This window comes from Trichoplusia ni, chromosome 7 (genome assembly GCF_003590095.1).
Source record: "Trichoplusia ni isolate ovarian cell line Hi5 chromosome 7, tn1, whole genome shotgun sequence".
Lineage (NCBI taxonomy): Eukaryota > Metazoa > Arthropoda > Insecta > Lepidoptera > Noctuidae > Trichoplusia > Trichoplusia ni.
This window is the reverse complement of record NC_039484.1, coordinates 14892525-15036703: the sequence shown is the minus strand read 5'-3', so window position 1 is coordinate 15036703 and position 144179 is coordinate 14892525. Positions and strand designations below refer to the sequence as shown.

Sequence of the window (144179 nt, the reverse complement as noted above, 5' to 3'; positions counted from 1 at the left end):
ATTAAATAATTGAGAAATATCACTTAATAAAGGGCATATTAAAGAGCGTATGATGTTTATATTGCGGACTTCCTAAAATATATAAAATGGTACCTACTATGAATTTAATATCCGTACGTTTTCTGGAAAATCGGTAATTATAATTAAATAATTATCCCAACGAGTGACTTAACACAATAATAAAGGTTAATTAGCTGTGTTCTGTAGTCCAATCTATAATTTCTCGAATAATTTACTGTCAAAGTGTAAAATTAAAATTCATCATCTTTAACACGCACAGATTTTTATTCTAACTAGATGTTAATATCCTAATGCGGAGCAAAGGGCCCTATTTGTCTGGGTCTATGGCTAAAGAGACCTTTGTCGTGCGAAAGAGTTGAGCCATCTTCTTCTGGGCCTATTGCGAGGTCTCATTTTCAATCGACCACCAAATGGAAGAAGACCTCTATCCCTCAGCATTTTTTTGTAACTCTTGACTAGATGAACTGATTCTTTTGATTCATTTTCATTTCACGTCGAATAGTTATATTTTGGTATCATAAAGAATCATCAAGTTTGGCTCAGAAATTTAGATTTAAGGTGGTTTGTATTTTTTTTATATTAGAAACTGCCAAGTTAGCCTCATATGACGGCTCATTTGCAGTTTGGCAGATGTAACGTACCTATGATGAAGTAAGAAACGTAAGATTAATTAACTAAATTTTCTTCTCCTGAGTTCAATTTTCTCTTTTTAAAGATTTCTTTTGCTTTACTTCCAGTTTATCATAGCTACGTAATTTCTCTATAGCGTAAATGTTTGTTTTGAAAGATCAGAAGTTATAGCTTCCCTTTAAGCTATTTTAACTGCAAGATAATAGAAGAAAATCGCAGAGAACAAACTAATAAAAATGTTATATCCATTTAGAAAAGTTTTATTATTTTAAGCGGAGTGCTCAAAAATTTGATTTATCTTTCGCAGACTACTTATCCACTTTTTCTTTTATCCTTTTCATTAAGCAAAAACTATACTCAAAGCGTAATTGCATTTTCAAAATATTATTAACCACGCTTGGATGTTTTTTTCAAACTATCAAAACAGAAACTTAATAAGCTATTCCTGCCATTTGACAATCACCCAATCTACAAATAAGTATACAAGGGAATTGTTTCCATTGCATATTAAAACATATTCCAGCTCAAACTACTAAGAAAAATCTAAATAAAATGCCTAAAAATTACTACTGAAAGCTCTTACACAGTGCACTAGAAAAAAGGCCATACTGTCAAAGAACAAAGCGTCGACAAATTGTCAATCTTGAAAGTCTTAATCATAAAAAATTTAAAACAACATAGCTGGCAGGGAAACCGCAGTTTTTATTACCTTTTAATATACACTAGCTGTTGCCCGCGACTTCGTCCGCGTAGTTAGAAGATATAATTTTAGAAGATATAAGTTAAGAATTTTTTAACGGATACCCTCGAAGATAAATAATTTTCCCTGTTTTTTCCACATTTTCCATTGTATCTTCGCTCCTATTAGTCACAGCGTGATGGTAAATAAAACCTTACTCGATGAATGGTCTATTCAACACAAAAATATTTTTTCAATTTAAACCAGTAGTTCCTGAGATTAGCGAGTTCAAACAAACAAAAAATGAAACAAAGAAACTCTTCGGCTTTATATATTAGTATAGAATATAAATTAGCGTATTTTCAATTGTACACTAGTTTTATATAATATCATTTATGAGGTTCTTGTATAGAAGCCTCTATTTTTTTTAGAGAAGTATAGCGATATTAAAAGATCAGTTGCGTTTTGGTTTTATTCAGTAGTTGCGTATCGACTTCAACTTATTTCACTTTAGAAGGATTAGGTTTATTATTAAAGCTTTTTATTCTTCTGCGGTATAATAAGATCAGAGTGGGCACTATGATTTTATATCGTACTCGTAGCACATACATCCTGGTCCAGCTATGATACTGGAAATAAACAAAACAACGCTAAGCCAGGTTTATATCTTAGCCATTTCCACGCGAGCGAGAAATGTCTGTACAAAGAATGCATCAGCTTTTATAATGCTCTCCTCGCCAGGGAGTTCCGAGTTATATGTCTGTTCTGTCTAAAGGCAATTTTACTTGAACGAAGAGGCTAAAAAGTAAGAGTACACTACAAAATAACAGCGACGGGTAAAATGGATAGGTTAAGTACACAACAAAATCCTCAGAGCCGGCGTCTCCGCTGTTATTATTTTGAGAAAGCTCAGAACCCAAACCTTTATAAGCATTACCTCTGCTCTTTTTACTTTTTCCACTTTGTTTCATCGCCGTTCACGCATCATTTCTTGTAGGCGACCAATATCAACATATTAAACATAACTATTAATGTTAGCGCAACTTTATCTCGTAAAAATGTCTCGTAACTGCGAAAAGTGGCCAACTTCTAGAAACTTCTCCGGCTGGATGTGAGTCGCAATTTATGACCTACAGTTTATCTATTAACGCTTAAGTTTCTTCATGCGCACTTTAAGGGGTTAAGGAACTATAAGTACTTGGAATTAATTTAACTGAAATATTTTTTAATTTCGAAATACCTTAAATACTCCTAACTCTCAATACAACTGTATGAACACCCATATTGTATAAGTTTATATTATTATAGATAAATTAAATTTGTTCCACTATACCTTTAGAATAGCTCACAAGAACAAAATTCCAATATTGAAATAAACTTAAATTAATTATGTAACGTAACAGAAACTTTATTACACCGAAGAACATAAATTAAAATGGAAGCGGGAGGCGCTTAGCTGATCGCTTCTGCAAATTATGAAGACATTTTTTCCTTTCATACAAACTGCACTCAGGTTGAATGTAGGGGGCGATGGTAACTGGCACATCGCCATACTTATCAGGCATTTGTTCGCATTCGAGCATCTAATAGTCGGGTCACGTCCACTAAATCTATACTTCTCACGAAACATGAATGTAAGCAAGTTTTAAGAACATCTGCCTGCCTTGCCGTCCTTTGCAAAATTGAAATGATATTAAACCAGTAGCGGGGAACACGCATAAAACATAACAATATAGGAGACGTAACAACGTGATCGTATCGAATAAATGTAGCATTCTTATTCATTGCTACACCCAGCTTCGCACAAATACAATCACTTGTGCTCAACATGTAAGGAAATTGTTTAAAGTTTTTAGCCCGTTTTCTTATCCATTCCTTTATGGTCCCGCGAGCCTTCCCAGTCGCATTTGTGCATAACTTTCAATTGAAAAGAGATTTATTCACAGTAATTCGATTTTATAAACACTTTTAAAATTGAATTTGACTGTCGTACCTGTAAAATCCTTTGTAGAAAATCATGTTTTGAGATTGCTACGTATTTTTAAGGTTGCATTGCCTAAATAAAAGATAAAACATATAAATGTGACGTTGCTACATGTGAAAGAAAACTAGTTTAGCCAGAAGCAACATCTTTAACTACATTAAAAAATCGAACGATATTGAGATTTCCTTATTTTCGATAGTTCGGAAACAGTACGCAAATCCGACCCCAAAAAATATGTTCTATAATTTTTGATACAAAACAATTAATTTACCTAATTTGTATGATAGTAACAGTGCTTATTGTAGCTAATTGCGCGGCAAAAAGTTAAAACCCGCGGTTTTAAACTGAGGAAGTAAATAGTCAATTAGTCTGAGAGTCCTCATTATTGGTGGGAATATCTGTGTAAGTGCAAATATAAAGCGGCTCCACAATCTTTAGCTCAGTCCTTTAAAAATAAAGAATAATGTTCCTCGTTAGTGGGTAAAGCGAACAGAGATATTACTTCGCAAATGTTTATTTTCTCTTGATTTTTTTCCTAATATTGTATTGGCCTAGGAATGTTTTGCGCTTAACTTGTGACCAAACTAAATTTAATTTTGACGGTAGCTTTGAATTGAGCTACTTAGTGAGAAACTAGAATGTTTTTTTTATCGATTCAATCGTAATAGCATTAGCTTATAATAGTAAATTTATTTTTCATTCTGAACTATATTGGTCAACCTGCTATTGGAACCTTACACGTTCATAGAGCTCGTAAATAGGCGAAACAAAAATTGTTGAAATAATTGATTTTTCATCAAGTACACGACTCTTGTAGAATCCTTACAAAAACCGTAACACACATAAATAAAAAAAAAACAAAAATGAGTACTAAATACTCCATCGGATTCCATACAAAATTTAAGTTATAAAACTCAAACATTTTAATAGGTTCATCTCACATATCCGTATAAATCCTCGTCGAGCACATTCGCAAATTACCCTAGACCACTTCACTTGATCGAACGAATGTTGGAGTGCTAATGTTGTCTGATGTCAATATACCAAGCGTAATCGAATCGGTAATACTCGTAAACGCCTACCTACAAATACGATAGCTACCGGCAATTTAACTGCTTCACCTCTAGATGAGTTGTTTATTGGAATAAAAATCAGAACGAAAAAGGGTTTTTGACAAAAATATTTTTTTACTCCGTCAGAAAGATTTCCAAAAAAATATTGGATACGTTTTTTTTTTTTGTCGTGTGACGTCACTTACCAGTACGCTTTTTACTAGCAAGTGATGTTACTAGCCCCCACTACTATACTTAGTGATTTTTATCTGCCATACTTTTAATGAAGTGATAAAATGAAAATCTTATTTACATTATTAGACTTAATAAAATACCCTATTGAACGGATTCGAAAAACAAAACAATATAATAAAGGTAAGTATTGTATAAAAAACCGATGAAATACAACAAAGAAATAAACAAAATAATAATTCATTTATATTCCTCTAATGTTTGTGTGCGGCTATTCGGAATTACAACAAGCTTACCTGATTATTTTAAACCTTTGAAATTTACAATATTTAAAGCGAAGCTTCCTCAAATCCTTAATGAAAAATATTATTCAATAGACGCGACTTAAAAGACAAATTTTGACCATTTTCTACTTATGTATGTGACTTAAAACGAATTCAGTTTATTTTTCCTACTTTCGTTCTAGACTATAAATCTTGGGACACTGGAAAAAGGCGATTATTATGTAACACACATTGTAACAATATTATTCCAAATAAATTAAAATCCTAGTTCTCATATTCTTAGTCGTAATGTTTTAAATAGCTCCTTTACTCAGTGTTCTCACAGAACTCACCGAATCAAACATTCCAACAATATTATCTGCTATTCGTCGGCAAATACATCCAAGTTAGTATTGAATTCCAGGGAGTTAGTTCAGCGTATTCAGAAATCGAGAAACAGGAGACATAGAACAATAATGATCCTGTTTCCGTTCAAGATGATCGAATATAGGACACCTACACGAGTGATATTTTTACAATCGTTTATCGTTAACATTCGTCTGTATGGAGATAACGGGATAAAGTCGTGACTTATTGACAAATGGTAATTTTCATACGTTTTTGCGTATTTAACCCCGACGCAAAAAAAGAGTTGTTATAAGTTTGTCATGTCGAACGGATTGAGATATTTTAATTGATTTTGTGTGTTATCAAAGGTGAATTATATGTGAGTGTTCAAGAAAAGTGATCAACGGTCCACCCATTAAAAAGCTGTATGGAAAAAGGTTTCAGTGTCGGAATACTTTCATTTTTTTATAAACAATTGTAAAAATGTCACTTGGGTAAAGGGCAGCAATGAAAACACACAGCAATGAAAGCGACAAGTTTACCACGTCGAAAATCAATCGCAATGCTATTTAATTAGAAGCTAATAATTTAATTAAAAGATCTACTAAGCGTGATGTGAAGGAAGCTCTATATTCTCTAAATTAACATCCACTGTTTAAATTTCTTCGCTTTAATTTTAAATTTATAAATTTGAAATTAAATAATTCATTTCGAACTGTAGCACAGAATTTATTGAAAAGAAAATTCTTTTAAACCACTCACTGAGGTTGTTATTATTAAATTGACCTATTTTAAAAAGAAGAAGCTGTAACCTAATAAAGCAGGTTATAAGAAACCTGACGTTCGTCGGCGCTTTTCTTTTAAACTTAGATCTACAGTCTTCATTTAAGAAGTGCTGGCCTAGTAACATCTCTGAAAAAAAAACCCGTCAATTGCGAGTCCGTCCCGCGAATCAGGGTGTCCCGTAGGCTCTAGTCTAGTAATAAGCAAATCGATTGGGAGACAAATTTTTGAGTCTCCTTCAAATTTATTCGCCACTCAAGAACAAAACTTAATTGAACCTGGATTGAATTTATTATCATCAGAAATACATCATCTGCGAAAATTTCAACTGTCTTTCCATTACAGTTTATGAAATTCAGCCCGAAGATGAAAAGATGGTCAGAAGCAGACCCTCATTAATAGCGTTTTTACCTCTTGAGTACAAAACCCTTAAATGACTGGAGGCGATGTGAAAGGGTTACTGCCCGTCCTAGAGCACCATCGCGCTTCCACCTGTACGGGTTCACAGGAATTAAACAGCTGCGGGCTTTTATTTTATTCCATAGCAACAATTACGATTCATTGAGTAACATTGTAATAAAGTTGTCATATTGCAATGTATAAACCTATCACAATTTGCGCAAATTACGTTCGTTCGTGGAAGTGCAGCGTTTGTCTGTTAACAAGACTGTTTTGACATAGTTTTCATTAGTTTGAGCAAAACACTCGTAAAATGTGTATGTAGAGTAAAGCGTGGAGTTTGAGAATAGTTCTAGGTGTTGCGAGCAAATAAGCCGAATTTCTATGGTTTTGTCAAACAAGTTATTGCATGGTATGAACGTTTATTGAAACATGTTGATATTTTACTATACGGTTTTGCAGAATATTTGCCATAATTTTAATCGTTTTACTCATTGCTACGACAAAACGTGATATGTTGTTCTTAATTTCCTTTTTATTTTCAATGGACTTTCTATTACCAAAACATACTATTTCTATACATAAAAACTGTTTAATAAAACACAATCCTAAAACTGATTACCCACACGTCGAACGTTAAACGCGATAAGGGTAAATATAAAGAATTCCGTCTATCGGACAAGAAGTTGTTTTCTATTCACGCCGCAAGGGAAATAACAACGAACGCGATTTTAGAAAATTATCACACATCTGGCGAGGCGGGGCGGAGGCGTTACACTAACAATACTCACGAGATCCTCACACTATATTCAATTCATTTACCAATGCCGGTACCAAGACCTCTCAAAGCAGGAACTATACCATTGAGGAAGAGAGAGAGCGAATAGTTGTATGTATAATGACGTCTCACTTGCTTATAGGATAGTTGTACTTCAAGAGCTCACAGTAATCACGCAGTTCTCTTGTGTAGCCTCTCAAGTTGTGTACAGCTTCCGCTCGAGAGCACTGCTCAATTACTGTGGTTAGGAGGCGCTCCCTTTGGTCAACGCTTATCGCGATCACACATTAGCATAATACACTCCCAGCCAAGTTCCACACTATGAACTACCAGAGAATCAATGTTTGAGTTCCTGAAACTTACTGAGACAGGAGTATTAGTAAGTCAAACTGGGATGTTAAGAGCTAATTTAATAATGGATATGTTTAATGAAACCTGTTGAAAGCCACAATATCTTTGATTAAACCAAGCTTAATTAGATAGATAGCCAAGTTACTAAGTCGATAACCAGATTGCACGACGTTTTGCGGGTTCGATCCCTGCCTGTTCGATCCATGCGGCATAAGCGTCATTTTAAGAAACCACCATGGCCCAAAGATTTTAATACAAACTGAGTGAGCTAATCCTAACAAAAAAAAAGTTTTCAATTTTAACTTAAATAAAATTCAAGATACAAAAGTACGAATAATGAAGAAAAACCGACGAAAATTAAGCACTCTTCAATTAAAATCACTTAATTAAGTACAAGACACGTAAATTACAAACATTTAACGTTTAATATTGGAAAAGGTTGTAATTAAGTAGGTCTTGTGTCGATTTACTCGGTTTTAATTTGATTTTGATTCGCTAAAAGCTTGTTCAGCTAATGCAGCAATAGTACTGGCCACGACATCCTTTAGGTCAGTAGCTCTTAAAGCTATTAAATGTTTAAAATTCGAGCACTTAGGAAGTTAGGAGCATCTGGGAATTTACTGTCTTCGATTGTGTCCTGTTTCATTTTCGAATGCATTGCTATTTAACTGTAGCGTACTGTTGAGCATGGATATTGATGGATATAGGGAATGAGGACGGGCAAAAAACGATGGATGGATTGTGTGAAAGACGATAAGGATGCAAGGAGTGTTTCTTGTAAGATGACGTCAGATAGAAAGGTATGGAAGAAGACATCACAAAAAATTGGGTTAGGTCAAAGAAATGATACTGATGTTATTTTCTTCAAACCCTCTAATTTCAAAATGCTTGTAGATTGTCAAGTACCTCCCAATTAAAAACGGTCGAAAGAAAAATTAAACATGAAAAATACAAAAAGAAAACAAATAGTCTTCTTTTGCAGATATCCATAGTTTGATTTCTTACTTAAGAACTGAAGCATCGCGATTACGCCTGATTAGCAGACAGCTTTTTTGGATAAAAGCCAATTTAAAGTTCAAGAAAATCTTAAAATTATTCAAATTGGAATTTAAACCGACACACAAGAATTTATGTTCTCTGACAAAAAGGTGTTATCGCAAAATCAGTCTGGCAATGCAATCTTTAAGTGAACGATTAAAAGTTGCCAACTAAATGAAACCAAAGCAAACCAGACGCTTGAAGCGGTGAGATTGCTTTCAGAAATTTGAATGTATTAAATTAGCAGTAATTGACAAGTCTCAATTTGTTTGCAGGTAGGAATTGTTGCTGAACTAGACGTTTGGCTAATTAATATAGTGTAGTTTCTCTCAAATAGTTGAAGCGGTTGCATTCAGCTTTACGTCTGGAACAGGCGACGTTCTTACAGAGTACCCATAATAAAACTTGATTGACGTATACTGAGCTTGTACCTCGATACATTATTAGCATGTTAATGATGACTTGTTTTGAATTTAGGTTAATTAAAATTGTGAAATAAAGCGTTAATTAAGTGTGGCTCTGTTAGTCAAGATATAAATATTACAAAAAGGTTTATATTGACAACATTTTTTAAGCACACTTAATTAAAAAAAAAAATTTTTTTTCTTATTTTCGTATGTGGAAGTTTGTTTTGGTATGTAGTATGGATTAACAGTAGAAACACACAAATTATCAAAGAAAAGAAACATTGCACCGATCCTAGTAAAAGGAAGAGAAATGATGATAGAAAGATTTTAATCGCCGCTACCAATGTTTATCCGTATAAAGAGGTGTACCTAGCGCAACTGCTACAGACATCTCAACAACTTTAATTGGTGAAACGCTTGAAAATTCACTCCTGCAAAATTCAAGATGGCAACAAAAAGTGATAAAATGAAACAGTAAGGATGTTAAAGAATAATTTAGCGACTCATATTATATTGCGCTTTGCGGAAAAGGCGCTTTAAAATGCATTGCAAAACGTACAGTTCGTAGAAAAGCTCTCTTACGCTATTAAACAACTTGTACACCACGATTTTGTCTTTGACAAACCCTCGTTCATTTGATTAAAAATTCAATTTGTTATTTGAAACGAGTCAAAGACCACGTTGTAGAACATGTTAGTAATGTTGGATTGCTTATTAAACTTTGCTCTGCACTACTTTCACTTTTCAAGAGTTTTGTAGGTAGGTCTCTTAGTTAAGTTAGTTGCGCAAACTTTTCTAATCTTAATTAGACTCTTTTCAAGTTCTAAGAATTTAAAGTTTAGAAAATTCTCATTCTGCGCACTTACTATGAGCTTTCAAAACAGAACGGTAGGCAATGTAAAAGCGAGACGCATATACGCACGGAGTGTCGTACTGTCTCTCTCACAGTAGCAGTAGTTTGATTTTAAGTGCTCTCGTTGAAGACACCGACACTCCCGTTCAAGTACTGTCATGCGCTATGTTTAATTAGCGGACCATTACAGTGTCGTTTTATCAGAGTAAACTATCATTAAGATTGAGCATTAAGGAGGGAAGAAAACTTTATTTCTTTCTTCTTACAATTTTCTTAACGTCCACCCGTACCTCGGTCTGTGACGGTGGCAGGCGGCACGTAAAACGTTCTTACCAAACCGCGCAATCTCGCATCAATAAATTATGCGATAAACTTTGATTTCCGCTCCTTGCTCCGCGAATCCGTACACAAACCTTATGTATTATGCTGGGAACGTGTGAAAAATTGTATATGCTGGCGTCGGGAAAGGGAAATGAACACGTTCTTAAAATATTAATTCCCCTTAAGCCGTTTGTTCCGGCTGTCACATTAACCTATAACAGACAAGACAAACGTTTTCGACCGCGCCTCCGTATCGTCTAACAAAGAATGGAGAAGTCAGACAAGGCATTTCATAAAAATGCAAGTATTATCAAATCAAGTCAGAGATTGGAGGCGATCTAAACGAATATCTCCCTTTGTCTCTGTTGTCCAAACTCAAATGCATCGCTAGGAATGCAAAAGGATGTATATCCGGTAACATGTGGGGAACAAGAACGTCAATTATGTTATTGACAAGCAAACGCCCGCTTTCAGTGTTCCACGTTAGGATGTAATTACGGGAATCCTACGAGACCGACAGACAATAGACTCGAATAACACCGCAGGTATTATCAGAGATCTGAATGTCCTATTACAATTCAGGTTTAACACGGTGAATACGTTTTATAGAATCTCCAAATGGAAGACACTGATCGGGTTGATAGATATTCACACGGACCTTCATCTAAAGTGAACTAGAACTGAGCTTTCTAATGTAAAATTATGTGTTCATGTAAAAAAGCTATACGCGTTTCGTATAAAACCTCGATAGTCACCATGAACAATATTTAATTTTAAGCGAATTCACATAAGGTTCGTCTTACATAAGGTGCGAAAAAAAACAATCCAAACAACAAACAGAGCTTATATAAACTTATTCATATGAATATGACATATTTGTACTCTCTGACAATACCTATTTCGCTTGGTACTAGAAACGAGCCAAAGTTAGTTATTACGACTTTAATGCAAACTGAAGCAATGGAAACACTGCAGCTGTTTGATGTTTAATCATATTTTCTCCGTACAATAAACCTTCATTTGAAATGAAAATGACAATCTCCATTATGCAACGTTTTTCTTATTTATTTGAAACTTGTTTATAAAGTGGAATGCAGGCTCTTGCCGTAAGTAGCTTATTTCTGTAACACTTTCGTAATTGCGCTATCATTTACAATAGCTTTTCAAGACGCAAGGTAATTGCGTTGCTGGCTTTTTAAAATGGTCGTTTGTATTTTCTTTTTAGTCAGGTCTGTACTTCGAACGTGACGGATGCTTCAAAAATAGACGTGAGCTGGAACATGTGGCAGACGGACGGGCGGCAATTCAATTTCAATTGAACCGAGTAAAAGTCGAAATAGAAAAACCGGTCAAGTACCCTGCAGTCGCCAAATGTGTGACTTATTAAAAGCGGTGGTATTTGAGATTCAATCAAAACTGCCCCTCTCCTCTCCTCTTCTCCATCTCCTTCACCACCCCCTGAAGTACTTATTGCTCTACGGACAAATGTATCTCCTAGCGCAAATGCTGATGGAATCGCGCAAATGTTTCAAAGCGACCAATTGTGATATAAGGACATGTCCTACAACTTAGATTTCTGTTTAAAAAATTTTGAACACCCTATTTCTAAGGCACCGCTGTCTAGCCGTCTATTCTTCTGTGTATCCGTCTCTTATCAAGCTGTATCTCATAAACAGTTAGAGCTAGAATTGTAAAATCTAAAAAGCGAAGTCTTCTATAGTCGGACTCGCACTTGACCGGTTTTTATTATCGTTACGTCTTGTGGAAACATTTTTCCTACGATGTAAGCGAACTGTACTTTCTTTTTACCATTGGAAGTAAAGTTTGTTCGTATAGAGGGAAGCTTACGCGACCCGCCGCCTCGGGCCTAGAAACGGACAGGTGAAATGGAATAACAGTTGAGTGTTTTAGATTCTAAATTGTTTGTTGTGAACTTAATAAAATGGTAAACACTTTTACCAGTTGCAAGTTATGCAACGCTTTAAAACGACAATTTATAGAGAGTGCTTTGTCTACTTTTTTTGTATTAATATTGCAGGAATATGATTCAACATTTATTACTATTTCGTAGAAATGTAAAGCAGTAAGTGCATTTTTTAGGATTCCGTAAAAAGATAAAAACTGAACTTTTTACGGAGGCACCATTGTCTGGCTGTCAGTTTATCACATGACGGTGTCTTACAAACCGTAATGGATGGCTTTGATGGGTAATACTGTGTCCTATTTGTACGTATCACAAACCCTAAGTACCGTGAATCCGGCTTGCACTTGACTGATTTCCCAATAAATTTGAAAACAGATCTACAGTTGATACTTATTTTAATGAATCTATTTAAAAAATCAAACACCTTTAATTTGCGGCATTAGGCAAAAATCACCAACAATAAACTTATATGAGTTCTATGAAAACTTAATTCAAAGTACTTCCTTGCTACGTAGCACAAAGTATGTTCAATTCTTGGACTTTAAGTCAACATTCAGACACTTCAATCTACGTTGATTGCATACCAAATCCGCATTTGTCAGGCGCCGTAATCATAGCAAAGAACGTAGGAAACATTCTAGACGCTACGTTCCGAGATACGTGCTGTAAGAAAACAGGCAGATTGACAAATGTGACTTATGATTCTTTCTAGAAGTCTGGCTTTAGTACTGGCAGAACCTAGAATTAATTTTCTTCGAGTCTAACAAGCATTGTTTGTTAGAAACAAATGCAGAACGATTTAATACATACTCGTATATCTCTATAAAGTTGTAAATGAATAAACAGAATTACAGCTACTTCTGCCTTTCGTTAAAACAGATCTGGTATCTGTGAAAAGGATACTAAGGACCTAATAATAAGATATAGAATTGGAGGCATTAAATACATATCTTAGGTAATTTAATACTCTATAATGTGATAATAAAACATAATCCTTGTTGAGTAGAAAGGAGAAATTCAATGGAAATCAAAACTAAAAAGAGACCTCAATCATTTGACGTGACGTTTCAAGTCATTGGGCAATAGATAGATTATAAGTTATGACAGAACATTAGGATCGATTCTAAATACACAAATATTTCGTACTTACCTATACCTACATTTTGCACACAGTTTGCCATTTAAATACTGTTTTAATAGGCTTAAGTAGTTATGTTAACGCAAAATCCATTTGGTAATTCATGAATCCTTTAAAACCTACAAAAAATAGCAAACAGCATAGTTAAGGAGCTTACCTGTGCAAATTTGAGTGTTTTATATTCAATATTTTATGATATTAAAAAATATATTTGGAAACGTGTTTTCAATGTACTATCTTTAAAATAACTTAAATGTCGAATGTACATGGGGTGTATAAGCTATATCTCACAACCTATTTCTCATTTAAAGAAGCTAAACAAACCATACTTAAATATACAACAATAACCGTAAGTTCATAATCATTGCTCTTGGTTTCTACTCGTTTTTTATATTTAATTCTGATAATTAAAAGCTATTTTTTTTTCAAATACATTATATTGTTACTTCAATAAATGTATCGTCTTAATCGAAATTCAAAGTGACCAAGTAAACCTCTTAACTAGATGTACGAAAACGATCCAAAATATAAAAGCCATATAAAAATGTAGAGTCATACTTAGTTCTATAGCCGGCTCTAATAGCCGTCAAACATGGTTTCGTCGAATACTGAATGACCCAGTTGAATAGGTTGTTGAGGCCAGATTGGCCCCGGTGAATTTTAAGCCGTTGGTGGTTTCTGAACGACTAAACTCTTGGACAGTTCTGCACCTTTTTGACAACCAGTTTCCAATAGAAAGCTGTCTAGACAACCAACATTTTATTGGAAGACAAGTCAGTCACATGAATGGTCAAATGAGATTGCCATTTAAAAACCTTCGATCGATTCCATTGGCAATGACTTGGAATCTTGACGACCTCCGTGGTCGAGTGGCGTACGCACCGGTTTCAAGGTGTCGCTAGCTCTGAGGTCCCGGGTTCGATCCCCGGTCGAGTCAGTGTATTCACATTTCTACATTGTCTCGGGTCTGGGTGTTTGTGGTACCTTCGTTGTATCTGAATTCCATAACACAAGTGCTTTAGCAACTTTCTTTGGGTTCAGAACAATGTATTGTGATGTTGTCCGCATTTATTTATTTATTATCTTGTCACTTGTCTGTGTGTTATTCAGCTGGTTGAGGTAGGAGATCGAAAACCTCTTATTTATAGTAATATCACTAATCCTATTAATATAAAACTAGGCCTGCCAAGTCAAATGTTCAAATCCCAGCACGCGACAATTTATTTTCAAAAGCATGTGAGTATAAGGGCTTACCTGAAGTTTATCAAAGATTTAACTACATCAGAAGTCCATGAATGGTGTAACCTTATTCTAAACAATAAGAACAAGAGCATTGCAGTAATTGAAGGTAGATGTCGATATGCGCCGTGTAGCGCGCTTTGTTGCTCCTTTGGTAAGTTATATGCATATAGTGGTTATTTAATATATATAAATCTCGTGTCACAATGTTTGTCCTCAATGGACTCCTAAACCAGTTAACCGATTATAATAAAATTTGCGCACCATGTGCAGTTCGATCCAACTTGAGAGATACGATAGTTTAAATCTCAAGTTATAGTCGCAATTTCTTCTAACCACGCGCACGAAGTCGCGGGCAACAGCTAGTATCCATATAAAATATTTATTCTGAATCCACTAGGACTGAAGTCCAACCCGGAATAGGTTAAAATAACGTTAGATTTACCAACAACCTTCAATCATTAGTACTTAAATGCAAGTTGCACTTAACCCTCGTCGTCAGTTAATTGTATATAAAAAGATTGTTCTTGTTCCCCTAATCTCGGCGAACGCCACTTAAAGCAATTCTCGAGCGAAGCTTACCGAGATTCGGCTTAATTGGATAGTCAGGTGATTTATTATTTACGTATCCATTGAATTAAATGAAAACTATTATGTATCCCAAGCGAATAGACGTTTAGTTAGAAGTTGTTTTCATACTAAATTGAAACCAAATTATGAATTCTGTAAGACGGAAATATATTTACTTTGACTTACTTTGTAACTTGCTTTTGTTGACTTGCATTTATATAAGTAAAATACGAATTATCCCATATAAAATTTTAGACATATGTTTAATTTTAAGTACCCTGTTTATTTCATAAGCTTTTTTTGTGGTCGCTAAGTCATCTACTCATTAAAACATTTAATTTTCAAATAAGTAACTTCCAATAACAGTCTGCATACTACGCTTCTAAACAATTAATGTGAAAACTATATTATAAGTACAGCACACACAATATTGTTTGATGGTATGTAAGCAGTAAAGGGATAGTACGTGACGCGAATGCCTCGTGAGGGAATCAATTTTGTCCATCTAGCAGGATGCAGGCGCCAAGCCGAGCGTTAATAACTCGAATAAATTACAGAACGAGGTCGTTACTGGTCATATAATATCATTAAAAACATTCTGCAATCGCTTCATATGTGGACAGTTCTTATTTGTGAATAGGAACTTTTATTACTGAGCAGTAAATGTACTTCTTTCCTAGCCGATTTCGAATTTGGCGAATGACATTTTTATGTGTTCGAAGATGATTGCAAAAGCCATCCTTTGGTGTATTTATAATATATCCTTAACAAAACCTATAAGGTTTCCTAGTATACGCCTCTTGTTCATTGAAACCATATGTTTTGTTTTGCTCTTTCTTAATTAATTCATTCTAAAATACAGCGATGAACAATGCGGGAAAATAACCTTTAACAAAAACGAAAGCTTTTTTTATCATTGATATTGTTAATCCAAAAATTATCAAGCATGCTGATCTATGTCCGTCCTCTTCAAGAACAAGTCAATAATGGGACATTTTCTGGTAATTTTATTTAAATTATGGGGATAGTTATAAGAAATCGAAACTACCGGCATCAAACACTGGATTCTATTTTTTCTTAAGTTAAAAGTAACGAACCTAAAGATCAAGTCGTTAAGTATAGACATAAATGGGTTGGAATAAGTAGATAGGTATACTTAACGAATTATTCGGTAGACTAGATTTAATGTCAGATGCACGTATAAAGCTGGTTTCATCTCAAGCCTTTGTGCTGCTATCTCAATCAGCTGGTGGCCGAGTCGTGTGTTCTGTACAGTGTACAGTAAACTTTATAACTATGTAAGTGTCTTGTAGATTGCAAAGGAGCGTATGTAATTTACATGTGTTGTTGTTTACTGTGTATTTGTGAATCAGATTATGAGTAAGAGAAAGAGGTTTGATTTGCTCTTAAAAAAGATTGAGAGCTTAAATGCGCTCTCGTAATTGGGAAAGTATATTGAATGTAATTTACATGTTTTCAATTCGAATAATGCTGTATTGATCGTCGGTAATAAGTCGACTTTTCTTTACCTTTTATCATTGAAATATAATGTTAAAAAAGTCCCCTCAATCATTAAAACGGCACCATAAAATAACGTTATTAGTATTTCTATCGGTTGAGACGGGAGGCGAGCGGATGTTGATCCGAATAATTTTATTCGGGCTGCGTTCCCACTCAAGCGAGTACAAACGAAGCAAAAACCAGTAGTATAAAGTTAACGAATTGAATTTTCCGACTCATCTCTGTTTCAGGGTAAACATCCAACAATTTTCGCCGCTCAGCTCTTCCACGCTTTGCTTGTTTCGGGCTAAGTGAAAACACAACCTTATTATACCTTAGATTATTTATGTTTAGATACCGCAGTACCTTTCCGACTTGCAAGAAAGCGGAACTTTTGTGTTTTGTTTATGTGTTTCATTGCTCAAATTTACGCATTAGTGTGTACCGTTGTTCTTCTAGATATTAAGCGAATAAATTTATATTTGTTTTGCTAAATATGCATGTGTATTTATCGTCGTATTATATTTTCTTTTCTCTGTATCAGCTTACTTTGTGAATTTCAAAGACATCGACTAAAAGCCCGTATGACGATATTACACTTTAATGTCTCAGACACATTAAGACTTAACGGCAAAAAGCTGAGACTTAAAAGCTATTTTCCTTCAAGTCTTCAATCATTAAATACGTACGTTATAACTTAAATATGGCAACGTAAACCTGCATAAAATATATAAAGGAAAGTACCGTAAAGTGCACCTTTAGTGTACATTTCAGATCATTTTAGTTGAGAGAGCCGGCTCAATATCCCCAAGTTTAAATCACACAGCGAGGCGCTCCATTATTTTTCTTAAAGCTTTCAAAACTTTACACGCCGTGTCTTATGGCAGAGAGGAAATCTTGTAAATATATGATTTATCTGAAACTATCCGATGTATTTATAGGGCAATAACCTTCGTTCGTGAGGGACCTGGATTGCTAACTCGAAGTTATTTCGTAGAGCTCTCTCCTTTTCTATACAGAAAGTGGTCTTTACCACGTATTAGGTCCATTACTGGCCGGTATTGTAGTGATTAAACTTTAAAAAACAAGATATAATTTAATAATTAACTGTAATTCAATAACACATAACAAGCGTGAAACGCGGTTATTTAATTAATAATAATACTCGATCGAGGTCATTGTAAATCATACATGTTTATCATTTCAATAATAAAATAATTGTTTTTGAACTGCGTACTTTGAACGCATTATTTAAATACCCTGTGACACAGAATTCATTGAACAATATAATTAATATAAATCAATTATATTTAAATGGTTAACACGCAGCAAAACTTGTTATAAATCATATTTTGCTAATGTATTTCGCCAATTAAATATTTTGTTTACAAACTAATTTGTTTCTGGCCGAGATTGAAAATGTTGAGTTAACGAATCATCAGATATGTACATATCAAAGAGAGAGTATCGCAGCACTTGATAGCTCGTACCTATCGGTTAATTACAGCAAAAAGTGTTTAATTGGGAAAAGGTGAATTAATTTTCATATACAGTAACAAGTTTTCCGATAAATTTCATCTCATTTGTGTCTATTAAAGCATCCTTTAGTTGGTATTCCAGTACATATTAATTAACTGGTGCAAGCTTAATTGAACGAAATTTATATTTGTAAAGGCGAATATGTAAGCTTTTGCAGCATAACAGACACGTAATAATTCGTCATCTCACAGTAGAATAAAACCTTTTTTTAGGAGGACTAAGAGAAATTCACCTGCCATCATAAAAAATCTTATAGGTTCGTTAATTATTCATTCCCGTTAAGTCAAATAATTTACTTGTAATATCCGTCCATTATTTAAGTGGTAGAGACTTGTCAGTAGCGATCGTCTTCTCCGACCTCGTGCCATTTACTTTGCGTCTCTCCTCGTTTATACATTCAATCAATTGACCTCAGGTAAAATATTAAATTTGATCATATTTTTTGGTGTAACCAGTGATGAATGAAGTTATTCGTAGACAAATTAAGTGATTCACTTCCGTTAATCGTCATTATTAAAACAACCTAAAATTACTTATGTTATGAGACTAAAAATCAATACTTAATTTTTGACCATACCGGTCTTTACAAATTTCTTTTAGTAATGATATGTTGGACTAGTGTCATTGCTCACTCATTGGTTACAATACAATATGGCGGATAAGTCATATAAATATTAACATAACTTTCATACTGGATCTATTGGTACACGAGAATCTTTGACAAAGATGTTTAATCTAATTTCGGTAATGGGTATCGAAGGGTCGAAGTTGTATTCTGTAGGACAAAATTGTATAAAGTAATTTTATACGTCCGGTATTTGTACAATGGAGCAGTGAATGTACCTATGAAATTAGAAGATGATTCAGGTACATACTTTGAGCGGAAAAGATAGAATCAATTTGGATATCGGGTACGACCCATTATAATAATATTATTTTACAGAAACTAGCCTATGGCATCCCAAAGCTGGTCAAATTCCTCTGTTGCTATTGTTTATCTCTTTACACATCACCTCAAGACAGCCATCGCGATATGTATTATTTACATCTCGCTACCACTTTCTGGGTATAACATAAATAATAAAAGATTAATACATAATAATATTGTATAGCAACCCAATCAATACATACTACATAGGAGAACCGCAATCAACAGAGTTCTACGAATATTTGCAGATAAAGTTTTCTACGCGGTATGAATATCATCGGTTCGGCTAATGAGGAAAATCTTCTTATTACAAGTGGAGGAAGCATAACTCGAATAATAAATACTCAATAACGATACCAATTGTGAAAAGCGGAATACTTAGGTATACCTTAAGGTAACAACATCTCTTGGAGGAAGTGAGATAGTGCATTATGCGATGTCGTGCCGTCCCTCTTCCACACATGCAATTCTAGCTTTAAAGAGCAGTGGTATACTCCAATTCACTGTTAAACAAGAAAATTACACTTTGATAGAACTCTCGAAGCTTATTGGTTTCCTGCCAAACATCCATGCTTATGCTATAGGTACCTAAAGACCATTAATTTGTTGTTAAGTTATTATTAGTTTCGAGTTCAACAAGCGCACCGCCTACCTGTGCAACTTCACGGGAATAGTAAACCTTATTACAAAGAAAATGTAGACACACGGCGTTCTCTTTGGAAAATACCAACGACTAGTGTTACACGACACGTAATTGAGTCTTGGGATGTTTAGCGAGAGGTCAATGAACGTTCCGTGAGATACCGAGATGGATAAAGACTTGATAATTACATCGTGCAAAGGAGTTTCGCTTTAGTATTGCATTAACGACTAAGATGTTGAACAGTGAGCATATTATATTATATATATACATTTCGTTTATAATGATCTGCTGTTGTCTTGGGATTCTTTTGAACTAACTTGTGATAATACCGTGTGTCAGCAACCAAATTGTGCCTATATTAGTTGTATCTTTAGCACGTAAAAAATCCTAAACAGTGTCAGGTACAAAGGTTTTTTCTTAAGTATACGCAGTTAGCCTGAGCACTGAAATTGACTTTTTCACTGGGTGTCACTCAAACAAGCTTTCGAGTTCATAATATTAGCACATTAGTGTTTTATAGCTGTTGGTTGGCTTGCGTCTTATTATAAAATACTAGAAACTGCACCGCAAACAAGGCAACTGCATGAAACAGACGACTAGCTATAAATTGGGTTTGTAGCCTTATGAAAATATGCAACTTAACTCACTGGTTTACGTTCAAACCACGAATTGTGACCGTCGCTACTTTCGAATTTATACTCAATAATATCAGTCTATTAAGTATGTGTAAAACTGTAAAACAATAATAAATAATGGACTATAACAGTAACGGAAAATAAACCGATTCCAATTTTTAAACAAAAGAGGAGAGTGTAGTAGGTATTTTTCAAGATTATCAAAAATCTATTATTTTTTCAACTTTTAACATAGTTGTAAGTCTTGCACTTCAATATACATAAATATATTCTGAACTCAGTCCACAGTACAGCAAGCCATAATGTAAGGGTATCAATCAATCATGTTCTAGCTGTCGCCTGTACACCAGCAATTTTAACATCGGCATCGCCATAATTTTATACGAAAAAAATGTTTTTTTTTCATTCATTGTAATCAAGCATAAAAATTACGTCATTTCTTAATCATCAACGGGCTAGCCTTTTCCCAACTATATAATAATATGTTGGGATCGGCTTCCAGCCTAACCGGATTCAGCTAACCTGTAACATAATGATTAAATCTTTTAATGTAACGTCTTATAAACAAAAAGAAACTCACCTAATTTCTAGTCTCTCTGAATATCATTATCTGACAAGAGAACTACGATGACTGCGGCGGTAGCAGGTAGCAGCCGCTCTTACGGTGTGGGCTAGACTAAATTGGATTAGGAACAAATTTGAAAAGAAATGTGAATCCAAATTCAAAACCATTGACATCCATTAAACGTCAGTAAAACGAAATAAAAACAAATGCTAGCAACAAAATTCAATTTGGTCTTAACGTTAAAATATAAATAAAGACAGTGAAATACAGAAAGATGTTCGGTATTTAATTTAAACGGATTACTAATGCCCTGTTATCTCTCGTTGCCCCAATGTTTTATTTTACCTCCGCTGCCTTCCTCTGAGGGCCGCGTCAGAGTCAAGTGTAAACCATTTGTACGTCATTTGTATTATTTTGTGTAACAAGAGGCACTTGTTTCAAATAAACAAACAATTGAAACGGATAGTAACTAATTGGTTCTGTTTTATATGAGCTTTTAAGCTTTTTGTGTTTCGTGGAAAAATTTGAGTAACGATATTTATACTCGGAGTCACTCGGAATTATGACCTAAATGTTAAAACAAATATACAGCTTTATTTGGTATCAATATTTCTACGTATTTGTCATATTTCTATTTTATATTACTATTTGTACGAACTATTTTGTGTAGTAAAAATGGACAGCTTTATTACAGAAAAGGAATATTTTATTCGTTGAACAACCACCTATTAATATTAGTACCAACGCAACGTGCAACGTGCAAAGTAGATAGGACTTTTTTATTCAAAACCTCTTTTTAAATTTTGACAACATTTTCGGCAAAGTAAATACAAATACCTAAACATTCAAGTTACATTCGAATACAAAGTATTTCACATGTTAATCTCAGATACATTACAGCAGCACTCAATTTAATTCGAATCCATTTAGCTGTAACATTGATGGAGTATCCAACATCAATGCTATCAAACTTAGAAAATTTTAAAATAAAGGTTCATGAATTTATGTTATGTTTTCAACAAAGGTTTTAATTATTCTGAAATTCAATAGTTGCTATCTAAACAATATTTACTAAAAACTACTTGAACGCAACTGACAGTTACCAGGATGTATATCACGACATTTTTTACTATGTCGGCGTTTGACCTACCAAACCCACGACAAACTTAATTTTAACAAAAGAAATAGAAGAAAAACTTTTGAATAATAAGTAGTATATTTACATGGATCGGACCACCAAATATTAATTATGAGATAACATATATATATATATAACCGAACCATATATATATATTTTAATTCAAAATATAATAGAAAAGAACAACATTATTCGTATTCAGCCTTTCCAAAAATACAGAGAGAATTTAGCAGTTTATTATAAAAACAAAAATTCTGACTATTAAAAGTGGATTTTATTTTGCTATCGGATGTATGCATCAAATTTACTTTGTCAAGGCAACCAATCCGTAAAATCGAATTTCGCTAGTGGCTCGAATAGCCACAAAAAATTGTAGGAGTATGGTATGGGTAATGGTGAATACTTAAATGAAATTTCGTAGATTGTCTCTACCCTTTGTGCAGTTTTTCATCTCTTTGACAGTCTCTAGGCTAGGTCGCGCGCTGCTAATCACGTTATTGGAATTCTGTCAAAGAATTTTTTGGGTTTTAAAACGTGGTATTGTTACGTCGTTTCCTATACGTAGTTTCGAGATTCATAATGCCTGAGGGCCGTGGGAATGTGTCTGTATTGTGACTACGTAGCTGCAGCGCAGTCGACACGGGCATTCAATCAAGAGCGCATGTTTTTTCCCCTCACTCCCAGAGACTTTAATTGAAATGATATTTCGATTTTTTAAATAACGAGTGAGGTTCTTGATTGAACTTAATTTGAACAAAATAAATATATTTTGTCAGCAAGGCATGTTAAAATGACAACATTTGCTGTGTGAATTTAGCAAAAACAGAATAAAAAGAAACACAATTAAACAACGATTTTTCAGCCGCAGATAAAATATTTACCTGGTTTTAAATTATTAGCCTCCGCTCTCAAAAATTGCACGCAAAAAACAACATTAAAAAGCCATTTACGTACGTCTGTTTCTTTAGACTACTAAATCTATCTAAAGTGCAATATAATAACTGGGGTTAAACGTTTTAAGCTCACATTCGTGGCAATCCAACATTTAAAACTGTGCTCTTTTAAAGTTTGAATAATATTTTTGCATGATTTACTCTTGGTGTTCGTAGATTCAATTCATGCATACTGTATGTATGTAATTCATCGCTGGAGTTCTATTAAAAAATATCATAAAAAAATGAAAATTTAGACGATGTTTAATTTTTCAAGAAGTGTTTTTTTTTAATATTAAATTGCTTTATTATAAACTAAAAAAAACAGTCAAGATTTAATTTTAGCAGCGCATTTTGTGTTACAAACAGTTCTTGATAGGTATATCTTTTTAAATTTATGAAGGTACAATCTTATTCAGCCAGTACTGTTTTATACTGTCCGTATATAGATTAAATTAAAAATATCCAATGGTAAGTGTTTGTCGAAATATTCGAACGGCCATTATCGTCGACAAAAAGAGGTCGTAACTTTAAATCATAACCTTTGGCTGCAGTTGTTATCACATAATAGTGTCGGCGTGACAAGTTTAATTGAAGAGGTTAACTATCGAGATGGTTTCACAATATCAATTCTTGTTCGTTTAATAATTTATTATTTATGTTTTCATTATGAATTGTTCTACCTGGCAAGTAGTCAAAATATGTTTATTATGGTGGATTTCATGATTTTAATCAACTTTCTTTCTTCTGCAGATTTAATTATTTAGGAACAGAACACATAGTCAATTAGATAAACGCTTAAATCAAAACACATACTACATTGCCTTGTAGTCTTTATAAACCTTTTTACCTTAAGTACCAATCTAAATGTAAACCACTAACATTTGTTTAAAAGTTTCCAGCCTTTTCGTTGTGCTTTCCGCAGTCGGTCCGTAGTCAGGGTTCACGATAAATTGGATTATCTAGAGCCGATGACATGATGGGTAGAGGTTCCGAGTTGCTCCGACAATGGCTAAGTTGTTTCATACCTAAATACGTTCGTATAGGTAGATCAAAGCGCTTTCTATATGCTTTAAATAGGGTCTGTTGACGTAGTGCAAGCGAGATGGCATTAGGTGCTTAGTAGTGCGCTGTCCCGCTTCCTCTAGTACATTAGTCCTGTTTTAAGAGCTTTTAGTCGTCATAGGCCTATGCAGTATGCATAGTAGGTTGTATTGATGGAAAACAGATTTGCGTTCAAGCTTAATGGTATGGCGTCATCCAAAGTGCAGTTAGCTATATAAAGGTAACTTTTTGTTCGAAAATATATTTTTGGCGCTAATGTTTTTTCTTATTCCTACAATTGTGAAGGCACTGAAGAGATATGGTGATTTTTTTTTTCATTAATTTGATTTGAAATAACACACTCTATTATAACAGTTGCTTTTAAAAATGTTGCTCATTCCATATTGCTCTTTTAAATTTTGAAGTTGTAAATTTTCGTAGTATCTCTTTTGCTTGCAAATTATGAAAGGAAAATAATAGCGCGCTGAAAGACACAACATAATAGCCTTATCACACAGCAAGCCTTGCCTTTGAAGAATAGTGCATCGTTAGCTCTTCGTCGAGGATATTCCTAACAGCACATTCTTTATACTGAATATTTGATGAATGTATAGCAAGGCGTTCTATAAAAAATAATAGAAAATATACGACGTTTTAAAGCGACGATTCTCGATGCTTCAGTCGGTGCTCGCGCTATTATCAAATTAAGAAACTCGCCCACTGTCGAGCTTGTACTAAGATTTATCTAGGTAAAGTTGAGAAGCCACGGCGCCCACTTTGTCGTCTCATATATATTGACTGCGGCGGTGAATGTCGGCTCGAGCCCCAACTATTTCTGCCAGCGGCCATATTCACTGCATTTTAGAATTCAATTGAGCTGACTTCGTGAGTTTTCTCTTTAATTCGATCCAACCATCTTGTTACACAGACTGAAACCGGCAAACTTTCCTTCCCACATTTCCAATAAAAAAGATTTGAATACTTACATTTTTATTTTGCGTCCAGGTAATTACAGTTAGTTAAAAACCACATTAAAGTTAAAATAATACCGGTTTTAAACTTCCATGTACAAAATGTAATTAGATTCAGCTGTAACAACGTGCCGTAATGGAACTATTGAGCCACATAATGTTTGTTTGTTGGCTAAATTAAGATTCTTTGTAATGTAATGTTTGGTTTTCATAATAACAAGGCACATCTAAATTATTCATATAAAACATTTGTAGATTTATCAGCATTTCAACGTTTATTTTCTGTGGAAATTCACAAGCATTTCATAGTTGAATGAGAAGAAAGTAATTGGAGCTTAATTCTGTTAATCGAGCACATTAAATGCCGGTATCACGACACTGCCGCCGCTGGCCCTAATGGCCTTTTACCAACGCATTTACCTAACGAATGACCTAGGACGGCGCGCGTCCTGCCTGTCTGGCATCAGCAAGTTGCTACAATTTAAAACCCAATATACGAGTCCCGGGAGCACTCCACTGTGCAAACCTCAACTTGCTGATAATAATTTCAGAAGCAAAATTGAGCAGCTTGTTCAATATCGCTTGCCCGCACGTGGTGACTCAAAATGTTGCATGGAAAGCAAAACGACCAGTTTATTCGTTGTTCACCAAATGGGAAAGCTATTCTCAATAAGACCTTACAAAACTCAAACTACGTAACTATAACTCGCAGCGTCACGCAATAGGCAGTTAAACAATATATCACTGGTATAGTTCCTCACGTTCGGCTCCTTACACTTTATAAAAGGCAGCACTGATTTGGTTACGCATTAGCGCAACCTAAATACAATTAATCAAAGTTCGAATCACAACATTGATGAATCACCGAACAATAAAACCTAACGATAGCAATGAATTATACAATTCAGTACCCTGTACTAGAAATAGTTGGAATAGTTCGATACTGATTTGGGAACATTTTAGTTCTGAACACTGATTTAGTTTCGCTAAATTATATAGTTTTGGTAAATTACACTCTCTGAACTAGTCGTAGATCGTTAAGAATCTGAATGCACATTAGCAAACAATGCAGTAACAGAGGTTCAATAACTCTAAGTAAGACTAAATTAATGACTAAGTATCAGGAACTAAATTGACTTCAAATTTTCTTGAATTTCTAAAGTTCAAATCAACTTTTGGGATGAAGTTTGTGTGAAAATACTTTCAGACTAATTAATACAGCAGTGGTTTAACTTTGCCGCTTAAGTCAAATCTTAATTATGTTTTATCGGGTTATAGATACTTAAATCTTTCCTTTAAACATTGTGCTCGGATAAAAATGTATTTAGGTTACAATCTATTTTGTTTCATTGATATCTGACAGACATGTTCTGTTCACGATTACGTAGTTAGCTCTTTTTCAGATAACGTATATTATGTAAAAAAGACATTTATTTTATTTCAAAGCTCGTTAAAACATTAAGAAAAAGAAATGTTTTGAAGTTCTCATCAGCTTCATATAGTAAAAGTTACATTCGCTATCTTTTATTTCCGTAACATTTGCTGAGCTGCCTCCGTACTTTACATAATCAATTAAATGAAATATAATAAAACAGCTTTCTACAGACATATGTACCTGTTCATTCTATTATGGAGTCAAGTAGCAATATCGTGTTGCCTTTGTTTTTGTTTCGTAAAACCAATGAAAGTCACGTAAAGTTCTATATTTTTGAAAAGTCATTAACTTCGCAACCCGTTGTTTTTGAATCAAAATCGTAACTTTATTTCATACCTAAATCATGTTCTAAACAAAATAAGATAATTGTTACCAAAATGTAATTTTAATGTTGGTAACTTTTGAAAAGCAATTGTTTAACTTTATTTTATAACTTTGTTAATTGCTTTTTGTGATGTACAGACAGTTATAAGTTTTGAGTAAGGATTTTACAAGGTCTGTTTGTTGTCATTCATATTTTAGCACTTGTGAACTGCCTGATTATGAACATTCGTTTTGTTGCTAAGGGAATAAACAATGCAAAAGCGCGAGCGCCTGTAGACAAGTTACATTAATTTCATCTTTAAGGTTAAACTTTTTCTCTTTACATATTTGTATTAAATTACATAGAATAATTTTGTAATTCATTTTTGTGATTTTAGTAACCTATTATGTTCAAGTCACTTAATTTTGTCAGTTGCATTGTTCTTTCAATGCACGATTCTGGACATTGCCGTCCGTAGCTAGATGTATACAACTAATTAAAATGTAGGCAATCAAGATATGCAGTTTTTTAGACAAGTTGTTTTACCCAGTTGATATTCTTATGGCACGTCCTTCGCCCTGAGGAAGGACTGATCGGAGTCTTGCTAGCTTAAGCCTTTAGAATGTTCCCTTTTTCAAAGCGGGAGCGCTTTGAAGTATGAAATGTAGATACAAGCTTTACTTATTTGTAACGCGGTTGACTGGTGAATGCATTATCAGTACTCAGATTTTAATTCTGCACAATAATGACGACACCAAACTCAACTTGCAGCCAAAAATTTTTTTAAATTTCTTAAAAAAAAACTACGATTTCAAACATGAATTAATATTCTTGAGCATTCCATTACTGGATAAAAACCGTGTCTGAGATACGGAAGTACCTAAAAATTGTCCTACTCCAAAAAGCAAGGTTAATTCTCTTGAACGCCTGACCTGAGTCAAACTGGGTTATATTCGTTGACTCTTCAGCCTAACCTTTTCCCAAACTTTGTTCAAGGTTAGCTGCCAGTACTACCAGATTTCGCTGAATACAGTTCACAAAAAGCATTGCTTATCCGACTTGCAAAATCTCCTAAACGGGTAGCGCTATAGTCCTATGTGAATGAAAAACTAATTATTTTGTGTTTGCCCGTTCGCGATTGCATACGCTTTTGCAACCTGCAGTCAAACGAAGTCGTCAACCTAATAGACGTTGACAAAGGCAATACGTTGGTATACGAGAATAGTAAGATCGTCTAGTTTCAAGCACAAAACTTGTCATGTACATAATAAACGTATTTCACAGAAACGGCATTTGTCAAAGAGCTGGAATAGTAAAGTCTTCCTTAGGAGTCTGACGAGAAGCCTTTATGGAAACATTAACATAATTATATTTGCATGAATTAGGAACGAAAATTAGTAAGAACGACTGAATAACTAGCTAGCCAGTTCACGTAGCTTGGTATAGCATGGAACATCTCTACTATGAAATGCTGATGAGGAAGAGGGACGATGCAATACGTTGAATATGGCTGTCTCACTTTAAGCACCTCACCTCTTAATATATTTGTAATACTGAACTGTTATTGTTCTATTTTTTATTTCTATTATTGTAATATTGTTTTGCAAAACGAGAAAAAAAAATTGAAAATGAGTCGCTACTTCTTGACCTTCAATTCCTGGACCAATTTTGACTGATTGAGCTGACAAGTCCTAAACTCCAGCGAGCTCAAAAAACATCATGTTATTTGTACCTTATCATTTTGTTTGTCAGTAATCCTAATTATCATAGTACTTACGGAACCCAGACATTTTTCGCTCTTTACAGTTTTCGGATAGTATTACCATGTTTTGACCCAGTAAAATAGTTATCTGCCTGTACAATATTTAAATGGCGTGAAAACAATACCTCATATAGTTACTTAAAACCTTAAATTTCGTTCATGTTCAGGTTAATTAACTCGATAATAGCGGCTTTGTAATAAAAGTGAACCATTTCACATCACCAAACTATCGTGCTGTTATTTCGCAGTATAGCATTTCTATCTTAATATTGAGTAAATTTTCAGTATTAAGTATAATCAGACATCTTTATAGAATTGTAATTATTTAATAAGATTTTTAAATACTACGAAATAGCCGAAATAAGTATAATAATTCAATATAGCATAATTGCTTTAAACATAATTGCGTCAAATAAATTGCAATAAAAATTAACGATACAAATGATTGTCTCTGATATTACTAACAATTTCAGGCTCCCAACGATCACCATTAGTGAGTAACTTGTCCTTGTTATAGATGAGTTCTTCGCGAGTTTCTGTGGTGTACTCGAAGTTGGGTCCTTCTACGATGGCGTCGACGGGGCAGGCCTCCTGGCAGTAGCCGCAGAAGATGCACTTCGAGAGGTCGATGTCGTAGCGCACGGCGCGGCGCGAGCCGTCACTCCTCTCCTCTGCATCGATGGTGATCGCCTGCGCCGGGCACATCGCCTCGCACAGCTTGCAGGCTATGCACCGCTCTTCCCCCGTTGGGTACCTCCGCAAAGCATGCTCCCCTCTAAACCGAGGCGACAAAGGACCCTTCTCAAACGGATAGTTAATCGTAGCCGGCTCTCTGAATACATGCGATAACGTTACAGCAAAACCTGACAATGAAAATAACTAATTAACTACTAATAGAATTCAAGCTCTAATTGAAGTTATAAATGAAATTTTAAACAAAGCCGTTTTGCAATTAAGTACGGAACCACATTACGAAACTATAAAGCTCTCGTAAGCGCATAGTCAAGTTGTGTTTGTCATAGAGCAATTAACAAATAAACATTATTAAATACTCGTGAGTTAAGCTTGCGGTTACTTTGCTTGTAGCATAATCAAGAAATAATACGAATGTACGAACAGTAATTATCAAATAGTGATTTTAAAATGTCCCTGTACCGTTTAAATGGTTTTGAATAGGCACCTGAATATTGGACAGCAGTTACAATAATATTGCTACATTCGGCAAATTGAATGCCCAGTACTGAAACTGCAATCTCATTTAACAAATATGCGGCATGTTGCCGGCGCGCTTGTCTGCATCGACGTGATTCTGCTACTGAAGTTGATGGACTGCGGTCCGTGTATCTACATGTAGTGTGATTGTCTCTACAGACCGTGTAACTGTCCTGCGATAACGCGCAACAATGTAAAATATTTTGTGTAATCCTTAATCAAGCCTCATTGATTCTGAAAACACTCTGAATTCAGCAAATACTCCCAAACCAGTAGTTGTCTCAAATTGCAATTGATAACTCTTACAATCCTTCTAAGAAGGGCTGAGCCCTTTCGAGAGAGGTTTATACGACAAGAAACAAGTGAGGCGTGTCGCGATCTAGTTAAAGATGTGTATTCCTAACAAAGAGTGGCTTGTCGGTAGTTTTGTGTACCGTAATAAAGAACAAAAGTGCGAACCTCGGATCAACTCCGTCCAAAATAAAGTTTGCGATATTCGATCAAGGAAGTCCTTCAGTGTAGTAGTCGGCGGTACGTGGCTCACGTACAAGAAATTAGTATCATATTTTGATCTTGGACAGCAGTAGAAGGGAGGGTATATTATTGGGGGCACGCAACTTGGTGGTGTCGGCGGAGTGACAGGAGGACAGGGCGGGCATGGCGGCCACGGAGGGCACGGCGGCGGCATGTAGCCCTGCTGATATCTCACGTGGTCCAAGGCGTTCAAAGCCCTCCTACTACTCAACCCTTTCATACGATTAATTACAAACATGTTTATTTTTATAACACAAGAACTTATAATGACATCACAAATTGACAATATTTGACAGCTAAACAAATAGTGGTGATGGAATTGTCAAACACATGAAATATCACGCAGTGAAAATAAGTATTTACCGTAATGAGGTGTGTTATAAATTAATAGGTGTTGCCCGCAACTTCAGCCGTGTGGCTATGAAGATATCCATCTACAATAAATATTGTTTCATCGTTTCGGAGTTATTATTTATATAAGTAAAAATATTTTTCTGATTCATTTTATTATTGCTATATACTCCTTAAAAAACATAGCTATTTGTCTTTAACTACTTGCAAAATTCTGGGAATTAAAAAAGTCACTAGCGAGTTTTTTTTACTGTTTAACAAAACTTCATACTTATATTGCAAAGTTACTTCAAATGATAAGGTCTAGTCGCCTGTATTTATATTAGTAGTACAGAATGTTAAAAGATTGTGATTAATGAGTTATGATCTTTTATTCAACGACTGACTTCTCTGAATTTTTATACAACTGTTTTCATAATGCGATTTACGTAATTGTTTATATATTAATGCAAATAGTACTCTACAAGAGAACTAGTCCGAAGTTCCAGTGCCTAAATAGTAAATTGTGACATTAAAAACGTGCCTATGGAATAAAACTTGTAGTACTAATGTAAAGATTCAGCTCCATACACATGCATTAGTCTAAGCACACATAAAAAAAAATAGCCTATTTTTTTCAAATCAAATCAAATCAAATCATGATGATTTGATTTGATTTGCCTATTTTTTATTTTGATAATTAACATTAAAATTCTACTTCTATATAAGATATGTATAATAAGGCTGGTTAGGGCTTTATTCATTGTATTTATTAATGTGACATGACTACCTTTATGTAAAACAACTTACCACATTATTTTTTGTTTGTCTTTTTTGAAGGCTGTCAAAAAATTTCGTGCACAAATAAAAATACCACCATATGATCCGCTGCGCACTAATAAAGGTTTTAATGAAAGTACACATCAATTTAATAAACGTAAATAAATTGAATTGTGGTTTTGTCCGTTCTAGCATGTCTTTTGAAATTTTGTTAATTAATTTTCACTAATATCTCATTTGGTTGTCATATAAATAATATAATTTATGCGGATTTCAAGTAAACAAGTAACCGCAAGCGATCCATATGCGTGCATGCATTTTACCATGTTTGTCCATATTCATTTTATGTATTGTATATACCTAGGTACGAATATAAATTAATTTCAATAACATTAGCGTTGAGGCTTTTATGTAACATAAAATAGTAATTCATTTTAGAAATCAATCAACAGATATTTGCACTTCCAATAGTTGCTTTCAATTTTTGTTTTTATTTTCCCCATTAGTGATATCACACAAAAGCATTTCATCGAGTACGTAACATAACGTTCGTATTATTTCTACACATAATCACTTTCTTGTTCACACCTAACCGAATATAAAGCTCGTAGTAATTATGCTACGCGTAGTTAATACGCTACGCATCGTCGCCTACGAGTAATACCGTATAGTTTCACATTTACACCGGATCATTTTGGTTTGGAACCGGACTCAGGTGAATATTTACACCTTTCACCTTCTAATTCCTTTTATTTATAAAGTCCAATCAGTGATCATCTATGTTTCAATTATAATCAATGAATAGAACTCACATTATATGGCTTTAATACACTAAATATACACGACTTTAGTTAAATACACCGCTTAAATGTCAAAGTGTTAGTTATTGGATCAATCAATAGACAGTTAAATTGATTAATTTATTGGAGTGAGGTCCGTTCAAAGGGCGCCATTAGGTTGCAATAGAGTGCTTCGGGCAACTAAACTTAGTCAGTTAGTAGTGTCCTGTAGAGCAACAAGTTTGTACTAACTATACAGTATTGAGTGACGTAAATGGGAAGCTAGAATAGAGTTAGAGGCTTTCTAGATAAAACGAAAACAATATTTACGGAGAGCATACTTCGAGCCACTCTTGCCACAAATAATTTCATGACATCAGACAAACCGCTTCGGAATAGTAGACATAAACAGCATACAAATGATTTTTAAAATAAAACAAAACTGTCCAATGACTATACTACTAAACGAACGGGAGTTAATCTTTAAAGTAAATACATGGAAATGTTTCGCGACTCAGTTCAATTGTTGATATTCCGCGCGAGGCTGCTTTGTTCACTATGAGCTGGTAGCAGAGAGTGAAGCCCCTGTATGCTTTTGTGCATACTCAAACACACTTTACTACCTAATAAATTTAGTAATTGTGCAATATACTCGCTTTAAGAATCCCCTGCAAAGTGCTTTGAGTAATACCCGGGATACCTTGCCGATGCGTTTCTGAGAATATTTCTTGTAATATAAATAATTTTCATACATTTATGGCAGATTTCCTTGAGATTTACGTTCCATTAAAAAATACTAAGTCAACGTTCCTTGGGAGCTATGTTGCTAAAGATTGATTACCATGTCATACTGTTTTTTCTGTTCTGAAACACTTACATTTTTCAGTTCACACGGCCATTCGTTAGCCAAAAAATGAAGCACTCTAAAAACCCAACAATTAGCATCATGTATTTAAATAGTTGGCAATGGTTCTGTCTTGTTAGTTAATTCCTGCTAACAACGTTGCGGTTCGGTCTGGCTGGCCACACGTACTGGCTGCGGTGTATCTACCTCAGCGTGTACGTCACTTGTTCAGCTACCTATAATCAAAGCGTTTTAGCTTTAAACTTGAAGAAACCACGTAATTAATAAGGGAATAACTATTTATAAGTTTGCAAGCGAACGACAACTTTCCTGACGTTAAGCCTCAAATTCAAGAGCCTTAAGACGTACAAGTTTCTGAGTTTGACGTTCATGACGAGTAATTCCTGGTTGTGATTATAGCTTCGTCGAACTTCATTATTTAAATACGTCACTAATTAGCTTTTCATAAGATTCATTTTCATTAAATAAACAATAGTATGCTTAATAGGAATACAAGATAATAACATTACAACAATAGAAGACAAATAGTCACACGTGGCTGCCACAACTATGCCCCTTATGTAATTCCCAACACGTTTTTTATATCGAATTGAAAATAGAGAGAAAGGCCTTCCAGGCGACCCCTTGGCGCTGCATGACCTAGATTAGAACAAAAATAAGTGATACCTACAGTTTCGTAACTTTATTTCTTAAACTCTGTTTTAGTTTAAGTTTTCCGTGACGTTGTGTCTCCGGAAGCCATGATATAGGTATACAGTATAGGTGTTTGTGAGTCTGTGATTACTAGCGATAGTTGGGCGTATATTACCGAAGTAAGTTTGATCACGTGTGCCCTGCTCGTGCCAGAGTCGTTAACTGGTCGTTATGCTAATAGCTATGTGACGCCTCCTCACCGCGCCATCCGATTACATGTGTTTTATCTTCTCCGGGGTTACTGAAACGAACCTGCATCCACCGACAAGCGTCACAACCTAAACCTTTAACTCCTCGTTCATTTTTCACTTAGTATTATCTCCATTATTCTCATGCCGCTCATAAATTCAACATTTTCTAGTAATATTTCATTCCTTAAAAACTAATACGTTGTGTTTGTACTTTTTTGGAAAATAAATATAATATGTCATGATCGGTTCTAAATGAATACCTCCGTCCGTCAACAAAAATGGAATGCAATGTAATATGGGCAAAACAACATGTTAAAAAAATAAAGTATGTAAATCGTATAAGTAACTAGATTAAATTTCATATCTGGCTAATCTACCGCGATCCAAAGGTCAGGTCAATTATTCAGAGGTCTGCGAGAGGATTAAACATATGTAGTAAACGTATGTAGCGTTATGGATTTTACATTTGGTTCTTAGTGTTGTACAGACAGTCAGACACATTTGAACCATTTCCCTAATGACGTAATAGATGGGCAATTTATCTTATGCAATTAACGAGCCTATCCTGACAATGTTAAATGCTATCGCTAATAGGCTTCCATTTGATCAATGTCATGTAATATATTATATACGTTGCGAATAATTACCGACAGACATTATCTCCTAGAAGATACTTATCACAAATAAGTAATTGGCAATCTATTGGTTAGTAACACTAATATGAAAGTGAACAATTGAAACGTGAATATCGAAAACTAGATATATACCTTTCACTGTAGAGTGTCAAGTTTTTTTTCATGCTTTTTATGCTGAATTTTAGTTTTTTTCGTTCTACAAAAGCACTAAACAATGCACCATTTCACACCGGAGCATACGGCATTTACTTTCTTAAAAGCTTCTGTGTTTTATGTAAAACAAGACATCTTCAAAATCATATGAATGATCATTCAGTTTCCTTACTGCACATTGGGGAAGATGACTGTAAAGGGTTACTCGCAATCAAGTAATTTGTTACCACAGGTACATGTCACCGCCACTAATGGCGACCATAATCTCGCTACTCAAACAGCATTATAATTATACAACTGTCACTTGTTTTCTGTCTCTACCATAATGTCAAGAAAATTGCACAATATCTAAGTATCCGTTCTGTTTTCTATTTTGGAATTTACCGATCATAATTTAAATGTAAGTATTTATTATATTCTGCACTAACATTGAAAAGCTCTGATTTTACATGCACTTAGTGTTAAACCACATCTTGTATGACCTGGACCTACTTGCATTAAACCAAATCTTGTAATCAAAATGAGTTGATATTGATATATGATATTTCTTATCATATTCATGTAGCAATGTGAGTGTAACTGATTTAAAAGCTTGTTTTCAAAACAACTTATTTTCCGATAGGTTATTAATATTGGACGGTAGTCAATATTACCATTGAAGTGCCTCGATCATTCATATCACTTGACCTTTCCCCAACATAATTCTTAGGATTGGCAATAACACAAATCATACGAAGGAATTTCTTTATTAGTTCATTAAATAGGACAGAACATACAGCGTTACATATAGTTCAGTGCGCGGAAGGTATACTAGGGCATAAACATAATTACTGTGGTACAAGACAATGTTGTTACTTTGGTATATCGGACATCAAACATGTAATACATCGAAAACATTCTCCAAACATTAATTACTGAGTACATCATCCAGACATTAATAAAATGTAGTCTTATTATTCATTCCTAGATTATATGTTTTACAAGCTAAAGATATTTTATTTCTACTGCCGTCTAGGGACGGACACCAAGTCTTTACACCTACCGGGTCTTTTTTTGTATTTTTCTATGTTTTGTTGATTAGGGGTAAACATTTATTAAACAGCAATGACAGTGAAATCCTTCCTGGTACGGCTACAGAAAAATGTCTTACTGATCTTCCATCGCACAATGTCTCAATTAAAATTTAAAAACATCATCTCCAAACACTACCGAACTTAGCCATTCGTACAATAAGCGGCACAATTCAGATACGCGACAACCGGGTAATCCTATAGTTGTCGGCTATCGGAGACTTGAGCCACCTCGTGCACGAATCGTCTCAAAGACCCTTATCCATCTAAATCTTTACTGTACGTTATTCATACTTTCCCATCTAAAAGGGGGCATGCATTATTGCCTTTTTCCCGGCACTATTCCTTGACTGAGCTAAGCCCCAGTTTCTTCACTCCAATTCCAATAACACTACTCGACTCATAAATATAACCCTAGACTGGCTGACCAATCGCTTGGTAGCCGAAAATGTTTAATTTTATTTTTGCCGAATCAAAGTCGCTTGATCGTACCGATACTGAATTGTTCTTTTTCTTACTTAAATTTAAAGTAAACGACTTTTTGACTAAATTGAGAGTTATTAAATTTCTTTTCCCGTACAAGCCTATTAAAAATAGGTTTTTTTCCCTTCGTTACAAAGTTGTTATTGTTACCTATTCCCTACATGGGCCGGCTCGTCACTTTTCATGGATCGACAAGTTTTTCAAAATATTGTTCGTTGGATAGCTGGCACGCGAGCCGCGTGAAAAGGGGTTATGATTTCAAATCGCTACGTGATGGAATCAAAATAGCGGTTCGTTTCGTTTGCTCCAATCTAGCCATGTACGAAAAATTCGGTTTTCAATGAACCGAACTCTTATAAAATAAAAGTAAATTCTATATTCTCTCAATCTGAAGCGTTTAAAATAGACGCGACTTGGTTTAGTTAAAGCAATATTACTTTTATAAAAATCGAACTGTTTTCTAATTTATTTTTAATGTAGCTAATATTGGTTGTAACGAAAAATGTGACTTGTATGACAGGCGGCTTTGACCTTAATCTTTGTTTTGCAAGTTGTGCGTTGGCCTCGGGTCTTCACGATAATCTAATAACTTTCACTCACATAAGCTGTTGCAAAAGGACCTTGCGATACCTGGAAGGGACATATTTTGAACATTCTTATTAGAGTTTTGTCGTTACGAGCCCAAATAAACGGGTTATTTATGTACTTGTTATTATAGTTTCCAGTCACCTTCATTACTTCTAACTACTTTTTATGTTATAGATAACTTAAAACAATCGGGAAAGAGTGCGATTTATTTTAATCAAATAGAGCTTTTTGCGAACTTTTTCACAAACAAACAAAACTTTGCTTTCTGCCTCTAATTATTTTTTCTGCTCCACTTGTGATTGGTTACGGTTGGTCTGATAAACGTTTAGAGCTGTCCAAAGTTGGTAGAAATTAATTAAAAAGGTTAAATGCTTTAAATTACGTGACAACCTTATAATTGTTAGATGAAGATGTGGTCATAGCCGCGATAAATTGTTGAGTGTCGTTGACATAGCTCTAGCTTTTAGCGCGGGCGCAATGGAATGCGTTCGGCGTGCGCGGCGCTGCGCGGCACGGTCGCACCGCAAAAACCGACAGCGGATAGATCAGAGCGAGTTACGCCCCATCGATGAATTATGTCGCTCCCGAATCTGAGCACAACTGTGTGCAACTAGCATTTACATAGTCGGCACTCCTTAATGTGTGTTCATACCCACGTAAACGCTTTGTATCATGTCGTCACCTATCTATATTGTCATTACAAGTTTCATTTTACAAGCAACTGATGGTTTCACGTTTGCAGGTGTTATATTTTACGCCAAAGATCGTTAATTAGTAACATAAATTAAAACTACCAATTAAATAATTTTAGAGGCTAGAACCTAAAAGAAAACTTAATTAAAATAAAATTAAATACACTGTAAGATGGAAGATTAGCAGACGACAGTACTGAAGTGTAAGACAATATTTATGATTAATCTTCTACGAATTATTCTTCTATTACACACATGGTTACATAATTATAATTGAACATCAAATTGTATATAAGCATAATTTAAAATGGAAGGTTAATTAACACGTCACTGCGACCGGTTTTTACAAGCCAGTGATGTTCTTGAGTCGAGTTCGTAGCTCGTTAGATTTCAAAGCAATCATTTTTCATGGCTACGCCGTAGCTGCGTAGCCAACTTCAGTGAAGGAAATGCAAACACCGTGACATGTCATTCGACCTTATTGTTTATAATCTATTGTTATATATGAATGTACGAGTATTTATGTATCTTAATATTATTTTCCTACATACTAAGACATTAATTAATATTATACGAGTAAGTTGAATAAATTCGGATCAAATACTAGTTATAGTAAGAAATCAGCTCTATACGTATCTTTGATCGATATCAAGATTTCGAGATTTCAATAGCCGAACAGATATGTAAATTTATCACAAGATACCTATTTGATTACGATAGTGAACTCATTGTGAAATTTTAATATTGTTAAACGATTAATATTTTTGATTACCAGACAAACAATCTATCAAGCTTTTGAATTCTACGAACACATTTATAATAAACATCAAATATGTATGTATTACATTCATAAACATAGACATATAATTTATAATTCATAAACAATTCACTTTCAGTCAAATCATTCTTATATATACAGCCATCTCAATATAAATTTCGTTTCAAACGTTCTGTCAATTAAATGCTACAATAAATATGACTTACAGCTAGAATACACCATTCTGGTATATGGTGTGGTTCCTAATACTAAACCTTATGATTACGAATATTCCGTCATAAGTTACAGATTTTGCTTTACACTGGGCATGTCCTGAAATTGCATATGAAATCATTGCATATCCGAAAACATAGATAACCTTTAGCGATACAAAAATTAGCAAAACATTTGTATTCTTATCTAATATCATGAAACATTTGAAAGTGATTCCATAATAATATCCGAAACGGTGACCGAAAGGTTTGTCAAAATATTCATAAAACCGTATCCGAAATTTAACAACGTCTACCCTATTTTACACGACGCGCAAACTTTACTGCTTCCAAACCTTTGTCAGATACATTATTACTACCTTCCGCTCGCGACTTCGTCCGCCTGGTTAGTGGTTTCGTCCCCTTCTAACTTGAATAACCAAAAATCCTTTCTTAGTCCTGCATACAATTGTATATAGTATCTGTGAATTTAAAATGTATTGCCGCTTGACGTTGTGAGACAGACTTTACTGTATTAAGTTTAATTTACTTTTGAAGTCGATTACTCATGGTCACGTACCTACTGTTTTTAATTTCTAACTATTAGCTACCAGATTCAATTTGGTCTGAAGAGGACTGATTTTGATATTTGGAATCATTTATGATATTGTAAAATTGTTAATGAATTTGGAATTGACCCGCCTGACGTCACACGGCCAAGTCTACTAACCAAACTGGTTCTCATTATTATTTTACGAAGCACTTAATTTCAGTCGCGATAGATCGCTGCAAGGCTGTCAAACGATGATTGATAGAGCTCGGCAATGGCTGTTACGGTTCTTTCACATATAGGACATTCTAGGCAAACTACTGAAATACCTGCAAAAACTGTACTTATGAACCTTATAAATACAAGTATAAGTAGTTTACGACTATATTATAGATAAGTAGATTTATGTCGATCAACTATTCCTTGTTATCTAACATATAACATTTGAAAATAGTTCCGAATTGTTTTTTTTATTTGTGACTAATTTAAGTGAATTTAGAAACGATTTTTTCCTACCTGTTCTTTACTATAGACACATATCTGAAAACTACGAGTATATATAACATCGATTATGTAATAAATACATCTTAATCTCTAAACACTTACACAAGGAATATTTGATCGAGCGTAGAGTATTTCTGTACTGTCTATACACGATTCATAATCAAACCATGTTCCTTAATCAACTCATCCATCCATCCATCCATCCATGTTGTCGAAATAATAGCGAACGATAAAGTGACACTCTTTGTGGCTTTGTTCTTGGGTGTAAAGTCGACGTCCCTTCCGAGTTCAACATACAAACTGATACGACACTGGCGACTCATAATAAGGGTCCCCCAGACAAACAAAGACACCCTCATGATGACTCACCCGTAAGGAACCAAACATACAGCTCGTCTAACCAATCTTTTTCAAAATAACTCCTCTGATACAACTTATATTATGTACAATTAATATAATAATCCTCTTATTTTTGAAAAATATATTATGTATTTGTTTGTTATGATTAATTGCTTATCTACACGTATCTTTAAAATTGGTGTTTTATCCTTACGAAGGCAGCGGCTTTGGTGCACGCTGCCCAGAACAAACGAAAAACCTTAACTTATATAATACATCGTTTTATAAAACTGAAACTTATGAACTAATCTTTTTTTGTGAATTTTTTGTTTTGTTGACTTATCTGCTGCTAAGATTGTGCTATCGTATCGGCTAACAAGGTCTACCGGTACGATGGCACAAAATTTCCTTATTTGATATAATAATTTACCGAAGTAATAATTATTATTGAGTTTTCATCATCGCTTTCGCTGGGTGTTGTGATTATAATCGTTTAAGATCAACTTAGTATTAGATAATTAAAAATAATTATTGCTCCGAGAAACTTCTATTACTTGTAACACGCAATTAATGCTAGTCACACATACTATTGATATTTCTATGCTCTATACTTTGGTAAATACATTTTCCAGTACAAAAGGGACTTCGGTCAAATAATTTTGTTAGATGTTACTTTCGTTAATTGCATTATTGCATGTATGTGCCAATCGAAGGGACCGAAAGAGATCGTATGGTATATACTAATGATCCTCGCATTCATTCACACTTTAAGAAGTTTGATCTACTTAAAGTAGAGAGCGAAACTACTTATTTACACCTATATATAGAGACTACGATTGATGAGTTCAACGAATATGGATCAAAATTATCATAAGGTGCTATGAAATAACCCGCGTGTTTTCATTTCTATAAAGGGCAGGTGTAAAGCCTCTGATTGCAGTCTGTGAAATTGCTTTTGTGATTGTGGTGATTCATAGATATAACGACTGTTATTAATTTAATGGTGAAAAAGTATTTAGTTAGAATGTCAATTCAAAGTTCTTTTGAGTTTCTTATAACAGTTTTGTTTTCATGTGTCAACCATTACATCATGGTGTAGAAACTTTAATCGTGCAAATAATTAGCCCTTATTCGATGAACCCACCTTCTTATTCTAACTAATTATAACTTACTCTAAGTTTATCCTAACTTATATTACTTATTCTCCGCTGGACCGAGCCAAGGGAAATATCATAAGAATGTCGCAGTGCAAATAATTATGTTCAATTAAAACTATTGATTACATGCACTATGTACATTCAAGTTATGCTAAACTAATCAAAGAAAATAATACCTCACTAACCATAAAATCGAATGTAATAAAGTTTTTGGAAGGGGATTAATATGCAAAATAAACAAGATTTTATAAGCGTCAATTATTACAAATCTAGCACATAATTAGCGACAGTCAAGATTTTAAACAGTTATTGAAATAGTGTAGTAGTGAATAGCACAGCTTTGTCTGTTCTTCGCCAGTCACGTTCGTAGTTTAAGTCCAAACAGGAACGAATACAAAGTTGTAAGTATGAATACCATACAATGCAGAATACGTTTAATTCTTGAGCTCATAATCCAGGGAATCGTTCCGACCAAGCTGTGGGTGGCACGGTTTGTGCACTAAGCAATTATCCACAGCCGCTTTTAAGTGATACACTTTTCCGATATTAACTGGCCCGATAACCCTTCCCAACACGAGTTCATAAAACATATCTAGTATGTTTACGCTCGATATGAAATTTCAAATAAAAGACATGCGAAATTCTACAGTGGCCTCCCTCTATCTAAATATTAGGTACCCTACTATTTTATCCTTAACATTAATTTTAGGTGTTACTACTGGTTGGTTTTGGTAGGTTCTATTGGCAGGAAAGTTGGTATTTTGGGTTATAAGTTGGTACATGCACTAGCGGATGACAGGTTGCCATTAGATCTTCTCTCAGAGTTTGCTAGTACAATAACCCGGTTCCTTCAGTCGACTTTTACGACTTGCGCAGGATGAGAAGCAGCTAACCCCTTCTATGTTTTTCTGTCACTCCCAGGTCAGCTTGGAAGTAGGTAAGTTAAATGAGTCCGAATTATTGTCAGAGTTTTTTAGATATAATTTTGTTAATATGATCCTAGTAGTTTAAAAACGGTGGCAGGGTTGTCTTAGCTAGTTTAATTTAGCTGACTCGAAAAACGATGATTAGTTTGTGTAGTTACGCAAATTTCAATTAGTGCTAGATTAAATAATATTTGACGGTAATAATAAGAGATTGTAATAATTTCGATTAATATATAATTTACAGTTAAAGGAAAGGAATGCGTACATATTGAATATTATATTTACGTGACTCATGAGACGTTGTTTTATAGTGTGAGAACACGACTCGCTGACGGGGTTGGTGCGCCGAGAGTTATATTCACACAGTCATGTCATGTTTGCTAACCTACATATTTTACATCATAGTTACAGGTATATGTTACAGTGAAAACTAGGTGGCTTCGAAATAGTTTATATCCGATTTTTTAGTTGCACAGATGTTTATGTCATAATTGGTCACAGATTAGAACTTTGGCAAACTAATAAACTTTTCACTTTAACGTATTTTACTTATAAATATTTTAATTTAAATTACATCCTTTATTTTATATTACAACTTATTTTAATTGTGTGATCTAACTAGGTGTTGGCTTAAAAGTTTTAACTTTATGACAATATGTTTTAAGACTTGCCAAATACATATATTTATATCTTTAAATTTTTAAATATTTTAGTTTCCTGTTTATACATATAAATTTTTACTTTTAATTTAACATCACATAGATTCTTTCTTTACGTACTATCCAAATGAGCAATGCTGTACGCACAACTTATTTTCAATTTTATTTATAAGTATTATGATAATTTTATTATCTAAACGTTTAGATCTAAAGTTTATAGGTGGGTGGGACCTACCGAGTTTCAATTGTATTTTTGATGTATACAATAAAGTTGCAATGGCGTCTTCTGTCCTTGATGATGTTTCATCTGTATGTAACATTTCTTTATCGGCCAAAGAAACAATTGCGTCACAGCCGAATTGCTTTATCAGGGATACAGGGAAAGTTAACCTTTGGACAAATGAGAGAGTTCTGTTTTGTTTTGCTTGCATTTTAGTAGTAGGTAATGATTTAGTTAAGGCAGAAGTTCTTTAAGTATTTGTATCACACTTTTGGTAATTCAATTTAGGATTCTGACATCAACACTTAGTTTAATACTAAGTTATTTAACGATAAAATTAAGAATATACTGGAAGTGCAATTTTGAGAGTCATAAATTCTAGAGCATTATTAAAGTCTAGATCTGTAATGTGCCAAATTTGGCAAAAGAATAATTATCATGTGTGCAAGTATCTGTGACTCTACGAATATTTTTATGTCTAATTTTGAGCTGTTTTTATTCTCATTTGTATTATTCTGTCGTGTCTAATTCACTCTCATCTTATTCACCGTCAGTTAGTAATATTACAATTGGAAACGTTAGTTCTAGTTTGAGATGTTTTTTTTTTGTTGAAATAGTAATTCGGCTGCAACCACCAAGAAGATAGCTTATTTATAAATCTATGTACAAAATAGTTGGTTGTTAGACTTTCAAGAAGTTAAGACCAATCGGATCTTAACTAATGTACATAATATTCTTAACTATGAAATATTAACATTACCTTTGGTTTCTAACTATGTCAATAGGCCTGTGCCAGGCAATTCTGGTAAACCTACAAAAATTTAGGTCGTACAAAAATATCATTTGGTTATTTTACAGTCAAACTTATCTCGTTAAATACGTTTTTAAAAGCTTATTTCATAGTATATACACTTCACAGATAGTCTCTTTGGCTTTACACAAGGTCGTCTTCATACTCATACTCGTATCAGATATCGTCGTTGCAAAACATCGGAGGAGGTGGAGGCGCGGGGGTCGGCGGGAAGTAGCGATGGGACTGGTTGTCGCAGCCGTAGGCGGAGACCGTCGCCAGCGGCAGCGGCAGGTCTAGCGGCGCGCAGATGGGCGCGTGGCGCAGAGGCGCCGGCGGCGAGCGAGCTCGGCGTTAGCTGCCCTTCGAGACCAGGTGGTAGGGCGCGTGGATGGTGGCCACGCTGCCCAGCTCCGTGTGCCCCAGCAGCTCGTCCGGGTGCTCGTGCTCGTGCTCGCGACGCTTCTCCTCGTTGGTGTAGTAGTGCGCGGCGCGACGCCGAGTGCAGCATAGCGCAGCTGCCACGGCCGCCAACACCGCCACGCACACGAGCATCAACCCAGCAATGACACTCATTTGAGCCTCGTGCGTAGTTGGACATGGATCGAGCCGATCGAAAGTCATTTCAGAGAAATTCACTCCACGCAAACGCATTGGCGAGTAACACTTGAGGTGGCGTAGAGTTGCATTCAGCACTGTCGTAGTCATATACACTAGCATAGTCCCTGCTGAGCACTGATCGCATCGCCACGTGTTCTTTATCAAATTCACTTGAGCAATCGCTTCGAGTCTTTGCAAATCTAGTTCACTCAACGTTTGTAACTTGTTATGCGATATATCGAATCTCTGTAAAAACTTTGTCTTCGTTAGTAGTTTGTATGGAAAGTTTGTAAACTTATTCCAAGAAATATCTAAAGCTACGAGGTGTTCGTTGTACGTGAAGAAATTGAGTGGTATATCAGTAAGTGACAAGTTTGCCAAACCAACGCCATGGATTTCTGGTAGTATCTGGAGTACTATCGCAATTTCATTCAGGACTAAATTGTTTCCACTGAAATTAATAGTTTTCAAAGAATCGACGACTGGAGCAAAAGTTTGTAGATGAAATCTATCAATTTTGTTGTGACTTATATCCAAGTGCGCCAGGTTGGTGAGGTTGGCGAGCGCGGCGGGCGCCAGCAGGGCGAGCCGGTTGCGTGCCAGGGACAGCACGCGCAGCTCGCGGTTCCGCCCGAACATGTTGTCCACGATCACCGACAGTTGGTTGCCGTCCAGTTTCAACTTTTTAAGCTTTTTTAGGCTTATAAATTCATCAGATGTTAGATATTTAAACTGATTCTCGCCCAAATCCAGCTCTTCTAAATTGGCCACCAAATGATAAATTTGGGTATTGACGCGTCGCAGAAGACATCTTCTACATTTAAAAATTCTCAAATGCTGTATATCCTTGAAAACTTCTGGATTCAGTTCAGTGAGTGGATTATCGCTGAGATCCAAGTAGAATAATTTAGCCAGCATTCTAAATAGTCTCGGTACCAACGTAGTTATTTGATTATTAGACAGACTCAAGGTCCTCAGAGAAGTTAAATGTCTGAAGGTTTCGCTTGGCATCTGTTCTATATTATTGTGGTCGAGATGCAAGTCAGTCAGATTTATAAGACCTCTGAAGTTATCTGCCCCGATGCTGGTGAGATTGTTGTAGGTTAGGTTAATTAACATTAAATTTTGTAGTCCCCAAAACGAGTATTGACCTATAGAAGGCACGTTGGAGTTAACAATGTGTAGTTCCCGTAGATTAACGAATGGTGCGGGTTGTGTGAATATGGGTCCGATCGTTAGTGAATTTTGTCGTTCGTCGGGGGCGGATATGATTATTACATGAGCATTTCGGTCGATGAAGTCGACAGGTATGACGCGCATGCCGCCCCGCGTGCACGCCACGCGCACGGCCGCGCCGTCCTCGGGGTCGAACGTGGTGCGGCAGCTGCACTCCTCGGGACACGTCATCTCCACACCGTTGCAGCCAATCATGACTGCGCTGGTCGACCATATCAGCAGGAGCAATTGACATCTTGTATTTCTGTAACAAAAGAATAAAATTAAAGAACGTTTACACAATTCATGGAATACGAAACGAGCTTACAAAAACACATTGGCATGTGGAAAATTACTTAGAGTAAAAGTTTGAACTTATTTAGTTACCTATTGGTAAAAACAAAAATTTTAAGTTATTTGTTCTGTGCACGCTTGGCAAACTAGTTGTATAATTAAAGTGGTTACGTATAGTAGCTAACACACTAATGGCTAAGTATATGGCTGGAACCCGCTTGTATAATGACACTGGAAGAAACAGGTTAAGTATACAATTTAATGAGTATAATAATATGTATAACACGTTGACGTTATTTGAACAAGCTAAGCATAAAGAATTTTTAACAAATGTAATCAGTTCTCATAAATCGAATTTTCTAATTACACTTATAATAAGTATAAATATGAGGAAAAATATGTAATAATCTTCCTACCTATGTATAAGTACCTACTTAATTACAAATTAATATTGTTCCAATACTAATAGACGTATGAAAGTAAATAGTGACTTTAAGAGCATAAAGTTCAGAATGAAAACAATTGATAGAGTCGTTATAAATTAATCCTTCTGATTATGAAGTTCAAATGAAGCAATTTTATGTAATTTTCCTGGATCAAGCAAGTTTACTGAGAGCTTAGTTTCTCGGCTATAATAAATGGTTTCCGTTTAAAGGGAGAGGGCATGTTGAGCGATCCAAGCCTTGGAATGTGCCCTTAATTACCGTCCGTAATTTATAGACGATAAAACTATGTTAAGGTCGTAACAGGTAAAAATATTGTTAATCCACCCATTAACAGTGTGTAAGTGTAAAAAACCTCGAGTCCTGTGAACTAGGAACGAGATTACGGTCTTGTGAAATATGTGCCTCGCTTTGTCCGCTGAATCCAAACCCCTGAAAAATAACGCGGAGATAACAAAAGGCTTTTTGACGCGCCGACTAAGCAGCATCCATTACGCGAATTCCGAAATATTTATTCGCACCTTAATGAAAAAAACGAAATTATTTTCTTAGTTCCATCATAGCCGCATAGCAATTTTAATATAAATTTAAATTTACATAACACAAAATGATCGTTACTGAAAGGGGTCATTCTGATTTAGGCCGTCGGATGAAATGTTTTTCTTTGGTTTTGAATGGAATGTCTGGAATGAGAGATTATGCTGTAATATGTTCTAAATAATCTAAATTTATTAAACAGACAATAACTAACAAAATACAAAGTCAAATAAGTTCTACACGCTTCACAGATTTTTTTACAAATAAGGTTAACTTTTTCTACGGACAGTTTACGCCACATTATAACTATAAACATCATTTTCTCATTACACGACAAAAGGACAAAACAAAAGCCATCTCTCGATATTATTATGTCGTACTAGTCAAAATTCTAATGACCAACATTTGAATTTCATATCATGTCGCCTGAAAAAACAATGCTGCGAAAATTGTCACGTGATACGAAATGTAATTAGTACACCTATGTTATTTTTTCCTTCTATTCTATTTTTTTTTCAGCACTTCATTATCGTAAGAGGCCTCCTCAATAACTCTTACATATCTGCCCACTCACTCACTATTCTCAATGTCGACTCAACAGCAAAGAATTTGCATTTGATAGCGACGAGCAAAAACATTATTAATTGTTAATTCCAGACAGCTTTCTGAGCTGCATCTTAAATTAACTAGAAGCAACAGTATTAAATGATTCGGACATGACTAGAAATATTAATACCATTGACTTACAGATAAAGGAAATTAATTTAAACTAAAAACCTACCTTTTAGGAAATTTAATGAAGATACTAGAATTGCAAGTGAACACACGTTGCTCTATATTGGAAGAAACTATGCCAGCGCACTACAACCTAGTATAATTATACATAAAGTCAAGACTACTCTCCCAGAAGGACAAAATTTTTCATTTATGATGACCTTTTAAATAAGCCACAGGCTTCGACGACATAGCAACCTGAACCAACATTGAATGCTAACTCTTATTTATCAGTACAACCGCAACTCCCGCTAATAATAATGTAATAAGCATGTCGGGCGACGGCTTCCCTAGAAGATAAATTGAAATATAAATCCAGTTTCTCCTTTTAAAAATAGGACCTATTCAATGTGAATAAAAGATCATAATATTCTCGCAAATGACACCGTATAAGTCGCATTAAGAGGGTTATTGAGAATATTCATTGAAACGAATTCAATTTTGTTCATTTGAAACACCTGAATAGATTAGGAAATGTATTTACATTTGTACCATAACTAGTGACCGCTGCGGAATTAATGTCAAATAATGAATATCGCTATTCACAAATGCACATTCAAGTTTTTAAGTACATTTGATGCTACACAAGAGTAACACAAAACTAAAACAAAATGTTTTCTTACAGTTGCTGCTGATTAAAATAACATGAGGATAGCGGCGAACCATTCCATAATTAAAAGAGCTAACTAACCCATTGTAGACAGAGCCCGTCCGGTCTCCGGAACGTCTCCTGAATATGGATCAAGTATTTAAAACACCAGGTCATTGCCACTATGTTGTTAAACAATTGAATAAACTCCAACATTCACTGACGAAAGGCTTAAACGGGTTATCGTAGGCCCTTTGAATTTCGTTATAGGCTTATCGTTATTACAATGTCGGTTTTTGAAATTCAAATTTAGACATTACCTACCCTCGTTTTTATGTCAGTAATACCACTTTTTCATAACTCTTATTAAATCCATAATGTTTTTTGATCACTGAAGTTTGTTTTATGCTAATCCGTGTTGGAGGAAAGCAGAATGTCTGCTGCTTAATATGCTGAGAAAGATTCGGTTGACGTATACAGCCTTCTGGGCACCTTAAAGACGAAACAAAAAATATCGAATCCGTTACCGCTACACAAAAAGGAATTGATTACAATATGTTGCTGAATTTGCAATAATTTCAATATACTCGTATTACCGTGATTCGCATTGAATACTGCAATTGTATGCTCTGAGTAACTGCGGGTGGTCTGCCGACTGATTGCTATCAACCTGTCACGTGTGTCACGTCCCTGATTCACCAAAAGTCACGTCCTTACCAATGGTAAGTAATGATACTAGTTATTTGATCTGATTTAGATATTTGCTCTGTGGTTACTGGCCGTAAAGCTCGATTTGCACGTTATTCGGGCTGACGTGCCAGATGCAGGCAATGTTTTTTTTGTGTAAAACCTCAATTTGTTTCTAATCAAAAAAGGTTTAAGTACTAACAAAATGGGCATCTAGATAATTTATACCGTTTAAGCTAACAGATTTGTTGTCACAAAGACAGTTTTCTTAATACTTATTATAGGCAAAGAGGATAAAAAAAGTATTTCATTGATAAATGGGTACCTACCAACCTACAACATCTTCTAGCGTACATACGCTAACAAAATACGCAATTTATAGCCCGCCTCAAATTAGTATTTAATAGAGCCTAATTAGAACAAGAAGTAAATCCATTATTTCTCATTTATAATCGTAGATCGTTAGTTAAATAGTTTGGAAAGAAACGTGAAACCCCGGCCGAGTGCGTGTCGGGGTAGCATGAACATAGAGCGTCGTAGATTATAACATTTTATGTACCTCGGACTTTTAATCAAGCCTCATTACAACCATTGTGGATACGAAATTAAAAAAGTCTTAAGTGCAATTCGGACTTTCAAAGGTTCCCGTGCAATTCATAAAAGGAAAAAAGCCAATTTTATGATCGTTGTATAGAGCACCTTAAATATGTTATATTTGGTTTTTAATTCGGTTTTTAGCGGAAAATACATCTAACCTAACCTAACTTTATTGAAATGACAGCTATACATATAGTGAAAGTTAAGCTCGGGGTTTAAGAGGTTAACTTTTCTTTAATTTAATACGCTTATTTTGTTTAATACCCTTAGCATGCAAACATTTTTTGATAATATTCAGTATGATTAGGTCTAGCTTCAGTCCCTCGTTGAGGTGTTCTACTGGAAAACTGTAACTTATATAATCTAACTAGCATCCCATTATATTGTTCATAACAATGAAATTATACAATACTTGAAATGCATAAGCTAAATCTTCAAGCTTCAGTGAGTCGGAGTCTAATTTGGATGACGGGTATAATAGAGCTCTCTCAACCTAAGTTATGCAGTAAATGCATAAGTAATGTATTGATGCATGTACAGGCAACATCAAAACTTCATCAAAATAATCAGAGTTAAAATTACGATAATAATAAGTTCCAAAAAGGTCTTTACAGATTTTCAAGCTTTAATATTCGTCATAATTTTCAGAATTTACAAAATATTGCAATTGTTTCTGATTCCGTGTATTGTAATTCTCGTCGTATTAATAAACTTATGATGCTGATTGTACATTGACACACCATTTAACTGTGATTGTGTTCGCTGATGACGGGTAACTAGCCGTTATGTTATGCTTTAAAAAAATTGCTGCTTACCGTACGCAGGTGTTAATCGTACCAGATGGAGACAAATATTTAGACATAAAAAAGAAAATAAATAAATGAGCAACATTAAAAAAGTAGAGTGTTTGAAAATAGAGTGAGAGTTGATAATTAAAAGTATGATTTCAAATATCGAATAGACAATACAAGGAATATTGTAGTAGTGCAGTCATTTAAAAGTAAAAAGATATTGTTTTTTCTTTGCTACTACGATTCAACTCAAAGTAATGAGGGGATAAAATTAGTGACAATCAGTTAATGATACGTTCTATTTGAAGGCGACAATTCAACGAATGCTATTATTAAATTACTCTGAAAAGATAAAAATAAGTTGCGTTGGAGTATGTACGAATAGGTAGTACCTACGTGTTGTTTACGTGTTAAAGAATAGTGCGTATACCTTAAACAAAACTGTTTTAGTTGATGGCAAGAATGATTTTATCTAAAAATGACAATCAATAATCATGACGCCACCACGACGCATATTTTGTCACCACTCCCCCAACAAAACCGACAGACTAGAGAAAGTTTGTATTTAATTTATGAACAAAAAAACTCCCAACTTTTCTCATTATTTTCGCTTTGTTACTGAATTATTTCATTACCTATCTGAAGTTATGATTAGGATTCGCCTAGGCTCAAAGGGTTTAATTGCGTTACTAATAGCGAAAAAAAAGTTAAGCTTTTCCCGCGAGATTTTAATCAGTGCAAACTTACCGACACATTTTATTTCACACAGTTTTATGCCACTATAAAACGTCACGATTCGACTAAAAACGAAATAGTAAAAGCTGTGGATTACGGCGGAACTCAGACAGTCGTAACGCTAGTGTATATAGAGGCTTATATTGAAAATAATGCTTCGTACGTATTGTGAACATAATATGTGTGCATGAAACAAGTCAACGAATTACGTATGTCTATAATTTTTCCCGTCTGAGGTCACGTAGTCACGCAGCGCTCGCTTCGTCCCGCTGTCACGTACTAAGTCAGTACCCAGCGCCCATAAAGTCGAGAAATCGCTGCCCAAGCCACGACCATTGTCGTCACTTTTATGGATAACGGGAACAGGATACGTAATTATACACGTAGATTTATTTTATTGACAATTGGTGAACAAATCTAATTTCCCTTTATTTGGTCGGTGACGTGAGTTGGCTTAATTAAACAGTCGTCGGTGTTACGAAGCATGAAGCATCTGAATTATTGAGCTTAAGCGCTAAGTACCGAAATTGTGGATGAAGAATTCGGCCGCGTTATGCGTACTGGCCACGAGCGTGAGGCGAAATGTCAGAGCAATGCGGATTATTGAAGGCTGTTTTGTGTGAACAGATAAGTGTGAACGCAAATCATCGAAAAAATCTAGAGCTTATGTGAGGGACAGCTGAACAGGCCATTACTCCTCCTCGTATTATCAGAAGCGCCAACAAAGGATACAACGACACCGACAATAGCTAAAACTCGTCCACATTCTATTCACATTTGCTTTGAACTTCGTTCCACTGTTGAGATATAAAGAAAGTCTTAGCCTCAGTCGGTTGAAGAAGCACTTAGGTGGAAAAATCATTGCAAATATAATGTTTGAAATTAGACCCGATATAAAGAGATGCTCACAAAATAATAAATAAATGTTTTATTATATTTTAAAAGGTTTGAAAGGTTATGTCATAAAATTTATGGTTTACGGTGGCGGTATAACGCTGTCAATCGCCGCACTCGCTAATAAACAAGAACATAAAATTATATTCGACCGAAGAGCCGAGTGTGGCCTTTTTAAATTATACGACTAAAGCGTACGACGCATACTTATATCATAAACTTCACTAATTAAATATTCTATATTCCTTCTATTGGTTCGAACGTTACACGAATAACAAAATGTACTCCATACCAACGTAGCACTGGAAAGGTTTTAATAAACTTTTTTTTGTATTCACTCTCCGAGCGCGACTGCGATTTTAAAATCATTTGAAGACATATTTCCGTAATTAAATGAAGTCTCGAGAGCATACAATTACTGAGTTATCTAAGTCGCTAGGGAATGTTAAAAAATGAGAAGTTCGATTACTGGTGATTAACGATCCGATAGTGAGGTAGCTATATTTTATTTTTATATTATGGTATATCGAATACCTTACATTCCAGGTACCTAAACTGAGGAATAATTGAATGTCTATATGAATGCCTATTCAGCAAAAGACTCTGACTTCTACTTACAATCATATTTCTTTTTATTTAACTTCATTAAACCCCTTTAAGTAGCAAGCATTTAAACAAAATTTGCTTCGATTATAATGATGTGTTATTAATAACAAGAGTAAGCCCATTCAATCACGTACTTTAAAATTCAATTAACACTTCAAAAAAATCAATTCTACTTTAATTTAACCAACTTAAATTTAAATTTCGGTCAAAAAGTAAAAGGAAGTAAATAAAATTTATGGTCAACTGTGATAAAGGCGGTGGAGAAATCAATTCATACTAATACTGTTAGAGTCGAGTTGAGTATTACGTCCAGACCTCCAGCCGACTGTGACTTTATGTCGAGTAAGTTGATAATATAATTGCGTCCACACTACAAGACAGCAACTAAAGAAAATAGATACCTCAAACCCTGATCCCAACAAGATTCGCTCTTGTCTTCATAAATTAAAACGAAAAATACAAACTTGCACAGTCACAGCAAACAATACTGGAAAATGATTAAGGTCAAAAACCAAGAAACCCGAGAACTTTATTTCAATTATTTCAAACGAAGGAGTTTATGTTACTTGTTTGTTAAATCGAACGTATTTCTATTGTTAATACAATTTTCCTCGGTGGCGACTGAAAAGTAAACCACGAAGAAACAGCGATAGCTTTTCACGTCGTTAGCTTCGGCAAATAATGACGTGCAAGGCGAACCAACTACAAAGGAGATCTTTACCTTGAATATACAAAACACGGCCAACTAATAAAATACTGAGGCCAAATAAAAGTGCTCATAACCACATTATACAGAACTAAAAAGATATATCGCGTAGTTTAAAACTATCTGTAAATTACAGAACACTCGAGAATTTGTGATTAGTCACGCAATAACTGGCAGAGACATACCAAAAAATCGTAGTGCCAAAATAAAAGAATAATGCATTCGAGACATTCATTGAAGTATTATGGTAATTTTGCACATATAAGAAAGAAAGCCTGAAAAAGATAAATGTTCTCATAAAAGACAAAAGTGGCGTGTCGTAAGAATTGTTCAATCTAAATTGTGGTGAGTGTCACCGCGTCCCAGGGGCCCGTGCGTGATCAAAGTGGACACGGCAGCGGGCTTAGATATCAGTTCACACGATTTCAATTCAATCATGGAAATATTTTCCAACCGCCTGCACACATAACTCGCTGTTTTATGATACTTTTCCATCAAACAGAAATACGAGAACAGAGGTTAAAATTTATTATTGGTTTAGATTGAATACCGACATGAGAACATGTGTGATGAAATGTGTAATCATATGAACATGTCGTGAAATTTCATGTGGTTACGTTCTTATTGAATATAATGTAATACATTGTCATACCTAAGTCGGTTATGTTTTCGACATATTCCATTTTATCGAGGTCTACTTTCTTCAATTCGCTGTTTTCCTATTCCGTTATCTTGATCATTTCTAAACAGAATATGATTTCTAAGGAAACTTAGTAATTTCATAGAAATGGAAATCATGCGATGGGGTTAGACGAAGTAATATCGAGTGTATCGGCCGTAAGCGAAAGGTATTACAGTATTAAATGGGATTGTTATTTATGTAGGTACCTATCACCGGGACTCATCCTACAAGTTCGATTCTACAAATAACAAAGGCCTCCAATGGTCTTTTTTGTGTGCGGCTCGAGTACAATGAGATAAGGCGTTATATAAAGAATCTGGTCCGTGGGTCAAATCGAGGGACTTTATCGTTATTATTTATCTCCGAAACACATTTGTAGAAGCTTCTCTTTATACCCCTTTATTTTACATGACGACGACGCGGCACAAATTGATTCCTCGCCAGTCCCTCTGGGTATGGGTCCAATGGAAAACACATAGTCATAGCCTAATGATATTGTACTAGCATCTAAGTTGTCCTTCTATTTCATTGAATTATTTGAGACTTGACCGCTTTGTGGAAAAATAAACTTCAAAATATCGTTTCGAGGTCGCGTAACATCGTCGTATTGAAGAGCTACATTTTGTTTAAAAATATCAATTCAATTCCGTAGCTTGAAATTTTGTTGGCAGTCTGAAGTCACTTGATATGACATTCAGTTTTCTTCAAACAAGAATACGTAAAATTTCAAATGGTTTGACTTTATTTGGAATAAGTTTAACCTGTAGCTATCTGCGTATACTCGTATACTCTAAAAAGGAGCTCATTTGTCGATAACGCGTATTATCAGTAAATCCTATTTTATCAGTTACATTTTGGTATATTATGTTGGCATCTAAAGAATTTGTTACCTACAGTAGCATTTCCTTAACAACCCCTATTCCGTGTTAAATCAGTATCATCATTCTCCGGCCCTTATCAATCTTTATCCTTATCCTTATCTATTTCCTTGAGAAAATATGGACTTTTATATTGCTCACTAGTTTGATTCTGTTACTATGACACGAGTATCTTAAATTATAAATATAGACAAAGTCACCAAGTTCATTCATCGTATACAATATAACTTTAGATCGAGACACTTTTTTGTTAAGTTCGAGTGAAAAACGATGGATATTTAAATTCTTGCTTTCAAAACAGGCTGACGTCAATTATGATTGCGTTTTTAGCAGTTTTTATTATGTAAATTACGCCAGCTTTGAATACTTGTTATACATCTCTTTGTTTGTTCACCCCAAGAATGATATCCAGTTTGGTTCAATCAAAAGCAACAATCTGTACAGCACAGCTGCCCCGAGGGTAAGAGCACCACAGTACAAATTGCGTCGTAGTAGGCACACACACATACATACCTATACATTGATGTACCTTCAGTCATAACAAAACACGCACAACGTTACTACGCAGTTTCATCGTCATGTAATCCTTCAAGAAAAGTGCCGCGAATATCTGAATATCCATTATATTTATCCGGTTTGAGAATACGGTTTGCACTAAAATTAGGGACAGCAAACAATAATTCAAAGGAATGGATTGAACGATACCAATAGGATTCTATTCGCGCCCGTTCAAGAATGAGATCATATTATAGGGGGTGACATACACGTGTGAGCTTTAGTAGGTAATATTTTTCTTTTGTCATAAAGAGTTATAGGCATTAAAAACGCTTCCGTTGTCGACCGCAATATTTTTTGCGGCACTTGAGAAGGGGAGAAGCCTGTAGATGATGACACTGATAGTAATAATCATTGTTTGAACATTTTTACTGCTATGTGAGTTTTTCCGACTATAAAATGTGTAACTAACACTTATTTGGCGTTATCTACCTAGAGAGGACCTCAACAGATACAAACAAATGTATAAAATAGATTACAAGAAGGGAAGAAAAACACAAAAGCATATACACATGGGTATATGGGTGATAAAAGCGTTGAAAGAGGATGATGTCATACCGTAGTTAATGTTCTGGTTCGTATTAGGAACTACGCATTTTATTAGGCCGGCTAGCCATTGATATTCAAAGAGAGATTTTAAATAGAATAAAGTTCTTATTATGCGTATGTGCGGGGGTCGCGGAGGCCGCGGCCGCGACGGGCGAACGTTTGAGCGAAGCTCCCCCTAATAAGAATACCGTTAAGGGTAATAGGGTAGGATTTGGTACATGGAGAAAAGATTACGCACCCGCCAGAGACCTTTTCACTAACCACTGCGTCGTTTGTGTGCGCCGCCACTGCTTTCTGACAATTCGCCTAAATTACAATTCTAAAAGAACAAACAAGATACAGAAACCAACGAATTAAATGACTGTTTATTTTCTTCAAATAATGAAAAGGCTTTATTTCGAAAATTACTTGAATGGGTGCCCCATTTAAGCAACGTAGGATATTCATCAATTGCTAAAGCAATTGTTTTAAATAATTTGGGTGTCTATATGTTGACGGGTGAAAACGAAACAAAACGTTTACATTAATATAACTGAGGGGTTTTATTGAATATGCTCGTCGACCCCTTGCTGCGAGTAAAACACTAAATTACCCGTGAGCTAATGCACACATTGTTTTGTTGATCCCGACATGCGAGTGTGATTGTTTCACACGATTGTGTAGTATCATTCAGCATCGCAATAACGGATGAAGTCAACATTTAATTATTCTAATATATGTCAAATAAATAACATTCATAAAAAAGACTTCTTGGTGGGTGTTAAGATGTGATACTCGAGTAAATGCAAATATTGCCGTTATAAACACATGTTGTATGTTACACCTGATGAAAGTTTCGCAGAAACGGTGTTATTATTGGTCGGCGTATGCTAGCCATTACTCATTGTAATTTAAGCAACTACATATATTTAATCAAAACAAAGATCAGTATTAATACAACGTAAGCATAATTATATAGTAAGCAACTCCTCGCCCGCAGACAAACCGATAAACCGGTTTTGTGGGAACTATGTTAAAGATATTATGTAATTGTGCAATAAATAAATAATAAATAAATAATAATAAATAATAATGAACATAACTTCAAGAAAGGATTTGATATAAAAAATCTTATCTTAATATTAATAGCTTAAATGCTTGGAGAAGTGTTTCCGTTGTGGAAGAAAGACAGCGTAATACACAGCTCATAACAGGGTCTTACTTGGACTGTGGCAAGTCTTTCTAGAACGTACAGAAAGCGTGCTGAATACTCAATGATTACGATAGGTTTTTCTAGAACGGAGTGGAGTGACGTTTTGGAATTATCTTTAACAGCAACATTAAAATTTTTGTATGATCTCCCTTGTTTCATTTTTAGTTTGTTGATTATTGTAATTATCTCTAAAGGTGGTTCACTAGATCATGTATTTATACCTGACACTTGCAACTGACACGAATGCCTCATCATTCAATTTAAGATCTGATGTAAACGCGTATTGTGGTAAGAATATTAATGATTTATCGATTACTTATTTATTCCTCGCTTAATCAGATTTTCGTGAGGTAAATCATTTAACCATCCAATATTTAATTACAATAAATATTTTAACACAGTTTACTACAGTAATTAAATGTGCTATGTTTTGTGTAAATTAAAGTCATCAGTTTTTTAATATTTAAAACTTTCTTTAATAAATAATTCACGAGAATTTAAATGAACAAAATAGTAGCGATTTGCGATTTGCTATGTAACAAAGGAAACCATATTTAAAGTAGTTACGACGATTATGGGAGCTAATATCCTATTACAGAAACAGTGAAAAGTTGGTTTTAATCCCGTAAAAATGTTGTTCAGACTATCCGTGTGTAAGGTCACTCTATTTGCAAACACCGTGATATCAAAATACAAGAATATTTTATGTAGAAACATTTTCAACAATGTTTAGGTAAAGCTATGTCCCCTTAATATTCAGTAAGTGTCGCATTTTTTGTTAAGAGTGTTGGTAAAAGTAATTAAGTAGATCTCATTTTGGACGAGGATTGAAATTGCGCTGTTTGGGGAAAATATACTAGTTTATACAGCCTTTATAAGGCAGTGACCTCTTTCATGACCTTTTATAGTTCCTGCCTTACCTTAAGTTATGTATTGAAATAAAAATAGACAGTTTCCAAAATAATTATGTTTCTTAATTAGCTTTCATTGATTTTAAAAGCAGTGAAACCTCCTAGAATTCTATTAGTTACCATGTTTAATTTCACAATAGGTAAATTATACTTTCAAGTTATATTTACATCATAATGTTAAGCATTTTCGATTGATTCAACGCGAAATGTATAACAGTCTGTAGTCAACCTAGATCCACACCCGTAGGGCCTTTGCTCCATAGAAGTTACAATACTGCTAATTAATGTTCGGCAAAGCTAACCTTCTATTGTTACAAAGGAAAACTACATCATTGAATCAGTCATAAATACTCCCACAGCCAAAGCTATCAAGCCAGACGTAGTCAAATGGTAGACATTAATATGCGCAATATTGTTTTAAGGTACGGACAGCAAAAGTCCCAGTTACTTCAAAGCAATCATGTCTTATAAGTCAGTATTGGGCTTAGGCGAAAACAACATGAGATATCTTTCGAAAAGTCGTTGACGACCAATATTGTTGACATCACTGAACATTTTCGGCAGATTTTTTCCAGAAATCGGATTACTTTTCGACTTTAGTAGCTGACCGTACTTCCTACCTCCTGGACAATATTTTCGTAAAAGAGGATCATACTTCACAACACATATAATCTTGCTAAAGCCGTAAAAATACTCAGTGATTAGTTTAAGCACCATTAAATACGATTACAACTCAACGACGGCACTTGTTTAAAATCTGCGTAATAACTAAATATTAACGAACCATTGTTGGGAACTGAATAATTTACAACTAGTTCGTTATTTTATCTATGACAAATACAAACAGCTTTTATTTACGAAATTCTAATTAGGCAATCAAATATTAAATAGGAGTTTACAGAGCTCAATCAGGAATAGAGCTGCCAGAAATAATCTGGGTTTTGATGAGAAACTTAGAGATACAATTGGAATTATGGAGCTTACCTTAGTTTTCGTATTAATTCAATGATTCATATTAAAATAAACATTTATTTTATATATTTATGTGTGTTGCGTTTTACATTCAATTCTTCGCACAATGTGAAATCAACCTTGCTACTTTTTTCTAGATTTTAAAAGAGTTACATCTTGTTGCTTCTTGAACTCGACAGCTTTAACTTTTCAATTTGAACTACCAGTTACTTAACAATTTGACGACCTCCGTGGTCGAGTGGCGTACGCACCGGTTTCAAGGGGTCGCTATCTCTGAGGTCCCGGGTTCGATCCCCGGTCGGGTCAATGTAAAAATTCACATTTCTACATTGTCTCGGGTCTGGGTGTTTGTGGTACCTTCGTTGTATCTGAATTCCATAACACAAGTGCTTTATCAACTTACTTTGGGTTCGGAACAATGTATGTATTTTGATTATATTAATAAATTTATTTATACCAGCGAACTTTCGAACCCCGTCTTCTACATCCTAATTCAACATAATATATGTTCCCTGTAAAATAACAGATCTTGAATCGTTCACACAAAGTTTCGAACGACGTTATCACTCTGTTTATTGCCTCGGGATCTGCAAGGTATTCGAATGTATTGGCATTTGATGTTCTCAAAGCCACCGAGTGGATCCCAGGTTTTATAGTCAGTTCAATGTGGAGTTTATCATACAAATATGTCAAAAATAACCGCACAAGTGTTATATTCACTTGTAGTGTAGGTAATATTTTATTTTGAAGCTTCTTATGTATGTTACTTAGATCAGAACTACAACGTAAAATTTATATTCAGTGTACTTTACAGTGAGCGAAATTTATAAATTTTCATCTTCTTCAAATGTGTCTCAATATAAGGCCAGCAGAGGCTTAAACGTAATCATAAACCAGAAAATTAAAAGGTACAAATTAACCACAGTGTCTTACAACACCGAAAGCTTGTAATTGAGATCTATTAAAATCAATTAATAATTTGATCTTTGATCTTGATATAATACGGTATTGATGTGTTTCGAGTGTTCAGGCTCACATACAGATGTCAAGGCATAACAAAAATAGAAAAGTTACATCGGCTTGGATCGTGTTGCTCAAGTGTACTGCGGTCGAGCTGCGGCTGCGGGTATTATTCCGTTTTCAAAGGATTTAATTATGTCTGTCTGTATATTACGTACTAGTATTTAATAATTTACGTTCGCTTTGAACTTTTGCGTTAAGAGTCAACCCGCTCTTCTATTCTTTATCGGCTTAGACCCGTTTTAATAGTGCGTAGAGGTTGCTGTTTGTTTACAAGCGTAACTTATAAAGCATTTGGATTTGATGAACTAGATATGAATATTTACGTATTAATTTACACAATTTCGGTATTAATTTACCTTACACTAATTATGACTTAGATAATGTTTAAAAAGACATGAAAACCATCAGCTAATGCTCAAAAATCTTGTCCCTATAACCTAGTCCTTTATAAATATTTTATTGACCCATTATAACCCACATAAACTTATTCGTTTCGTCTATAATAAAAAGAAGGCCTATTTTCAGTAGTGGGCCCATTTTATTGACTTAATTTTAAACACATTGAATATCTCGTAAAACTTAAAGAACGTCACACTCACTGCTTGCTACTGGTATACGTGTGAAATGAAGCTCCTTTAGAGAGATCAGACCTATCCCTATGCCAATTGGAGGTACAACAGTATTAAGCTAAGACGTTGGTACACCGACAATGTTCTTAGCTAGCAGGCTTACACTGAACTGAACTTCTACATACTGATTTACCATATTGATGTACTAAGTGCATTAATCAATTCCTCCTATGAGGAAAAATAATTCTCCGGCAAAGATTTCCGAGTGAAATTTGTAGCGCGACACACAGAACCTTTGAATCAAAGACAGACAGAAAGCGCTTATGATCTTGAAATGCCTGTGCCAAACATATCTTAAAACGTGGCTTAAAAACACGGTCAACATTGGCAATCCAACATTTTTTTCGTGAATATCGTGAGATTAGTATAATCACAACGCAAAAGAATAGTTCCAAAAATCTATGTAGTGAGTATATTTTTTATGTTAATTATATTCAAATTGTTAATTTATCACACCATTCAAATGAAACCAAAATGACAACTTTGTCCTATTGAAGTAATATTGTCACCCGAAAACGGGCATAATACCTGGCTTATATTAAAACGGGTTGTATCTTTAATCCTATAATCCATTAATAAAGTCGGTAGAAGGAATTTGTCACGGAGACGGACGAACAGACTCGCCGATAACTAACAAAGAGCTCGAAATCCACTCTGTTATAGGCCAAATGAATGGATCCGCGCTGAGGAATCTCTACATTTAACTTAATCCTACTGTAAGAGGGACAAAGCTGTCCAGACAAGTCTTAAGGTTTAACCTGCCGATCTGAAAAGCTTCATTATAAGACCGATGTAGACCTCATAAGCTGCTCAATTCTCAAGACAATAAAACAAAAAAAACTTTCGTATTGGATTGAAAAAGTTAAAAAACAATAACAAGGTTAGGTTTAGCAAAAACTTATGTAAACGTAGATCACGCGAATCCCTCGAGGTAACAAATAGCTGAAGACATCATTGGATCACATATATCACACCGTCAAGGCTTGCAGCCGTGTAGACTCAATTTAAACGCGAAGGGTACAACACTGTGACAGCGTGAAGACGAAGCTGGCGCGGCACTATCATCAGGTGTCTGAGAAGCAATTTACTGTATCCACTCAATTATCGGGCCGTTTCAACGAGAAACAAACCACTTAATCGCCATGTAAAAGTGATTTTCAGGACGATCTACGTTATTAGTGTTATAAGTAAAAGTCCCATTACTTAACATATCGTAAGGGAGCAGGCCCCCGTTCCTCGCCGCCACGCGACCGACATTAACACCGCACGGGATCCCAAACGGTTGTTTTATTCTCCTTTTTCTTTACAAATGGGAAATCGGACCCACATTATTACATGTCTGTAGAGGCGTAGATATACAGAGAACTTCTAAGACTACTTCTGTACGAGATTTATGTAAGGGAAGAAAATGTTTCCTAAGATAATACTGCAGATTCTTAGATCTGTTTAAAGTGAACATAAATTCATGTTGTTTTACTTAGTACATGTAGAGCAAACAAGTATTTGCAGTTACTTTTCAACGTCTCCACTGATTCAGTTATGAAAATGGGATTTGATCTAAGATGAGCTAAGTTTTTGACATTCAAATGATGCTATGGTTTTACTTTTATAATTTTATTTGTTTGTTGAAAAAAATCATTAAAATATAATAATATGTTTAAAGCATCAACATTGCTTTAAATATAATTATTTGTCCTTTTTACTTATGGTAGGAACATCCAAAATCATCCATTTCATGATTAAGCCGAGTCCAGCTTATTTCATTGTTTAATTAAAGTTCCCGAGGCTATAACCAGCGGATGCAGTTCAATGTTTGAGTATTTTTGCAACGAATGCAAATATTACATATAAAAGAAGAGAAAATTTAAATTTAATAAATGAAAATTTTAAAACATATTGAGCAAATTCCTCCTCGCAACCAAACAGATTCGTAGTGGTTTGAATCCGTTATACCACTGATAATCACCAAATTTTAGATCCATTCTCTTGGCCGGTCGAATTTAAACTGGTCACCGCAAAATGTAGTCCTATTGACCTACATCTACTTCAAAGGAAAGACAAAGTTAATTTGTTACCCTTGTCCAATTGTTCCACCTCCCCGGACCAGAGAGATTAGTCAAAGATGTTTTCACGTAATAGCTAAACACTGTACGTAAATGGTCACGTCACAGCCAGGGTACATATAAATAAACATTAGTACCATTATAAGATGGGTGAGTAATCATTATTGTAAACTTCACTGGTTAAGGGGAAGTCGCTTGTAAAAGTAACTCAGGTTGAAATACTAGCGGGCTTTATCGACGACTGTTGCTGACGCGCGGACTCGGCTTCTATTTAATCTGTATTTAACTTAAACTAGAAGAAATACTGCGAGTGTAATATGCAAAAAAGTTAGCAATTACCAACTGCCACTGAAGGTCGTTATGAGATATGAAATCTTGATTTTGTAAGTCAGAAGACATGGTTTTTCAACTACGAATCGCAATGACGTCACCAACCTCGAATTTAATGTTAAAATTTTCAAATCTAATTAAGCGTCATATCGCACTTATTTGCACCAATGAATACTGGCTAATATTTACTATGCATGCATATATAACACTCCAGAATTTGGTAAATCAATGTCCATATAATATCCTGATAACGCTACTAAATATTCATAATCTATTTACAGGTGTCGCCACTACAGCACGGCTGAATAGGCTTCGATAGTTTAAATTAGGTTGTGCAATAACCGAATACCTGTATTAAGGAATATTTGATAATTTAATAGTTAACACCTCATAACAGTGTCGTGCCAGCCGGCCGAAGTTTTTATAGAAATCATTACTCTAGGTAGACATTCAACACATCTTTATAAAATAATCTTTCGCATGAATCCACCCGACCGGTGAACATTGGTTCAGCTAACTGCTTTCTGAGTTTTGTTGTGCATTACAACTCACACGAATAAACAGCGTCGACCACTCGCAAACTTGGTCCTTTAACGTGTACGAGAGCCTTGATCGTTAGCTGATTGCATTTGGAGTGCTGCAGTACTTCTTAGCAGGTTATCCGGTTAAACGCCTTGTAGGTTCGCTAAACTAAAGCAATCCCAACTCCCTTGATAACTAAACGAAAGACGACCTGCACTAAGCTTAGTAGTTTGTGCAGCTTCCTGTGTTGTTATAGACTAAGTAACGTGCGTTTAAAACAACTATTGAACTAGTTTTAGAAACAACTTTGCTAATGTAATTTTTGTTGGCACTAAATTTTTGTTGGCATTACTACTAAAATTTCATAAAAAGGATTCCTGTTTAAATGAATTCCTGGTATTTCTAAAGCTCTGTTGAATCTATTTCACACTTATTTACAAAAAAAATATTTTTCATAAAACGAAACAGTAGTATAACTAATATAGATATACATAAACATATACGACATAAGAATTATAATACCAGCAATGGATCGTATATTCAAATAGGTTGTTCACAAGATAATGTAAACTGAGACTGAGTTGAGGCAGATCAGTCAGTTCAGCTGAAGATAGACTTAGGACATGGAGAGAGTTGACATTTTAAGTCCCTAACACAGCGAGCACGAGTGAATAATGTAGGAACAAAGAATAAGTATCAGCATCTTAGCAAATGGTAATCCAAAGTCTCTACAAACATCTTCGGGAAACAGGTGAGAACTTGCGTTCTCTTGCTTTTTAAACTTACATGCAGTGACGAGGTCGTTTAAATAACTAGCGTTCTAAAGCAGAATTCTTTTAATAGCTTCGTATCAAAAGGAAAGAATACACGAGTTTACCTCGAAAAGTTTACGATTCTGGTAATGTAAATGTCTTTATTCTTTAAAATCTCAGACGGCCGGCTATCTCGGTTGCAGCTTTTGTTATTTAACTCAAAGGCGTACCGGGCTTAAGTAAGTTGAGGCGCTTCGCTATTAGCGCAAGTACACAACAACACTATACACATCTTATTTGCTTTAAGGTAAGTTGAATGCAAGGACTTTTAACAGGGATCTTTATATTGAATTAGAAACCAACTCCCATATAACGTTGACAGTAAGAATTTTAAGTTCTTACTTCGTACGTATTTCTTTGTTTTATTTTCCTTTCATTCGGATGAAAACCCGCTGTTCGTAAACGATCTCATAAATTAAATAGGTCATAAACTGTTTAAGATCATTTGAATAATTTGATTGGAGTTTGAAGAGCACATATCTGTTTGAAGAATCTAAAATACCGATTTCGCCCGAGCAACCTACAACTTATTTAACAATCTTAAAAAAGTTTCTTAATTTAGATTTTTACAAAGAACGAGTGTCGCAAGGTACATTTACTTTTACAATATCTTGATCTACGCTAAAATTATATCACATCTAAATGTGTCAGTTTTATAAATGTAACTTTATTATTGTTCTTTTTTTAAGCGCCGACCAGTGACAACCTATATTTGTATTTTGTTTTCAGACTTATACAATTAAGTGTAGCGATAAAGTTTCCCGGAGGATAATACAAGTCCTTAAAATCTGTTTGACATTTGAGGTTGGGCCGATTAACGGTATCTTTTTGCAATTTATCGGGTATTTGATAACTTGTGACCACAAATATTTTAGAGATTTATGATTAATGTATCAAATTATTTTAGAGATTTTTAAAAAAATATTTAATATAAACAGTGCCAAACAAAACGCGCCACAATTATTTATACGAATTGAGAAAAAGAATGATGCTTTATGGTGCGTTCGATTTTCAAACAAAGATAGGTTTTGAATGGCGGATAGTTTGGCGCGAACTTACCCTTCATACGTGGTATGCTTTGATTGGGACCCTATGGACATGGGGTGCGCATATTGAAGGGTGGAAATGCATAACGGGGGTTCTTCTGTAGTTCCCCTCTTTGTGAATCATCACAAGCGACACTGATCAATATTTTTAAACAGGTTCACAGTCGTATAAGTTTATTGATGATTGCATGCATTTCTGTTATTATGCATTATATTACGTAAGAAAATTAAGAACTTGCATTACTATAATCTTGAACAAACTAAATAAATCCCTCATCTAAGCTATGAAAGGGACGCTTGAGATAGAAGCTAGATCTCGCAGCATAATGGATATAAAGAGCCGAATAATTGTATACGCTCAAAGTATTCCATTTAAACCCTGCCCGTTACTACAAAAACAGTTCTAAAAACCTTTATTTTTAACTTGTTTCTTTTTCGCATTTAAGCTGCATTAAGGTCAATTAGGACATTCCATTAGTAATATTGAATTCAATTAAAAGCTTACAGAATTAGTCATGTACTGCTTTTACTTGTAAATATTGCCCTCGCTATTTCAAATTTATATTCTAATGTAGATAATGTAGATTGGTTTTCTGCTCTGCGCTCGGTGTAGGTAATAAGGCCATCTCTGCTTTACTTAATGACTATGATTTGATACAAAGTTTCCATGTAATACACGGGGCTAATTGAGATATATGATAATTCCAAGTCCTCTTCATGTAAGTAAACAAAAAAGCTTTAAATTAAAATTATTAATTTACTATGCTCTAACAAAGAATTAAACATCGTCTCCTCAACTATAAAGGCACTTCTCGGGTTTTATAATTTTAACAAGACAAATATACTACTTTACTTTGTCAATTTTAAAACTTCATTGTAAAGTAAAACTTAGAATTTAAATCTGTACGATTTCGCAAACTCGTTGAAAGCCAGAAAACTTTAGGCGAAATTAATGATTGGTATAATGTCAAATTAAGGTTATACAGAACTATTATATAACAAGCGAAGGCAATCCAAGAAGTTATGCGAGGCCAATTATGAAATATAAATTAGGCAGTCGCTAACTTCCCTTTGAATTTGTAAACGATGAACGAAGTACTTTATGCACGTTCGTCCGGCCTGCAACTGGAGCTAAATGGTTTACAAATTGGTGTTAAAAAATGCATAGTGTTTTATCGCTTCGAACCATCGTATGTGCTCCATTTCGGCTTCGATAGTGCCGTCACGTCACAGTATGTAGATTGAAACTGACTAGCCTCTCTGAAACATTGAGATACTAAAATATTAAGGTAAATTGCCTTCTATGACCCGGGCACTGTAGTGTCGAAACAATAAAGCCAATTTGAAAAGGCCGGAGGTAAAGCTGGACAGCGATAAGTGGTGTCATAACAAAAGCGTAACTACCCCAACCCGGAGTCCTTTTTGTTAAACTATACGCAAAAATTAAAGCATTTTCTGTAAGCGATTTCAGTTTAAGTTTTTAGTTTGACAGGTTTTTAAACCTAGAAATATGTATCTAATATTCTATTCGCCATCCGTGCTGTGCATACCAAATGTGTCGTCACACATGTGCCGATGCCGGCGCTGCGTTTAAATTCAATTTAACTGAAGTTGACCCATCTTGTCACTTGGAGCAATACATATTTTATAGCAAAGTGTCGATAGCTGGCACTTAAATATTTAGAGACCGCATCCAGTTCACACATGATCGATACAGGCTAAGCGAACCCTCCGTGTGCAGTCCCCGACATATCAACCCTTTACAGATATCAGATATGAAAATAATTATTAATCTATACTAATATATAAAGCCGAAGAGTTTGTTTGTTTGTTTGAACGCGCTAATCTCAGGAAGTACTGGTCCAAATTATAAAAATATTTTTGTGTTGAATAGACCATTCATAGAGAAAGGTTACAGGCCAGGATGAAAAAAATAAGGCATGTATAAATCATAACTTATATCTCCTAACCACGCGGACGAAGTCGCGGGAAACAACTAGTTTATTATATTTCGCTATTGCTAAACTTTTACAACCAAAACTATAGAAAGAGAATCATTGTTTTAATTCAAGTTTTGCTGGACTATCTGCTTATGAATAAAACTGACCTCATTCAGAAAACCCGAAAGGGAAAATCAATCTAAGGAATTAGGTACTTATTCCGACCAATTATAAATTATCACTGACATTTCATAGTAGACCGCTTGGCGAATTCATAAGTTTAGTACAATACGTTTTGGTTTGTTATTAAACCACAAGTGAGGGTTGTGAGTTCACTAGTCGCAGCACAACCGCCGCGCGACCAGAAATCACTTGAGGAAGTATTACCGTATAAAGTTAGTATTGATTTTAGTGCCACAGCGAAACCGACGTCTCGTATTACTTCGCCTTGGACCTGATCCCTATACATACATAAGTAAATATAAGCAGACAATACTTTCAGACAGACGATTCACGGGAAAAGTTACCGATGATGAAATTCTACGGAAAAACAAAAGAGCCCTTGAGAAATAAAAATAAGAAGAGCAATGAATCTGTAAAAGCCGGTAACAAGGTCCAAACTAACAAACTGGAGCAGTCTCGATAATAAACAACGAGGCACAAAAGTTTCTCGGGTCCTTAACATCATTTCGTAAAATCATCTTGCTTATACCTCATTTTATTAGAATTAGAAATCCGAAGCCTAGCAATGTGACTCGTAACATTGTAACAACTTGTATAATTCTTTCGTCCTTATATTAAATTGTTTGAAATTCTTGTGTTGCGAACTTTGTTGTGATAAAGACTCGGCGGAGGAGTGCGCAGCGTCGTATCAGTTGTTTCAGTTGCGGAGGTAACATTGTTTGGTTGATCGCTAAAGCCGGCCAGCCCGGGAGCCCGCCGCGTGCCGGGTGCTAACATATTCAACAATGTAGTAATGCGCTTACGTGTTCCGACTGCACGGTGCGCACTCGCAGCTGGGCGCACTGCGAGCACTGGAACTCCCTGAGAATATACACTGAACACAATGTTTCACTTCACTGATGTACCTATTTCCGACGCGCTCCACGTCACCGTACCGACCTCACTATACTACTGTCTATTCATTGTTGCATATTAAAATTCGGCCCATGTTGTTCCGTGAACAGGAAATTAAAACTCTGTTAGATAGGCAAACTGATACTTTGCATGTGTGCTTTTGATATGCTACAATATGCCTCAGTATTTTTCCAATGTTTGTATTTCGCCTTATTTTTAACTGCTTAAAAGTAATTTTAAACAATTTCCTCTGTTTCAGTTGTGTAATTGTAATCAATTAAATTGAATGAATACAGACGTCTTTGGCTGTCGTATTAGTACTATCCCGGCCAACTCAAGCCTAGTTATAATACCCGCTCTGTTAGGCTCTAAGGCAGGAACACGCATGCATGACATATTGCACTATGAATAATGCATTCATCCACAAACGCACTATCGGGATCGGTTCCATTAGGCAAAGTGAACAAAGCTAAGGTAACACAGTACAGTATCTAAAAATGAAAAATAATTCATCATGAACATTCATCGTGATACCTGAAGCGCCAGCTAACAGTTCATTTCTTTTGTCTGAACTTTTAAAGCTTTTTCTACAAAACCAGGGCGGAAAGCGAAGGCCTCACTTATTGCAAGGAGCATCATTACAAGCATACACAGAGAAACTGTAAACCAGAACACCCTCAGTACATGTATATTATTCTGTTAAACCTCAAACCTAACCGAGAGAAAATGAAAATTACCACCCATATTAAAAGCTTATTTATATCTAATTACAATTTTAAACGCAAGTGAAGACAATATAGTTCATAATGAAAAAGGTTAGTGTAGGACTAATAAAAGCGGCTTAAATTGGTGCGCCTCGTATGGACATCATATAAGTTTTGATGTCATGATTAAATATGGTTAATTACGTCACGAATGTTGATAGTGACGAGGCCGACGCTTGGAGGAGTAAGGACCCGTGTAAGTTCATTAAAACCCCTCATTTTACCCTTCACGGAGAGATTTATCAAAAACTTTATATGACATTTGTTGTACGTGATTTACTTACTCAAAGGATTTACTTATCTTCATTATTGTGAATGTATAATAAACTTTACGCAATTGATAATATTTTTTTTACTTGAATAAATAAGTAGAAATGACTAGCATAATTAAAGAACAATAATTTCAAATACGATTAATCTGAAACAATAATTTACGTAACACCTAATTAACAATTTAATTCCACGAAAGTTGAACATTTCGAAATCGATTTACGCTTAAATCATTTCCATTTTCAAGGCTACATTAGGATTTGCTTTGATGAGGCGAACAGTTTTAGTATCAAAATAATTGCGTAGCTACAGATAATCAAAGTTTCCTTAATAACATAAACTTAAATTAAAATCATAATTAAAACTGTGTCGTTCCGTTCATTGGTTTACATAAACTTCGCTCATAGACTTCAAACGGTTTTATTTTACTTTAATCAATGAAATATCGGGAAATCCTTAGCACGAGTTTGCACTAATAAGAGTTTTGTAAAAACAACTCTACAAGTACCGTATCGATTTAAAAGTTCGAAGTACCTACTGACATACCGAGACAGAAGTTTTTAATCAATCGCTCTTTTCTTCCCCTCTTCCTTATTTTTATTTTATTTAATCTTGGAAGAATAAATATATTAGGTATTCAGAATAAATTACGTACCAGATATATCTTTTGAGGAAAATTTTCTTTTGATGTTGTACTCGTATAAAACTCTTTTAATTTTATATAGAAACCTACTCTCATTTTACAGTCAAAGATACCCGTTACTTTTCAGTTACATCACTGTAAAATCGCTATTAACATCAAATAGTGCATAAAAACGTAGTTCATATCATTTAATAAAATGTAAAACAGATCAGGTAAAATACCTGCATAAATAACGATAAACAACGCCAAAGCGAAGCTCAAAAACCTATACTTAAAAATCCTGTTTGAATCACGTTATAATAGCAAGGTTTCCCTCAACGCCGCGAAAAGGGAAATTCTTAAGGATATTATTTTACCAAGCGGGAAGACTGCCAAGCGTATAGGCTCCCAGACAAAGGAGGCTTGCCAATCAATCACTTTTATTCTATTTAATACAAAGACTCCTCATATTCTGGTTATAGGCGAGTAATTACAGGATCACGTCCCTTTAATACAGGTGTAATACAAAACCCACGCTACATTATTGAAGTAATGGCGTCCGAAGATCACAATCATTGCACATTATCCCCAAACGCTCAATTAACTAATCGATTTATTTTAACGCTAAACTTTACACGATTTGCTTCTGCAACAGTTTATGAACGGCAGTTATGTTATATTTATTTGATAACGTTCTAATGAATAGTCAAAATAAGAGACCAAAAGCCAAAAAGTAACAAAAGATATTAAATTGTAAATTCAAAACGTTCATTCTATTTAAAAATAAATATGGCGTAGAAATGAAATGTTTTACAAAAAAGGAATGCTTCTTAGTGAGAGTTTTAGTACTCTCCTTCTGTGTCATATAACTAAATAATATAAATGTGAGGATGCGACGGATATTAGAAAGAGCTGAGCTAGTAAAGCTAGTTCCTAAGACATCTTCAGAAGATAATATAACTCCAAATACTGGAGAAACTAGACTAGTGGCCATTCTTATTCATTTGTTGACCTGGCTGAAATTCCGAATTGCCGACATCAATACGTATTTTAAGAAACGGTGAACCCTCCAGCTCTGATCTACCATTAACCTTTCTTTAGAAGCATCGGCATAGCTTCTTATTTATTTTAATGCTTAGCAAATTCTCCTAAATGTGCAGAAACATCCAAATGGATGAACTCACAGTTTAGATTAACGTTAATTGGATAAAAAGTAGTTAGAAATGGGATAGAGTTTGTCAGCATCATTAGTAGAAACCTCATCTTGCAGCTTGTGCATTGATTTGGTAGGAAAATGAAATTCAAAAGGCTAAAGGAAAGTTTTTGGGCCAATTCGCAATTCAAGTCAGTCAATTAATCAGTCATTCTTCTACTGCCAATAGCTGAAAATTAGGTTTTCAAAACCACTAACATCAAATGGTATAATACTTTAAGAGAGGTTTACTTCAGACACCGAAAAGAGCGCATTTGCACCTGATGCGTAAAATCCATCTACCCGTGATATCCTGCCATAACATTTTTACAGCAACAAAAGCAAGTGATTCTTCTCTACCTCATCAAAAGCTTCTTTTATAATTTGAATACTAAACAAGTTAATTTACCACTTAAGACGTTCTTAAGTTCGGCGTTCGCGGTTTCCGTAATTGCTTCGGTTAACTATCAAGAATCGTAGTAGGTGGGTACTAAAAGCTTGCGGTAAGACTAACAATTTATTACCCAGAACTTAAACCTCTTGCGATTCTTTACAACTTTGTGGGGCTGTACGGTAGCCCTCTACAACAATATCGAGTAGTTCTTATAATACAACTTTTTTGCAGACATACTGGAACATCCTCACTAGTTGGGAAAACCCAGTCCAAAATTAACGACTTCTTTATCCTATATTTTAATGCAAGAAGTTCAGCAAACGTGGAAAACAACGAAAGACAGTCGCACAAAGAAATATGACGGAAATTTAACTTTTCATCTCCTTCCGAGTAAATGATACAACATCCCAGGCTTTGGAGCCACTATAAAAATCAGTAGATTAAAGCTTCGGTCGTAAAAAGTTTTGTTTTCCTCCTGTTATGGTCTCTGTCGTTATATCACTATTATTGTTCCATTTTATTTAGTAAATAAGTTGTAAGTCAGCAAAGAAGTATTTCTTTCAAGACCTCATTTTTATTGAACGCGCGATTGAAACTTTCACAAATTTATAGAAGCTTAATAATGCTGCATTATTTTAGAATTAATAATTTAATTATTATTTTTCGAGTATCAACTACTTTTAAGAGAATAACACAATTTCCTGGTTTTAAATTGCTTAGCAAACAAGAGTCACGTCGCGGGGCAATACCAATAAAAATTCGCAAATAGTAAATTTCCCACATGCGAAGGCGATACTAATATTAAGTTATTTAAATCTTAAAAATAACTTAAGCTATGGTTGTACAAACTTACCTAGAGAAACAGCCTTCTGCTCTCCCGCTAGGCCAACTTTCTTTCTTCATTTTGCACTGTAAATTTATTTAAGGTCAGAATAAACTTTGTCCGAACACATGGCAAGCGCGGTGCGCTGTAGCCGACTAGCGCTAGCAGAGCGTGGCAGCAGCGCGGCGTCGCGGTCGTAACTGAAGCTATCGCGACTAGCGGCAGCGAGCGGCGGGCTGAGCGGACAGGGTGGCTGGCGGCATCCCCCGCCCCGCGCCGCTCCCCCGCCGCTGCCTACCGCTGCCTACCGCCCTCGCCGCCTAGCAAGCTTCTCCCCTCTGAGGCATTATTCTACGCCGGACACTACGCTTTTAACAAAAAATAAATCCTTACATGGACTTTTATATCCCCGAAAAATGACTACAATTATACGATTAAATCGGATCCTTTCGCATGACAGCATTCTTCAAATAAATTATATTGTTTACCTGATTGTTGCGCGCAATAAAAGTGTGTAGGATGTGTTTATTAGATGTGTGGTTTATCAAAAAAAAAGGAATGATATACAATACTGATAACACAGCAGACAACATAATTTGATGCAGATCCGTGTCTGTATAAATCTGGAAATTGGGATCGGCAATATTTCTCAGGTATCAACGGAAGTGGGTTATATATAAAAGGAAAATATTTAGGGAATACCTATTTTGTTGATATAATTCATGTTTTCCTCATTCAATCAAAAACCCCTCTTAACTCATAAGATGAGGTATAGAGCGGTTACATTACACGTTTTCGTATGGTAGCTACTCTTCAAACAAGATGGAATGCTCAAAACGTAATGGTTGAAAAAAAACCTTTAAAACACGACTTCATGAAAACTTTTTGTGGTCTTGATGTGAATAAAGATTATCAAATAAAATGAACTAGGTCCAACTTGTGTTCGTAATCCTAAGCTTTAGCAGATAATAAATGGACAGTAACCGGTAACAAATATTTGGTGTATTTTCCATATTTAATAACTGGCATAACACGTATCCACCATAAGGGTCTCAGATCCATAATGAATGAGTGTAACAACACAATAGGTAACTAGTTTCATGGCTGATTTGGCATATTCAATGGATGTGTCAACGGGGCCCCGGTTATCGGGAGATCGGTGTTTACTGTCTTATATGAATAAAATATTAAGTCGAATGCGTCGTAAAGAAAACGGAATCCACAGCTGTTCATCGTCAATGGAACACCATGGGGTGCGAAAGCTCTTATAAATACGGGGTTGGCCATAGAGGCGAATCTAATTCAAATTTCAAACAATGCACACTTTTTTTTTATTCAATGAGTTGACATGTAAAATGTCATAATGTTATGACGCGTTAACTTTTTAAAACTTAGCAGCTAAATACGTGTTATTACAGCAACGAGAAGACAGGAAAGTTTGAATTATTTCTGTTTTCCCAAAACAAATGAAGTCACTGATCCCGCTGTACTAAGTACCTACTAGCATAATCTACTTAAAGATTTATAATCCGTAATTCATTACTGTTTAGAGTACAGACCCAAACCCATCTCCGAATTCATGTCAACCCGTTAAACTGTACATACACGTGCTTTATAGGCCTACGTCTTAGCCACTCAGGATAATATCCTAATACCACTTTGTTTACAGCTACCGTCCCTGATACAACCCTTTAGTATTTAATCTGGACCCAAAGTTTATTGCTGATCTGCGTCGCAAAAAGTTCCGCTAGGATAAATTACGAAATGATTGTCAGAGATACACTGCGTTCAGAATGCACGCACTCAACATTTTACGCCTTTTAATTCCCATGCCTCCCTCGATTGTTCGTAGCTTTCACACAAAGTATATTTATTCCTTCATTAAAGCACGGGCGTTAATTGCAATCAGAAATTTATTGTAAGCAGCTTATTGAGTTAAATCTTTATGATTGTTGCTTTTATATTCATGATTCTTGAAGTGATAAAATTAGCTCCGCACAAAAAAAAACATTGAAGAAGTCTGTGTTTTAGGGTTAGAGCTATGGTCCCTCTATTTTCGTCTGTCTATGTGTCTATTAGTGTGACCATTTTGATGCAGACCTTTACCGAATACGGACTCTTAATTAACTGTATTTTTTTATTTGTAAAACATATCTCAATCTATAAATTTTATGGACTATATAAAAAAACATTTTGCCAGGGCTCAGAATCAGCATATTTCAAAAATAATTGTCTTCTTATAGAAATAGTCGAATAACATAATTATATAATAAAAACTTGTGTTAAAACGAAACCTTGACCATCCCAGCTCTAATCCAGTAGGTACGCTAAAAGGCCACTTTCCGACTAAGTCTTGTCGTCATTTCCCGTCTCGGACATTCTGAACGGCCAGTTATTGTCTAATATCGGCTTTCACAGCTAGCCAACGCTCCTAAGACCTTTAGCACATTTTACACGTAGGTATGGCTTAGGAAAGAACTTTTCCTCGTTACGCACTCGCATAAAGCCAAAAAAGAAACAAAAATAAATATTTTTACGTAGGCAATTCCCGTAACTCTACAAATTCGATAAAAAAAATCATAAAGTTAAGCTAAAAATGGCTTAGTATGCTTGATAGTAATTAGTTAACTCCCACGCGGCTGACCTCCGCCCGTTGCCGCATAAGATAGGCTGGTCATGGATGATCATGTTACTGCTAATCGAGTAAACCTCAAAATAGCATAGAAAAACTAGACACCGCTACCTAAGTCTAGGTTACGGTGAAAACTACTAATTAGCTTCTAATTTTCGCCCGCATATAATTCTTTCTATAATATCAATATGTACATATCATGATAAACACCTATGGCAAATAAAACGCATTGATATTATACCTCCGTCATCATAAATGCTGAATAATTTATGAATCCCAAAATTAGATTCAGCATTATTAAAATACGTGGAAAATATAGGTGTGGCTCAAATGGGAATTGGGTTGGTCAAAGGATTAACTATTTGTCAAATTGTTTTTCAAACTAGTAGAGTATGTTTTTATGATGTAGGTATTTTAAAATATTTTATGACACTACAGTTTTCACGGATGTTTAAAGTAAAATGTGAATTTCTCTAAAATGAAGTTTATTTCTACGTTTACAAAGTACTTAAAACTCACAGAATATTGCCAGTGCCAGTGATATTCACAGAAGCGAAACAGGCGTCTTCTATTATTAGATGATTAACCTGCAATCTCAAAAAATATATAAATCCTAGAAATACTTAATTTAACTTCAGCGAAAAGGCTCGATCGATTCTCTTGAAATTTTGTGTGCATATTGGTTAGGTCTGAGAATCGGGCAACATCTATATTTAATACCCCCATTTTTTATATTCCCTAGAATTCGTTTTTACGGCAAAGCAACGTTTCCTGGGACAGCTACTCTTTCTATAAAAATGGTAAATTGAATTCGGTATAGATTATTAGTTTATAAAAACATAAAATCGTGATCTTGATAAGAAAACTATATAAAATAATCAGAACCGATTTTCTTCCACGCTAGCCATTCGTGTCGCAAGACACCGGCGCTGGGCCCCAATTATGCTGTTTACAACGGCCGATGAATGAATTAAATTTGGCTTAAAATTACAATTTTCCTATTCTCTTAAGCACTTTTCTACACAATAGTTGGAAATTCAGTGCTGGACTTTATACTCAAGGTCAATACAATCGACTTTCAATTATTGTTTTGGTAAAATGCTTAAGAGAATAGGAATAATTTCAAATTTCATCCAATTGTCATTCATTCATCCGCCATTGTAAAATAGCAGAATCTTGGCTCTGAACATATTACAGTGAACAAGCGTGTGCGCCAACACAGGTGGACTCTCGGTTTCCTTACCCCATAGCCCGATGGGATGTCAATCTGACACGACCGCTGAGACTACAGGCCACAATTTTTCGAGTCTTCCAAAACACGGAAGCTGAGGTGATTATTTCCAGAAAGTATGTAATGAGTTACTAAAGATAAACCCACCTCACTACCGTCAATATTAAATCTATATCTACTCAATATTATCACCATCTACTCAATATTATCACCTAATTCTAAACACTATATTGACTTGAAACTTTGTACTACGAAGTTCGGGTACATAGTTTGAGATAGGAGTTGCTTCGGCAAAAGTTGTTCCCAATCCTGGATAGGTACAACATCAACATAATTATAATAATAAACTTAACAGTTATTCACTATATTAACACTCAGTACCTAATTCTCGCTGTATTATATTTTGAATATAAATTAATATTTTTTCTAAAACACTTTTTGTGCCGTCTTGATTGTGAAGCCAAAGTGAGCTATATCTATTTATCAGGCAATTTTAATGCAGGTGACTGACTAATGCGATTTTTCCACAAGAAGAATTCAGGTTCATTTACGAACCAGGTATAAAAAATCGATTAAAGGGATAGCCGAGTACTAGTGTATAGGTCATCACGAAAAACCCATAGCGCGGCAAATCGCGGTTCCGATTACTGCGTAGGACAAGCAATTTTGTGTGTCTTTGTGCATGTGACTTGAATGTGAAACCCTCTCGACACAAGAACTAAATTTCTAATTGCGGGGGTCGTTTCTTTATTAAAACATGGTGTTAAATTATCGTAGCATGTCAGGTTACAACGATTGTTTATCAATGGCTCCGTAATTGGTCCAAAGAAAAACACTTGATTTTTACAATCAAATGCCTCGCACAAATAAATTGTCACGTTTTTGTCACATAATATCTTTAGAGATTAAAGCAAATCGAGTAGACAGCGGACGTGGTAAAAGTGGAAAATTGCCAAAGTAGAATGTAATTTATCAACGCCATTCAGTGACGTTTCGCGCCTTCGGTGAATCTTAATGGAATAGACATCACAACTCTATGAGGCAAAAACCATGGAAATAAATCAATCTACATAATACAATTTTACTCATTTATTTAGACATGGTTAAAAACAAGTAGCAGATAATAATATTTAAGCTACAAATTTCATAAAATGTTTATAACAAAAAAAACTGTATTTCATCCTATGACAGCCCATATTTCTTTCCCATAAAAATAATTAAAACAGAAAACTCAATACATTAATCCGATTTCGTGTGTTCTGAAGTAAGATGTTCATTATTTGTAATGTATTCATGAAGGTTCTATTTAGTCTTTACAATATAGAGTATAGAGGAAGCTTATCAATGGTATTGAATATGATAATCAATATTTGCATTTATTGATGGAATACATTAGCGGTAAAATTGAGCGGAAATCAGTGGCACATGCATTTATGTCGAGGTCTACGCGGATTCCAATTGGAATGTTTAAATAAAATGAATTTTAATTTTATGGGATCACACGATATTTTTTTTATTCTTAGAAATTTAACAGATTTTTCTTCATCGTCTTTTCATGGTTTTATACCAACAGTGGTCTAGCTAATAACGCTAGTTTCTATAATAAATTGATTTAGTGTCAGAATTGAACCGTCACTTCAGCCTGCCAAATAGATTATTTTTTATTGGTTCGGTAGAAATCCTAGTTATGTCTTATTTATCTCTATCTCTCTAATAAATCTGATATTTGCATACGTTCTAGTAGTCAGTTTTAGTAACAACACGTATTTGAAAGAAACCATGTTTTGCTAACAAACTTTACTAGTTTACAGAACGCCTGCAAACGAAGCTTTCTGTTACATCACAGCAGATGTTTACAAGTTCAACATGCGTTCAGATTATCCGCTTGTTCAGGCCTCCGCCGTGCATGCCACTAAGTGGTCGCTGCGGCCTACAACCGGATTTGTCTTGTGCGTGACGTATACATGCAACTGTCCATGTTACTATCTTCGCGTCATAATACCGCTACGATCCGTTATTGTCTTTGTATTCGAGTACCATCCCTCTAGGGCTGTCAATTTATTAAAATGCAATTCCACTTAACATCACATCAGTCGATAAATTAAAATGAGTCGACAAATTATATAAATGACAATTATCACATTAAAATGCAAGTGCAGAACTCCATTTTCCATTTCAATTAACTTGTCAATGAGAGCTGGCAACTTCATAAAATGCACCGCACGTTGAAAACTTGAAAAGTGAGTGACTTGTTACGTCAAAAATTACTTTAGATATAATAAACTTTATTTTTGTTACATTTATTGTTACAACCAATTTCTATAATAATAAGGTACGGAAATGTGTCTCAAACATCTGTAATTGTTTCCACCCAAAGTATTTGTAACTTCTAGGAATATTTATGGCAGCCCTACGGTAATCCCTACCTAAACGGTCCGGCACGTACAACAGGTACATACATAGATTGGATAACGTTATTACTGCCTGTTAGTTTGTTTAACTTCATAAATATTTAATTAAACCAACATATTTGGCGCATACTGTGAATGCTGCTATCCAAATATTGTTATTGCTACATAATATATGATGTGTAATTAAGTATGATTAGCTTCAGTGTGTCGGTTTCAGATATATACTACGAAGGTGATCAAAAGCGTTAAAATCACAGCACAGATACATTATTGAATACTTGTAAGTAAATTTTTCACACACTGTCCGTATCTACAAAAATCTATCTAAAAATTCATTCTGTTTCGAGAGATAACGATCACATGACTAGGCTTAAAAGTAAAATTATTCGCTTTTCACACATTAATGAAAATTTCACGCACTAAACCAAATGTTTATGGCTAAATAATACTAGATGTCCGTACATTTGACACACACGTATATTCACGTAGATTTGATCTAAAACGTCCGTGCTTTCGCCTCGCTTTTAAAGTTTGCAGTTTGGTAGCATATCTGATGCGGCGTCAGCTACATACATGCGGATATCTGTCTCAAATGTCCGATAAGAGAAAGGCTAACGCATTTTCTTTTCTTCACTAACATTTTGTTACTAATCTCTGTTACTATTACTCATGTTTTGAGACGTGAAAAGGACGTACTTTTAATTTTCTTCTTTGTTATTTCTCTCATTTCAACGAAATTGTTTGACTCCACATTTCTTAGCAGAACATCCTCGTATATTAGTGTCTCACAGTTGTGCATATGTTCCACACACAGAACTTCAAAGTTTTTGATACAAAGCACGTACCTAAATTAAGCAGCAAAACTATTTCTTCCTAATTGGTAGTTACCAGTTTTTAGGTCGCCATAAAGTTGCGCCTTACAGAACGCCAACAAACCGCGTAAAACACAATGTGTATACTAACTTGGTTGCCACCACAATTTTATATTACTTTCTGTAATCACAACCTCGGATCACACAAAAACTACGGCAAGTTGGTGGCGAGGGAAATAAATGTCTCTTTTGTTAGCATAACTGCCCTAACTGCCTAATTAGAGACACATTATGTAGCTAGCAAAGTTCGGAACGTTTAGATGGAAATTGTAAAGAGAAATGCTGTTTTGGTAACGCGCCATACCTAACTGTAGTACGCTGACTAATATTTATTTGTATCATCAAGAGATTCTGAACATTTTAATTGTTCACCGTTTGCATTGTTTAAATGAAACTAGTTTTTGAATGAAACTAAATTCAATTAATGAAATCGTTTCAAAACTCTCTCTAACTTTCAAATGAAATACTACCAAGGAACGTATGTCCTTTAATGTTAAAATAGGGCATTAAACAAAAAAAAATCCGGCATCCAGATTAAAAAATATGACAACAATACAGTGATTTAAAATGTCATATGATATAACTAGCCCCACTATCATACATTTCATCAACCTACGTTCTTTTTATGTTTCTTACTTTTTAATTATGTGATATAATAAAAAATACATATTTAATATTTTTTGACTAAACAATTTTATATTATTAGATTTAGTCAAATATCATATTTGTAAAAAAAAGTATCTTTAAAGTACCTTAGTCACGGAACAGATAAAATTTTAAGATTATTTTTTGCTTTGGTTGACAACTCGCGATTTCTGGTTGGCTTTTAAAGCAATTCTCTGAACTTTTATATATTCAGGCCGGAGGGATTTCATACGCACGTCGCTTTTGAAATCGATGGATTATCTATAGCTTTTTTCACTCGATAACTTTATTCACACGCACGTTATTTAAATACGACTTTTTCTCTATCCATTTCATAAGTTTATATGTAATTAAAGAAATAATAAAAAGCTTAATAAAATTCTATAATAAAACACCTACTCTATGAAGTATGAACGACGTGACGCGTTTTTGGTAATGAAATACCTTCTACATCTATACGTTATCGCCAATAATGAGCAAAAATAAATGATTGCGATGGATAAAAAAAAATACGACGATCTTCCAAATACACACTGAAATAGTAAATAAATAAACACATCTACTAAATTATTTATTACGTATAACATTGTTTGAATGACGAATTATTAAAAAGATAGCTTAAAGGATTAAAGCAATGATGACATTATTCCAGTAAAGTAGATACTTTTTGGTACTTTTAAACAATCATAATTCATCTACGAAGTCACGGACAAGAGTTTTCTGACCTTACGACAGTTAAACACAGAAAATCACAAAGTTATAAGAGGCTAAAGTTACACTTTAATTTTACCGAAACGTTGCAAGCTTTAATCTAAGCCACCCTACAAGCAAGACCATGGAGTAAACGGGTTTAATTACTATCGCTTGACGTGAATAGTTTTCAATTACTACGACATGATAACCATAACCTTATTTGATATTGTGGTATACTGAATTTTGTCTATAATCATCATTGTCCTAGACTTTTTCCTGACTATGTTGGGGTCAGGGGTCGGCTTCCAGTCTAACCAGATTCAGCTAAGTACCAGTGTTTTACAAGAAGCGTCTGATTATCTGACCTCCTCAACCCAGTTACCCGGGCAACATGATACCCCCTTAGTTAGACTGGTTGTCAGAATTTCTGACTACCTATAACGACTGTCAAAGATTTATGAATAACTTCCGGGACCCAAAATTTAAAGTGCCTTCCGAAACGCCGAGTTTCGGAAGACACGAGACCGACCGCGTCAAGCGTAGCTTAACCTGTGATCAATTCACTTATGTGGTTATAGCTTAGCCACGAGATATTGTCTATAATGTTGCACACAAATTGATTTCTCGAATGTGATGCCAGCAGAATCATCCTTGCACCAAGCGTGAATTGCTGATATAATATTAATCTCCCAAACCATTTATTATATTAACACTTAGATCCGAAAACTAGATATAATTCATTTTGACTAAATATTTCAAAATTTAACTTCGGTCACGCAGACGAAACAGAATAATAATCCCACAAAGCACTGGCCATTAATGAAATGGACATTCATTAGGGGCCCGAGCACTGACATGTGCGATTAAACCGTTCGAAAGACAGCTTCAATATTGCAGATAATTTATTAATACTTAATAGCTATTGTCATGTCAGGTTAACAGCAGTGTTGCCAACAATCGAAGCCGAATTCAATTGTTTATATTGTTTACATTTCATCTCCTAGATCGGTTACAGTTTTAGTTGTATATGTATAACAGTAAAAATTGAAAATTGTGTGTGAAGCACTAGAAGGGTAAATTAAACGGATAAATAAAACACCAACGACCATATGTACCCGTTATTACTAATACCATAGAGTAAAAACAAAAGCACATATTAGGTTGCTTTAATAATATGAGTTTACCGTCAGCCGCCGAAGCCCATGGTATGTTCAAGTTTTCCATCTTAACTTTGTAAATTGCCTGTGGCATGGTGTGTCGGTCGTGTAATAAACGCTACCCTACAAACTCATGCATGCATTCATTGGGACAACGATCGACGTATAAAATTGAGAGGTACAAAATAAATGAGTTACTGTTGTTTTATGCATCGTTATTTTCAGTTTTTCAGGCCAATTAGCAAACTTGAGTGGTAAATGTCAGGTTATCCAAAAGGCACTGCGTGTTTTCGCAGTTGTTATTTTAACTCTGAAATATAAAAGGAATGTTCATATCCAACTTACCGTGTTCCATTTATATTGAAGTCTGTTCACGGGCACTAAACAATCGACTAAGCGCAGTAATTAATCGTTACGTTTAGCGGAGGTCGGAGATGCTGTTTGTACACAAGTTTGTTAGTATGCAACGCAAGTCTGCAGCTTAATTTGTATTATTAACTGTTTGGTTCGCAACTTTATGGAGTTGCACGAACCGTGCAATATCATTGGGCAAAATAAGTTTGTCTGTTTACCGATGCCAACAACTCTAGTGTATAAACGTATACACAAATGCTGTTCTTCAACTTTTGCATGTTTGATGTTGCTATTGAGCTCTGTAATAGGTCAGCTTATTCACATTTGGAATACTGGTGAGGCGAAACATTCATTTTACTCTGACTTCAGTTGCCATATACCGCCTGTATACGATGTTTATGATTGTTATTAAATTAAATGACTAAAGAAAATAAAAGGAACTAAATATGTCCCCAGTTTCGTTATCGCGCGGTGCGTGCCAAACGCAAGTGTTGATCTTATTTCATGTTGTGACCTTATACGCTTGTTTTCGGTTCGAGAAAACACAAGTCGTATTCCTAAAAAAATACATTTCAAATGTAACTTTATTAAGGTTCGAGTCAAAAATAACTTGACTATATTAGATTTGGATTGGAGCGCTGACCTTTAACCTCAGTTATTTCTGGTCTATTTTGAAGAACTTCGGAAAATTCCGCATCCGCTCGAAAGTCCACGGTAAATTGGATGTATGAAGTTCAGCGACTAATAAACGAAGCAGCCAGCCGAAACTCGGACAAATACGTGTATACTTTTTAAAGAAAAATATTCAAAACAAAAGTTCGTAAAATGGTGATTGATTGGTATTATACACCTGTGATTAAATTCTATATTTAAATTCATTCTCACGATCTATCACCAATGACCAAGCAATATTCTCTCTATTTGAAAACATTTTCGCTAGACAAACTTGATGCATTTCACGTCATCAATAACAGTTAAAAACGCAGGTTTGTCAGTTCTATGCAAAAGCACTCTGCAGATTGATCGAGTAGTAACTGTGGCTCTGGGATATTCTGGGTCAATAAAAGTATTGTATAATAAAATGTTTGATAATAATTTAAACCTCCACTGTGAAAAAAAATGAATGTTGTGTTGAAAATTCTGTTATGGTATGTTCTCCCCAAAATGTATTTGTTGACGTTCTATTTTTAAATATATAATAATAAAAATAAGTAATAATAGCACTATTGTATAAAAAAAAAACAGTTTATTAAGCTAGATTATAAGGTAAACAACCCGTGGTACTACACTTTTCTATTGTTACAACACACCTTGTTTCACATGACGCAACAAAAGCCCTTGTTGCTATCCTATCCCGCTGACAATACCTTCGGATTAGATCTATACCTTTATTTTTTTTGAAAAAAGTATCTATTTCCTTACTTGGCACTACTGAAATTTCATCACGCCGTTTCCTGGTTCGAGGCGAAAAATCAGAACTACGCGAGTTTCACAATTCATTTAGTTGCCTAGGGTTTTTCAAGACGTAATATCAATATTGTGACGTAGCACTAATGAAGGCCATTATTTTTCCCCAGGAAAGTGTTTGACATTGAGAAAGTGGTTCAGTAAAACATTTTACTTTTATGGAATTCTACGATGATTTGAATGAATGCTAATATTAAGTATTCTTTTACACAAGTTTTACGAAGATAACTCTTTATCATTTTCTTTTACACATAAAAAATATACTTATTTTTTGTTCTATTATTATTAATATTAAAAATAAACTACATAAAGCGTTAAACAGCTGGGTATAGGTACCACGTAGTGTATCAATCCAATGAAAGCCTGTTTGTTCTAAGCAATGTAAACATGCGCCCGTGAAAATAATAGTTTATACTCAAATTCAAAGCAGAACTTATAATTGAGATGTATGATTGTTTACTTTGAGTAATCGAACTATTGTGACGTCATGTTTGTGCGGAGTCTAATGGCTTTTCATGACATTCTCTATGGCTGATCAATCAAAACCAAATAGTAATTTCATCAATCAATTTAAACACACAAATATTTACAGAATAATATAATGCCTATATCAAAATAAAAAAGTGTATTTTTAAAATTGTCTTTAATGTTGAACTTTTTTTGTCGTGCTTTGAACTACCACAATAAAATTTTGATTGTTACATTCGTTGCCAGTGATACGGACCGGATCCTTATTATATCTGACAACTGATCTGACCTTGACCTTTTAGTATGTGGAGGTCAGTCACAGACGGCATTGTATAATATTGAAAGATTGTAAACAAACGTAGAATATTTTTCGAATCCAGTCCGACTCTGCATTGAACATTGTTATGTTATTATTAATTACGAAAAATAAATATCGTCTAAACATAGAATGAAAGAAAGAAAAATGTGACAAAAAATTTAGTTTTATCTATGTTAGGAAAATGAACTTTTTATTTTCAAATATTTGATAAACTTAGTTTAGATTTATAAATGAGCGATAGCTTCATATCAGGTATTCGTTACATTTTAAGTAAATCATACCCAGCCCACAGTAGGTACCTATTCCAGTCACTCAACTTGCCCAACAACAGGTCTCTAAGTATTAAAAAAAAACTTACGTCATAAGGAGATCAATCTGTTATTGGATGTATGGGCTTAGATTACCTTGCGTTTCCCCTGAGGAATAAATAAAAAAAAATCTGCTATTCCAAAATCAGATTTATCAAACTTTTCTCTTGTCTTGTCTCAACATTATGCTTAGCTGTTCTACTTCGGTAATCCAAGACCCTTTAATGATGAAGTGGTCAATTAAGTAAGCGTTTAAGTGGCTCTTCAACAACGCTGTAAGTTAAAATCAAAAATAGTTTAATGTGGATAAAATAAAGAGTTATTTTTAATCTGTCTTATCCCGTAAAACAAGCTGTGGTAAGAGCTTACAAAATATTTAAAATGTATTATTTAAGCTGCATGTTTTCAGTAACAAGCTGTTGAATATATGGAGTAACTATATTTTTACTGGCTTATTTATCGATGTATAGCTGAAGTTTTAAGCTTATTATATAAGACTATTCAATATAGATAAGACTATTCACAGTCAAAATCCTACTACTATTATAAAGGCGAAAGTTTGTAAGTATGAATGTATGGATGTTTGTTACTCTTTCACGTAAAAACTACTGAATGGATTTGAATGAAACTTTACCACAATATAAATTATTGAGGTTTCTAATGTGAGGTCGTAAAAAAACACATTTTTTGCGCTTACATTGCAAACGCTGACTGAATCCTACAAGATAGATAGAAGGCAGATAGATAGATAGAAAAAAAAAAGATGTAAGCAAATAAATAAACAAATGTAAAGAAACAATTTATCTTATTTGTTACAATACATTCGAAAGTAGGATTAATTCTTTAAACTTCTTTCGAGAAAGCGAAATATGACCACTTCATAGAAGTGCTACTAACAAAAATCATGTTTAATAAAGCAAATAAAGGACATCGTTTTTTTCAGCTGAATACAATTTAATATGCTTTGTAGTACTAGGAAAATATATTGTATCATTGGAACAGAGGATAAGCGCATCCAAGTTCGCAGAATAGAGAAAACGATCAGAACTATAGGTGCAGGTGTTCCAAATAATTTATTACATGTTCTTCGTAGTAATCAAATCTAAATACACAGTAATATTGTGTTTCAAAGAAATACTAGTTAAAATTTCCCTGATTATAACATATTATAGCCAGTGACTAGCTGTTGCCCGCGGCTTGGTCCGCGTAGACTTCAGTTTTTAAATAAACAATATTTAAGCCAAATTTCAAAGGCGTAGGTAGTCTATCCCAAAAAAAAGATACTTTGACCCCATTACCCCTTTTTTCCAGTGAGAAAAGCCAACGTGCGTTCTCAAGCTCTAGACTATCAGTGCACCAAATATCACTACAATCGGTTGTGTAGTTTTTGCGTGAAAGCAAGTAGAGAGTATAATATTGGTATGGATTAAGACATGGAGCTACTAAGGCAAGTATGTAAAGGATCTGAAGTAGCGCGAATAAAGAACCCTACCTGCAACATATGACGAAGGTGGATCGAATTAACAATGGAGATAAAAGAAAGGTCTATTCTTAGTTCTGTCGCAGTGACCATTTCTGTAGTAAAATGGTGTGAAAATAAGAAGAATGTTTAATAAAACCTACTAACCCTGATCACATAACTTTTATGAACCCTGACTGACTAAACGAAGTTAGTGTAAAACACTACTTGAATTAATATGGCGTTCAACTTAAATATGCTGAGTAGGTACTTCTAAACTATACGCAATGGCAGATTGCCAACCAACCTACCTAAATGGAACAGTAAGTGTTACCCTTACCCCACACAGCATTTACGACAAGATAATAAAGATCTTATCTTTACTACTTAGAAATAAATCAACCTTTTGATATTAGGAGAAAAATATCTTTCAATGTCAGAACTTTGTAATATACAAGACAGATTTCCAATTCCCATATCTTTAATTACTATGCATAACAAAGCAGATTTTTTTAATTATGACCTGTAAAATAATTTTTTAAACTATCAATCAAGTGTCAAATACTTGAACCCTTTTTGCGTCGTTAGGAGTAATAATAGTTTAGTGGTTCCTGGCAGCCCTGGTCGAAATGAGTGCCAGCTGAGGTGCAGAAACCGGTGCCAGTTCGCCGAGTGAATATAAATCAGAGTTTAGGTTCGCACTTCGCTCTCGTTGCCGCGATAAGCACGCGTTCATTCGACTGTACTTTTGTTACTATGACCATTTTTTTTGCTTTTAATACTTTCGCTCTTAATGACACTTTACATGTTTAATTACATAATGAGTTTGAAATTATAATCATATATGTTAATAACACATCTTTGACAGTTGTTACGAGTAGTCGGAAACTAGAAAGGCTGACACTATGGGTACCCAGTGTATCTATGGGGCATCCTGTTGCCGAGGTAACTGAGTTGAGGAGTTCAGATAGGCAGTCGCTACTTGAAAAACACTTTTACTTAGCTCCATCCGAGACTGGAAGCAGACCCCAACATGATGTTGATGATGATGAGTTTGAAATAATCAGATTTAGGTACTTAATGCCTATCGGAAGTCATTAACTTAATGCTACAGAAGGAGTTATTTAGGTTATGAACTGGCAAAAGTGTTATTTTAGATGTAAAATATCTGGACAACAGATATCTTAAACAGTAAATCAACGCAACACACTTTCATCACCAACATGAATCGTTATACCCATATGGGTTATACAAACGTGGCAATCTAATCATCCGATCGTTGATAAAAATTGAGGCTTAATGGCCATGAGGGTGGTTTGTGGCACTATGTTTCACTACAATGAACAGTGAAACAATTCTGTTGCCAATAAAACTACTGTAAAACACATTATCTGCATATACACCCGGGTGGCCACAGACAGTCTTGATTTGCAGTTTGATTGCACCATTATTCTTCCAATGAATACCAACTGAGGTATGTATTCATTTATTTTATGGAAGTTCGGAATATGTTTTGTTTGTTTACTCAAGCGGTTTTAAGACGTATTTTCTTGCTTAGTATATTCAAAATATAATTAGATTGCTGTGTAAACTTTTCTGTTTATTTTTTTAGTAAATATTTTAAACTACAAATATTGTGTTATAATTTAGCTGAAGACGATTATTTTTTTAAAACAAGTATTGAGTCGTTGACAGTCCTTATACACGTAAGATTTAAATTAATTGGCAGCACTTTAGGCAAGGCTTATAATACTATACTTTTTTACAAGTACGCACATCATACACTACATTACTTTTATGAGTGAACCCTTCGCATCTTTTTAAAGGAGTTTTCGCTTTATCCATTCAACTAACGGTTATTCTTCCAGATAAAAATGTAGGGTTTATTATGGGTTGTCTACCAACCAATTAACTCCGAATCAAAATTAGATAATGGTACTTAAGAAACGCGATAAAATAAAATCTTTTATGAAGGCATAAATTAGCTTTTATAGGGAGGAGAATCAGGTGATTAGCAAGACATTGTAATTGCTATTACAATCTGAATACTGTAATGAAAATGGAGGAATAGAGATGGTTGAATGATTTTACTCATTTAAAAATAGCACTTCTCACATATTTCTTTTAATTCAAGAAACTTTGAAATGTCTAAATAAAAAAGAACAGCTTCCTCAACAAAGTAAATGGCAAAATTGTGTTTGTAAACAAGACAAACTATTAATAACCTAACGATGATTTTGTAGCAGAGACAAACACTGTAAATATTAGTTTATTGCGTTGTTTAGAACTTCCGTCGAAGACTGCAATAAAAGATACTAAAACTACTATGTAACACAAAATAAAAGTTAATGCCACTAAGAGCTTTATTCACCTGTAATAGCTATCGGAATGAAAGGTTTTTTGCACCTACACGTGGCTTGTGACCGAAACGGTCGGATTAAACTCTTTTTTATTCAGTTTAGTGTATGGATAGATGGTCAAAATTCAAACCCATATCGGGGTAAACCAAATTCAGTAAAGCTGAATATAGTAAATGTCACGTCCGCATTGCACATTTTGTTTCACGTTGAGTACGTAGGTTTTTTCATTTAATCCATTCGAGCTGGATTTTCGTTGGTATTTGAATCGAAATAGAATATCAAACGCACCATTTTACTGATCCCCAGAACGATAGTAACAATTTTACACTGAAAAGTAATAACAAATATTCCTATATCCTAGAATTAAATTACGAGTATTTAATTCTAGGATATAGGAATATTGGATTGGAGGATTGGCAAAATTTCTGTTGAAACTCATTGCAAAGTATTCGTATAAAGCAGTCAAAGTCTGCGCTTAGGCTAATTGCATAGATCTATAAAACAACAAAAATCAATCAAATGATCTAAAATATGTACCAAAGTTACATGCAACAACACTGTGCATTTTTATTTTATTACACTAAAACTCTACAAGACTCCTGTATTTCATTAGTCTAATCCCTCGAACAGAAGTTCAAAAAGGCAGTTTCTGGTAAAAGCAAATACCTGAAATCAGCTTAAAGGCAACCTTATTACGGAAACCGTCCATGCCCCGTCACTTCCTCGAATCTTACATAAATCATACATAAACAAATAGGTGCAGTAGTGCGCGTGTACAATACAAATTACTTTCTGCGCATTAAATCATTTATTACTATTACTTAGAACTAGGCAGTATTCGACCGCCGAGCAAACCATGCGATCCGCTTTGAACTAAAAGAAATCCGGTCACGTTTTTTATAGAATACGACTGCCGCGATGCATAACTATCATGTTTGTTTTACAAATTGCCACCCGAAGATACAAATGAATGTATATTGTCCGCTACCGTTCATTTTATTAGGGTCCCTTTTTACTTAGATCTTTTTGCTTTTGAATAATGTAGATATGTTTTGTAAATCTTTTGTCGTAGGCAACGGCAATGTTAGGAATGTAAGCTACAATATTATTGCAGTCAGTAGCTTCTTGGGTACAATCGAATGCTCAATTTAACTCAATTTTACATGCCCCTCATGGGCCCTATCATGCTCAGTACCATGCTCCTTTATTCACCTATTATCTAGTTAAGCCAAGCAATTACTTAGGTACGATCCTCATTCTTGGTTGGTAATATTGTTCACTATGACATTAAGTGATACTGTCAGTGACTTGCCTAAGAAATTTATAATTAGATTTCGTACCTACATAATGCTATAAGCTATTGAAAATCCTAGATCGGTTAATGATACAGGGCAAAAAAACTACTTGTTTGATATAGAAAACGTTTCATTCCTTTTATACAGCTACATATATTTATGGCTAATTGAAATCCATTCGATTCAAACGTTATGTGATAAATCCACTAACGAATAAGCAAAAACCATGGATTGCATCAGAACGAGATTTATTTTAAGCTTTATGCATGTGTAATGAATGTGGAAATTCTATTTACAAATAATCCTTTATTTAGAATTTAATTTAATCTTGCATAGAGTAGGTAGTTAGGTACATCGAATTGAAGTTTATCTGACATTAATACAGTTCTATTTCTTATTGGCATTTATAAACATATAAAACCCACTACAGTTATCTTACTTTGAAAGCATTATTACGTTATGTTCATCCGTTTAGGATTTTGTCACCTTTACACAGAAACGCAGACAAGCGGGCTATTTATTTATAAATTTAATATAATATACATGTTATGTGTATCCTACAATATTTTAGTCAGTTCTAAACTTTTAAAGAGCGTCTACGAAAGATCATTGCACATATCCGTTACTTTGTCACGTTTTCTACAAAGAAGTATTGAGCAGGTCTAATGCAGTTCGTTTTTATTGCGAATATCAATAACCCTACGTTCATAACACGTACTCTCAGTTCAAAAGTATAAGGTTACGTGTACTCCATAAGTCTGATACGTGTTTAATAATATTGAGTATTGATTATATATTTTAGAAATAGAATATGCTTCGTTTTTTATATTGTATATCGACTACTCACTATTCATTTTGCAAACGACATCCAAGTGTGGCGGTTCGATCCCCGAGTAGTTATCAAGATTGCGTGTCCTGAGTCTTGGTGTTTGGGTGCATGTGACTTGAATGTTTGTAAAAAACCCCGCGACACGAGTATCAAATCCTTTAAAGAAGGAGACGTTTAAAAAAATGATCTTTTTGAGTTAGTTCCTTTAAATAAAACAATCTCATTGTAAACACTTTGCCCTGGCGTACCTTATAAAATTTATCGAAAACGAACGGTCAGCCAAAACTCATAATCCGAGAAACGGAAACTCATAAAATAATAGGCGCCCTCAATAGCCACGGGCGTCAGGCGTCATAGGCATCAGCAAAGTAATCAGACAGGAATATCGAACTACGGCACCGATTCAGCCTTTCATAGGCTCCGATCAGCTATCCCCTTTATTCTGCCTTTAGACACTTTTTCCTAGCATCAGGTGTGTCACTGTAGCAATTCACTCAGATTGAAAAATCTTGAGGCACTAACGATGTTTGACTCGCTCTCAAATAGCCACTGAGTGTCGTCCATGTGGCTCGCAATCGTGAAACCAGTATAAGAGCAATTGAGGCTATTTGATTCATAAAGACTAAGCGATTCCATGTATCCATAATACAAGTGTACGCCTTATACCACAAATATAAATTCTTTATCCGTGTCTTACAGATACTTAAGGAACCTACTTGGTATTCCGGGTACCACTTTGTAATGAAATAGACCTCCTATTACACATGTTGTCCAAGACATGACTCCATCAAGTCGATATCACGATTACGTAACGTTATCCTGTCTATAGAACGAAACGGGATTAAGACTCATTTGTTCACAGAGAACAAAAACATGTACCCAGTCCTATACGTATGTACCAGTCATATAAGAAGAAATTGCCGCCTTGATAAAAAAAAACGTTTTTGTTGAATCTGTACATAAAACATTTTAGAGCTGCATTTATTTTGTGAAACTTTACAAAATGATGATGACTTAAACGCAGCTGTAAATTTTGAAATAATTAATACACAATTTAATTAATTTTTTCGACTTTAAATCAGTTCATCCTAAACATAATCAAAGGTAAAAAAATGGCCGTTAACAACAATTTTATTATACCACGTTTTTGGTTTACCTGAAAGTAGACCTTGAAAACTGTATCTTAACTAGCTAGTCTTACAACAACGAAGTGGCACAGTCTAGGAACTGAGATAGTCATTATTTTATTGGCTTTTTTCCGATAAGCGAAAGCCAACAAACAATAAACTCGAATAGGTCACACTTCTAATCGAACGTTCGAAATGTCCCGCCATTGTCTCCCACGCTACCATAGACAACTTTTCATAGTGCTTCGCTTAAAAAGTCGACTAAAGTGGATTGACGAGAAACAATATGTCGAGAATGCCATCCAACAATCCAAATTCAAAATGTTTTGTATAGTGTTTTATAAAGATGATCAATTATTTAACCAGTTTATAAAACACTCGACATAATTACTTTTTATAAATACAAACATTACATGCAAAATGCATCTTGATGAACGCGACTTTTAGTTTACATCCTACAATGCCAAATATTTTTTAATCTGTGCGTTGAAATTTGCCAGCTGGGCGGTTCCGATATTTATTTTCATAGTTTATAAAATCAAAATAGTTTCATAAATACAAAAACCTTATTTCCTGCAGTTCTTGCCAGTCAGAACATTTGCCACAACATGTAAGTACTAAACCAAACTTATTTAAATGCAATTAGCCATTTGTCTATTGAAATCAATACCTAGACGCTTCGAATTCTTGCGAAAGTAACAAAATAAATTAGTGCAATAACCTTTCAATCAAATAGGCTGTTCATGATTCCCGAACAATCACATATCAAAGTAGCGGCATGCAATCTAGAACATGAAATAGAGATACAGAAAAGCCTGTACTGTATTTGAATAACGAAAATTAAGGCAAGTAAAAATATCCAAACTTCGGAATCAAAAGTTTCAGTACTATGACCATCGTTATATTTAGAAGATCTTATAATTTTCGCAATTGAAATAATAACACTCCTAATTATTAGAAGTTTTCCAAAAATACACACATTAATAATGTTGTGATGTAAAGTCTATTGTCTACAATAATCGCATTGTTTAATATATCAGAATTAAACAAACCTTTTGTTTCTAGATATTAATTCGTAAAATATTTACGTAAGTTTTTATTTTTATCATACCAGAAGGATGTTCTTTTTTCATAGTTTTGCAGACTCTTTTGAAAGTAGGTTGGTATATGGAATATTTGGTTGTGTGTTTACAGTAGCAATAATTATTAGTAAAGAAAATAAATATTTTGCCCATGTTTATTAAATCATGTCAATATTCCCCATTACAAGAAACAAAGTTACCAGAAGTAAACAATTACCAAATCAATTGTATATTACCTATTATATGTATATTGTAACAATAGCTTCCTGTTAAGAATCATACAGACAATCATTATTTTGAATGCCATGTCAAATCTTTATCTAATCAATACAATTTAAACATTTGATATTGAAATGCCTTCATGTTAAGTTTTATGTAACATTGTTTAATACCTCTCGGTTTGCTATTTCTAAAATATATATCTTATGAAAGTAAGTAATAACCATAAAATGAGAAATAAGGATTTAATATTTTTAGAGCTTTTACAATTAAGTGATGTATTAAGAAATTAGAGTATTATACCATGTCATCTTTTTTTTTCTTTTTTTATATATATAATTTATCATGACCAAGGATTCTCTTTACTGTGCCGCTTTACTGTGCCGCTACCTAATTTAACCGGTACATGTATTCCTGTAGGTGTTCATTCATACAATGTGTTACACTTCTTGGTCAACAAAAGAAATTGTAAGTTAATGATTATTTGAAATAAGTGATTATTTTAAATATCTGTATCCAAAAAGAATAATATTTTTATACCTATACTCATTTGAGCTGGAAAGATTACCATAAAAACCACCACTATACTTTTTTTTTTGCAAATCATACAAATTGATGAGAGATAAATCATTAAATAGATTTACTGCTTTTCTCTCTTATAAATCAACATTTCAGAACTAAATGATACTTTAGAAAGTTCAGTTACAACATTAAATTATAACATTTTAGATATGTTTTATTTAATTATCAACTTAAAAATTACTTTCTTTAAGTGAACTTAATTAATCTACATAAATATTCATGACAAAGTTTTTGAAGTAATTTCACTATTGCAGTATCGTTTGTGAAAGATAATAATAATAGATATGTGTACGAAATAATGCAATGCTTTGATTTAATACTGCACAGCGAATATCTACCATGAAGTGTATGTCATATAACTTTCTTTCTACTTAAAAGTATTATACCTTTGTTTGTTTGCTTTTTAATTTTATTTTTCATCAAGTTTTTGTCCATAGTTGAATTTTGCATTTAATAGTAAACTGTGTAAATACATTTACTTTGTTTTTTCATACATGTAAAAGTCAGTGAAATTCATTGTGACAAAGTAACTGCATCATAGAATGGAATGTGACAGTTTCACAATTGAAACTAATGAAATATTGAATTCGTGACTGTTAATAAGATTAGATATATCATTTATATGATTGCTTGTCATTGTTCAAACAGTTGTGTCTGTTGAGAAAATTAATTCGCTTGCTGTGCGCTGCGTTGTAGCATTGCGAGAGCCGTGAGGTGCGAGGCTCGGAGTCGCGCGTCCGCCTCGTCTCGACAACTCACTCTGAGTACATTATACAGTAACAGTCACCGGCCATGGTTGCGTGAGCGCAAATAACAGTAGCAACTAGCAAGCGTGTCGTCACACAAACACTATTTAAAAAATTCTTTACTATATCCACGCAAAATTTAAATTATGTGTGTTGTGTACGGCTCGTGCTCAGCGAATTTATATGAAGAGATATATATATATATTTTAATAAATGTATCATAATATGTCATATTTACGTTACACTTCTTACTTTCCTTACATGAACATCGTCCATTTTAACTTTGCGGTTATATAGACTACATTTTAAATGGATCTACTAATACATATGCGTCAAAGTAACTAACTGCTGAGGATAGTGACCGCCACTTAAAATTGACAAGCGTGCCACAGCTATGCCATGAGTCACGGTTGCCTAACCACGTGGCGTGGTTGCCCTCGCTGCTCGCTTCGTTTTTGTGTAAAAAAAACTAAGCAATAAATACAGCGAGTTAGACGTTCAATACATAAAGGCTTTTGCTAGTTGTAACCAAAAGAATAAACCTGTTTTCGACCTTCCTTATTATTGTTATTTTAATTATTGTAAAACACGACAGACATATGAAATTAACTGAAATTGCATATAACAATATCTATATCACCGATTAACTGGTGTTTAAATTTGTTTCCTAGAAACGTATTTCCTAACAGACCTTTTCCGCCCATGACATTGAGCATTACCACGTAGGTTTCTATTGTGTACCTACATTGACATTGCCAAGCCCATTCATTAGGCTGAACGATCTATATTAAAGCGTACTTATGTGTCTGGCAAACTTTGTGTAGCCAACTTTGTTCATAGTTTGATATAAGTTCCTATGTGTATACTTCTCATTTTATATAGATTTTCCCTTTTCAATAAAATTAAATATAAAATTATTTACCTTTTTTAACGCAGTAGTAACATAAATTTGGTCTAGAATTGCGATCATGATATTCATATTCTCCAATACGGAGGGCTAATACAACAAAAACGTCCTGCACCAACGTCCTTCAGTAAGCCTGAAATATCCCTCTCATAAATCATATTTTCATTACAAGTGTAACTTCATATAGAAGCTAAAAAGAACTCTTGACCAGGTGAATACCTGATATGATATAAAATATTCTACGATTCTTGTATTGATCGCGTTTCGAATGGAGGTCTACGTGACACAGATACTTGTTCTAGTCCTCAGGGTACGGATTCAGGCAACAAACGTTCGCAGCAGCGAGCGAATACTAATTTAATAACCTAGACAACGAATTTGTAATCGGAGTTTCCTGCAGAGCGATTCTGCCGAACAAAAACGACTTCTAGTGCTATCGGGAGTACAATCTAGACTAAAAAGTACCTAACAAAGAGTTGGAGTAAAAAGTTTTTGTGTATTAAACTACTTGACTAAATCGTTTGATATACCTAAGTAGCCACCTAAAAGGCTCACTAAAATTATTTTAAATCGTATATGAAAAAGACCAGCAATGTAATTATAATATTTTATCTGTTTATAGCAAGTAACTGAGTCTAACGAAATATACGTAGATAAATGTAGAAGATAACTATCAAATACCAATCAACAGCTTCATTTATTTTACAGACTGCAATTACGTGATTACCTTCCGTTGGGTCGGTCCCAGAAATTGTCGAATACAGACAGTTCACGGGTCCCTTACGGGTGAAATGATTTGATTTCTCGGCCATATTTGATATCTTTTCCAATTTTCAAGGCATAATCTTTTACACTTGCGTTTGTTTGATGAGACGTCTAATCAAGGTTCATTATCACCATGCATAATTTTCTCAGTTGTAAATTAATACCCATGTTCTTATGAAAGCGTAATGTTTCAATTTTTTACTTAATAATATTGTGCTGTTGCGAGTTTATTTTGGTACAAAAGAATATTGTTGAATGTTGAGTTTTGACATTGAATCGATGAGTATGGTAAAAATCACTGATAGCATCTAATTTATATTGTAACTGTAACAAAAGAGAAACACGCCGATACGACCGATATCTGTGTACCAATTTTGAGAAATGTATTGAAGTTGGTATTACTATTACAGTGCGATAAACAACGTCATTTTATTCACTATGCGCGTCGTTTACTCTCCATACTTGTATACAAGTTTTCTTGCAAGCGACATTGAGCTAGCGAATATCAATCAATGCATTTAATTTATAATTAAGCAATATCCTAAGTTACACATTTATAACTGAATACTTTTCCTTTCAGTTAATGTTCGAACCAGTTTCTGCCGGGACGTGTACAACACAAATATATAGAAATCTTGCAGGTATTTATACTTATAACTATGTTATCATTTTTGTTCACAAATCTCCTCAATGTAGACATGCCGCAGACACATCAATTTGTTCTTTGGAGACCACAAGCTTAAACATTCATAGCATTGTGTACTGTTCAAAAGCCTCGGTGGTAAAGAATAAAGTGGTGAAATTTATTTGCTGATTTTCACAACACTATTATAAATGCAGTTAACTAGTTTCTCTAATACTATTAGGTAGACAAAGTATAACGCGTTAGATTTTGTATTGCATAATTTAGCAATTCCTGCTTGTAGTACGCACATTTAAATTAGCTTTACTTAATTTATTTAAAACCTGTGACCAATTTTTTTCTATAGTTTGATTATAAGTTTTAATTAGGAAAGAAATAAGATTCATGGAGAAATGACCTATATTTGTCTTTTCGACTTAAAAAATAAACAGCAATATGCAATGTTAAACAAAATTTAATGCCAGGTGTTTGAATTAATAGCTCTACAGATTATGTTTCATCTATAATGTATCACTATAAAGTGAATTAAAATGAGCACATCTATAATGAAAAATCTACAATGTTCATCTTAAACAGCCACGCCCGGATTTATACGTCATTATGTTATGTCACGACATTAAAACCACTACAACATCAGCTTGGGAGATTAGTCATCTTGCTGACCATGAAGCTTAGCTCTACTGTATACCTACACTAAATACTATAGAATACTGTAACCTGATTTGTTAGTTTATCGAGAAAGCAAACAACGACGAGACAAGGTTACTACTCCACCACCCTAAGTGCTTTTTACTTCTATAAACAAGAAATAAAGGAGTATCACGTTATAAGTCACTCCAAAAATGAAATGAGTTTGAAGGTTTCATGGTTTGTAAAAAACCTTTGGAATAAGGATTGAATATTTTGCACCCGGCGAGCTGAAATCAGTCGTGCCTTTGAATATTTTACGCTAGAGCCAGACTACAAGTGGGCTGCACTTGTACGTCATGTATATTCAGCCCGTGAAATATCTAACAGTCACTGTTAGTCAGGCAAAAATAGTATTTTCTGCAATGTTATATCTGTGTACGGTATCTTTGGTGACAATATTTTGGCAGCAGTAAATATTTTAAAGTTCATTTTTTTTAATACTTGTTTCTAATATTCGTGCAATGAACAGATTTGTAAGTATTAACTTCTATAAAATGATTTGCCATTTTGTTATCACAATATGGTTCCACTACGTTAAGAACAATCTGTCCTTTTCCAGATAGTTATGTTACACGCACCGTCTGGTTTTTAATTTTCAAAATAAAGTGTTTTCCCCAGCTTACGTTATGCCGGGAGATGCAGTATCAACTTAATTTGTTTTAATTAAGCTAAGCTTAATCGGCTCTCAAGGAGTTTTAGGATGAATTCAATGCAACGATATCTTCATTTACCAGCATGTTTATCGTATCACATATGAAGAGCATTTGCTTCTAGGTGCGATTCGCCTCGCGCCAGTAAACAAAATATAAAACCAGGCCGCACACAAGTGCAGCAAGCAGCAAGCGCTGTATAAAATTTGGTTCCCAACATTACGGCGAAAATATGGAGTGGATATCTAAAGCATTTTCTGTATACTGCTCTGATGTTCCGGACGTGTATAATGTAATATCATAAGTATTCGAAGCCGTTGGTTCCAATATTTAAAAAATTGCAATACTCCTTTGACTTGATGAAAATTAAAACAGTCTTTAAAAGGGTGTAAAGACGATATATGTAGACATGAAATATAATGTTTGAAGTATACCCAATTTCGTCCAGCGTATTCTAAACACATTTACAGTCAAATCGTATTTGAGAGTATGTAGTATTGTTTTTTATTTTTACAGAGGTTTTTATTGAACCTCAACCTATATTAGACGATTAGATAGATATAGTCGCAACATATAATATTAACACCATATAATATTTCATATTTATGAATTTAATTGAATTCAGCATAATTTAACTTTCCCTTTTAATTTTATAATAATTAAATTAGACTTAATTTCGACTTAGTTTATACGTAATCACTATAATATATTTTATCTATAAGTAAAACGGGTATTATTAAGTTATCTAACACAGAGTATTTGTTACATAAACATTTTTTTTTTGTATTATGATATTATAATATAGATTAGTAATTGTTCTGCTTCCCTATAGTCACCCTGGGGTCTTAGTTTAGACGAAAATAACTGTAATAGAGTAAACGTAGCAATAAAAAATAAACCTGCAATACCTGCATGTGGAAAGCCTTTTATTTGAAATGGTATTTTGTGTCATGCTTCTTATTGCGTATATAATAAGGTTAATAAAATGATAATAATTTAGATTAAGGAATTAATTCTGGATTATGCATTTATTTTTTCTGGTGCAAAACATGAGTCATTTCATTAAATATTTTCTCTCAATTCAACATGAACGAACTATAACTTAGTATCTGCAAATTATAGATAAATGGCAACGCCCCTTTGGGTATGTTTTATATAATAAAATGTATTATTTTATTGTAGTGATAAGATGCGCGACGAGTGAGATCGAGAGTCTGCACTTGTTAAATCATTCAGTCAGTGTTTCGGTTATAAAGCGAACAAATAAAATAGTGTGTTCTATAGATTAGCAATAAAGTTAAAATAAATATGTGAGTAGTAACATCGTGTGTATGTAGCGCGCACGTAGCTCGCGGTGCGCGGCGTGTTCTAATATGATGTGAGGAACACGAGCGGCCTTCATGGTTAGTGGGCGGATGACCGCGGAGCGCGGATCATACCGCGACTTTCACCTGCTCAGTGCTGGTAGCTCCATCAAAACAAAACTTGAAACGTTACTGCTCCGCCGGTCATTCATGCGTTGTTATTTATTATAAGTCATTACACACCATTGTAATCGTAACTCCAAATGAATAGCTGCCAACTAGTGCATCGTAATACAGTGTTGTGGACGCAGATAGATATTTTTATTTAATCATAATTCATCCATTAACTGTATGTGCATGTGTGGTGGAGCTGTGACTGGCTTTTATACATACATTGTTTAAAAGGGTTGCTTACATGTTTATACTAAGCTCCTTTTCATAATATTCGTTTTTTAATAAAACAAATACATAATTTCGTTGGTATAGTTTAATATTAAATATGTGCAACGTTTGCCCTACCTTTATTGAATTATAGATTGTCTTATGTATGACGCCATTGCTTGCACAGCAGACAAAAGTGCTGTAATTGAAGTTAAGCATTATATTCAGAAATATGTATACGAACTTAACAATGGTTTCTGAATAGTCGCACACATTATTATTACATTTTGTTTTGTTAAAGTAATTAATAATATAATGAAAGTAGTGTAAAAGAACATTAAATAAATTTTTATTTCGATTAAGTATAAGTTGAAGCAGTGATAGGTTAGTTGTTAGGGATCGTCCATGATATCTGAGGACCTGTCATGGCCAGTCATGGCGTTGGCTAAGTGTGTGAGCTGATGGCGTGACCGCGTGTCTGGTGCAGAGTGGAGCGCGCAGTCAGGAGGGAGAGGGCCTCTCTTTATGGCAAGGAGTCACCATGAAGGTGGATGCCGACGCCAGAGAAGCGCCCGCAGCGCCGCCCGCCGCGCCTGGAACCCCGACCGCTAGTAATACAGAATCCCCTGTGTCATCTCTGGACGGTTTGTTGGTTAACACTAACATTCACTAAACGCACTGTAAATATCTAGCTTTTATTTTATCACACCGACGAAACATCTTGAAATCATTTCTCTTATCACAATACTAATTTGGCTGACGCTGCTTGACTATTAATTTACTAATACTCACCACCACTTGCTTGTTTTGGATAAGTATTTTGTAGTAGGCCGGTCCTAGAGTAGTGCAAAATAGAAAACGGTGACGGATATATTTAATGCCAAATAAAATTGCTACGTTTAATAACAAATTTATTTGTTAAATATAAAAGGTATAATTAGCGTAAAATAATTATTGGTCCAAGGTGAGCTGCAAGCGGCTGAAGAATTTTTAATTACATACTTATTTATTAACAAATGTATGGACAAATAGAAAAAATGGTTCTGTTATATCTGCAGTACTGTAATTTGTTACTAACTTTAATATTTACGTACAGCTTAGTATTCTCATATATTTCATTAAAATTGGTTTTTAGGATTCCGTAGTTATAGATAATTGTAAACGTACTTTGACGTAGAAAATATATTATACCCATTTACACCGTTTCAAATGATTGTGGTATTTCTGTGATGACCGGCTAAACTTTAGTTATATTTTTTATTTTAGTATAAACAATAACTGTTTTCCCTCTTCCTTATACCATAAGGCAGAAAACCATTGAAAGAGTATTTATGCAGATACGTAGTAAAATCTATTACGTTACTTAAATTAAACGTACTTTTGTACTACTTTATCAATGATTAAAAAATATTATTTCTTTTATATATTTTATGTTGATATTTAAAACTACGGAACCCTATTCGATTGGTCTCGGCATAAAATTGAACTAAAATTGTTCCCTTAAACCCAGACAACATGATAACACACATGAAAAACTGTATCTAGTACTTGGTTTGGAGTATACCGGCAATTAAGCTGTAATACGGCACTTAAATAACTGGTTAATTTTAGCTACTCGAACCCGATACTTAAAAATAAAATCGAACTGTTTCAAGCATCAGTCAAATATCCCGCGTGTACTTTCAAAATCAATTTATATGATACCGTTCGCGTTCTTAGTTGCCGGTACATTAGCAGGTATTATTTATGTATTGAGCTAGCGGGTCATTGACAAACAATGCACATATTGGGCGGCTACCTGCAAAACATGGTTGTCACAAACTTAAAGTGGATTAGCTAGAAGCGCATTATCAAATCTAACACAAGCGGTAATAATAATAAGAAGTTTACGTGCAGTACGTGCCTAAAGTTAAGTCCTTGATCACGACGCGTTGCGTGCGCCAGAATGTCTGATCAACGCAAACAAGATGAGTTTATTCTCCAGTCTTGTGCACTTAGCTTTTCTGTACTGACGTGGTAAAGTATTTTCATACCTTGTGCTGTTTTACACACCGGTGGTCACTAATGGTTGATTCTCGCTAATAGCGTTATTACAGTGATTAATAGGCATATTGTTTGTGTACACAGATTATCGCTTGGCCGAAGTAAGTGAAACTATACCGACGCCCGATCGGGCGCTGTTAGCCAAGCTGGAGGAAGAAAACAGACGGATTGAGGCGGACGCGAAGAGCCCCTCGCTAACAAACGTGCACAGTCGCAAGAGCTCGGACACGTCGCAAGTGTCATTGGCCTCTGGTAAGCAGATCGATAATCCTCTTTGTATCACATTCATGTTGTTACTACAACTCTTGTGTAGTTAACGACGTTCTGCTACACAAAGATTTAGGTTGGCATTCTACAATCGATGTTAAGATCATTAAAATTAATTGATTCATAAAAAATAAACACTTAACAAAGTAAATTCCGTGAATTGGCTAATTATTTTATCGCACTCGAACAAGTTTGTAGCTGACGAATAACAACTAATATCAAGCAAGAGTAATAATTTTTCATAGAAAATACAATGTATAAAATTACCAAATAGAGTATCAATAAAACTTACAGTCGCAAAGATATGTGCCCCGTTGCTATTACTTGCTATTATAAAAACTTGTTCGCAATGCCTCGCGGCACATCGCCAGTCAAAATTGTTTTTAAGAATCTATTTAACAAAAAAAAGCGTCAAGTGCGAGTCGGACTTGCGACGGAAAGAGTTCCACAATGGGAATTTAAATTTCACTTCAGATAATGGTTACCTGTCATCTCTATGACAGAACCAACGGATGCTTAAAAATCTATGGAGTTCTTATCTATCTACCGATAAACAAGATATTGTGCCGATAAATTCGTTTAAAAATATTATCATACTTTTTTAAGTAATTGACAATTTTATTCAGTAATTAAATTACTAAATACTATTTAACTCACACGTATACATTTCTAAAAATTAACGTTGTACACTAAAGGATCGCATTGTATTAAAGAGCGTATTTTTGACCTAGTTCTTGTTATACAATTAAAATTTGGTTTAAAATAACCAAAAGTGTTACATCTCACAACGTTAAACTGCACAGTTGCGTAAGTTACCGTCAAGTATCATATAATCTAAACCTGTTTACGGAACAGAGTTGTTTTTTTTATCTGTGATATCGTTCTGAAATCAGAATCGTCATGAAATCGTTCGAAAATCTTCCCTTTGGAAGCGTTTAAATTTACGACGCAGATACTTATTATTGCAATAAATATAAGTAATTCTAAACAATAACATGAAATAATCAGTCTGAAAAATATTAAAAAGCAAACCTACTAGTTTATATAAAATGACATAATTTAACTAGTCGTTCGCAAACTAGTTCACATATTTGACAGATGTGCTCTTATCAGTGAGTATGTGACTGGCTCTGATAGTGCTGATATTATACATCTTGATATAACAGTGCAGTATAAAATGAACAATATAAATGATTTGGAAGATGCAAAAACCGTTTTTGAATTCTACATATCTTCTGTATTCGAAAACTTGTCCTTAGGTGTGTAAACAGTGATTCCAAATAATATGACGCACTTATAATGTTTTAATATTGTAAGCTTGTTTGAATACAGTTAAATTAGTTAAGCAACTTGTGCCAGATTTTTAGGTACTTGTGCAATTGCGTAAAGTCATTTTAAGATGGTGTTTATGTCCAAATACAAAAACAATAGAGTGCAGTAAAAGTCTTATGACGACAATTTTACCACTGTCTCATTGTGATACTGCGAGCGTCTGCACTAAAAAAGTACTTGATAACAAAGATTGTTTAATTATTTTATGTTTATGTACAGCAACTAGTTCGAGCCATGAGCCTGAACCACGAGTTAGTACCAGTAGTAATGGAGAAGAAGACTTATGGAGTCTGTGGGGCCGGATCGTTAGTCACTGGGAAACGGAATGGAAGCGGCGGAATCAATTCGTCCGCGACCTTGTCCGGCAAGGCGTGCCGCATCACTTCAGAGGCATCGTGTGGCAGCTCCTCGCCGGAGTAGACACCTCCACTGAGAAGAAGCAGTATGCTTCATATATAAAAGTTAGTTGAAACCTCTTTTTCGAATTGTACAATTTACTTTGCTTTTTACTTTCTATATTGTTATTACGTAAATGATTTGGGTTTGTGTAAACGAATAGCTAATGTAATAGGGTTTATTTTTGGAACAGTTCTTTTACAGCCATATTCATAAGCAATAAGTGGTTATTTGTCTTTAAATTCATTTTCCTATGATCTGTCACAGTAAAAACCTAGCTGACACTTCTCACTTCTGCTTACTTTACTTAAGTCCTTTCTTTAACCTTCCTTGTCTTCAATTTTTTAGATACTTTGATTATCCTTACTATTTTCTTATTTGTTTTATACATTAATATACATTAATTTTAATTATCCAGGCTAAATCGGCATGCGAGAAGGTGATACGCCGCGATATAGCTCGCACGTACCCTGAGCATGACTTCTTCAAGGAAAAGGATGGTCTAGGACAAGAGTCGCTGTTCAACGTCATGAAGGCTTACTCCCTTCACGACCGCGAAGTCGGCTACTGTCAAGGTTCCGGCTTCATCGTCGGGTTACTGCTTATGCAGGTATAATAATCTTAAATTAGTATTATTTTTGCCTGAAAAGAATGAAACCTGCTAAAGATGTGACTCTTCTTTGAGAGTTAGTGCTTGTATCTCTAAAGGAAGTTTCAGCCCTAGACGCGACGTTTTTTAACAGGTCCCATTAACGTTACTGAATAAAGAATCCAAATATTTGTTTCAAAGAGCTCATAAATTCTGCCCGTGTCGCGTGATGATAAAACTTTCACATTTGTAATGTTACATGCATTGAATGACAGATGCCTGAAGAGGAAGCATTTGCGGTGCTCGTGAAAATAATGCAGCAACATCGGATGCGGGATATGTTCAAGCCAAGTATGGCAGAGCTGGGCCTCTGCATGTTCCAATTGGAGAACTTAGTTCAGGAACTACTCCCAGACTTATATGTGCACTTTCAGTCGCAAGTAAGTTGATATAAGAACGATCTTACTGCTATTTGAACGTGTTTCGGATATTCGACTAATTTGATACTGTCTTGTACGTTTTCTAGTGTTTCAACACGTCGCTGTACGCCAGTAGTTGGTTTTTGACACTATTTACAACAACTCTGACTTTGCCTCTCGCTTGCCGGATCATGGATGTATTCTTGTCAGAAGGGATCGAAATTGTTTTTAAAGTAGCCCTTGCATTACTCACTGTTGGTAAGAACGACTTACTGTCGTTAGATATGGAAAGTATCTTGAAGGTAACAAACTTATTATAACATTTTTCTTGCATTCATATGTAATGTACTTTTCTGCATCAGATGTCTACATATAACTTTTATTTCAGTATATCCAAAAGGAATTGCCAACAAAAGCCGAAGCCGATCAAGATGCCTTCATGAATCTCGCATACTCTATCAAAGTGAATCCAAAGAAGATGAAGAAACTAGAAAAAGAGTACACAGTAATTAAAACAAAAGAACAAAGCGATATAGCGGTTCTAAGGGTAAGACGATAATCTGAAGTGTTTCGAGTGATCACGCGTGTAAATAGCTAATGACATTATCATTTTTAATCAATTGTGAGTTTTATCTGAGATGGCTATTTCCTAACTTTCTTGCTCTTAGGTATAGGTATCTGCATTCACCGAAAACGAACTTATTTCATGACTAACAGTTTTATTTTCTGAATAACCCGCATGGTCTTATTTTTGGAAACACGGTATTCATTGTAGTGCCTGCGCCAGGAAAACCGTCTGTTGAAGCAGAGAGTAGAGCTGTTGGAGAAAGAGAGTTCTGGGTTGGCGGAGCGGCTGGTGAGGGGACAGGTGGACCTGGCCGAGGGCGAGGAGGAGACCTTCGCGCTGGCTCGCGAGGTGCAAGCCCTCAGGCGGGCCCATGTGGACTCTCAACAGCGGCTTGCCGTCGCTCAAGATGAAATACGCTCTTTAGAAATGACTATCGCTGAGGTAAACACCAGTTTTATTGACTTTAATTAGATATTGCTATAAACTTATGAGAAACTATCACGAATCGCTCATTTCAATATTCTGTTACTCTAAATCTTATCACAAATCTCTCATACCTTATTTTCCTGGTATACAAAATAAATTATTTTAACCTTTATTCAGAACAACTCGCGGCAGTCGTCTCTAGAGGGCATTGAAGGCGGTGCAAGTCAAAAAGGGGAGGAGTTAGCTCGGTGCCTGCAACGCGAGCTCGTACGAGCAAGATTACATGCAGCTGAGCGGGAAGCCGCTGAGAGGGAGCTGACGGCCCGTATAGCTGAACTAGAGAACGAGAACAAGAGTCTTCGTAGACAGCGGGTCGATAATAATGTTGCGCATCTACAGGTAATATCACTGAACATTTTTTTCTTTAAAATTAACTCAGTCACAAAGTACACGCCAGCGTTATTACTTAATTTGTAAACGTATTTGATTGATTTTAAGGCGATATAGGTAACGCTCATCAACAAAATGATTAAGGATTTGTGAAAAACAAAACATAAAACACACATCCTACGTTCTGTATTGAGAATTATTCAAAAACTTCTGAATTATATAACAACAATAAATATTTCCTTAGGATGAGCTCATTGCTGTAAAACTTCGAGAGGCCGAAGCAAATTTATCTCTCAAAGATCTTCGTCAACACGTTACCGAGATATCAGAAGCGTGGCAACGGCATCTACAGGTAAGCCTCTCATAATATGTAGGTTTATGATTTTATATATCAAAACACAAAGACAACATTGGAGCTCCATTACATGTTAATATAATATCCACTTTCGCGAATCCTGCTGAACACAAAAATACGTTTTTGTTATGGGACATGTCCGCCACACATTCCCATCATTGCTACATTTAGGTACACTGGATGTTCCTGACATCGATGATTACCAATGAAAACCATCTAGCACTTAAACTTAGTGTATCCCAGGAAAGCTTCACTTCCACTTCCCTCCACAGCAAGCGGGAGACACAAACTTGATAGTCATCTGTCAGATCGCATAAGCCACAATCTTAAGATATTCACTCTTAAATGCTTTGTATAGGAGCACAGACAAGAGGTCCCCGCGGCGCCGGTACAGTCTAACGTGGTGTCCGACATAATGGCGACGCCTAAGAAGTTGCTCCGCGCGTGGGAGGGACGCTCCGCCGACACACAAAAGATGGAGGAGGAGCTCATCATGACCAGGATACGAGAGGTCGAGGCCATGACCGAGCTCAAGGAATTGAGGCTCAAGGTAAATATGCATAAGTAATAATCATTATTGGCAGGATTCGAATTTACTGAATCATAAATAATTTTATTAACCTTCCTTTATTACTGACAAAAAGTTAAAATTTACTCGTCACTAAAAGATAAGTACCATATAATAAAGTCCGAAATCAAAACCTTAATCATCTACGTCTCAGTTCACTTAAAAGATAACTTGAATGTCTTGAATACTGTAAAATTCGGAAGCTACGATGCCGGTCTAATCGTTACAAGCATCATCGTAATCTTCGTCTACTACAGGTGATGGAGCTGGAGACTCAAGTTCAAGTATCGACGAACCAGTTGCGTCGTCAGGACGAGGAGGCGCGCCTCCTGCGCGAGAACCTCGACGCGGCGCTGCAGCGGGAGCGCGCGCTGCTCACGCGCCAGCGGGAGTTCCAGCACAAATACGCTGATCTTGAGAGCAAGGTGAGTTGTTTGAACTTAGACAACATGTCGCCTACAACCGACTCTCATTTTCTGCCCTGACCGCTAGCAGCAGAGATATTTAAGCCAAGGTCTAAGATAGTATGTAGTTTCGAGGCCCCAGTTTAGGTGAAAGTACTGCAGCTGGGTTGCGTTGTCTTCTCGCTGTGCAGAATCGCTTATGAGCGGGATTAGGGTGCTGTGTATGTATGTTAAAGTTCGAAAAGCTATATTAAACCTTTTCCTATTTGAGGTGTAACGGAACACTAGTAGCCTCCAAAAACACCGATGGTGCATCCTTCTGGTTGTAATCCCCACATGCTAGCAGTAAAAACTATGATAATCACTATAGTTGTGCTCTTTTTAGGCTAAGTACGACTCCATGCAGGCCAAATTCCGCAATATGGAAGATGCGCAAAGGATAGCGGAACTAGAGACCGAGGTTTCGGAGTATAAATTAAAGGTAAGCGTATAACGTAATTTTGTTTAATGTTTATAATCGCTGCTATAAAATAAATACTGGTTTGATTTACCAGCCGTAGGGTGTCCATTGAAGGAATAAGATAGAAACTGACGTGCGTTTTTTGTTTTCGTTTTAATAATTTGCTGAAATGTTATAGTCCAGTAACAGACTAATCTCTTTATGTATCTACTCGGATTTAGTTTTAGCACGCTAGTGACGAGCATGGAAGTCGTAATTTTCTATTTAATATCACAGAATGAGGTAATGGCGACGGAAGGAGAACTTCGTAACAATATGGACGGAGATTCGGACAGAGTGAGAGAACTGCAGGAGCAGGTTGCTGAACTGAAGGCTGAGGTAAATAAACACAAGTCTAATCCAGCCTCAAACACAAAACGATGATCCCACGACAAAATGAACATAAACACACACTGAGTGTTCACGCTTTGCTTTCCTAACATAATTACAAAATTGTGAACAATTGAAACTGGATTTCACGCTTATTACTACTAACAATTATAACGATCATGAGTTGATGTTACGTTTCACATTGGAGCGCACTGAGGTCGATCACTCGCTATACAACGCTTCAGTCATTGTACGGCAGCGCCGCTTTGTCTGTTGGGACGGGGGCTCACTTGTCGATAGTATAGAAAACAATCTGAATACGAAACACTGTTACCTATTGATGACTTATTTTGTACCTTCGAAAAATTTAATAATCTACGTAAAGATTTTTTAAGTCTTAAAGGTTACAAAACAACTGTTGACGGCTCATTTTTTCATGTAATTTTCTCTGACATAAATTCTAAATTAACACTATATTTTCAAACTACCGATTGTATTCCAATATACCCGTTCTCCTTCGGGGTTCGTAACGGGGGTATATTACAATATGTATGTATGTATACAACAATGATGCTTTTAATTCCAAAATGTCTGATACATTTTGTTTGGCACTGCACAGTTTCCCACACCAATCACCACTCCGGACACTGAGCCCTGGAAATGGCTCGAGTAAGTTTAACATGTATCAAACATCTTATTGGCTAGTGTGTTAACATGCTTACTCCGTTATATCTCAAGAATTACACGATTCCTTTGTTAAAACAGCAAACGATAATGATAACAAATTTCAGCGAAGACTGCTCACAAAAAACACTTTTATTGCTACTAAATAAAAAAAATGTATATCGTTTTGATAAAGGAATCGTGAGAAAGTATGTATAAAAAAATAGTAGATTCAGCTCTAATAATAAAACTCTTAACTTTATGTTTATTTGTAAAGATCCCTCATACCGAAGTTGTGACAGCATATGTCTTGTCCTACCGGTTTCGCCCACTCTTTGTTGAGCCCAACTAAATTTCGTAATGTGAGAACAACTCACATTCGCATACATTAAGGAATTTTGACGAGCTACTTCTAACTTTTCCAAATATGTCATGTATTTGATATGCAGTCTCATAACTTGTTAATAATAATAATAAAACGTTTAATTTTAATTATATTATGGAACTTTATTTAAACAGCTACTAAATGGATATTGCATGTGGATACACTAGTTTCTTATGTCGGTTTGTTTGTGCTACCAGTAAATTAAGAAACGTGAAGATAGTAATTCGTAGTAGATGTCTGTTAATACTTGCATGCTGGCCAAGTTTTGTTGAATGTTGGCTGCTCATCAGTGTTTGCTTGCTTGCCTTTTAATTTCGCCGCTTAAACTTAACATCTCTTATCCCCGAATACTGAAGACCAAATTAAGTTTAACACGTCCTTGAAGCTAGAGACAAACGTATTTCACTTCCCTAACTTATTGCAACGTCTGGATTATTTTTTTTATATAAGAGACTCACTATCTCCCTAAAGAATTTCTATTGTTTATTGTCTCAAATAAAACTATGAACCCTCACGTCATAATGCGTTGTATATGTAGGAATAGTTTGTTATTGGTTTTAATATATTTCGCTATTCACTTGTTGAAAAACTGCCTGAGGCTTCATTATTCGATCACTAAATTTTAATATGAATTGCTAACATTCATTTTCATGCTGTATTTTTACATTCATTTATAATATATGTATGTAGTAGTAACATTTCGTTATATTGAACATCAACATAATGATGTTGGTTTTATTTTTATTTCAGATAATATGATTTTGTATTTTCATTAAAAACCTAAAAAGACAATCTAAGAACTACTTTATACCGAGTAAAGTACTTGCACTGGAGTCTTATAAATAAGTAGAAGTAATATAAAACGTATTTATTTTCAGTTGAGCATGTTGTATGGTCAGAGTGTGATACTTGCCTGTACAGTTGTTAACATCTGCTTGTTTTGTAGGTCATGAGGCTAGAAGCGTGGAAGTCGAGAGCTCTCGGGCACACAGAAATTAGCCGCGCGATTTCCTTCGAAGACGACCTGGAGGAGGACGACAAACTCAAACTAATCCTGCGACGCGAATCTTCCACATCACTCGACCTCTCCGCGATGTCCCGCAAACCTACGTAACGAACAATCACCACAGCTAACGAATTGTTGCCCTCGCTTTTACTAGGTACCTACTCTTCTATAGTTATAATTTTATTTATAAGCGACTTGTGAAATTCATTTCTTAGTAAACCAAACTCGGTAAATTATGTTCGCTTAGTAAGTCTACAACAGTGTCTTTGAATATAATTATATAACAACGTTTTAAAGTATGTAGTTATGCTAGAGTTTCGACCGAGCGATTAATATAAGTAAAAGTTTAACGTAGCTATAGATCAAAATACAATCAATAATCTTGACCCGCTTAGATTGCATAGAGGATACAGCCCAGTCTCGTGATGCCAACTACATAATTATAACCCAAGGATTTTGACGCTCGATGACGAGCGGGCTTTATGGCCGCCGTTGACATTGTACGTCTTCCTAAAACAGAACGACAGTTAACATGCACTCTAAATTGATGCACCTTAGTAGATTATACTAAGAATAATTTATATGGTTGTAGTTGAGATATACAGGTAGTTTTAGTATAGTTGTAATTTATAGATATTGATTATTGGGTAGAATATAATTCTTAAAGGTACACGTGGTAATAGGGAATATGATAAAAACATTATCAAATGATGTAACGTGAGTAAACCGTTACATCATTTAATAATGAATCAGTCTCACGATAGTTATTATAAAAAAAAAATGATAAAAACATTTTTATATCTACTGACAACCACGTTCATACCTCTTCACGCAAAATTGGTAGCTTTGATCTCAAAAGATATAAACCAAGCCTAATTATATTCGATTTTTAAAGTAACTGAATTTGAAGCTTTTAGATGGACTTGTCTTGCTACTAATATTTTGTAAAATTATGTCAACAGAAATTATGTTTGGTATTATTTAATTAAGGATCTATAAATGGCTGGCGCCAAAAAAAGTAATATAAACATGTGGCTATAATCTAAAACATGTATATTAATGTGTTATACGTGTGATCGAATAAGAATTTTCACAACTAAAACATTTCTGACCAAGCATTCCAACTTATTTATTTACTTTATTCGGATTTAAAGTAACCCATTAGACTAATGTTTCTTAAACATTATAATATGTTATCGTGACTACTAATAGTTTAGCTTTTATTTTAGACGACGAGGCAGGGAAGATGGTCTAGTATTGATGGCAATATTATGCGTACTTATTTAATTAATGCTTGTATTTTATTAGGTTTTAAGAAGAAGTATTTTTATATGTATTAATTTATTTGTAAAATACTCATTATTATGTTTCGTACAATGTCTTCACAGCATGTTATTTGAAAGCTATACCAGTTAAAAATGCACTTAAGCAATAATATGTCGCTATTTGATAGTCATCACGGCTTATAAAAGTAATCGAGTAACTGTTGTGATCGTTGTGAAACTTTAAGTTATGTGCGGAACACTCATTGACTGGGTATTATCATTTTGATCGCATCAGTTTATAGGGACCTATGCTAACGTTTTTAATTGAATCAGGGTACTTTGTCATCCTCTTCTTTGTGTTTCTTCATCCATTCTTATCATATAAACTAAAGAAAAACGTTCAATTATTCAAAAATTAGATGTAAACTGTCATTAGATGCATATACTAGGCACGCTAATAATATAGTGTCAAAGTGATCAGCCTATATTAAACTGTCAATTTTAAACTATCCTATACCTAAGAAGCAAGCTAATCATATTGAATTATTAAATATCCATTCCTGACATGGCTAACGGACAACTTTCTTGACAAAGAGATGTACTTCAGGTATCATTTAACGAAAAACTATTATAATTTTAGTGATGGAAGCTAATATGGAATAGCTTTTCTTTTATACACATTCCTTGGGAACGGATCTAATTGTTTTGAGATCTTGTTGGCCAAACAAGGTTTTTATTTCCAAGAAGAAAGATGTGTTAGTAAACGCAATATAAATGAATTTTACATTAATTAAAAGCATGTAAGTAGTAGGTACATGAATAAAATAAAATCGCTACTACGATGACGTCGACATTGCATGTTTATATCCTACATTTATTTTATTTTTGTTAATTATGACAGATTTATATAATTATATTTTAATATAATAATATGCGTTTTGTTACAAATAACGCTTACCTAATCGTAGCTGAATTCTAGTTCTCGTTATAATTAAAATGTTTTATTAGTTTTATATTTTTTTCTCTTATCATTATAGACACTACATCGGCAGCTATGAAGTTTTTTTTTTATAACTGTAACTGTTCTATACAACCATTAGATATTTAGTTTTCATTTGGTAGAAAATTTAGCTGCTTTTAAAAATAGAAAATGAAGTATTCCGAACATTAATTCTAGAGATTTTATGACATAACCTAGAAGTATCTCATTTAAAATGATATAATAGATAATTGTAGAAAATATAGGTGTTTTATAACCACGTAGAATAAGGTAAAATACAGCTGTGAATCGAATGCCACTCATAAATCAAATAATCGAAGCATAATTAAATACCTACGGAAATAATGTATGTATTTGTAATGTTTTTTACTTTTATAAAATTAAATAGAAAAGTATTTGTCTGTAGTGAAAAGTATTCTAAAAGCAGCTTTATTATGTTTGCTCAATGTCTTTCCTGTAAGTCGCTTGTACCGGTTGAATGGAGAATCAACATGTAAAACAACATGCCGATTTTCATATATTTTATAACTATATGCACCAGTATTTTTGTTTGTAATCCGTGCAGCGTATTTCCTTTGATATTTAATCTCTTACACAAACTTCTAGGACTTTCGATGCCAAGTTTGTCTTTTCTTATAAACTATAACACGGAGATATACTGCACCGTGTAAAGGCATGACCACAGTTCTTTTTTTTATTTTTTTCTCGCGTCTTTCTGTATTTTCATAATGTGTATTGGAAAGTAAATTGATAATCTTGTATTCCATTTTTATTAAAAAATAAAGACTTGTAACTCACTTTGAATTTTATTTATTTACCCGACTTCGTCTAATTAGGGCTCGATTCATGATTGCTGAACCCTGCCCTTGCCCCAAATAAACGGATCGACCTGTTTCTGATTATAATAGTATCGATATTTTGAGTTTTTAGTATATTGTACCTACCTAAGCTATTTGATACGGATAGTTGTTTGTTAAAACAGTACTTTCTCAATTCACTTTTAAACATAGTAGATATTATTTTAACAGGATTTCTTGTAAAAAAAAAATCCAGCGGATGAGAAATAGTATTAATTTTTTATCATGTTTTGATAATGTTTTTTTCCCTGAACATATGAATTCGTTAGTTTTTTTTTTGTTTTTGAAGGCTAGGCTGTCCGAACTTAATGTATTTAATTTTAAATTGGATAGCTAATATTTACGTCTATGACCTTGGATATCGAATTATCGACTCTATCACAATTCTGGTGAGTCAATTACGTTACAATTTTTACATTACAATTTGCAACATGGATAAAGTGTATATAATCTATACTTTAATCGTCAAACCCATTTCTTTTTTACCTAAGAGTAGCTGATTGATTCATGTCTGCAGACTGAATCAACTTCTAGGGTATATAAGTAGTATTTGTACTTATTATAAGATAGAGGTAAAACAAGGAAATAAAACCAACAGGATTGTTAGTAAATTAATTTATTTTACTATACTTAGTCAAGATAAAGCACCATCATACATTACTTATTGTTAATAATCTATCTTTATGTTAAGATCATTATTGTTTAAGGCTGGACACGAACACAGATTTGTTATTTGTCGTTGTAAGTCGACAAGTTATATAATTAAAGAACAATAATTTATTTAATTTAGGCCAAACTCTTGTACTTTGTAAACAGATTGTACAGCACCCGAAGTGTGGATTTCAGGTCGAGATTCACAATATCTGAAACATAAATTAGTGTTATTATCTTCAGACACAATAAACAAATAAAGGTATTTTTCAACGGAAAGGAAACTATCTATAAACATTTATTACCTTCAGGTCTTGCCTTTGGCTTTGCAAGCCCTACATCTTGCATCAGTTCAAATGCAAAAGAGACATTATGGACTTTCTGGTCAAAATCTTCAGGAATAAGATGAAAATCGTATAATGGCACAAAGAATCCCTCCAGGAGTCCCATCAGAAGACATAAATATACACCGTCATGGAACTGAGTGTCCAAATCCATGACTTCAAGATTGACTTTGCTCAAATGCTTGTTCACAAAGGTAATCAAGGATTTCTTCACCACCTGCAGTTTATCAGGGGCATGGTCAAATAAGGCATCAAAGGCATCCCTTTCACACTTCATGCCCAAATCTTCATATGTGGTGGTAATAGTTTCAATAAATGTTCTGGAAAGTAATAAAAACATGATAATTTACTGCACACATATTCACAACAATTAAAGCCTTTCATTAACAATATTTACCTGTGGGATAATTGATTAGGAGTGTCCTTCTTCACAACAACAACATTGACACTGACATTCTCAGGTAGGCGAACAGGAGCACGGAAGTGACGAGCCAGAGCAACAAGCAAGTGCAATATGGATACTACATTCTTTGAATGTATGGAATCCACACTCCACTTGGGGACAGGTTTGGCTGTACCATATAGAACCTAGAAAGGACAAAATAAGGAAAATAATAAAACCAAAAAATCTCAGTTAGTCCTAAAATCATGCCTACTGAAAGGCTTTAGAAAAGTACCAAACAATATCACAAGTCTTCATACCCTATTGACAGCTCTCAGTACAATAGTAAGCTTTTGCCGCTGGCCCTCCTCCGACTGTGTCACTTCCGGTACATCCAATTTGGTTTCTGTCAACATCTCAAGGAGTTTTTGAAGTACTTGGCCATCATACAAATCTTCACTGATATCTTTCACGATTATTCTTTGTGTGGCTAGAGCATCATTGATCCAATCAATCAAGACTTGAACAAGTTCTTTCACTCGGGGATCCTCCAGTGACCGAGGCTCAATTATGGCACGTTCTTCATTATCATCTAAAAATATAAAATTAGTTTTTTTTTTTAATAAACACTAACAGGATAGTTTGATAAACCTTAATAATTAATGCACACAAAACTTGTTTGTGACGAAATAAGGATAGAGTTAAACAATAATAGCTATTTAAAGCAGTTAGTAATACATGAGTCATACATGGCTCTCATGGTCTCTAGTGTAGGCAATTACTTACGTAAACTGTACTCTTCGGGAGGTATTTCTGGAGCTGTAGGACTACCAGGAGAGTCAATGGCATATTTTCCTTCAGCTTGAACATCTTGCACTACATAAACAAAAAAGTACAAATATTAAACATTTGTGTGTGTATTGTTTGTCCACATACAAGGAACCACTTATTAAATTGATGATTTTACAAGTTGTTTCACCAATTTAAATATTAAAAAACGTAATTTCGTTGAATACTCTACATCTACCCACACAGGAAATCTCTCAAGAACAGATGTTTTTGTCGCAAGAGAATAACACAATACTTGCCTTCTTTTATGCGCTTCTTGCGACCAATTGTTCCAATTTTATCCCAGAAAGATTCCTCTTTGTCCTCCTTTTTGGGCAGTACAGGAGTTCGAGGAGATTTCGGGCGTGGTGACGACATTTCGCTGTAGACTTATGTACCTACCAATGAAAATAAAAGAGGTCACACACAAGATGTCAAAACAACACTATCATACACATATTATTTGGAATACAATAATTATGATTATTGCAGTAAAGGTATCGCACGAAAACAGTACCCAATGTTTGTTAAAAAAATATATATGTATCAACCTTTCCCTATTATTTGCTATCCTGTTGGTAGAAAAAGGGAGTTGCGACTGGTTGGACAGGGACTGACTGAGACCAATTTCAATGCACTCACTCTGCTCACTCATTCACAATCCTTTTTTTTCTCATTCTGCAAATAGAATGGAACCTAAGGAATGGAACAAACAACCACTTTTGACGCAAGTCTATAACTTATGGTACTCAGCACAGACTAAAAGGAAAAATATATTTTTTATGAAATTTGAATTTTGAGGGCTCAAAACTAGAAGAACGTTAGTTTTCAACGTGAGTTAGTCTTATTACGCATAAGTACTATATTTCTTGTTTTTGATAACCTTGTCTTAGACAAGATAAAGCAAGCTGAGATAAAAAGATAAAATATATATCATAACAACAGATTAACGGCGATAGGAGTAGTTAACTTCATGAATCCAACGGTAACTTCAATATACAAATCTTTCGATCCAGCTGTCTCAATTAATTTCAATTTCAATTTAGTGTTATGATTTTTAACAAATTTTTATAAGTATTTTCTGAAACGAAGCATCTTAATTGTAAAAAGTTTTAGAATTAATTATAAGGTGGGATTCGAGGCTATTCAATACAATAGACAACGGTGTTTGTAACTTGTGTCAGTCAACACTGTAACAAGAGCTGTTACTTGTTGATATTACCCAATAACAAGAATTAAAAAAATTAGAACCTCCATTTTCATTCAAAAGTGACCGTATTGATTTTTACTCGGGGTGTTGGTGATTCGTGCAGTGTTAATTTTGATCATAAAAATATATTGAAAAGCTTTCGCCGCGGTACTTGTGCGAAATATAGGTTGGTGGAGTCATACCTAAAAATAGCTTCAAGATTGCATTGCATCATAGTAACCGTATGGGAACATCCAGCGGCCTGAAAAATAACTGTTTACTCGACTTTTCACAGATAGCACAATGGACAAGGGGTGGAATCCTCCTCCATATGGCTGGGGTAACGCTCAGACTACGCAGCCCCCGCCAGCTGCGCCACCGAGCTACTCCCAGGCAGTCGGAGGCGTTGGACCCTCGAGCCCTTACACTCCACAGTATCCTCCATGTAAGATGCCAGAAGCTATCATTATTCTGTTAAAATTGTAATTACTAAGTATTGTGTGTCATTTAACATACCTAATTGGATTACTGCCCCATCAAATGCTAGTCTTAATTGCGTTAATCCAATTTAACTTAAGTTTATGTACAAGATATATTTACCCTTAGATATGAAATATGAGTACTTAATTCAATAGAACAATAAAGGCATTTATTATTACAGATGGCATTGTCTGTATCATAGAATCAAAGGAACAGATTAACTATTCAGCATTTTTATAATTATAAAATCACAAATTCCACAAAAACTAATACATATTATTATGAATGTATTTACATAAATTTGAATATGTCCGATGTATAATGTCATCTCAAGCCAACAGCCATAAGGTGTAACCAATGCCTCAGCCTTGACCTAATACTCAATGTCACTTACAACATTTTGGTTCTACAATATTAGCTCATATTATACTCCTTGCTCATTCTGTAAACTGTGGGCTGTTTGAGAATATTTTATTATAATACTTGTATTACTATGAAGGTCAAAGTGTGGTTATAGTTAAGCTTTGGTAACTTAAAATAGTTGTTACAGTTCAGATGAATCATATGTATTTATGACTACAATTCTTGTAAATGTGCATAAATAAGAAATAAATGTTTGAGCCAAACATGATAGCCTGAGGCATGCATAAAACTTCAATACCAACTTGTACGAAACTAGTTATAGCCCATAATTTACTGTTTCTCCTGCACAAGATGAAACAAGTTACAAACCAATATATTTGTTATAGCTTCTGGACCGTCAATAGTAACTACGGTAGTGCCAGTAGGTCCGCACCCAACACACATGATATGCCCGAGTTGCCATGCTGAAATAAATTCAGCTACCAAGACAAAGCCCGGACTTATTGCTTACATTTCCGGAGCCATCATCTTTCTATTGGGGTAAGTACCACATCTACACCCATAATTAGTAAAAGAAAGGATAGGATATCTATAAAATCATTGGTCCAAAAAGGTAAAATTTTTTAGAACTATTGCCAAACAAAATATATGAAATCATGACAATGCTCTTTTGCAGATGTGTATTTGGATGCTGCCTCATTCCATGCTGCATTGACAGCTGCATGGATGTACATCACAAATGCCCGAACTGTGGAGCTTACCTTGGACGCTACAGGCGATAAGGCAACATCTTCATTGAGATCTGATAAATCAAATATGTCTATGTATACCCTGCCTGTATACCATAGACAATTCAAGAAAAAGTTTTAAAACTGTCCATTATCTTTGAATAGGTTTTTATTTGTAATCCTACTGTTTTGTTTTTGTTTAAAAAACAAAAATCTTATAAAACAGTAATGTTTCTGAGTTTGATCTAATATATTTTAAAAATAGTCAAATGGCAGCACTTGAATATGGTAATGATTATTGAGTGCTTGGACTGAGTCTTAGCCCTTGCAAAACCAAGGGATGTTGGATCAAATTATTATCATTTTTCTACTTAATGAATTTTGAGACCAATAACGAACTTCTAAAATCAAGTTCGGCAAAGAATATTCACTCAAATAGCCTGCGTCTGAACTATTCCATTGGCAGGCTAACTTCATAGATCTATTCATAATGATAAGAAGAAATAATAATTTAAAAGATTATGTGGAAGAATATAAATGAATTAATTTGATAAGCATAATAATTTTTAAATCTGTTTTTGTCTTTTGTGTTTTATATTTTAGAATGTAAACACGGATTTAAGTGTATAGGTTACACTTAAATCCGTGTTTTGGTACCCATCGATAATGAATCACAGCATCACATCCCAAACAAATAATATCACATTCCGGATCTTTCAAGAAATTCGTACCACACATATAGTTATACTTCGGTTAGATGAAAACATGTCTTGTAGGAATATCCCTGAAGAAAACATTATCCAGTTGTAATTGTAAAAAGTAGAAGTGTGTAATATTGAAGCAAACATGCACTCTTTTAGTGTTTATTGCCTGTGCCCCAATGTAGGTACTACCATATGAAATTATATCATAGCAAACCTTTATTGTAACAAACGAGATATAACTACTTTCGAGGACCATCACACACATGGAGCAGTTTAAATTTTTTATTAGTAATACTATTTACATGTTTTTACTAATATTTTGATAACAATAATTTTTGTATACTACTTGTTTATTTTTTCTCTAGCCAAAAGGGAATATAATATTATAAGTTGTTGACTTTGTTACTGATTAAGTGATTTATTGTTGGTTGCTTTATAGTACCAAATGCCATATTACATAGATGTTATGTTCAGTGCCAAAACCATCTTCCTCATTACTTGTCAACACAAGTACAGCTTTTCTAATTTTGTGATAAAATGTCCATAAACTGCTTAAGAATATTATTATAACTTTAAGCTTTTTATTTATTTTTTGCTGCTAATACAGATAAGTTTACAATAAAATCACAATTTACTTTCTAGACTCTCAACACTATAACTATATAACTTAAGTGTGATTTATATAACTTTACTGTTGTAGAAGTTAGTCAATAGTTATAAATATTAGGATGTTGTACTATTAAGTGTACCCGGTTATAGGTGTCAATAAATATTATCCAGTATTAAGGATTTTTTGCATTAATTATGCCAACTATTGTTTCATACTTTCTAGCTAATTCAGATTACAGTTTAATATCGTGTTAATGTTTATATTGGTGTTAGATCTTTACTTTTTGATGGACTTAGTGGTTATTGTTGTTCATAGTAGTAATTCACAATATCGATGTTTGTCTAACTGTACGTAATAAGAAAGGGAGTGGTCAAACTTACGCGATGATTGCATGGAATTTAACATCACTAGCTTACACTGAACAACTCCACATATCTTATAGTTTCTTCTCGTAATGAAGACCCATGGAATATCGCTTTTGATTGATCGCCTCTATTGATAGTAGAACCATTGTTACCAACGTTTTTAAGTTAGTTAGTTAGTTGGGACTATTGTTTGTTATACGAAAGAGTTCTAAATGGCTATCACCATGACTGGCATGATCGCCATGACTGTCTGTAGTTCAGTAGGCAGGATCCGGGGCAGCTATAACTGTATTCTGGCCTATCATTATCATCAAACCATCATTCTGGTCACACAACCAATATCGCTGCTGAATCAGCAAATACGAAGAAAAACTTCATAAAAAAATAGTTCTCGAAAATGTTATTTGTATACACTTTACATGATCCTACTGCCGACAGCATTTAGCCAAGATGGCATCATCTCCATTTCCCTCACAAACTTTGCAATGATTAATTTAAGTTATGACATAATAACAAGTTAAAAACTAATATAAAGTAACTTTATGAGTATGTACTTTTATAGTAGAAACATAATAATAGTATTTATATCAAACTCCAAATTGTCATCAATTTCTGGAGATTTGCATTTTTATATAAAACGTTAGGTATGAAAAATAACGACTTCTTTCCTGAAAAAGCACTTTTAACGTGAGCATTAATTTTATAGGAACACAAAGTTGTAGTCGATGTATTTAATAAAAGTAATTTACACTTTTCTAAATGTTTCATATGTTTTAATAATAATGAAGTAAAAATATCCAGTTATTATACATTAAAATATACCTAAATTAAATAAAGGCTTGTCCTAACAAAAAATAAATGTTTTCATAATATTTACTGTTGTTTTTATATGACCTGCACTCTAAACTTTAAACTTCGAAATCTTTATAAATCCTCGAAATCTATTCTTTTATTTACCCACAGTTTGATTTTGGATAAACCTTAAGAGGCATAGTTCAGTAACTTTGAAAGACGGATTGTCTGGTGCATGCCCAGCATGCTGCTAATTTTGAGACCTGTCCCCGAGCTGTTAAGAGTGTACCCGGTATGCTTTAGCCAACGAATTTATATTTTCTACTTAGGTAAGTATCCTTACCGCCTAGCTACATCATCATATTTCTTCAAAATTGGTCATTCAATTATTTATTAAAAAAAAACTTACTAGCTCAGGGTGAACTGCTTACTACAGTTAGGCTGTGACGACGAAACTGCAGGTAAATATACAGATTGGGCCAGACGTAACGTACCTACTATGAAAAAATAGTTATTCCTTTTGACTACAGTTCTTTTCCACTAATCGTTCATAAAGGATGGTGAGGAAGCTGTGGCTGCGCAATATGTTCAGCTATAAGTGCTCGGCCGGCCTACCCGTAATTACTAGAGCCAGAGTGACAGTTAATCACTTCTCAGATTTCATCAAAATTAGTAGGTACAGTACTTTACAAATACTATAATGGTGCAACTGTACTTTCGAGGTTCACGCCTATGATTAAGGATAATTATATTAGTTAATATGCTTGGTGCTGTGGAGAGCTTGCGTATCAAGTAATTTTATTATGTAATTTATTTTCCTAGAACTTGTCGGCAAGATTATAGTACCTAAAATAATCATTTCAGTTTTGGTTTTGCCCCACAGTGTACATACTGGTGAAACGCGCCCGTGATCTAGGTTTTGTCTATGGCGGTACAAATCCTTTTTGGTTAGCTGTCAAGAAGAACTTATCTGACTTTATGACATTCGGTCGGTCGGTAATCGGTCAGTCGCTCAACGGAGAAGCTAATAATTTTATAAAAAGAAAATTATTTTTTGAATATTTTATTTTATGAATAAAGGTACATAATATCTCCAACATGTCTTGGATCTTCGGATATAGTACGAAGCCTCCTCAACCGCCTGCCGATGAACCACCTTCGGATTCGGGAGGCGCTGCCGCACCCCCAGTTAACCTAACCAAGTCTGAAAAGAAGGCAATGGAGGCCTATCGGTTTGATTCGAGTGCGTTAGAAAGAGCTGCACAGGCAGCTAGAGAACTAGAAAGATCAAGTAAGTAGTCAGAATATGATAACTATCAATCACATTGCGTGCTATTGCATAATGCGACCGCATAACCTTACAACCCATGGCAAGACTTGCTCGCACTTAAATTATATACACTTCAAATTACGTATGTTTACGTACGAAAACAACCTGCTAGACATAAGATGTGTTTATCATATTATTAGTGTTTTAGCTAAGTCTAGAAAAAAATAAAAATGGATTTATAGTCCCAAACCTCTCTGATCATCCTAAGGTTTAAATATAAACACCTAAAAACACACATCATTTGAAAAGCTGATGTCATCACAATATCTTATAAGAAATAGTGATAATGAAAAATATTTTATTTCCTATTACTTGTCATACTATTTGCTTAACATTTAATGATGAATTTATACATCTGCAGTTTTAAATCAATACTATTAAATGAATTACAATTCAATGAATGCAGAATATTCAAAAGGACAGAAATGAGCCATAACCTTGAATTGTTAAACTTTTCTAAAATAAAATGTCTAAAATAGAGCCTTTCAAAACAATATTCTTAAATGTTGTGATTGTTGTTTGGTGAAGTATACAATTTTAAACAATCATGATTACTTTTTTTACATAGAACATTCTAAAGAGGCATTGGAACTAAGTAAACTGCAAGAAAGTACAAAGCAGTCAGAACAAATGGCCAAGATAAAGGAGTATGAAGCAGCCATAGAACAAGCCAAAGTCGAACAAAAGAGAATTGACTATGAGGAGCGGAGGAAAACACTACAGGTCTGTAGTTGTTACCTATTTGATTTTGTAATATGCTATTAATTTCCTGATAACATTTTTATAGTTTTCTGAATCATTTTTTTATGTACCTACTTGGTGTGAACTGTGAAAATCTTGAATACCGATCAGTTATATGATTATAAGAATGGTTTTTAGTGTAATTAGCCTTTGCAGTTATTATTTTATGAACATTTGTTTCTTGCTTTAAATGCTTAAAACAATATACAAATGAGTACATTTAGTAACATGCATTAAAACTATAGGAGGAGACGAAACAGCATCAAATGAGGGCACAGTACCAAGATCAGCTGGCTAAGAAGAGGTACGAAGAACAGTTGGTGCAGCAACAAAGATCTCAAGAAGAAATTCTGAAAAAGTAAGTGTATATACATTGTGTATCTAGTTATAGTTTTATGTAGTATTTGAAAGTGACATGGAAAGGTTTTTTACAATCTGCTTTATTGATCAATAGTTGTTTCCTACAACTGAACAGTGTGTTTTAGTTTTTAGTTCATGTTCATATAACACTAACTAGAATTTCCTATCCATCCTGAAGTACTTACTAATACTAAAAGGATTCAATGTAATAATAAACCAAACACACCTTGGTTTGGATTTAAGATTTACATCAAAAATAAATAAATGATATTGCATGGAAACCATTCATGATATCAGTATATGAAGTAGAAATTTGTATTTCAGCCTATAATCCAGCTCTGCCAAAATTTTGCATGAAAGAGTAACAAACATCCATACTTCGTTCAAACACTTAAACATTTATAACATTTCTAGGATAATTCCTCATTACCACTACTTCTATGTCCTTAAAGATATAGATTTTTATTTAATTATGTAGCCTAAATTACTCTCTTATCCCTTATCAGCTACCTGCCAATAAAAGACCTATCAAAACAGTCCTACCATTTCAAAAATTAACCTGAACAAAGAGACAAAAGTTTTAAAATATGCTATCTTGGTGTATATATATTCATGTGCTTGAAGTATAAAATGGATATTTCAATATTAAAAACATAATATATATATTCCAATAATGTATGTATAGATTGTTTGACTGATACTGATATGTGACGTAGCTGGCTTAATAACTATTTGAATGATTATCAGGCAAGAGGAGAGTGTCGCTAAGCAGGAAGCTTTACGGCGAGCCACAATTGAGCATGAAATGGAATTACGAGAGAAGAACAAGCTGAAGGCCATTGAGGCTGAGGCCAGGGCCAGAGCAAAGGCGGATCGAGAGAACCGGGACATCACGTTGGAGCAAATACGATTAAAGGCAGCAGAAAATAGGACCACCATCCTTGAAAGTATCAAGTAAGCATCCATTACATTTCAACAAATTAACAATATTTGTTTAATAAAGAAATTTAAAATGAGTGCAACCGAGTTGAATACATACAATACAGCCAATTTATTATACTACAAGCAAGGTCGAAGTGCAGCAAACTGTCCAATTCTTCCAATCAAAAGTAATATAAATTTGCATGTAATGCTTTATCTTGAAAGAAATATTTACAATATTGTATATGTTGATTTTATTTTTACTTTTAGATAAATACTCTGGTGTGCTTGCGAATTTAGATGGTCTTGTTTAGATGATGCGAAAAATATCCTGCTTGTTGTGATACATTGTGAGGTTACAAGGGTATATTATTATATAAGGTTAGGTATTAAGTGGTTGGCCGTTAACGTCATTGTACCGCTACTTGCAGGATGTTTCAGGCTCTATGGTGTCTTGTTTGTTTGTATATTACTGTAAAAAAAAACTAAGTGGTTTCTTTTAATAAATAACAGGACAGCAGGTAGTGTAGTGGGCACAGGATTGAATGCTTTAGTCACTGATTGGGACAAAACCTTGGCGGCGGCCGCAGGCCTGTCTCTACTGGCACTTGGTGTCTACTCAGCTAAGGGAGCTACATCAGTAGCCGCAAGATTCATTGAAGCTCGTATTGGTATGTAATAGAATAAAGTTGAATTTGTTTTGAGCTTTCTTGTTCTGCATTTCGCAAATTATAAATTACAATAACAATTTTAGCATGGCTGTAAACCTATTAATGTCACCTTATTTCAGGAAAACCTACTCTCGTCAACGAAACTTCCAGATTCTCTTTATTGGAAGCTGTAAAACATCCAATTCTCACAGTTTCAAGAGCAATCTCAAGTTTCAAAAAGCCTTCAGACGCTTTGGCCGGTGTAGTGCTGGCGCCCACCCTCGAACGACGTCTCAGAGATATTGCTATTGCCACCAAGAACACACGTTTGAACAAAGGTTATTACAGAAACCTGCTTATGTATGGACCTCCTGGAACTGGTAAAACTTTGTTCTCCAAGGTATGGTTGATTACCTTAGTATTATGAACTAAGACTGGTTACTTACCGCGACACGTAAATTATGATTTTATTATTATTGTAGAAATTGGCGAAGCATTCTGGAATGGAGTATGCTATTCTTACTGGAGGTGATGTCGCTCCCATGGGAAAAGACGCTGTTGCCGCCATCCATAAGGTATTTGACTGGGCCAATACCAGCAAGAAAGGTTAGTAAACGTTGTCGTCGCTTTTGAAAGATTTGTTTATATTTATCATTTCTTACTTATTCTTTTTTGTTATTTAGGTGTACTTCTGTTCATTGATGAAGCTGACGCATTTTTGAGAAAACGTTCCTCTGAAAGGATTAGTGAAGATTTGAGAGCAGCACTAAATGCATTCCTGTACCGTACATCAGACCAGAGCAACCGCATAATGTTGGTGCTTGCGTCCAACACGCCTCAGCAATTCGATTCTGCCATCAATGATCGTCTCGATAAGATGATAGAATTTGGTTTGCCTGGATATGATGAACGCGAGCGTTTGATTCGATTGTACTTTGACACATTTGTTCTCCAGCCAGCGTCAGAAGGAAAGAGGTAACAAGTCGAGTTAATATATTCCCTGAAGTGTCTTACTTGACCAATTACTGCTGTATGAGTGTTGAATTGCAGCATTTCATCTTTGGATTTATTTGCAGGAGATTGAGCGTAGATCAGTTTGACTATGGTGCTCTGTGTGCGAAGCTCGCTGACCGGACAGCTGGTATGTCTGGCCGAGCTCTATCCAAGCTGGGTGTAGCGTGGCAAGCTGCTGCATATGCCTCGGACGATGGCCGCCTTACCGAGCAAATGTGTATCGACATTTGCGATGATGCTGTGCGAGACCACCGTCAAAAGGTAAATACTTTATCAGTTCGATTTTGAAGTAGTTTATTTCAAAAACAACTTTAAATGTTATAATTTTCGTTTTTCTTTGCAGATGGAATGGTTGTCTTCAGAAGAAAAGTCTCGAAGCATGATGCCCTACCTTCTAGACTTGCCACCTTTAGATAACAATGACAATACTGTTAAAATCAAAGAAATAACTGATATTAAAGATGAAGTGAAGATTAAAACCAAAAATGCGTCTAAGAAGAAGACTTCTGTGCAAGACCTCGAAGTAGAAAAGTGACATTGTGTTACTGCTACTGCCAACCTAGTAGATCCAGCTGAAAACAACACAAGTCCCAGTTCCACAAAGAGAATAACAAACTGTGATACAGGTCAAAAGTTCAGATATGATTGTAAAAGTTTCAAATTAAGAAAATTCATTGATCTAAACGATAAGGACATGGAAGTCTTGCGAAACTTATCGCAAAAGTTTAAGAACGTGAAACAGCACAGTTGATAAAATAAACAACATCTACTGTGTTTCGTTCGTAGGGGAGTAGGTACTTTTACACACTTTGTGTATTATGATTAAGACGACACGTAGGCGCTTGATTGGTAACCTGTTTTAATCTCATATTCAAAATTATAATACGAGGTTTGTTATCGTCCTGCCTAACGAATCGTTTGGAATTTTTTTATTCTCTAAAGATGTAGCACAAATGTAAGCAAATAATTTTAATTGCAATGTGTACAATCTTCTAATCCAATAGGATTTAAATACACGTAGATAAGTAACTTTATGTACACCAGTACAAAATATGAATATTTGGTACAAAGTAAAGGAAAGTGTAGGTTTCGAATAATATTAAGACTTCCTGTCTAAACGCTTATTGCATAAGCCAGCATTAAACATGCATTTTCTTAGAATTAATAAAATTCCTTATTTTATTGGAGTTAATATTTAAATGTAAAGGTTATGCTAATGAATGTGTTAAAATTGTGTAGAAGCCTTGATTCACGGTACCAATCCTATTTGCAGCAAGTAATGGGTGGATTACTGTCAATCAATTATTGTATTGGTGTTGTGTGGAATGGTTAACTGTTAAAGTATATTTAGCCGTAGGTTTAATAAAAACATAGTAATTGGCAAACCCACGAAATGTTTATTTCAGTTTAAATAACATACAAAATTTGCTGTTATCATAGATTAATTGTTTATTTTCAGCATGAAAAGCTTAGGATAATGAGAATAAAACTTTTAGCTTATGCTATAAGGTATTGTTTGTTGTTATCGTTTTAGTTACAGTTCACAAGTAGTGCTCATTAGAATATTGTTGACAAAAATAATGTTGTTTCATTTACTGTTGTTCCTGCCAGGCTACCTCAACATTAGTGGATCTAAAATACCTTAATATACATCTAGAGACATCCGTAAGTTTTAACCTGCCTTATAAACATCACAGATCCACTTTTAGAGATATAGTGGAAATTTCCAAGTTCAAGTATAAAATATCACTTCTCGTTGTTAAAATCGAAAACACACATTCCATTATCGTAAGTTCTAGAAGCGAAATATCCACAAGTACAAATTAATCATATTGAATAAGTTTAATTTATTAAAGCAACAGTTGTTCGCTAAACTAAACATCTACGTCAATCGCAATTCCTCAAGTTGTACGAAGGATAATAAATAAGTTTAAATAGACTTAGCCAATATACAAACAGAAATCCTGATATTCCAGGTCATAACATTTTATAATAACATTCTTGTGTATTATTACTATAGAAAATGCAATTTACATAATACTAAAATGCACGAAAATATAAACAGAACTTGAGACATGTTAAGGTGTTCTTAAATAGTAATGTCTAATATTAAGTAGATCTATGAATAAAATGATTATATTATTTCCCTTCATGTTCCAAGAAAACGGGTATCAAAACCCACCTAATATTAAACACTGTAAATATAATTCATTTTGCATTGCTGTAAAATATGCAACAAATTCGCTAGATACCTAAAATAAATTCGGATGTCGTCAAGCTTAGGCAAAACATTACTAAATATAATAAACTACATATATTTCGATTTGCACCAATAATAAAATTCATATCACTTACAACAATTAATATTACAATAAAGGATATTTTTAGTTCTTTTTTAAGGTACATATAGACATTAATATATTAGCTACTATTAAAGGTTTTGTTTTAGAATCTGCTCTAATAAGGTGTACAATATATTACATCAACGATGTTTTATACATTCAGAAATAGAATAACATATAGATCAGACCTACAAACTACGTGGAATAAATTTGTTCATAAATGTTTAGTTACTTCGGTTACCAGAGCAGCAAGATGTTTGGGCGGGAGGGGCCTCGTCATCGACCACCAAAACTTGCGACGTTCTGTTGGTATCAGCTTGAGCATTCTGTTCATGTCTCTCAATCATGGTTCTAGTGAGATCCAAGAAGAGTTCTTCTACTCCTTGGTTCAATTTGGCTGAAGTATAAAAATGTTGGGCACCCACCATAGCTGCATAGCTGAAAACATATACATGATAACTATGTACTATCAACGCACCATAACATTTGAACGCGTGATTGGGAGTGAGTCAAGAAGAACAGTGATATAATGTGAAAATATGTAATCTTTTACTGAGGTTTGACAAAGAAATCTTGTTTGCAAGACATAATAACATACCTCTCTGCTTCTTCCAAGGGAACAGTCCTTTCATGTTCCAAGTCTATTTTATTGCCGGCAATTGTCAATACAATGTCTGAGCCCAACATCTTCCTCAACTCCTTCACCCAATTCTTAACCTAATAAGAATAAATTACACAATATTAATTTATGACTATGAAATTTTCTCAAATCATTTTTCTATTGATATATGCATGTGTATGTATGTAGTTTAAAGATATTTACTTTGCCAAAGGAATCTTCATCAGTAATGTCATAGACAAGAATAGCTCCATTTGAATTGCGGTAGTATATCGGCCCGAGGGCATGGAACTTCTCCTGCCCTGCAGTATCCCAAATCGAGAGATTTACACGCTTGCCGTTGATGTTTAGCCTTTTGTTCAAAAAGGTAGCCTGAAAATAATGATATGATGTGGTAAATGTGATATGTGCATGATCATGTCTCAAATTGAAGATAAGATAAATTGAGTTGTTAAAAATTTTCTATGAGTTGATTAAGTATTAAAATTTCTTTGGTTTTGAAGAAGCATTATAGTAATACTTCAGTATGATTTAGTAATGTTTAATGTAATGTATAACTTTGACTTTACTTAGCACAACAGTCAAACACTCTTTGTGTTTCATTTGCACATTAATATTTCAATGTCTGTTCAAACAACTTTCATTACTTAAACGCATGACATTATAAAGGGAGTAGACTACAAACTTAAATCAATATCTATGAATGTTTTAGATGCTTTCTAGTCAACAGTTCTTTAATCAAATTGTGTTGATATTTTGGAAGGGTCTTCTAATAATGCCATAACTCCTCTTGATGCAGTATTGCAATAAGAGTTTTCAGATATCAAACTTCTTTTACAAAGTGTAACATAATATAATAGCAAAATATTTTCATGAAATATATAGAATATCAAGTTATTTTAATTAGTTGCAAAAAATGAGCCAGAATGTAAATTCTTATTTCAGCATCAAATACATACATACATACTGATATTGATGATATGTTGATATTGATGAATAATTTAGGATCAAGGTGGGTAATTGGGTATCTGGGTACCCACATCTGACAATTCAATGGTTCCCTGATATGTTTCGGGCTGATCATAACCGCTAATTTACTGGTTCTTAAAATACACATTAAACATCATTAGTAGAAGTATTCTTTGTATATACGATTTTTATGTAACTGGAACTTTAAGTTTTACACAGATATTTATAGCTGTATAGAGAAGCTGTTAAACATTCATTGATATGATTTTGTTACTAGACAAATATAACTTGAATTGTCAGTGTTGTCTTGTCAGGGACAGAAGTTATTAAAAATGTATCCACTTAAATATTTCTTCACTAGTAAATGACCTTCGAGCCGATGCTATGACAGAAAACTAACATTATAATAAATTATGCAGTTAATTGCACAATTTCATGGCAACTCTGTTGAAATATTGATTTTTACTGACTTATGCATTTTTGATCAAAATGTTCATGTAGTGAAGATTTTTACGACGTTATGAGATACCTGAAGCGTAGTAAGATGCTTATCATTGAATTTGTCTTCGATGTATCGCAGCAACAGAGATGTCTTCCCCACACACCCCTCCCCCAGTAACACTACTTTGAAATTGTGTGTTCCGCTCGCCGCGGTAGACATTGTGACAATATATATAATCTCTAAAACCTTGAAACGATGAACTCAAGCAAATTTAATTTGTATCAGCTATGAGAAATACGATATCAACTACTTGCAAACACCGAATATTTATTATTTTACATCACGGGTTGCAACAATAGCACTAAAACGGACTAGGTGATCGATTTAACACTATGTAAATATTATTTAGCCTCTGAAAACTTTCACGGCAGAACAACACGTATTTTCTTATCAAATAATTTGACAAGACAATAATAAAAAAATGACGTTTGTGTAGTTCAGACAGTGACAGCTGATTAAAAGCATAGAGTAAATACAGGAAATGAAAGGTTTTTTGACAGGAGAACTTAGCCTTTTGTCGTATCTTGTTTCCTCTGATTTTAATTTCACAGATTTTTTGGATTTTTTTGAAGCATCAAATTCTCATCTATGAGTTTATTTACAGCTTATTCAATTAATTAAGCTGACAAAATCCGTTCCGTTAACATTTCGTGTTTTCGTATCGATCGCGTACCGGAAGTGCATACGCCATAGACAATAATGCCAGTTTTATTCATTAGTAATCTTGAAAACATTTCGGAAGTCTTATTTTGGCGCCGCGCCATACATTATAAATTAAAATTAGATATATTGGTCGCAGGAGCACATTTTGCACCTTGCAATGCTGATATTTTTTTAAACCCGAATCAAATAAGGAATGCTGGTATCCCAAAACTTCTCTAAAACATCGCCGTGTGTCTAACTCAACATTGCTTAGCCGTTAAGCAATGTTGAGTTAGACACACGGCTAAGACTAAGATACGATAAGCCTAGCGGATATTTTTACCAAATTTTACCCTGAAATGAAAATTTAAATTCTAGCCTAAAATAAGATTTTACGCTGCCTTTACCTATCGAACCAGCAACGTATTGCTCCTCAGTTTTTGTTCAATCTTACGACCTTTCAAAGGTTTCTTCTTAGAACGGATGGTCTTTATCTATTAACTCTTCATTTTGTATTCGTATTATAGGATTGGAGTTTTCTATTCCATGATTGGACGACTGATCTTATTTAAAGTTCTACTTCACTTTGCTATTTGATACTAATTTTGCTATTTATCGCTCTTTTTGATATTGGATTTTGTGTTTTTGACTTTGTTAGGAATAGAACAAAGTATCCACGAGAGCAAGATATCTATTTATTGGTAATTAATAGGTAAGTTTACTAACTGAAAAGAAAACCCTTTCAAGGTCCCGGTTTCGCTTACTTACCCTTACAAATTCAATACGGGGTAGAACACTCACTGTTAGTACAATGATTTACTAATTATTGTGTTAGCAAAATGTTTAGGATAATACGAATAGCGTCATTCATTCATGCCCCGTGGGCCATTTAAGTTTATTTTTGGGGTTTGTGCAAATGGATCGCCTAATGTTAAGATTACTGCCGACCATGGACTCCCGCAACACCAGAGAAGTCAAAACTTAAGATAATAATTACAGCCATAAATATAATAAACATTTTTATTTTTTGACAATATTTGGTATACGCTCACGAATCGAGATGAACAATTTGCGGGCTCAAGTTTTATGTAAAAAAACGTGTTAATGTTACTTAAACTGTTGCATGACAAATTACGTTTATGTTAGATCAATAAATATGGTGGAACGTCGTGTTGTCGTCGATGAGCTTACAACGTAATACATGCTAGGATTATTTTTTAGTTTGTCCTTAACCTCCGCATTAAACCAGTCCATTACATTGGTCGTCTTTTTCTGGTCATTGAGTTTTAGGAAAGGGATTGTAAATTTTGTGGTTGTCGGTTTCATTGTTGTGGTGGTCATTGGCGTTGGTGTGCTTTCTGTGAGCGCTGGTATAAATGTTATAGCAGCGTAGGGATCCTCCGTTGTAGAAGTAGTACTACTAGTAGTAGTTGAATTAGTAGTACCGAAATATCGTAGTGCTGGTACAAATCCTGAGTTGTCAACGATTCTATGGATCTTATATTTGTTTATAGCTGGTTCTCTACTGCTTCCTACAGGGCCGACACCAGCTGCTTTTGCATTTGAGAAAAACCATTTTTTCAAACTTTGGGCACCTTCATGAGCTTTATTTGGTTGACCTTTAATTTGTTTAACATTACTCTGTTCTAGTGCTATGGTGGAAAGAGTAGATTTAACGCTAAAAGTCTCTGCAGTTTCCTTGTCTGCTTCAAAGTTGTTCAGTGAAATTAGACCGGCACGAACGATGCCGATGCTAACAGTGGTGCCCACGTATTTATCATGCAGTGTTGTAATAACAGAATTCTCGTAGCCCAATCCTAAAACAGTGGAACCGATCCAATAGAGCGCTGGTCCTATTGCAGTAAAGCTACGATGTGCGAGGTTGCACTTATCATTTATACCTGTAATACCGAATATTCGGCCTTGAAGAAGCAATGGCAGGCCTTGATCTTGTCTCTCTTCACAAACTCTTACTGACTTTTTTGTGACTCTGTTTGTTGTGCATACGTAATATCCAAATGTTAGAGTTTTAGAGCAGCCTACTATCATTGTTATTGCTAATCTTGGTCTCTCGTCCATTACTGGTATAAGGGCTTTATGACCAATTGTGCTCGTGGTATCCAACGCACTTAACTTGACAAGTTTTTTTCTTCTGCCCTCGGGTACGATGACTACCAAAGCTATGTCATTTCTTGCTATGGAAAACTTTGATTGAACAAAATTTTTGTAATGACCGTGTACAAAGTATCTGAGTATTTTGGCCTTTTCTGCGGTTTGACAATTTTCAGCGCAATACGAAGTAGTCAACACCACGTTTGGTAGAATATACGTTCCCATGCAACCCTGTCTCGGATTAATCTTGTCGTGTGAGCAGTTCCTTAAGCGCACTATACTTGTGATAGAAATGCTTTGAATGGATACAATACAAAAGGTAAATATTGAATACAGTTGTATTGTTTTGGTTAACATTATTTCAATCCACATAAAACTTCGTTATCGACTTCATCGGTTTATGGTTATTGTGTTTTATGAGCATTATTCGCGGAGACGTGTTTAAAGTTTATGAAATAAATGAAATACCTTTCAACTAAAATAATTCGCTGTAACAATCGATTCTCGTTTTATTGCTGGAAAATTTTCTGTTTATCAAAATAAATCTTTTTATTGCTTTTAGTTTAGTAAATAAACAGCGATCTATAAATCAACTGTTTTTGTTTTAGAAATTGATTAAAATTGAGTAGTGCCCTTTTTCGTTATTATTCGGGTCGGAAAACATATCTATAGCCGTGATAAAGGCAACACAGGTGCCTTGTTTATTTGAATTAATAATCCTATATATTTAAAGTACAACTTCTCTATTTAATGTTACTATATTTTTTCTTTATCTGTGCTCTGAGACGAAGCTTCGTCCCAAATTTTGAGTTCAAGGAAAGTTCCCATTAAGTTTTAGGTCCCTTGCGAGTGTCAACAATTTGTGCCATAAAAGGCTGTTTCTTTTAGTGGTTTAATTTTATTTTTTTTTCAGTTTTCGAGGACAGTATTTTGATTCCTCCACGCATTCCTGAGCCCTTATAGGATCAAAGTGATCCTATAAGGGCTACGTTTTTCATTCGAGTTACGCGACCCTAAAAATGGTACGGAATGGAATCCGCTCCTGTCACTAAAATTACCTACGTCTAGATAAAAACTAGTAAGTACATTATACCTAGGGCGTACCATTTTGGACCATAAAATTCCTAGATTTTTCTCAACCCTGTTAGTGCCGAGAACCAATGATGATTAACTTTAGCTTTTTTTGTTTATTAAAAACAACTTGTTTTTGGCTTAATGCGGTTGGCTATCTGAAATATTTTTGTAGTATCAAAACAAATTTAGAAAGGTGTTTACTAGAATGATAATTGCATTTAAATCTCCAGGTCTGGCTGTACTCCAACTATTTGTTTTCCAGAGATTACAAAGCAATAAATGTTTTGCGTCACGTCATCTGCGACTATAGCCGAACGCGTCTTAAATGTTTCTCGAATTAATTGTAATTTTGGAATTTAACATCCATGAAATTCGGTATTTGTGTGTCACCACATACGGTTTCACTACAAGATGAAGGTAAATTTTAGAGATGAGATGTAGTTGATGTAGTGTCGGTGTCAAGTGCGGCGCCTGACGAGTTCGAGTGGATCGTTCCGTGAGGCTGATCGCGACAGGGATTAGTGCGGCGCCATAGACTGTGCGCGGCATTCCTCGCGAGCTTGACGAAGTGCATCCATGAATAGCCACTCAATCAACGAGGTCTCGTAATACCCCATCTTAAGCCATCACGCGCCGCTGCCCCGAAATAGAACCATTCCATTCATAAACAATGCATTCATAATCATGAATTAAATACTATCGGCCCATGAGCCCATGACGCATTTACAAACTAAATTAACCACTGCCGCCGTGTTCTGCTTCGCATAAATGAAAGTACGTATTGCTATAAATCAAGATAACGTTATGGAGTTATGCGGATGAACCCGCTATTAACATTCCAATAATGTGCCAACTTCAATTCGATTGCAATGGGCTAGTTCCGCTACTAAATAATAATCAGCTGGATTTGTTGTGCGTATGAATTCCGACAGTATCGGTCTCGATCAAATTGAATGTCATGAATAAATATAAAAGTTTAAATCGAGGATGAGCTTTTCGATTTTTGAGGGTTAGTTTTTTTATCGTAGGTATTCATTCGTGGCGTGAGATAAAAATGATAATGCGTGCCTTATAATGCGATAACATTAAAGGAAGTGCACAAAAATACTTTAATAACCCTTTCACATAAAAAAAGTAGCAAGAATTTGAAAATATAGCGTTTTATTATGAAATTTATTAGGAAGGAGGTAACTGGGCTAGCTTGCAACGGAAGTCCGTGACGGCAATATGGCGTCACGTTTCTGTACCGTCCTTTTTTGAAATGTAAGAGATTTTTTTTTGTCTGTCATATCAAATCAAATTTAAAGTAACTTTGCCTAAAAAAAGTAGACACTGAAAAGTCACTCTATTCGAATCTTATTAAAATCGGTCCAGCAGTTTTTATAGTCGTAAATTGCATTGTCATCGGTTTTGAAGCTACCCTGATAATTTCAGCCTAATAGCTTATCGGGAAGTGCCTCAAAATTGAGTTGTAAAAATCCAACCGGAACAACAAACAAACAAACAAGGAAAGTGAGTGAAAATAAACTTTCACCCCTTCTAAAAGTTTCTGATCTATCGGTCGTTATTCGTTAAGCTGTGGTGCATATATAAATACAGAGAATCAGATTTAATAACAATTAAAGTTGTCTAGAATACCAACGTGCTTAGTACGCGTACGGTATAAACTAACTTTGCATCAGTAACAAACGGGGAGGAATTGAGTGTATAATAACTAGCAGGCACCCGCGACTCCTTCTACGCAGGATTAATATTTCGAGTCGATTTAAAGGAAATAATATTGTACGTGTTTAAGTAGATAAGTAAGGAGTAAATTTATCATTACCAAATGTGCATTAAATTAAATAATCAATTTTTATTTTGGTTCTCTATCCTGATTATAAAGATTACTGTGGCAGGGTTTTTCATTCCTATTTAAGATAAACATTTCCATCAAACATTACATAAGAGTACTAGCGGTTTTGGCGGGGCACGCCAGGAAAGCTCGCAGATTTTAGATTTTTTCGCACTTACTACATATTGCAAAGTTTTATAAACATTCATTCAGTAGCTATTACTTGAAAGAGTAACATCCATACATACTTTCGCGTTTATTATTAGTAAGATAATGCATCGTCGTCTAGAAAAAGATCTACAAAAAAGTCTCAGACAGCATAATAAGTCTATCTTTTAAGGTTGACTCATCATAACCATTTTTTTGGCTAATAATTTTATTCCAAAACAAAACTTCTCTGCGAAGCTGCTTTTGTTGAGATGGTAATCCTTATCAAAATCAAAATAGATACGACAAGTATTCAATTTTTCCAAACGTTTATTCCAAAGTTTTTTCATTACGATGCTGCGACGATGATATGAATCCTTATAAAGAACGTTAAAGAAATTCTGTTTCGTATATTAGCATTGTTCCCGTGCAAAGCCGGGGCGGGTCGCTAGTACTTGAATAAAATAAATACATGTGGAATTAGGAAATAGTTTATTTATTTATTAAAATCTATTACATAAACGTAACATTTCTAATACACGTAAATAAATTGTAATCGTAGTGCTATTTACATAATTTAGTATGATTCCCTGAATTTAGGAGGTCCGTAGGTTTCGTGAGGTACACCCTGACTAGTAGAGATGGAGCTGGCTCCTTCGTAACCGGTGCTTGAGGCCGTGCTGCTGACTGTGTGGGGGGCGGAGATGCTGCTGGCAATGTTGGACTCTCCCAGGTTGTAGCCGGAGTTGGCAGAAGAACCGCTCACTCCGAAAGACTGAGATCCGAACGATCCAGTTGAGGAGGAGTCGTGGCTCACGGCAGGGGTTTGGTATTGCACGTTACCTTGGCCGGATTCGTAGGAGCTTTCGGAACCCGAGTCGGCGAGTGCTACGGACTGGCCCTTGTTGTAGTCCTGGACAATGTTGTTGATCACGGCCTGGGAGTCTTCCTTGTTCTTGTATTTGATGAAGTATACTTCTGGTTTGGATGGGGGCTTCTGCTCAATCTTAGGGAGAACCAAGTCCTTGGGTTCATCGGGTTTCTTAACCAGAACGTAAACAATGGTCTTTTCTTCGTGCTGAGGCTGAACGGGAGCGATCACTTGCTGAGAGCTGGCTTCGCTGGGCGTTTTGACGAAAATGATTTTGTAATGTTTCTGGGGAGGAGGAAGCACGATGGGTGCGCGGGGCCTGGGGGGTTCAGGGTCTTCGGGAGCGGCGTGAACGTAAAAGTGTTTGAAGATTTGAGCAGGTTGTTGTTGGATTTGATATTTCTGCGCAGACTGGTACTGGCTGGAGGACTGGTACTGAGTTTGGAATCCGGTGCCTAATGCAGCCTGGTTAGCACCTAAGTTTTGATAGTAGCTCGAGCCGGAGCCGCTAGCTGATTGAAGGTTTTCAGCCTGGTATCCGTTGTTAGCCTGCTGGTAACCGGTGTTGGCCTGCTGGTAACCGGTGTTAGCCTGCTGGTAGCCGGTGTTAGCCTGCTGGTAGCCGGTGTTTGCCTGGTGTCCATGGTTATATTGGTATCCGCTCTGAGCTTGGCTGCCAATGCTTGAAGAGGAGCTACCGGTGTAAGCGGTGTTGTACTGGCCAGAGTTTCCACCTAATTGGTATGAGGGAACTCCGTACGAAGTTTCGGGGACTTTGTAGTGGTAGCCGATACCAATATCAGCTGCAACCACTCCGAGTGCGAGCAAAAATACCTGCAACAATACAAATTCAATTATGAGCAATATGCAATAACTTCTAACAAGACAATAAGAGACAAATTCAGTCCATGCTCCAAAGTTTTTACTGATCCGATTGCATGATTATAATTATGTATCAAATCAATGAAATAATTTATCTGTATCTTAAATACCTTACGCTTTCGTAAATTATTTGACAGGTAATAGGTATTTAATGTGATCAGCGAGATAAGTTTGATAGGTGAGGTGAGCTTTGAGGCAGGTAATCTTTATGTTCGAGCCGCTTCAGACAAGGCGAGGGCTTACGAGACCGGTCGCATGGTCATCGCCCAATACCATGATGTTGCAACACGGAAAGCATACCAGAGGAATCAGTCCCTCAATTATAATGGAATGTAATCAACAAATATAGGAAGATTATTGAAAAATTTGGAGATTTAATCTCAACGGGATCTTAAAGCAACTTATTTCTTAACACCTCACTAAAGCAATGCTTTGTAAAATGATTGCAACACTTGGGAAACTTACTACAAAGCTCAAACGCATAAATAAGACTTGGGCCCAAGTCCAATTTAATTCCTCGGGAAATAAAAAGGTGTCACAATTTATCGAATATCGATGACTTAACTCCGGCGCAATGATAAGTATAGATAAGGAATATAATAGAATAGAAAGTACGTGCAAGGTCGCATCAGGTGTGGGCACAATTCGTTGTGTTGGAGCAGTCGCGTGAGGGCCAAGTTGCGCAAGAAGCGCCGCGCCCAGACTTTGGGTCAGCTATGCGAGTGCGTTGAACTTGAACTGACCAAGCTTCCGCATACTAGGTGCAACACGCGTTACTATATGTTACAACATCTAATTGGTATGGGGAATATGCGGTTCAATTAACTGTACTCAAATTATCGTGATTTTCAACTTTGGGTATTGGAATAGTTGTTATAGGTTACCTCTTAATCTGCGTGTGAAGACGCAGATGCATTTGTTAACAATTAAGCACTTCATTACAGCGCTATATTAATGGACATTAATGAGATAATTTGAACTAACCGCGCTAGCATTACCAGTCGGAGCATTTTCTTTAGATGTTCTACTAAGTAGAAAATGTATATGGAATTAATTTAAATTTAAAAAATTAGTTGTTTAACCAGAGATAGAAATGCGCACCCTACATAGTACCTTGTCTATTTTATTATTTCCCGATCAAAAGTTTATTTTTGTGTCGTAAAAAGTTTACTACTTTTAACAGATTTAAATCACCTACACAAACTTATCCGTCACCACATCCGCTTGCTACATCATACTTTAGCTTAAATGACAAACATCTTCATAGAATTCAACAAAATATACATAATTTTGGCTCCACTATAATTAGCTACCAAGGCTGCGCTATTTTTTGCTACTTCGTTGGTATATGGCATATAATGTATACATAATATTCTGCTTATTGTTTACATTGATTTGCAATTTACAAAGACGTTCGATTAAATAACGTGAGTAGTTGCGAGTTCATTACTCAATATTTTATAATGAGTGATCAAAAATCGATACTAATTAAAATCGTTTGTGACGTTTTTCTTTAAGCCGATAGAGTAATTATGTTAATTTTATTAATAATATTCTTCTTAGTGGATAAATTAGTTTAAATTTTGAAATATTTCGAATAGATTCGTCGTTATTTTTAGGTAAGGTAATAAGATTTTATTGTGTGACGTTAATCTTGTTATCTCGCAAAAGAAATAGTGTAAGACGATGAAATCTTAATTTATTGGCATATTTTTTTATGTTTGCTTTTAGGAATTCGTTTACAATGTGTTTCTCTTCGTCCAGCTCTTCTAACCAAGTTATATTTCTACAATCGTTGATAGAAATTCGAATAGAAGTAGGATCACGTATGTCAATAGAAAGCACTCGAATGTATGGTGATGACAGATCGAAGTCATACGTTTTATCAAAACGAAATGTCATTTCCATACATTTGAGCGTTATTTGTTCAAATGTCACTTGGCTAGGAGCAGACGTCATAATGAATAGCATACGTTGTGTAGGTACGTGGGAATAGTTCTATAGACTCTAGCTTCAAGTATTTTGAAAATAATCCTATGTGTTTATCCTGGTTATAAACTATCAGTGTACCAAGTTTCATCTAAACCCGTTCAGTGATTTTTGTGTGAAAGAGGAAAAAACATACATACAAACTTTCGCGTTTAAAATTATAGTAGGATCTTACATTCGTATATCGAAACATGTTGAAAATGTATATTGATCCACTATTTCTTATCTAGTGTTACGGATTCCGGATCGACCGGAAACCATAATTTGAATACTAGCCCTGTTTGGTAAAATAATCAAAACATTGGTGATGGAGCTTTCGTCACTTATCTCGTGGCACCGGATTGACGGTCACTCGATGAATAACCGACGGATAGATCAAAATGTAGTTTTGTTTATTTATTTATTTGTATAAAAAGCGTCAGGCCATGATAGCGCAATATCGCACCTTCGTATTTCAAATGCTAATTTATATTTTCAGGGTCCGATTGTTTAGAACTTTACGTGGCGTAAATCTTGAATATTGCGAAAGTCTGTTGTCACCATAAAATTAAAATGTGAGTTCAAGAACTGCTTTTTTTGCATATTTTTAGTTTTAATACTGTCCTCTTTATATACTTTTTTATCATTGTTACAAAATTAGAGCTAGAAGGTATTCACAATTTATTTTTGAGTTAATACTTAGATTGACTTTGAGACAGTTTTAAATCTTTACATTACAAGTGGTTTTAAGTTTTAAATTTAGATTTTTTATTATTTGTAAATAATTACAAAAAAAATAACCGTATCAATAGCTGAGAAACAAAGATTCGTCTCTAAAGAATCAAATGTATAAATAATGAATATGTTTTTTATAATTTGTTATTTTTTAATCCGTTAGCGACATTGGATGATACCTTGTAAATTTGAAGTTGGTTAGGCAATAGACCTTGTAATTTAATTATAAATATGTAAGCCTATTTTTTAATTTGGTTTTATGTTTATCCCATATTAATTGTTGCGTAATAGTATGTCCGCACTTCGCGCGTGTATCCAAAAAAAAAACGGATTTAAAATCTTATTCAATTATTCGTACCTCATCCTCCTCATATTTGATAGTTTTTTCAACACTATAAATGGTTATATAAGTTTATTTATTTATTACAACATATAAGTTTATTTATTTGGCTAACAGTTCTAAGGCAAATTTCTACGTTTTATTTCAGTAGATATTGTTAAAAATATTGACTTTAATAATTTATATTGTACAATATTGATAACAAGTGAATAAATGGTGTAAATATAAATATCTTTAGATTAAAATTAATTTATAGTTTACAGTAAAAATACGCTAAAAAGATTATGCACATGATCGATACGATTTAATTATTCTAATCGTAGAAAAAAAAAACATTTTATCTTACAAAAAAAGTATTTCGTGAATTTACGATACTTGTTGTGAACCCTAAAATTACATGAAAGCACAATAAAATTTCGCAAAGCTTTAAATTCCAGTCGCGATCAATGATTTAATAAGTGAACATTAATTTAATTAAAGTCCATTAATAAAAAGAAGTCACTTGAAAAAAAGAAAACACTGAACAACACTTATCACATTAAAGTTATCGATCACATCTTCTAAGAAACGAAAAAAAATATATTAATAAATGAAATAAAATGAATGAAATTTTCGGTACGTACCCAAGTAACCTTCATGTTGAGTGTCGCGGTCGCGCCTTACCTACTCTGCCAACAGGTGGTGTGGTAAGTGTCGTCTCCGTCGCCGCCCGACTCTTAAATACCGCCGCGAGATGAGCCTGCTCCGGCCATACGTCCATACCGCCTATGTTGAACCTACAAGGTTATGTCAACGGGTTCAGACAAAACAATCAACCGATATCTTGTTCATTTACTCGATCCCCGAACTATTTTCGGCAAAGCTTTTAGTGCTTGATATGATATTGACGTCAAATAGGTTTTAACTAAGTCGGCCCTATTGTTATGTCCTAACAATGGGCTCGTTTTGATTTCTTAGAAATATTTTCTTAGATATAAATAGTTGTGCTTTTCTTATTTACGACACATTTCGGTCGTAGGTGGACAGGATGCGAATTAGCTTTTTCGGATAAGTTAAATCATTATTAAAATGTTATACTTATGTCTAGCAGTGACGCATTAGTGCGATTTTGAATCGTTGTCTGTATTTCCAGAACTTATAAAATCGTGATGGGACGTGAAATATAGTCCCGTGGAACTTTTTCTGCTCCGTTTGTGTAGTATCACAATTAGATTGCAAGGAAAACTTTTGCCGCTAAGACGATTGTTTCAAAAGTATTCGGACTCTTCATCTAATATAGTCCGGGTTACTTGGGTTTTTCTTTTACGTGTTCATCAAACATTGTGGGCAGATTTTCATATGTGCATAACTTATTAGATGAACTTGTAAAGAATATCCGACATTGAGGTGCTAATAATGACCTCATCGGAAGGTCTTAAGATGCGTTTGTATGACATTACTATGACAGAATGCAAAACTAGCTTCGAGCTTTCAAAGTGAGTTTAACTCTACGAGTGACTCAAAGTATTGTCTGCGGGCGGTCGGTACCAGCAAACCTTAACTAACCGCTGAGCGTGTTTTAATAGGTAATAACAGCTTTTGTCTTAATGCTAAGGTTTAAAATTAATAATTATATAAACAAGCAACCATGTAAAGGTCAAGTGCGTTTCTTATTATGTTTGTTACAACCACATGAGTTTTTCGATTAGTTACATCATAGATCCGTTAGACAATTGTAGGTTGAACCTTGTTCTTTTGCGGTATACGAACCAGAAATATTTTTTACTTTAAAACAATATCTGTACTTACAATAGATATAATTTAAATGAAAAATCGTACACGGAAACATTTAGGAGTCTACAATAGCTATAATTTATTTGAATGCAAAATTATTTTTTGAAATAAGGTAAGTCTCGCTTTGTATGTTATATTTGTGGGCGTGTGGTTAATTGTTGTAACAATTATTTATAAGTCATAAATCTCATGCGAAATCGCTTTATTTCCGAGTTTTAGTTTTGCTACGAGCGGCCTGTAAGTTTTGTTTCCTGAAGCTCGCATCCGACCTTTTGTTTAAAGAAGTTTGATGTACAAAGAATTGAAATATCAGTCTTTTCGATCGATTCGATTCGAGAAGCAATAACATTTTTGACCCTTGGCAACTCGTATATTGTCGTTGCTAGGCGTACAACTATACGTTTGTGACATGTTGTGTAAATTGATTAATCTAACAATGGCTGGGCCTTGTGGTGTCTATAAGTAATAAATAGGCGTCGTACATCAAGGTTTTGGTTTTGGACCCCAAACAGTACCTATGTGTTCGAAAATATTACAGAGCGAAATTCCATACTACTGCATTTATAATGTTAGTATAAAACCTTGCACACGATGTTTTGTAGATTTAATTGATGTTTAAAAAATAGGTTTTGGCGAAGGTTCAAAAGGTCATTGTACGATAGTAGGTACTTGGTGAAGTTCCAAAGTGATGCATCAACACACAATATTATAGAAATGCTGAATCTGACTTTAATGTTTTTTATATTTTTCGTATGAATGTAATGAAAAAGTGGGACGTTGCTTATAATGTCAGAACCCTTTGAAATACACTACTATATACCAATGCGTTAAAGGCATACGGATCTTCCACAAACGAAGCGGCGATTACGCCGAGTACATTGGAGTACCCGGCCGTGGTACTTCCCCGGCCGTGGCCACGGATTACTACCGCGTCCAAATTTAACACATTATTACTTGATAGAATTGATTTATGAATTTGCCCATTTTAATTATTTAAAGCCTTAATAGAGGATTACATATACAATGATACATCGCGGTCGAGGTTGAACGTCAATGTTTTAATTGGCCGACACATTCGTACAAAGTCTCAAGGACCGGGGGTCAACTTATTCCAAATATGAGTATTGCTTACAACAATTAGTCACTATTTGTTATTGGCACCCATCAATTTACTACTTATAAATGCTTTCTCAAATGATTCTCAGACAATATTGACTGTCGATAACTCAATTGACGAAACAAATAGAACCAGGATCTTTTATTTATTCATTGTTTCTAGCTGCTGCATATTGATAGTGTGGCAAATAGCTAAACTAGACAATTATGACCAATATGTTGTAATTTAATAATAACAATTATT

The 144179-nt window shown here is 34.7% G+C and overlaps 8 protein-coding genes across 14 annotated transcripts; 3 read left to right on the top strand and 5 right to left on the bottom strand.

The window, feature by feature from the left end:
* Positions 1–28727: 28727 nt before the first annotated feature.
* Positions 28728–30578, bottom strand: LOC113496001 (NADH-ubiquinone oxidoreductase subunit 8-like). Its single transcript, XM_026875045.1, has 2 exons — positions 30038–30578; positions 28728–29229 (listed from the first exon to the last, which is right to left on the bottom strand). Exons 1-2 carry the CDS (start codon positions 30348–30350, stop codon positions 28796–28798), a joined length of 747 nt encoding a protein of 248 aa, XP_026730846.1. The 5' UTR covers positions 30351–30578; the 3' UTR covers positions 28728–28795.
* Positions 30579–35268: 4690 nt separating this feature from the next.
* On the bottom strand, positions 35269–72553 carry LOC113495819 (leucine-rich repeat-containing protein 15-like). Its single transcript, XM_026874783.1, has 2 exons — positions 72230–72553; positions 35269–45565 (listed from the first exon to the last, which is right to left on the bottom strand). Exons 1-2 carry the CDS (start codon positions 72277–72279, stop codon positions 43840–43842), a joined length of 1776 nt encoding a protein of 591 aa, XP_026730584.1. The 5' UTR covers positions 72280–72553; the 3' UTR covers positions 35269–43839.
* Positions 72554–92298: 19745 nt separating this feature from the next.
* Positions 92299–113497, top strand: LOC113495583 (ecotropic viral integration site 5 ortholog). 6 transcript variants are annotated; one of them, XM_026874365.1, is made up of 18 exons: positions 92299–92436; positions 96708–96768; positions 100283–100439; positions 101923–102090; positions 103657–103898; positions 104252–104443; positions 104698–104862; positions 104949–105143; positions 105230–105388; positions 105617–105850; positions 106013–106234; positions 106470–106577; positions 106939–107130; positions 107406–107573; positions 107938–108033; positions 108289–108390; positions 109001–109050; positions 110376–110459. In XM_026874365.1, exons 3-18 carry the CDS (start codon positions 100337–100339, stop codon positions 110380–110382), a joined length of 2403 nt encoding a protein of 800 aa, XP_026730166.1. In that variant the 5' UTR covers positions 92299–92436; positions 96708–96768; positions 100283–100336; the 3' UTR covers positions 110383–110459. The 6 variants fall into 6 exon arrangements, with proteins under 6 accessions (XP_026730166.1, XP_026730164.1, XP_026730163.1 ...); XM_026874363.1 differs by lacking the exon at positions 109001–109050 and having other exon boundaries at positions 92300–92436; positions 100283–100406; positions 110376–113497; XM_026874362.1 differs by lacking the exon at positions 109001–109050 and having other exon boundaries at positions 92300–92436; positions 105629–105850; positions 110376–113497.
* Positions 113498–114157: 660 nt separating this feature from the next.
* LOC113495957 (beta-parvin) lies at positions 114158–116405 on the bottom strand. 2 transcript variants are annotated; one of them, XM_026874963.1, is made up of 7 exons: positions 116314–116405; positions 116023–116160; positions 115721–115810; positions 115255–115526; positions 114950–115140; positions 114514–114872; positions 114158–114420 (listed from the first exon to the last, which is right to left on the bottom strand). In XM_026874963.1, the coding sequence occupies exons 2-7, from the start codon at positions 116138–116140 to the stop codon at positions 114344–114346; spliced, it is 1107 nt and encodes a 368-aa protein (XP_026730764.1). In that variant the 5' UTR covers positions 116141–116160; positions 116314–116405; the 3' UTR covers positions 114158–114343. The 2 variants fall into 2 exon arrangements, with proteins under 2 accessions (XP_026730764.1, XP_026730765.1); XM_026874964.1 differs by having other exon boundaries at positions 116280–116383.
* A 456-nt stretch (positions 116406–116861) lies between these two features.
* On the top strand, positions 116862–120955 carry LOC113495541 (lipopolysaccharide-induced tumor necrosis factor-alpha factor homolog). The gene is made up of 4 exons (XM_026874295.1): positions 116862–117138; positions 117247–117396; positions 118181–118334; positions 118471–120955. Exons 2-4 carry the CDS (start codon positions 117255–117257, stop codon positions 118574–118576), a joined length of 402 nt encoding a protein of 133 aa, XP_026730096.1. The 5' UTR covers positions 116862–117138; positions 117247–117254; the 3' UTR covers positions 118577–120955.
* Positions 120956–121960: 1005 nt separating this feature from the next.
* LOC113495539 (ATPase family AAA domain-containing protein 3A homolog) lies at positions 121961–127590 on the top strand. The gene is made up of 10 exons (XM_026874293.1): positions 121961–122284; positions 122892–123046; positions 123310–123422; positions 124172–124378; positions 124859–125016; positions 125136–125395; positions 125478–125601; positions 125679–125970; positions 126072–126270; positions 126353–127590. Exons 1-10 carry the CDS (start codon positions 122092–122094, stop codon positions 126542–126544), a joined length of 1893 nt encoding a protein of 630 aa, XP_026730094.1. The 5' UTR covers positions 121961–122091; the 3' UTR covers positions 126545–127590.
* LOC113495540 (ras-related protein Rab-21) lies at positions 126847–130855 on the bottom strand. Its single transcript, XM_026874294.1, has 4 exons — positions 130469–130855; positions 129175–129342; positions 128950–129068; positions 126847–128789 (listed from the first exon to the last, which is right to left on the bottom strand). The coding sequence occupies exons 1-4, from the start codon at positions 130598–130600 to the stop codon at positions 128576–128578; spliced, it is 633 nt and encodes a 210-aa protein (XP_026730095.1). The 5' UTR covers positions 130601–130855; the 3' UTR covers positions 126847–128575.
* A 5868-nt stretch (positions 130856–136723) lies between these two features.
* LOC113495817 (eukaryotic peptide chain release factor GTP-binding subunit-like) lies at positions 136724–141868 on the bottom strand. Its single transcript, XM_026874776.1, has 2 exons — positions 141670–141868; positions 136724–137955 (listed from the first exon to the last, which is right to left on the bottom strand). The coding sequence occupies exons 1-2, from the start codon at positions 141682–141684 to the stop codon at positions 136828–136830; spliced, it is 1143 nt and encodes a 380-aa protein (XP_026730577.1). The 5' UTR covers positions 141685–141868; the 3' UTR covers positions 136724–136827.
* Positions 141869–144179: the final 2311 nt, after the last annotated feature.

Excerpts from the sequence above, each read along its gene's own strand:
- LOC113496001 (XM_026875045.1), bottom strand. The coding sequence starts at position 30,350 with ATGTTTGTAATTAATCGTATGAAAGGGTTGAGTAGTAGGAGGGCTTTG. Across the intron at positions 29,230-30,037 it reads TTGGACGGAGTTGATCCGAG|GTTTTGCTGTAACGTTATCG; the intron begins GTTCGCACTTTT and ends TTTCATTGTCAG.
- LOC113495819 (XM_026874783.1), bottom strand. The coding sequence starts at position 72,279 with ATGAAGAAAGAAAGTTGGCCTAGCGGGAGAGCAGAAGGCTGTTTCTCT. Across the intron at positions 45,566-72,229 it reads GCAGAAGGCTGTTTCTCTAG|AAATACAAGATGTCAATTGC; the intron begins GTAAGTTTGTAC and ends CTTTTGTTACAG.
- LOC113495583 (XM_026874361.1), top strand. The coding sequence starts at position 100,337 with ATGAAGGTGGATGCCGACGCCAGAGAAGCGCCCGCAGCGCCGCCCGCC. Across the intron at positions 102,091-103,656 it reads GCAAGTGTCATTGGCCTCTG|CAACTAGTTCGAGCCATGAG; the intron begins GTAAGCAGATCG and ends GTTTATGTACAG. Across the intron at positions 108,034-108,288 it reads TTTCGGAGTATAAATTAAAG|AATGAGGTAATGGCGACGGA; the intron begins GTAAGCGTATAA and ends TTAATATCACAG.
- LOC113495957 (XM_026874963.1), bottom strand. The coding sequence starts at position 116,140 with ATGTCGTCACCACGCCCGAAATCTCCTCGAACTCCTGTACTGCCCAAA. Across the intron at positions 115,141-115,254 it reads TACTGAGAGCTGTCAATAGG|GTTCTATATGGTACAGCCAA; the intron begins GTATGAAGACTT and ends TGTCCTTTCTAG. Across the intron at positions 114,873-114,949 it reads CCTAATCAATTATCCCACAG|AACATTTATTGAAACTATTA; the intron begins GTAAATATTGTT and ends ATTACTTTCCAG.
- LOC113495541 (XM_026874295.1), top strand. The coding sequence starts at position 117,255 with ATGGACAAGGGGTGGAATCCTCCTCCATATGGCTGGGGTAACGCTCAG. Across the intron at positions 117,397-118,180 it reads CACTCCACAGTATCCTCCAT|CTTCTGGACCGTCAATAGTA; the intron begins GTAAGATGCCAG and ends TATTTGTTATAG. Across the intron at positions 118,335-118,470 it reads GCCATCATCTTTCTATTGGG|ATGTGTATTTGGATGCTGCC; the intron begins GTAAGTACCACA and ends GCTCTTTTGCAG.
- LOC113495539 (XM_026874293.1), top strand. The coding sequence starts at position 122,092 with ATGTCTTGGATCTTCGGATATAGTACGAAGCCTCCTCAACCGCCTGCC. Across the intron at positions 122,285-122,891 it reads TAGAGAACTAGAAAGATCAA|AACATTCTAAAGAGGCATTG; the intron begins GTAAGTAGTCAG and ends TTTTTTACATAG. Across the intron at positions 125,017-125,135 it reads ATTCATTGAAGCTCGTATTG|GAAAACCTACTCTCGTCAAC; the intron begins GTATGTAATAGA and ends ACCTTATTTCAG.
- LOC113495540 (XM_026874294.1), bottom strand. The coding sequence starts at position 130,600 with ATGTCTACCGCGGCGAGCGGAACACACAATTTCAAAGTAGTGTTACTG. Across the intron at positions 129,343-130,468 it reads AGCATCTTACTACGCTTCAG|GCTACCTTTTTGAACAAAAG; the intron begins GTATCTCATAAC and ends CATTATTTTCAG. Across the intron at positions 128,790-128,949 it reads CCCTTGGAAGAAGCAGAGAG|CTATGCAGCTATGGTGGGTG; the intron begins GTATGTTATTAT and ends ATATGTTTTCAG.